At 37.6% G+C, this 121,896-nt stretch overlaps 1 protein-coding gene and 2 pseudogenes across 1 annotated transcript; 2 read left to right on the top strand and 1 right to left on the bottom strand.

The window, feature by feature from the left end:
• Positions 1-597: 597 nt before the first annotated feature.
• Positions 598-1,017, bottom strand: LOC119544952 (annotated as a pseudogene).
• A 6,739-nt stretch (positions 1,018-7,756) lies between these two features.
• On the top strand, positions 7,757-54,029 carry LOC119543779 (annotated as a pseudogene).
• Positions 53,541-75,135, top strand: SLC40A1 (solute carrier family 40 member 1). The gene is made up of 9 exons (XM_037849914.1): positions 53,541-53,632; positions 54,819-54,973; positions 55,476-55,543; positions 61,657-61,816; positions 64,114-64,229; positions 65,174-65,300; positions 70,747-70,992; positions 71,729-72,382; positions 73,494-75,135. The coding sequence occupies exons 2-9, from the start codon at positions 54,931-54,933 to the stop codon at positions 73,805-73,807; spliced, it is 1,728 nt and encodes a 575-aa protein (XP_037705842.1). The 5' UTR covers positions 53,541-53,632; positions 54,819-54,930; the 3' UTR covers positions 73,808-75,135.
• The last annotated feature ends 46,761 nt before the right edge of the window (positions 75,136-121,896 follow it).

The following is a 121,896-nucleotide window of genomic DNA, read 5'->3' as shown; positions in this document are numbered from 1 at the left end:
GGGCCATAGGGTTGTACTGCACTTTATTTTGATAATTCCCTAGTGCCCTTTCCACATTAACCACTGTACAGCTTATTAAAATGTACTTAACTATTCATTAAGGAAAAATCACATTTTCTCTTGGCAATGCATCAAGTTGTTGGCATATTACTTGTTTGGGTGTTTGTGGGATGTTAAACATTCAAATGTTCAACTAGTTCTCAATCCCTCTATGTCTTAGCTAGATGTTGATAATATGATGCATTAGCTTTTAACATATTAATCTACTCATCCTTGAATGATAAATTTTAAATTAGTAGTTTCTCCCAACAAGCATTAGAAAAAGATTCCTTTGTCATTCCCCAAATCTAAACTTGAATGGTTTCACTTGAGTTATTCAATTAAGAAGTTAATATGAAATACAATCATTAATAATTTTGTTAAGTTGCACTGATCCTATCATTACCTCATAGTGCCCACAGCACATGACAAGTAAAAACAAGTAAAATGAAGTCTAATCGTATTTTCAACATAAGCATTTTTACACAAATGTTTTAGACCAATTGATAACTAGTATTAAATGTAATGCCTAAATTTAAACACATGTACAGTCTTATTTTATACCTGTACTTTAAGTAAGGTTTTAAGCTGAAATGTCATTATTTCCTTATCAGAAGGATTAAAGGAAATAGGAACCCAATGGCTTGGTGGTTTAGGAAGAGCATTTGGTGATGGCAGCTCACTAAATTTGGCTCCAGCATAGTTCTGACTAGTTTGAGACTTAAAAAGTGAGCTGGAACTTGAGAAGCTAGAGTTCCAATTTTGGTTATTTGGAAAATATACTTTGTTCTTCCCCCTATTTTGCATGGCCTGCCATGCAGTTGTTGATGAGTTATAACCATATCCTCTTTCTTTTTTCTTATGAACAATCTTCACCTGGGAATTCTGGTCCTTGGTCTTCTATTAAGCTGTTGTTGGTTCTTACTAACATTTCTAGATTGGGGAACTGGAATATTTATACCTCTCTCTACTACCCATCTTCAGGTTCTTTGTCACCTTTCAGTCTGCTTTTCAGATTGCAGGATTTCCACTACCTGTCCTCCTTGCTGCCAAGTCCAGGATAGTAAGTGTTGCTTTCTGACAGATCCTTTCCTTTGTCTGAATACAGAAGTTTTTATGGGCTGATCTGCTGAGTTCAGCCTAGGAGCTGAGGCCAACATCTAAGTTTCTTCAGCATACAAGTTTGAGAGAAGTCCTAGAAACTTCAAGTTTGGGACTGCGACAGCAGCAGATCCTACTCGATGTAGAAGCCTCCCTCCCCTTCCAGGGAGAGACGAGGCACAGAATGAACAAAACCCAAGAGCACCGACGATCTAGCCAGTGACCACCCCTGTGTCCACCAACCTGCCTGCCCCTTTCCGCCTCTATCAACAAAATGTGGTCTTATATTTTTGAAACTAGCTCATGTGAAGGTATTGATTATATTAGCATAAGTATCTGAATATGGACAAGCAGGTCTGAGGTAAGCAGAGTTACCCTGAAACTGACATGCTTCCACTCAGTTACATTTTTTAGTGAGGAAAGAGAGGACCTGATGAAGTTATCAGAGCTTAATAATGATCTATTTTATAAATACCTCAATTTTTCTATCCCTTGAACAAGCCTAGCACTTTCCTGTTTCCCTGAATGGATTACTGCCTATATGGTGGGCTCCTTCAGGCTTCTGCTTAAAAGTCATCTAATAGAGGCATCTGTTGTTTTGTACCCAAAGCCCATCCACCCATCTTTTGGCAAAAGAATAACCCAATTTTCCTCTGGAATTTCACTCCTCCTCTACTTTTAAGCTTGTGGCTTAGGTGGCATGCAAACAATGTTCAGCTCCGGGAGTGACCCCACTTGCTCCAGCCAATAAGTATATGCCATTATCTTGGCCACAGAGATTGGTTCAGGGATGGGCCCCTAACTCAGTCAGAGCCAAGGAGTTATGAGAAGATATTTACTAGGGTTTCTGAGAAAGAAAAGTTCCTCTCTGTTCATTGGGAGCTTTTGGAGGAGTTCTGTCTTTCCCCGGATTGTTGAATAGTAGTTTTACCCAGAAATGGGTGTATATGTGTGTGGAGGGTGAGGGGTAAGGGGTAGGAAACTGTGTGGAGCCTAAGGATAACACTGCCAGCAAGGAAAACAGTGATCTGAAGTGGGTTGAAGATGATCTGGGATGACTTTGTGTTAGACCAACTCAGCTGGAAATTAGACCCAGATGGGTCAATGCATTTTCTTTATTAAGTTTTTTTTTTTTTTAATTGGTTATAACATAATGAGTTCTGATCAATACACCCATTTGGAGAGGATTTCCTTGACCACTTTAATATAAAGTGGTCCTATACTCATCATGAAAACTGTTTATTTCCTTCATGGCACTTAACATGTAATTATCTTCTGAATTTATTTGCTTGCTTGTTTATTGTCTCTTTCTGCTAATAAGCAGTAAAATCCTGAGGGCTGAAAACATGTCTGTCTAGTTCATTAATTATTCAAGCTGGAACAGTGTCTGAGAAGATGCCAATAATATGTATTCAATGAACGGTTTAGGATATTTTCTGTAGATCTGCTCTAAGCCCCTTTGCTAAAGCAAAAGACAGATTACAATTATACTGCATGTGCACCTTAGTATGAATTCTGATGGTCCTTTTCCAAACAAAATAGAATGATTTTCCTGGCATTCAGCTTTTACATGAAATTTTGTTATTTTACTTAACCACAGCAGATTTCCATTAGTTTTATAGGCTGGTCTCAGGCAAAGAACTTCTTTACCATCTGTTTTTAATTTTGAAAGCACTTAGGGCCTCTCCTCTTCAAAAGACACATTTGAAAATACATTGCAACAGAACTTAGGTAGTTTTAAAAGAAGAGCATAAAGTGTTTTTGAAAAAATGTGACCCAAAAGTTATATATTAATTATTCTCAAACAATTTTTGGCAACAAAGCAAAAGCAAAACAAATGCTTCATCATTTTGTGACAGTTGCAGATAATACCAGAAGGAAATGAGATATGAACCTAGTTCTCAGGAATGAGCCAGCACTATTTACTTTTTATTGTACTGCATATTTTATATTTTAAATTGATTCTATTGTTTTTATTTTCTATTTCATTTATATCTGCTATAATTTTTGTTATTTCCTTCCTTCTGCTCACTTTGAGTTTAGTTCATTTTTTTCTAGATCCTCCAATTGTGAGATTAGGTCTCTGATTTGAGATCTTTCTTCTTTTTTTAATGTAAACATTTAGAGCTAGTCATTTCCCTCTCAGTATTGTCTTTACTGCATCGCAAAAGTTTTGGTATGTTGTGTTTTTGTTTTCACTCCCCTAATTTCCCTTGCGATTTCTTCTTCATGCATTGGTTGTTTAAGAGTGTGTGGTTTAAAGCCCCTTTTTTAAATTCATTTTATTGAGATATATTCACATACCACACAGTCATACAAAACAAATCGTACATTTGATTGTGCACAGTACCATTACATAGTTGTACATTCATTACCAAAATCAATCCCCGACACCCTCATTACCATACACACAAAAATAACCAGAATAATAATTAAAGTGAAAAAGAGCAACTAAAGTAAAAAAGAACACTGGGCGCCCTTGTCTGTTAAAGCCCTTTTGAGGGACTGGGGAAAAATGTGGAAACATTAAACTTCCGCACCTGGGGAATTCCTGATATTCTCACAACAATAGGGGGCTACCAGTTCAGTAGGCTGAGCCCTTGATCTTGGGGCTTGCCCTTATGAAGCTTATTACTGCAAAGGAGAGGCCAAGCCTACTTATAATTGCCTAAGAGTCATCCCCAGAGAAATTCTTTCTCAGATGTGGCTTCTCTCTCTAAGCATGTTGACTTGCTGCATTTCCCCCTATGTGGGACATGACCCCCAGGGTTGTAAATCTCCCTGACAACATGGGACATGACTCTTGGGGATGATCCTAGACCCAGCATCATAGGATTGAGAAAGCCTTCTGGACCAAAGTGGGGAGGAGAAATGAAACAAAGTTTCAATGGCTTAGAGATTTCAAATGGAGTCAAGAGGTCGAAGGTATTCTTATGAGTTATTTAGATATCCATTTTAGTTTTTAGTGTATTAGAATAGCTAGAAGGAAATGCCTGAAACTGTTGAACTGCAACCCATTGTTGTTGATTCTTGAAGATGATAGTGTGACCGTGTGACTGTGAAAACCGTGTGGCTCACATTCCCTTTATCCAGTGTATGGACAAAAGAGTAGAAAAATGGGGACAAAAAGTAATTGAATAATAGGGTGGGGTGAAGGGATATGAGATGTTTTGGGTGTTCTTTTTTACTTTTATTTTTTTCTTATTTTTTGAAGTAATGAATATGTACAAAAATTGATTGTGATGAGTGCACAACTATATGATGATTCTGTGAATAACTGATTGTACACTTTGGATGATTGTATGTTATGTGAATATATCTCAACAAAATTGCATTAAAAAAAGAGTGTTAATTTCCACGTGTGAATTTTCCATTTCTTCCTCTGTTACTAATTTCTAGCTTCAATCCGTTTTGTTCAGAGAAGACACATTGTATGATTTTAATATTTTCTAGTTTATTGAGACTTGTTTTGTGACCCAACATATAGTCTATCCTGGAATGATCCATGTGCACTAGAGAAGAATGTGTATTCTGCTCCTGTTGGGTGAAGGTTTCTGTATGTGTCTGTTAGGCCTAGTTGTTTTATAGTATTGTTCAAGTCTTCTATTTCCTTATTGATCTTCTATCTAGATATTCTGCCCATTATTGAAAATAGTGTTTTGACGTCTCCTACTGTTAATATTGAACTGTCTGTTTCTCCCTTCATATCTGTTAATATCTGTTTAATATATTTTTGGGTTCTGTTTTTAGATGCATATATATTTATAATTGTTATGTCTTCTTGTTGAGTTGACCCTTTATCAGTGTATAGTGACCTTCATTGTTCCTCGTAACAGTTTTTGACTTGAAGTCTATTTTATCTGATTATTTAGTTAGCCACCCCAGATCTCTTTTGGTTACTATTTGCATGGTATATATTTTTTCCATCCTTTCATTTTCAAGCCATTTGTATCTTTGAATTTACGTCTCCTATAAACAACATATAGTTAGGTCATGCTTTTTAATCCATTCTGCCAATCTTTGCCCTTTGACTGGAGGTTTAATCTATTTACATTTACAGTCACTACTGATAATGCCAGACTTTCTTCTGCCATGTTTTGATTTGATCTTTGTAAGTCTTACACATTTTTTCTCCTCAATTCTTCTATTAATATCTATTTTCATGTTTTATTTTTGGTAATGTTTTATTTTGAGTCCCTTCTCATTTCCTTCTGTATATATTTTTCAGATTTTTTTTGTGGTTACCATGGGTCTTAAATTTGACATCCTTAATCTGTGACAATCATGTTTGATTTGAGGCCAATTTTAATTCAATAGCATATACAAATACTGTTCCTATACTCCAGGCTCTCCACCTTTGTGTTGTACTTGTTACAAATTATATCTTTATACATTGTATATCCAAAACCATAAATTTATTATTACTTTTCCTGCATTTGCATTTTAGAACCTATAAGAAGTAAAATGTGGACTTACCAAGATATAATACAATAATGCTGGCATTTGTAAATACCCATATGATTATCTTTATAGGAGATCTTTATTTCTTCAAAGTAAAATGTGGACTTACCAAGATATAATACAATAATGCTGGCATTTGTAAATACCCATATGATTATCTTTATAGGAGATCTTTATTTCTTCATGCTACTTTAATCATTGTTTTGTGCCCTTTCTTTTCAGTCTGAAGAACTCCCTTTAGCATTGCTTATAGGGGAAGTCTAGAGGTCTCAGCTTTTGTTTATTTGGGAATGTCTAATGTCTCCCTAATTTTTGAAAGACAGTCTCTTTGGATGTAAAATTCTTGGTTGGCAGCTGTTTCTTTTAGTACTTTAAATATTTTGTCCCACTGCCTTCTTGCCTCCATGGCTTCTGATGAGAAACTGACACGATCTTATGTGGGTCTTCTTTGTACATAATATATTGCTTTTCTCTTGCAGTTTTCACAACTCTTTCAATGTCCTTGGCGTTAGACGATTTGACTATGAAGTGAAAGGTTGCGGTTCTCTTTGAGTTTATCCTATTTGGTGTTCTTTGAGCTTTTTTAATGTTTATATTTGTGTCTTAGTTAAATATGGGAAGTTTTCTGTCATTGTTTCTTTGTTCTTTCTGCCCCTTTCTCTCTTCTCCTTCTGGGACTTCCATAATATGCATATTGGTACACTTGATGGCAACCCACAGGTCTCTTAGACTCTGTTCATTTTATTTTCCCCATTCTTTTTTTCCTTTCTGCTTTTCAACCTGCATTGGTTCAATTATCTTGTCTTCATGTCACACTGATTCTTCTGCCAGCTCTAATCTGCTGTTGAAACCCTCTAGGCAATTTTTCATTTCAGTTATTGTGGTCTTCAACTCCAGTGTTTCTGTTTGGTTCCTTTTAAAATTTCTATTTTTGAGATCTTCATATTATACATTCATCATTTTCCTGATATCCTTTAGTTCTTTCTCCCTGTTTTCCTTTAGCTCCTTGAGCATATTGAAGATAATTTTTTATAAGTCTTTTTCCATTCTGTTCAAAGTCTTGTTTTTTGCATGTTGCATGGATGGTTTCTGAATTTTTATCTTGTTCCTTTGATTGGCCATAATTTCCTGTTTTATTTGGGTGTGGGAGGGGTTGGCTTGTAATCTCTTGTCACACACTGTACACTTTAATATTTTAATGTGTTAACTCTGGGATTTCATCCCTGAGCTGCCTGATCTTTTAGTTTGTGTCCAGCTAGTGATATGACAAGAGATCTTCTTGAGTTCCTGAAGCTAACAAAAAGAAACAAACCAACACACATAAAAAATCATTTACAGTCTTTGCAAATTGGCTCTGCATTGACTGGTGTCTCCTTCAGAGTTTGCCCTCCTATCAAGGTGAGCCTGAGGTGAAAGTGAAGTGCAGGGTTCTTTATGTCTTTTCTGAGCCTGTGTCTTTTGCTTGCTGTGGCCTTAGGAATTCTCCCATTTAAAGGAATCTGAATATCTCTTCTATTCCCCCTTCCAGGTACTGTATAGTGCCTTAAAGCTGGTATTCCTTTGCCCCAGGCCACTTTGACTTAACTTTTTCTTATACTGCTTTTGCTGTCTGCAAGCTGCTTCTGCAAGTTAGGTCAAGTTCTAGGAGCCGGAATTTCCTATTTTCAGTCATTCATGTTGCCACCTGATAGATTGGCACTGATGTACAGGCACAACAGTGTTTACTCAGCTCCTTCTGGAACAGGGCAGGAACCCACAAAAAAAGTGTAGGTTGGCTCACATTACACTGGGAAGGGAGGTAAGGGAGGGGCAAGCAAGAACAGCATGAGCTTCTCCTACCATTTTTAAAGCTGCATTTTCTTGACTAGCACTGACAAATTACTATTTAACTCTTTTCTGGAGTTTTGAAAAAGCGGCTCTGTCAGTTTTTGTCAGTAGTTCAAAGTTTGTGGGGGAATGGCACCCTGGAGTGCCTTACACTGCAATTTTGGTTGACCAGAAGTTTTGACTAAAATCTTTTAATAAGCCTAATTATTATAGTATGCAATCCACACAAACCTTTGGTGTCTTCTTTATTCATGATACATTCACCATGACTTGTCACCTTTGCAAATGTTAATCATGGTTTCTAACTCAAGAACATCTTACCTAGGAGATGAGGTCGCGGGCGGAAAGCGCCGCGCTGTCCCTGCTGGCGCTGTTGGTGCTGCTGCTTCTCAGAGACGCCAAGTGCAAGTTCAGGGCTCGGCACAAGCCGTAGACTCGACACTACTACGCTCGGGACTGGCTGAGTCTGGACTCCCGGCTACTGCCGAGCTGGTTTGACGAGGCCACGTTCGGGGTTTTCGTGCACTGGGGCGTGTTCTTGGTGCCAGCCTGGGGCAGTGAGTGGTTCTGATGGCACTGGAAGGAAGAGGGGTGGCCCCAGTACCAGCGCTTTATGAATGACAACTGCCCTCCTGGCTTCAGCTATGCTGACTTCGAGCCTCAGTTCACCGAAGGCTTCTTCCAGTCAGAAGACCGGGCTGAACTCTTGCAGGCCATGGGGCCAAGTATGTGGTTCTGACCACGAAGTATCACGAAGGCTTCACAAACTGGCCAAGTCCTGTGTCTTGAAACTGGAACTCTCAGGACCTGGGGTCCCATTGTGGTTTGGTCGGTGAGAAGGGACCCGCTATCCCCAAGAGGAGCATATGTATGGACTCTTATCATTCACTCTTAGAATGGTTCCATCTACTCTATCTGCTTGATAAGAAAAATGGCTTCAAAACACAGCATTTTGTCAGTGCAAAAACAATGCCAGAGCTATACGACCTAGTTGATTGGTACAAACCAGACCTGATTTGGTCTGATGGAGAGTGGGACTGTCCTGATACTTACTGGAACTCTACCAATTTTCTTTCTTGGTTCTATAATGATAGCCCTGTTATGGATGATGTGATAGTGAAAGGTGGATGGGGTCAGAACTGCTCCTGTCACCATGGAGGATACTACAAGTGTCAAGATAAATTCAAGCCAGAGAGCTTGCCACATCACAAGTAGGAGATGTGCAACTCCGTCAACAAGATGTCCTGGGGCTACTGTCCAGACATAGTCATGTCTGACATCTCTAGTGAATCAGAAATCATTCTGAAACTGGTTCAGACAGTAAATTTGGGAGGCAGTATCTTCTCAATGTAGGACCAACTAAAGATGGAGTTTTTGTTCCCATCTTCCAAGAAAGGCTCCTTGCTGTTGGGAAGTGGCTGAGCCTCAGTGGGGAGGCTATCTATGCCTCTGAACCACAGAGGGTGCAGTCAGATAAGAATGCAACCGTGTGGTATACCTCAAAAGGATCAGTTGTTTATGCCATTTTACTGTCTTGGCTAGATAATGGCCTTCAGTCCCCTATAACTACCTTGTCTGCAAAGATAACAATCCTAGGAATTGAAGGATATCTGAAGTGGTCCAGAGGTCCAATTCAAGGCCTCCTCATTTATCTGCCCTAGTTACCACCCTCTGCTTTCCCAGTTGAGTTTGCTTGGACTGTGAAGATGACAAAAATGGGGTGATCATTTGAGTTCAAGAGGAAAAGGAAACACTGTCTGCTATTTGCTGCTTTGATTTTCCTCTTGTAGTACCATCATTGTAAAAAACTTATGTGCCAGTCTGAATGTATTGTGTCCCCCAAATGCCATTATCTTTGTGGTCTTGTGGGACAGACGTTTTGGTGCTGGTTAGATTTGCTTGGAATGTGCCCTACCCAGCTGTGGGTGGTGACTTCAGTGGGATACTCCTATGGAGGTGTGACCCCACCCATTCAGGGTGGGCCTTGATCAGTGGAGCCATATAAAACATGCTGACTCAAAGAGACTGAACAGAGTGCAGCTGGGAGTGATGTTTTGAAGAGGAGCAAGCTTGCTAGAGAGGAATGTCCTGGGAGAAAGCCGTTTTGAGGCCGGAGCTTTGGAGCAGATGCCAGCTGCCTTCCTAGCTAACAGAGGTTTTCCGGAGGCCATTGGCCATCCTCCGGTGAGGGTACCCGATTGCTGATGTGTTACCTTGGACACTTTGTGGCCTTAAGACTGTACTGTGTAGCGAAATAAACCCCCGTTTTATAAAAGCTTATCCATCTCTGGTGTTTTGCATTCTGCAGCTTTAGCAAACTAGAACAACTTACTTCTCTTCCCCACCCAGAGAAAACACATTTTAATCAAAGGAACTGAATACATTGCACTTTTGCCTCCAATGGACCAAGGATCTGAAATCGATTGCTAGCATACCCTTCTCTGATCAGCAAAAGAAGGGACTGAACAGTTAAGCTCTGAGTTCATTGATTCCTATCTTTGGAAATTATCTACAATGGAAACTTGCCTCCACTCTTGATGTTTGTTAACCTACTTGCTTATTCAATGATTTTGGTCATACTGTTGCCCATGGGAAGAGGTAGACCAGGTTTGCAATCTCAACCACTTGGTATTTATTTAGCATCAGTTGTCTCTTCCACCACTATACCCAGAGGACAGACAGCCTGGAGGGAAGGGAAGGAGGCCTACTGGGCTATTAATAAGTCAATTCTTCAGAAGTTTCCAGAGCAAACTAAGAGCTCTTAAATTCAGTCTGTTCACAGCAATAGTATTAAGAAAATGAATGTGATTCTGCCCTGTGCCTTTTTAAATATGATGTAATAAATTTATATATCAATCCACTTCTAAAAAAAAACATCTGACCTAGAAATTTCTTATATAAAGGAATGCCTCACTTCTTGCCCCCCTGAAGCTGGAGAGAGACCTCCCCTACCCATGATATCCTCACATCCAGAGCCCTCCCCTTGCCACTGATGTTCTTTTCCCCTGAGCCCTTTCTCCTGCTGACATGCCCTTGTTAAGAAAAAATATCCAGAGTTTGGAAATAAGGCTAAGAGAGAACACATGTCCTCCCCTCATCATACAGAGGCAGCATTTAACAAGCCCCCAATCACCACCCAGGATTATTCAGTTATCTTTGGGACACACCCTGTGTTTGACTCACTACTTACTCTTGACTAAAGGACCGGATTTTGAAAAGTTACATTTTAACTTATATATTTGTGTCCAGTATAGATGCAAATTATTTCTGTCTCATAGGAAAGGTAACCCATAGATTCTGGTGATGATGGCTTTATTTTCCTGAAAGACATTTACCAGTTTTTTTAATCTAACCTAGGTATCTTATTCTAACATACATTCTTTTCTCTAAATGCTTATAAATACATAATTCCTCAAAATGCTCTTTGCACCAGTTTTACCTTTTTCTTGATTCTCACATTAATTAGTCTTTGATACATTTCATTATTTCTATAGGTCATGTTTTGAACTTTTTGAAAATTATACTTTACATTTTCTTCAGAAGTTTTCCATTGCCATTTCCAGTGGAGCCCCAGAATCTCTGTCTTGCACACCCTTCCTCTTGTTTTTTTGGTATTGTTTCCTTCCTACATCAAGATCCCAGCTGTGCTGGTTTGAATCTCTTATGTATTCCAGAAAAGACCATATTCTTTAATCCATTCTTGTGGGGGCACACCTATTGTGGGTGGGATCTTTTGGTTAGGCTATTTCAATTGAGATGTGACCCAGCCCATTTAAGGTGGGTCTTAATCCCCTTGCTGGAGTCCTTTATGAGGGGATAAAAGACAGATGAAAGTCAGAGAGCCCCTAGAAGCTAAGATATGAAATCCAGAGTTTGTCCCAGAGAACCTAAGAGAGAAAAAGCCCCCAGGAGAGCTAAGAGAAAAAGCCATTGAAACCAGAGCCCAAAGAGAAGGATCAGCAGACATCACCATTTGCCTTCCCATGTGACAGAGGAACCCTGGATGCCAGTAGCCTTTCCTCCAAGAAGGTATCTCCCTCTTGATGCCTTAATTTGGACGTTTTCATGGCCTTAGAACCATGAAGTTGTAACCTAATAAATCCCCTTCGAAAAAGCCAACCCATTTCTGGTATATTGCTTTCCAGCATCTTTAGCAAACTGAAACACCAGCCTCCTAGAACTTTGATGTGGCCTATATGCCCTAAACCTGTTTCCCTCAACATTTATGCAGATTTTAAAATGACCCAGATTTAAGGTCAGGCTTAAGAATCCTTGGGGAGCTTGGGCTAAAGAATATTATTAATGTTACCTTCAATGAGTTAAACTGGCTTCCTTTAGGCCCAGCTGGAGAACTATATCACATATATCTTGATATCTGTTGGAAATGTAAACAAATTCCAAACAACCAGTATGGAAAAGACCATCACCTGCTAGTAAGGTGATGAACATCTGTTGTTTTGCCTGCCTGGCATGCAGTCCTTCATTTGCTAACAGTGCCCTGATTTCACCAATCCCCATTAGGGTCGTAGTGGAAGTTTCCATCAGAATGTCCCATTATCTCCTAGGCAAGGGGTGAGCACATGACCCAAATCAGGCCAATAGATGCCCATGATGATCTTGAATGAGTAACACAACATCTGAAATAATGATATTGGTTCATTCATCCCAAGGCCCTGAAGAGACTATCCACTGGCTCCTGGCACCTAAATCTCCGTAATGGTCTGAATCCTGTCCTTACTGAGACCTGGTTCTTCAGCTTTTCCTTCTATTCTGTAAGCTATCCCTTGACTTCCAATCAATTCCTTCTTTGGCTTATATTAGCCAAAGTAGATGTATAGTGTTTATATACAAAGAACTCTGATACCTTTGCAAATTGTATTTCATTAAAATTGAAACATCAAATATTCTCTTGCTTTTTGTTGCCTTTAAAAACTAAGGATAGTAATTATGCCAGTTCTTTGATGCAGTCTTGTGGGACAGACATATTAGCGTTGATTAGGTTGGCATTGTTTGAGTGTTTCCATGAGATGTGACTCAATCAACTATGGGCAAGGAATTTGATTGGATAATTTCCATGGAGGTGTTACATCACCCATTCAGTCTGGGTCTGAATTAAATCACTGGAACCATATAAAGAGGAGCTGTGAGTGACAATTTAGAGAGCAACTGAGAGTGACATCTTGAAGAGGAGCTGCAGCTAAGAGAGGACAAAATGCCCCAAGAGCAACATTTTGGAGAACACCATTTTGAAATGCAACCTAGGAGCAAGCGGATGGCAGCCATGTGCCTTTCAAGCTAACAGAGGTCATCTGAATGCCAATGGCCATCCTTCAGTGAAGGTACCCTATTGTTGATGCCTTACCTTGAACACTTTATGGCCTTAAGACTGTAACTTTGTAAGCAAATAAACCCCTTTTATAAAAGCCAATCCATTTGTGGTATTTTGCAAAACGGCAGCATTTGCAAACCAGAACAGTAATAGTAATAGTTAATAAGTAATATTTACTAAGTGCCAGGCACTGTTCAAAGTGATTTACCTAGATTAACCAATTTAATTCTCACAACAACCCTATGACATAATGGATAAGTTGACGATCAGAGAGATAAAGTAATTTAATCAAGCTAACACATTAAGTCAAGATGCCAAGATTCAAAACTGGCAGTCTGATATCAAATTCCTTGCTCTTTATCAAATTCTTCTCTGGGACTAAAGGACTCCTGTTAATTAACAAAGACTGCCCCCTTGCAAGTGATTTTCTGCTGCTGAATGCCTTTTACTCTCAGGATAATCTTTGATTTCACCTCTAACAATCCAACAACTTGTTTGAAGTTTTACTTTCTTTAAAATGGCAGCGTGAAGAAGAGCATTGTTGCTTTCTGGACACTAAGTGGTTCGGAGGTGGCCTGAAAGAAGGATTTCAGTTGTCTGTGTTGCCTCTGAAGGTCTCTGGAATGACTGGCTTCCATGGCTTTTCTACGCTAGCTCTGTATGAGGGATCAACATGGTCAGCAGCTCTTTTTTTTGGCTCCTATCTTTGGAGTCCGGGCAGAATCTGAATCAATGTTAAAGAGCCAGCATCACTCAGAACTCAATTGCATTTCCTGGACTGTGGCAACATTCCAAGTTATCCTTGTCTGTAGATGATCTCCTGGGCCAAGTCTACCTTTACTTCCCATGGAAACTAAGCCCCAGTATTTGGGAAATGTATTAGTTTAGGGGACCGTCAGATTGGGATTTTGCGTCAGTGACGTATACTGGATTGTTATTTGTTTTCTGGGGCTGAGTTTCTACCTCTAAAAAAATTAGGCCCCTATGGGATCTTTAAGGTTCTCTTCAACCCCCCAAATCCATTGCATTATACATCACATTTATGTAGATTTTTCCCATTTTCACATACTTAACATTCTGATTACATCTTTTTAATTACCATAAGAGGTTGTTAAGTCATGGACTCTCTCCTCTTCCAGATCAGAATACTCAAGTTTCAGAGTGGTTACATGATTTTTCCAGGACCACACACACAGAAAAGCATCACCTGCCTTAACTCCTGGTCTAGCGTGTTCTTTTCCATGGTGTTCTGGATCCTGAAGTGTAAATATGAATAATTGGGAATCCAGTAGTAGAAGTGCTTTAAGGATAATGTGTTAAACAAATAAAAAAGGAGCCTGAAGAACTTCCAGGGTGAGGTAGGACACTAAGCACACTTTGTAAGTGAGTTTTAAACCCCAAGGATTTCGGACAATGATCCCATTTTGACATTTCCCTGGGATGGCTCTTTCAAAACAATAGTTTGTGCTACGAAATGTTTTGATTTCAAACCAAGTTCCTGCCATCAAAGCCATTAAGCTAAACTGAAAATGAAGGTGAAGCAATGCAATCAGAAATGCAGCATCAATGCCCCATGAAGGACTACTCTTCATTCATTTAAAGTAAAACCTTACCGTTTATACAGAAACCTATATGGTGTAGATTTCCAGCCTGATTTCACCTGTCAAGTGGCCCAAAGTCACGTTGTAACCCCCAAATCAAATCTCCATGTAATCTCTAACACTATATTGTTTTGTCTACACAGGAATCCAGACTACCAATTCTAAATTTGATCTTCAGTTTCCTGTTCTTTCCCCAAACTGGAGTCTCTGCTTTCTTTTTATCTCTATTCAATCCCCACTTGGTTCTGTGCCGCTGAGGACCCCACCCAATTGAACATAGAATTGATTGAGGGGAAAGATCCCAGGAGACACCATGCTAGATGAATACTTCCCCTCCTTTCCTGCTTATTGTTACCTCATTAGGGTGAACCTGTCTGAGCACCAGAATCACTAGAGAACCCTAGCTCTGGAGAGAGCTGAGAGATGTACAGAAAATCAGTGGATATATCCTGGCAGTTGGGAAATGGGAAGTAGGTGCTATGGAGTGGGTTAAAAAGTGCAGATCATAAACATTAGTGAAACATGCACACAGAATATGCACACCACAAAATCTCATCTGGAGCCGGCCCCTGGTTACATACTTAATTTTATTTCTAACTGGTCAAGCCTCATCTTTTTAAAATTGGCTCATATTTGAGAGGAGGAGGGTAAGGAGTAGGGAGGATGGGAATCTGATTTCTAATGAAGTTCTGAGTGTGATATTTGTCACGTGGTTGATTTAACTGAGTCTTATCAAATTATAATTCTCTGACTCCCCAGTAAAATCTAACATTTTTTGTTAAGCTGTCCTTTCAAGATATCTGTTATTCCCTGGGAAGGAAAGGCTCCATAAAAATGCCATCAGTTCTGCTGTTTCCTATTTAGATCATGAATGCTTTGTTCAAGGTTATGGGGATTTGGGGATTTGAGAAAGCAAACAAATAATTTTGATATTTTTGCCCACCACTTGCAAAACAGCAAGAAATCGCATAAGAAAATAACTGGAGGAAATGAAGCTCTGGCTAGTGGAAGGCAAAAGGAAGATACAGACTTGCATATTTCAGCTTCCCACAAGCTTAGGGCTGTCACTATCTAACACCGCCAGTGGCATGGCCTAGATAACAGCTTCAGTCCTAAAGGACTGCAGACTCATACTGGTCAAAAACAAACACACCATCATGGATGATTGTATGGTGTGTGAATGTATTTCAATAAAACTGAATTTAATAAAAAACAACAACAACAACAAAAAAAAAACAAACACACCCCAGACTGAAAAAAACTTAGTCACTGGCTGCAGTTTATTATTAAGGGGGCAAACATTTGCCAGTTTCATGTTTCCTAGCTAACTTGTATGTAGACAGTTAGAAAACAAGTGATTGTTTTGGTTTCTATTTGTGAGGAAGAAAAGAAGGAAGGGAGGGAGGAAGGGGGAGGAGAGGAAGGAGGAAAGGAAAGATATTTATTGGCTATACATATTTCTGGCCATTTGCTCTGCCAGGGTTTACAAGAAGGGATGATTTAATATTCATTCTGTAGTTTCCCTAGATAGAGGTCAAAGAGTCATGTATAACCCAAACTTCTTTACCGCTTAAATAACTGAGTGAGGGTTTCAGTATTAGCATGCGAATCACTACAGCTTGAAAGTCAGGGCATCTACAAGATGTATGAATCTTGACATCACTCCTTCTCTCCCACATACTTACTTCTAGCTTTCCAGCCAAAGTGGGCAAATGAGACCAGCTGGCTCAGCCCTTACTAGTGAGAGAAAAAAATAAAGAGTTTGGTTTTCATTTTTTTCCTGATGCCATGTATTTGAACTGGTATGCTTAGACATTTTAGATGGAAAAGACCTCTGAAATCAGAGAGTAAATCCTTCAGTAATGCAGAGAAAGCAATAAAAAACATATTCGGGGACTGTTAAACACAGTTCTCATTTTGCTGTAAAAAGCTGACATTTCTGTTTTTAGCATCCTCCCCACTCACCACTTTTTTGTTGTCACATGCAATATTATTATCATGTTTTCATTCTTGTAGTTACCCAAGATGCATGATGAATCCTTCCTCTCACCAGAGCTGAAACTCACTGTTGACGCCAAGCAGCAAAGCTAGAAGCAGGTCAATCTGTAGGACTGCAGAAAGGGATCATTGGGTCTTCCCATAATCACTATCAGCCACTGCTCCAAACTAAACATCCAATTTAAAAACAGTATGATTGCCATGCATGGTTTCAAGACAAGTCCCTGATTCCCTTATATTGTGCCTCCTAAGGTCCTCCAACATAGAAACTCCAGAGGCTTCAATGCTCTGAGCTATTAGGTTGTCTAGGTGAAATGGTAGTTTTTTAAGAATGCATTGCATGTAATAGCTACTGCACAGGGCTACTGAGGATTAAATGAGATGGGGCCATCTAACATGGTCCCTGACATGCAGTAAATGCTCATTAAAAATGTTAGTTCCTTCTTTTTCATATTCAAATATCCACTAATAGGTCAGGTCCTTGAATCCATTTGAATTAGTTATGTTGTCTGAACAGGGGAGCAAATGAAATCCCAAATGGGAAAGAAATCCACCTCCCAGCCAGAAATAGTTTCCCGCTTTGTGATATTTAATGGAATTTAATCTCTAGGTATCCCAGACCTAAAAAAATTGTCAGTGAATGTCTGCAGAAGAAATTCAGGAAGATGAACTCTGAATTCCTAAGAAGAATGCATTTGTTTTGACATGGTGCTTGATTTACACAATGTATTTTCCATCCTTACTTGTAGACCTTTTGCTTTTAGCTGTTCTATCTCTAGCAGTGCAGAGAGAGATCATATTGAAGCTGTGGAAGATTGCCAAGTCACACACGCAGTTTCTAGGATCAAGGAAATTCCTTGTTTGAAGGGGCCCCTTTGTTCTTAGACTGTTAAATTTGTATAATGTGAATTGAATCCTGGAATTTGTATGTGAAATCACTCTTGAAGGATAAGATATATAGAGAGCCAGTTGTAACTGGTTTGTTTAAAAAGAGTCTTGTGCAAGGCAGGGCTGTGAGGGGGAAGGGCAGAAGAGCCAGATAAACCCACCAGCAATGGTCTATGACTGATTCAAACCAGTCGAACATGCTTATGGAAGCAGGAGAGGCAGGAAGCCCTCTGGGAGAAACTAGGTCCAAACATAATGGCCTCACACAGCGTGAAGGTGTCATAACTTTGATCTTCTGAGGCTAACCAGTTTTGGCAAAGCTTTGCAACAACTCAACCATAAATTATGGAAGCTTCTATGTCTATTGGAAATCAAGAATACACATTTTAATGTCTGGTTGTAGAGTGTAAGCTTAAAAATGGGTTCCAACTATGATTACTAGGATGTACAGCAAAGTTCACACCTTTTATTGATGCTTGAAATGGCAGGAGTAAGACAAAACTGTAATGCTTCTCAAGTCTATTGATATCTAGGGGCCTGAAGACATTATTCTCAGGTCCTTGTATTTTGAGACTGGTTTTTGTGTGCATGTTTTCAGTTCAATAATGCTATTTAAAATTATTGTGTACTCTTGCATGAATAAAAGTGTTTGTTTTTACAGTGCAAATTTATAATGGAAAGATGTTTTCACGGTTTATATCTTAAATCAGTGTGTTTCAAACCAGGAACTTTGCACAGAATTTTGGTGTTTCTTATAAATGGGGCTATTCTATACTCAAGTGGTGAAAGATCATAAGCTGTGCTGCATGATCCTGGGCAAGTGAATTAACCTTGAGTCTTAATTTCTTGATCCATAAAATGGGATTTATAATACCTCCCATAGAAGGTTGCAATGAATCAAGTGAGGATGATGTTTATAAAGCACTTGGGTCTTAGTAGGTACTCTCTTCCTTCCCTGGGCTCCTTCCCTTCACTCCCTGAGGAATATAGAAGCACAAAACATTTATAAGGACTCCAAATACAGAGAGAGAGAGAGAGAGAGAGAGAGAGAGAGAGAGTTAGTTGTTGGCTTTTCTTCCTCAATTAAAGAAGGTAGATTGGTTTTTAACAAGTTGTTGACATGTCAGACTTCTATAAAATTATACTTAGTAATGATATAACTCCAGATTCATTAAGATGGAACTTCATAATTGTGAGTATGTTTTAGATAATACAAATGTGACTGGAGTGTCTTTAAATTTTCCAGCCTTCTGGGATTTTCCTTTCCAATAATAGCCAAATAAAAATTGCACAAATTCCCATTTGCTTGCCTGCAAGAAACTTAGTTCCCTTCTGGTTATTTTTGAGAGTTCCTTGGAATCTTGCCTACCTTATTACCATTTGTCATTTAACTGGCCATCTAATCACCCATCTGCTTGTTGATCCTCCTCCCTCCTCTTCACAGCTCCCAAGTGAGGACACCCCTCTCTTCATGACCTAAGGCAGTGTTAACACAGGCAGATTCTAGATTGCAGTGTTTAAGAAGAGTGGAGGGACTTGAAAGCTGCTTGTCAAAAATCTCTGCCCTTTAGTTTCTCTGTCTATGCCCCATCAGGAGGCGTTTCCAGGTGGCTCTCCCTCTCCTTGAGGCCCAGCTGCCCGCCTGCTGCTGACTTCAGCCACCCTTCAGATGCAATATGATTTTTCTTGCCTTTTTTACTCCAAGACTTCCATGTCCTCAGTTCCCCATTGCTCTGCCCAAAAAGCTCTCTAAGCTCAAAGCAGATAGCTAAATCTGTATAAAGACTGTTTTCACGTTTCTTTCCTCACAGCTTTAAAACAGAAACATTCCCAAATTATGTACCAGTTACAAATCTGGGTCTTAGTCCTATTAATGTCATTAGCTGATAGATCTTTACTAATTACTTCTATACCTCAATTTCACTGAATTTGGGTTTGATTGACAGGGGTCAAGATAGGAGTTGGAGAAGAAGCAGGTATATGTTTGCAGGAATAAAATGATCTCTACAATTCCTTCAAATTCAGATTCTAGCCTAATCTATTTTTCTATTCTATTTTAATTTTTACTAGTCTAAAAGCATCTTCTTAGTATGAAAACTACCCACACACACTACAGTTAAATTATATTTATATATTTATATATATTTAATAATGAAATTAATGAAATGTAAGTATATACACTTTAATTTGCTCTCTAATTTTACATGAACAGTTTGGCAGAGTAACAAAATTAATTATACTGAGTTCCCACTGTAGGAGATATTTTTCTCTCTGAGTTCCTTTGTGTTTTGAAAAATATTTTTTTTTTCATTTTGGAAAGGGAAAGGAAAAGGAGTATATGTTATTCTAATAAGTATATATAGTTCAACAGCAAAGAACCACATCTGGCATAAAAAACAACTGATTTGATTTCTAATACATCTATGATAAATTAATTTTAAATTAGATTTCCATGACATCATGGTATCCCTCTGTGGTAATTTGAAGCTGTATGTATCCCAGAAAGAATCATGTTCTTTTAATCCATTCCTGTAGGTGTAGACCAAGTAGGTGGGACATTTTGATTAGGTTATTTCAATTGAGATGCCACCCATCTCATTCAAGGTTGGTCTTAATCCTCTTATTGGAGTCCTTTATAAGAGGATAACAGACAGAAAAAAGCCCTAAAGAAGCTCACAGAAAAAAAACCCCAGAGAATCTGAGAGAGGACTCACAGAAAATAGAAAGGAAGCCACTGAAGCCAGAAGCTGAAAGCAATGAAACCCAGGAAAGAAGGACCAGCAGATGCTGGCCATGTGCCTTTCCATGTGACAGAGGTGTCCCTGATGCCAGCAGCCTGTCTTCAGAGTCCAAGTATCATCCTGTTGGTGCCTTGAGTTGGACATTTTCATGTTCTAAGAACTGTAAATTGTCAGTTAATAAATCCCTATTGTAAAAGCCAACCCAGTTCTGGTATATTGCATTTCATTAGCTTTTGGTACCAGAAGTGAGATGCTGAGTTTGTGTGCCAGTTTGGATATATTATGTCCCCCAGAAAAAGCTATGTTCTTCAATGCAGTCTTGTGGGGGCAGACATATTAGTGTTGATTAGATTGAAATTCTTTGAGTGTTTCAATGGAGATGTGACTCAATCAACTCTGAGTGAAATGTTTAATTGGATAATTTCCGCGGAGGTGTTACTCTGCCTATTCAGGGTGGGTGTTAATTGGATCACTGGAGTCGTGTAAAGGAGTTCACAGACAGAAGGACTTCAGAGCAACTGAGAGCAACATTTTGATGAAGAGCTGCAGCTAAGAGAGGACAAAATTCCCCAAGATCAACGTTTTGGAGTATGCCATTTTGAAACGCAACTTGGGAGCAAGTGGATACCAGCCACTGCCTTCTGAGATAACAGGTTTTCTGGATACCAGTGGCCATCCTTCAGTGAAGGTACCCTGTTGTTGATGTATTACCTTGGACACTTTATGACCTTAAGACTGTAACTGTGTAACCAAATAACCCCCCTTTATAAAAGCCAATCCATTTCTGGTATTTTGTATAATGGCAGCGTTAGCAAACTGGTACAGTTTGCAAATACCAAAAATGCTGGAATGGCTTTATAAGTGGATAAGGGGGAAGATTCTGGAAGAGTTTTGTGAGCTGCTTGATAGAAAAGGCCTAGATTTCTCTGAAGAAACTGTTGGTAGAAATGTGGACACTAATGGTACTTCCAATGAGGCCCTAGACAAAAATGATGAATGTGTCATTGCAAATTGGAGGAAAGGTGATCCTTGTTTTAAAGTGGCAGAGAATTTGGTAAAATTGAGTCCTGATGTCAGCTGGAAGGCAGAGTTTGAAAGCGATGAATTCTGATATTTAGTTGAGATTTCCAGACTAAATGTAGAAAGTGCAGCCTTGCTTCTTACAACTTGTAGTAAAATGTGAGAGGAAAGGGATAAGCTGAGAACTAAGCTCTTGAGTACAAAGACCAGAAGTTGATGGTTTGGAAAGTTCTGAGCTTCAGGAAAATGAGTCCCTGGAGGATTGTGCTCCATGTGAGGATTTAACCAAACATGGAACCAGCCTGCCATTTCAGTGTGAGTCAGAATTGGAAATGTATTTATTTAGAAAGAATTTGTGGAAAGTCCTATTGTCCAACAGTTGGGACCCCTTTGTGAACAGAACTGCTGCCAGCCTGGACTAAAAGGTTCAGAAAAGGGATAGATTGAAGGACAGCCATGGAAGCTGAGGTCTGGAGCCAATATATCTTGGGTAAGGAGAGTGGACCCACCCATGCATATGGAAGGGGTGAGTTTGCTTTGCCTTGGAGCTTTCAAAAGGCAGGCCTTCTGCCCCATTGTTCAGGAAGAGTGTTACCACCCCAGGGCTCTTAGATGCCTGGGGGATTGGGGAGAGCTTGGCTGCCCTGTTCTTCTGGAAGAGTGCTGCTGCCCCAGTCTTTGGCGAGGGTGGAGCACATTCCCTGGGGATTGAGGAGAGCCTGGCCATCACCACACTGTTCTAAGGGGGTTGAGCTGTGCACCTGAGATTGGGGAGTGTCTGGCTGTCACCCCGATGCTTGAGGAGGGGGGTGCCTAGAGTTTGGTTCCCACCCCAATGCTGCTTGATGAGGACAGAGATGAGAGTAGTGCCATCACTCCAACATTTGGAGATGTTGGAGTCTTCACCTCAGTGTTTGGAGAGAGCAAGGCCACTGTCCAAGCCCTTGGAAAGGGTGGGGCTGTTTTTTTATCAAGGCCTGAGGAGAAAACATCATTCAATAGATGACTCTCAGTCCTGGAAATCTAATGAAGTATGCCCTGCAGGTTTTCGAAACTGTTTAGGACCTGTGAACCCTGTTTTACCTTCAATTTCTCCCTATGGCAATGGAAATTTTTATCCTATGACTTTCCCTCCTCTGTATGTTGGAAGCAGATAACTTGTTCTAAGTTTCACAGGTCCACAGCCAGAGGGGACTTTTGCTCCAGGACAGACCATACTGGTATCGATGGGACTTTGTATTTAATATTGTTGCTGAAATAATTTAAGCCTTTTGAGATACTATGATGGAATGAATGTATTTTGCAATGGAAAGAACATATCTTTTTTTAATCCAGAGGGTAGAATGTGGTAGTTTGAAGCTGTATGCACCCCAGAAAAGATCATGGTCCTTTAATCCATTCCTGTAGGTGTAGACCAAGTAGGTGGGACCTTTTGATTAGGTTATTTCAATTGAGATGTCACCCATCACATTCAAGATGGGTCTTAATCCTCTTATTGGAGTCCTTTATAAGAGGATAACAGACAGAAAAACTCCCCAGAGAAACTGAGAGAGGACACACTGGAAACAGAAATGAAGCCACTGAAGCCAGAAGCTGAAAGCAATGAAACCCAGGAGAGAAGGACCAGCAGATGCTGGCCATGTGCCTTCCCATGTGACGGAGGTGTCCCTGATGCCAGCAGCCTGTCTTCAGAGTCTAGGTATCATCCTGTTGGTGCCTTGAGTTGGACATTTTCATGGCCTAAGAACTGTAATTGTCAGTTAATAAATTCCCATTGTAAAAGCCACCCCATTTCTGGTATACTGCCTTTCATCAGCTTTAGCAAACCAAAACATCCTCCATCAAAACCAAACTCTGGTTAGGTTGCTTTTTTCTTTCATTTGGGCACAGGAATAATGATAATTTCCCTGAGATTGATTACATGTTAAGGAAGAGTCTAAAATAAAAGACCTGGACCAAAAGACCCCAAGTCAACCTACAGAATCACCCAAAAGACTCACCCAAAAGACCTTTTCATATTTAAGTTATGAAGGAGAATTCAGGGGACCACTAGGTCTTACCTCACATTCCCAGTAGGTCAGGGAGGTACTAAACCCACAGATATTTTTCTCTAGCTCCAAGTTATGTGGTTCCTTAGCCTCAACAGATGCCCTCCCTGGGGTTGGAGTGGTGGGGTACACATGCCCATCCTGGTACTGTATAGAATGTGTAGAGTATGTGGGGAGGCAGGTAGGAGGAGGAGAGGCTGCATTGTCTCAACTTTACTCATGGTTGATTTTGTACTGATTCATTTGAAAGTCTGATTATTGATCATGGGGATTGTGCTTATATAAACAATTTTATTTGAAATACTTCAATTATTACTATTTAAGGGTGATGATTAAAACAGTAACTGATATTTTTTTCTATATATTTATACACACACACACACACACACACACACACGCATTTTAAACATGCCAGGCTTTAAAACAAGGACACATCAAATTATCTCCTTTAATCCTCTAGATTGTCCCCTCACTTCCCTCCAAATGTTGGTGATTCTCATCTCTTTTGTGTGTGTGTGTGTGTGTGGTAACATATATATAACATAAAATTTACCATTTTAACCATTTTTAAGTGTACAGTTCAGTGGCATTAATTACATTTACAATGTTGTGCTACCATCACCACCATCCATTACCAAAACTTTGTCATCACCCAAAACAGAAACTTTATACCCCATTAAGCAGTAACTCTCCATCCTCCCCACCCCAACACCTGGTAGCCGCTACCGTGCTTCCTGTCTCTATGAATAAATTTATTTGTCCTTTTGTGTTTGGCTTATTTCACTTAACATGTTTTCAGGTTTCATTCATATGGTGGTATGTACCAGAACTTCATTAGTTTTTGTGTCTAAATAATGTTCATATTATATGTATATGCAGCATTTTGTTTATTCATTCTTTTGTTGATGGACATTTGGGCTGTTTCATCACTATTTTGTTATTGTGAATAATGTTACTATGAATGTTGTATACAAGTATGTGTTTGAATACCTGTTTTCTGTTATTTTTGGTATTTACCTAGGAGTGGAATTGTGGGTCATATGGTAATTCTATGTTTAAGTTTTTTGAGCCAAACCAATTTTCACAGTGGTTGCACCATACATACCCATTAGCAATGTCTAAAGATTCCTGTTTCTTCACATTCTTCCAACACTTTTATTTTCTGTTTTTTTTTTTTTTTAATAATAATGGATGTGAAGTGGTATCTTGTGATTTTGATTTGCATTTCTCTAATGACTAATGATGTTGAACCTATTTTCATGAGCTTATTGGCTATCTTTGTATATCTTCTTTGGAGAAATGACTTTTCAAGTCTTTTTCCCAGTTTTTAATTGGGTTGTTTATCTTCTTGTGGTTAGTTGTAGTTCTTTATATACTCTGGATATTAAGCCCTTATCAGATATATGATTACTACTATTTTCTCCAATTCTGCAGGTTGTCTTCTCATTTTTTTGATAATGTACTTTGATCTCATCTATTTTAAACCCCTTCATTTGGAAAGAATTTAAAGAAAACCCATCTTAGATCAGGACCCTCAGGTCTGCTGACTTGCCAGTACAGCCCTGAAGCTGAGTTATGAATCACAAGGTAACTAAGAAGGCACATATTTTTCCTTAGTGGTGTTTTTCTTTTATTTTCTTTGTAACTACCAAGCCTATTTTTTTATGGTTGCTAAAGATGCTTCATCTGTATAGAATTATTATGTAAATAAAGAAATATCTGTATTTAAGTTAATGTTAATATACCTTATTCATTTCATTTTTATGGTGATGGGAACAGATATTACCTTAGCCACAAAGGAGGGAAAAATAGCTGTATTCAGACTAGCCCTATGGCAACATTGCTCTCACTCTCTTGCATTCCTTTAAGCGTTCATGAGTGGGAGGAAAAATGGGTGGAGCTACTGCCTACAACTCAGGGCATGTCCGTGGGGCGGTGAGGCACATGTCAATGCCATCTGTCTTGTGATTCAAGGTGAAAAAGTGCTTAAGAACCACTGCTCCACAATAGTGGATTTCAAACCTTTAAAGCAACAAAATATTTTTATCAAAGAAATTTTACATGGTTCTGAAATATATAAAATAGATAAAAACAAAGACTCTGGGGTGAAGTAGTGGATTTGGAAATGGGGAAGGCAGAGAACCCCAACCACTGGGCTTCTTTTATGGGCCTTCTCATCCCCAAGACAGTCCTGAGACACCTCTGTAGAACCCCAGGGCTAGGAAGAACACAGTTTGAGAAACATTACTCTCTAGTTGGCTATGTTACAGAATAATAATTATATCGCCAAAGAGGGTGCAAACACACAGAATCTTAGACCCTGTGTGGAGGAATGGCTTCAAGACTGCAATTATCCTCCAGACCCTGTGATGGCTTAGTGGCCATTAAGGAGAGGGAGGATAGGCCAATGGGTGGAAATCTTCCCCTTTCACCCCAACTGGTACATACACACGCACACACACACACACACACACACATGCACACACACACACACACACACACACACTTACCTGTTATCTTTTTTTGCCAGTCTACTAACACAAATACCACAGAGTGGTTTGATTTAAACAATGGAAATTTATTGTCTCACTGTTTGGGAGACTCGAAGGCTTTCTTCCTCCCAGGGTTGTTAATGTTCTGGTGCTGTCTCCCTGTAATCCTTGGGGTTCCTTGGCTTGAATCCCTGCTTCATGTCATTACAGGGTGGTATTTTCTCTTTTCTCTTCCAAGTTCCTCTTGAATTCCAGCTTCTCTTTATAAGGCTTCCAGCAATTTGGGTCAAGACCCACTCTTATTCACTTGGGCCACATCTTAACTAAAAATAACATCTTCAAGAGATCCCGTTTACAATAGGTTCACACCCAAGGGAATGTGGTTAAGATTAAAAACACATCTAAACTGGGGTATGTAATTCAATCTACCTCACCTGTTATCTGTTTATCCTATGGTGTTTTACATGTAAGATTTTTTTTTTAATGTTCAACTTCTAAAAAGTAAAAAACACTCCTTTAATATAATTTTATTATTTCAAAGGAGAGGTACCTGATTGCCAGAGAAGTTGTGGTTCTTGACTAAGCCGATTCAACTAGTAAACAGCAGAGCCAAGCCTATAACGAGGGTCAGCTGACTAATTCACCTTCCATCTGATGAGCACATACTCTGTGACAAGCACTGCCCTAGACAGGAGAAACCATGTAATTCCCTTTTCCTATTTTGGCTCTACAGGTGACTACGAAGTTCCCCCAGAAAGGCAGAGGCATGAAAATGATTCTTCTAATCAGCACGAATACAAAGAAGACTTTCCATGGGTTGCTCAAGGGTCTCTCAATCCACACCCTTACTTCTGACCAAAAGTGTAGGGAATTGGATTGGTTCGGTGACTACATATACATGGTATAGTTTTAAATGCATTATGACATAAGGGAAATACATGTGGTTCTGGTTTAATAGAATTTAGATAATTCAGGTTCTTTTGAGAAGAGGTAGGACAGCAGTAGTGTCGTGAGGAGAGAGGCTGGAGGCCAACATTTCTAGTTGAGTGCGTCATGTGATTGAGGGGATAGAATAAGGATTGAACAGATCCTATGCTATACTATCTGCAATGTTGCTATTACAGGTAAAGTCAGGTAATATTTCCAAAGAGTTTCCTGAGGAATGTCTGTGGACAGGAGGAAAGACAATCTGTCTTTGCATTGATAGTTGCTAATTTATATGAGTCCCTGGTCTTATAGCACACATTGGAAGACCCACCGACTTCTCTCCCACGAGTTGCCCCCCTGGGCCATTCCAGAGGATGGAAACACAAGCCTTCCACAGTTTAGAGGCCCCAGGGCAGTGACTGTGATCTGGGATGTCCTGGGGACTGCTCTTTTGCACAGTTTTCAAGAATCACTAGATACTTGTGGATGTAAGGACCCATCTGAAGTATTAGGTGAAGTGTCAACTGCCCAAATGGGAGGGGCAGGGTGGATTTATCTGTGTAATACGGTTTTTTTTTTTTTTTAAGTATTTAACCATTTTTTTTTTCTTTCCTATGAGAACATTTCTCTACATTAGGGATTCTCCATTGTTCTGTAGGCACATCAGGTGAATATTTGCCCTCATATGTCCTTCCCTCCTTCCTCCCTCCATTTCTCCTTTCCTCTCTCCCTCCCTCCCTCCCTCCCTCTAGTGGAAACAACTGCTACTTGAGTTGATAAACTAAGGTAGTGCTCTCCAAAAATTGGGCCATATTGTCAGTAATTCATGATGAATCTGTTATTGGTCTTTGGAAAATTGCAAAAACTAAGGACAATATAGTAAATTTTTCAGAAAGTCAAATTTATTCAACTGATGTTTTGAAATCTGAGTTTGTTTTTTCTATTTTTTCTTAGTGCAATAAAAACTTATTAACTGTATTTATGACACTGGGAACTGCTGGGAATATAATGATCTACGCTCATGGACATTACATTATAATGGAGGACACGGACATTGAACAATAAAACAATTACTTCATATATTGGTAAGTTCTCTGCAGAAAATAAATCTGAGTAACAGAACAGAGAGTGCTTGTAGTGGGGCAGGAGGGAACCAACTCAGGTAGAGTGATGAGGGAAGGTTTCTGAGGAGATAGCATTTGAGCAAGGACCAGATGATGAGAAGGAACTCCTAGGTAAAGATCTGAGGGAAGAACATTTCTGTTGGAAGGATGAGCATGTGTAAAGGCCCTGAGGTGGGAATGAGCTTAGTGGTAGAAGGAGCAGACTGAGAAAAGGGGCTAGAGTGGTAGGAAGCAAGGTCAGAGAAGTGGCTAGGGGCCAGGGCATGTGGGTAAGGCATTTGGATTTTATTCCACATGTAACAGGAGGTCACTAGAAGGTTTTAAGTGAATAGGGCAAGAGTAGACAGAGGGAGATTAGTTAAGAGACCATTGCAGTACTGCATAAATGAGAGAAAATGGTGACTTGGACTAGAGCAGTTGAAGGTTGAGCTGACGGATTGAGTGCAGAAAAAAATGTGAGAGTGTGGTGGACAGGCTTTAGTTTGTCTCTCATAATTACTGCCTTCTGGTGTTAACAGTCTTGTACAATCCTCTTTCTTTGAGTGCGGGTGGAATTTGTGACTTGTTTCTAACCAATAGAATACGGCAAAAGTGATAGTCATTCTTGTGATTACATTATATACGACTCGCTCTTGTAAGCAGACTTGTTCTCTTTTCCTTGCCAGCTTTGAAAAACTAAGTTGCCATGTTACAAGAGGGCCTATAGAGAGGGCCACAAGGCACGGAACTGTGGTTAGCCTCTAGGAGCTGAGAGCAACCTCTGACAGCCAGCAAGAAGCCAGGACACTCAGTCCTACAACCACAAGGACCTAAATGCTTCCGACAACCTCACGAGCCTGGGAGAGGATCTATCGCCAGTTGAACTTCCAGATGAGAACTGAGCCCTGGCTAACACCTTGATTGTAGCCTTGCATAGGACCCAGGTAAACCATACATGGACTCCTGACTCATGGAAACTGTGGGATAATAAATGTGCATTGTTTTAATTCACTACATTTGTGGTGATTTGTTACACGGCAATAGAAAAGTAATACAATAGGGTGTCTAATTCAACTACTCTAGTCTTAGTATCCTAAAATGCTACAATAAGGAAGTTGTTATCCTCAAACATAGCCCGCTCACAGATGGGGAACAACCTGTCAGAGGCCATCAGCTCACTAGCAATTAGAATCCCTCCCTCCTGCTTCCTGGTACATTGCCCTCCCTGCTGTACTAGGCGGCCTTCCAAGGGCTACACAGGTCAAATCCTTTTTCCTGTTAGCTGCATGAGGTATATCCTGTGTCTTTATCCAGGCCTATTGAAATCTATGATTTTTTTCCTTTTTTTATCCATGAAGATGCGAGTTACAGTCTCTATCTTAGGTCAGAAAAAAGACAAATATTTCTTTTCTTCCTTCAAGGGATCTGCCCCATCTGCAATTCACGTACTTTTCCTTGCAGTATTAGAGATTAACCTGAAACGTGTGGTCATGAAAATGACCTGGCTCAGGGCTAGTGAGTACTGTTTAGAGTCTCACAAGCATGGCTCGTTTAGAAACTTCCTTCCCACTCAAGCAACTCTCTTCTCTCCCCAGACATCCTAGGGAGTCTTGGGAAACCCATGCCCCTGTTCGTGTGGCCTTTCTTGGCAAACAACCACAGTAGGGGTCACTAAAGGGCCACTGGTTTGAGATGATAGAAAGCAAGAGAGAAAAAAATTTTTTTAAAAAAGAAAACAGTACTGTATTACAACAGTGTGATATAAAATGCCACCATCCCTCAGTGCTCATGATTACAACCATGGACCTTCAGCAGCCCCAGGGATATAAACATCTCTTAGCTGCAGAGCTGCTGTGAAAGCTGGAGGATACATTTTATGCTGCTTTCTATGTCCATAGTCAGAGACAAAATAGAGGGGAACTGAGCTGTTGGCTAATGTGGCTTTGGAACTCTTTCTTTATGTCGTTCCTTGTGTATTGGAACGATTTAGCAAACAGCCTAATCAAAAGGGGAAACTTTAATTCTTACTTTATGGTTATAATCCTAATTCTCACATATTTTCCTGGCCTTTGTTTTATATCATTTCCCTTACTTAGCCTCCTAGAGCAAAGTTAATATTTTCATTCTTTTAGTACTAGAATGAGAAAACTGAATTCTTCTCCTTTATATATGATTCAAAGAATAACCTGTTCCAGAGCTGACAGGGTGAAATAGGCAACAGGGATAGAGCAAAAGATGACAGCCAATGCTTTGATGAGGGGTGGGGCAGCTGATTTGGTAGCAGAGGAAATGTGTGTGTGTTGTGTGTGTGTGACTTGGAGGGTAAATGTGTGGAACACGCCTAGGGAAGGGCTGGTGAAGAGGGAAAGAGGGACTCTGGATGACAAACTCAATGCACCTGACAATGCCCAGCCCATCAGCAACCTGCTAAGAGCTCAGCCTGGCTCCTCTCCTGAGACTTGTAAGTGAAGGCAGGTGTCTGAACAAGCTTGAAAACCTAAATAACAATTATGATGTGGCACTCAAGAACCACACCTTGTTATGCATTGTTCTGTAGCATAAATATTATTCTGTACAGTTCCATGTATTCAAAGCTTTTAAAAGCACACACATAAAAGCATGGGATACTTAAACATGTTCCATGGCACAACCTCCTTGCTTGATGAGCGTATATTACCAATGAGATGCATATTTTGCCCTTGTATAGGCAATGTGTAAATAGAGTTACGTTTTCTGAATTTCCATATTTCTAAGCACATTTCATTCTCAGTCTGGGCACTTTATACTGTAATTGATCACATTATCATGATTGAAATGGTCAGTTAACTAAATCAAACAAATGATTAATTTAGTAAAATTATTTCAATATGGTTATTTTTATTGAGTCATTTAAAAATAAATGTAAACAAAACTAACCAAAACAAAAACAAACTTCTAAACAAATCCTGAGACTGCCAGTTAACTCATTAAAAAAAAGTCAAGACACAGTGTCCGTGATTACTGTACAAATAAAAAAAACCTCTTTCATGAACTAGTACAAATGTATGACACTATTACAAGGAGTTAATAAGAGGGGGGTATACGGGGGAAAATGTACCTATTGCAAACTATGGACTATAGTTAATAGTAATATTTTAAAACTCTTTCGTCAGCAGTAACACATGTACTACACCAATACTGTGGGTCAATAATAGGGGAGCATAAGGGGTATGGAATGATTTGGGTTTTCTTTTTTATTTTTATTTCATTTCTGGTGTAATGAAAATGTTCTAAAATTGGGCATAGGGATGTATGCGCAACTATGTGCTGATACTGTGAGCCAGTGATTGTATACCTTGGATGGTTTGTATGGTGTGTGAATATATCTCAATAAAATTACATTAAAAAAAACTGTCCATGTTAAAAAAGAAAGTCAAGACATTAAATAAAATGGATTATTGGCAACAATAAAGAGATTTTGTGTAACTACAAAGAGCTTAAGGAACTTGATTATGATTCAACTGGATTTTAAGAATTCATTTTTTAAAATACGTATTTATAAATGTTCTCTTCTATAATGGATAAAAGCTTGCACAGTTAAAAGGTGATAGTGTGTGAAAGATTAGCACAGCATGTCTGCTTATTACTTTATTACAACAATCTATTGAATTGAGAGAATCAAACAGAAAAGTAATGATTACAATTGAGTAGGAAAAACTTAGAAATGTTTGGCTAAACTCTTTAGGTATTGAAGTTGAAGTCGTTAATTTAGTAGGTTCTCCCTCGTTTGTGCTGCAGTCAGTTTATTTCACGGAACAAATTACTAAAACCAGACGGCCACTAGCTGTCACCAGAAGGGAGAAGGTGGTGTGCGTGCATGCATATACACATACATTTTGGATCCCATTCTTGACTGGCTCTGCCTGACCTCCTTCATCCCTTTCAGCCAGGGCTGGACAGAAGAGACATTGCTTCTCTCAGTGGGAGAAGAAAAAACTCTCCCTGCCATTGTCAAGAGGTTTGCCAGCTTTACTCCAGAACATGGACCATTTGCTTTTTGTTTTCCAACAAATCTTGAAAGAAACAAGCTATGATTTCTTATTTTATTAAAAATGTTGTGTCTATGGAGATAGTTAAGTTTGGGAGTGGGGAAGGTTTGAGAATAATGTGTATGCAAGGGACTGTCTCACCTTCAGATTGTGCAATGTTTGCTGACACAAGCTAATACAGATAATTATCAGAAGCTCAAAGAACTTTTAAAAGTAAAATAAGTTATTTACCTACTTTAGGATACTATACTCAAGTCATGAGTACCTGCAGAACCCCAAACTAATGTGTTTTAGCCATAAATAGACCAGATTCCTGAAGATACAAAGAAACAGTAGAACCAGTCTATACATATACAAATATATAGCAGAAGTCTGAGTTCAGTATTTAACGTAAATATTAATTTAAATGACAAAATCAAATGCATAACTATTTTCTTCTTTCATTTATTTTTGATAATTTTGGATTCCCATTAAATAACACTAAAATTAGGCATCTTTCCAGCAAGTACCCTTTTAGAGACATAAGTACTTTATTTATTAAATATAATTTCATGTATCACTTTGAAGCTTTATTCTGCACGTGGAATTTATGTTTACAGGTTTAATCTGTCATCTTTGTTTTGAACTACTCAGAATATTAAAATTACCTCATTATGTTAGAGGTCATTATGTATCAGCTTATTATTCTTGTCTAACTCATCTTAGTACTTTATCCCATACTAAAATAACTTATTAAAACAATTTAATTTTCTTGGGAAAACTGAGACAATAGCAGATGTTTTTTTTTGTTTTGATGCCTGATTGCAAAACATCTCAGAATTAAGCTTACCTTCAGAAACCTGACAATGTATAAATGGGGGAAATTCCGAAATTATCTATTTGGAGATTGTGTCAGAGAATAGAAATAAATACTTCCTTCTAACACTAATTATTCCATGTTCTTACACTCCAAGGTAATAACTAAATTGGCCATTCTTATCCTTGGAGAACTGTCATTTTTACAAGGAGATTTCTTTTTTCATTAGCAATTTTTAATGGACTTGTTCATACTGAGAAAAAGTATTTGAATCTAATAAACAGTTAGTTAAAATGCATTCCATTTTGCTTGGATAGGATTTTGTTACTATTCAGTTTTGTTTTTTAATCAGGAGCTTTGTCCTGGGCTGGTTAGTAGGGCTAACCTACTAACCTTAATCCTGCACAGTCCTGTAATTATGATGCCCATAGCTATGCAGAAGCAAGCAGCTCGTTATTGTATTTATTTTAGAATATTTATATATGTATTATAATGATTATAATATATTATAATGATCAGTTTTGTGAAGGGTACAATGAATCATTGGCTACTGATACCTTCATTTTTTAATAAACAATAATTTATCATGATTAAATGAGATTGAAATGTTTTTGTTTTTGTTTCTATTGTTTAAAAAAATACAGAAAAAAAAAAGAAAAACAGAATAAACTTAAACAAAAATAAATGACCCAGAATTTAAAATATTATTTCATGTGGAGTTGAAAATTGCAAAATATTTCATTAATTATACTTTTGGGGGGAGTTTTGGCCACAAAATGAAAAAACAAATCAATTATTACAGAGAATATATTAATATTTGGTAGCATTTGATGTATAAATTAAATCTTAGGCTTAAACAAAAATATAAGTAAAATGTGGACAGATGACACAATAAGAACAACAATAATTTTTACATTTGACTCACAGCTTTTGCTCATAGCATAATCTTTTCCTGAAATTCTCCCTTGCTTCTTCAGCTCAGACTTCCATGCCCATTGCACATACCAAGCCTTCCTCAGGCCTTCCTAATTCTTCCTACTTCATGTAATTTCCTTCATTGTACTTCTGTTGGTTATTTGTATACTTAAAAATACCTTTATTAATCCTTTATCGGTTGCAAATGTTTTTCAATTTTTAAGCAACGTAGACTTTGACAGTGGATTAAACACACAGGAGTTTATTTTTCATACATACTACAAAGGCTGGGGGAGGCACCTGCACATCAGCAACTCAGCGGTGTCAGGACCGGCATCTCCAGGTCTCTCTTGTTCTTTCCCACGTGGTGACAAGATGGCAGCTCCCGTGTCACTGCAGCATTCAGAGCAGGAAGAAGGGAGAAGGGGCAGGTGCCTGCCACATCTGTTTCTTATATCAGAAAAGCAACAATTTTCCAAACACTTCCAGCAGACTTCTTACAGCTCATTGACTAGAACTTTGTCACACGGCCACCTCTAGCTGTAAGGGGATTTGGGAAAGTGAGTCTTCAGCTTTTTTTGCTTTTCTAGTAGAGGAGGCTGTAAAGCAAGAAAAACTATCACAGATTATAATCTGCGTTTTAGTCATCCTTGTAATCTCTGCAGTGCTGATATTATCTCCTATCTATGGATGTCACCACTATTATGTATTGAAATAAATTATGTTTGTATAAGAGCTGTGTACTTTTCAAAAACATTTTCATTTTTGTTAACTTATTTGGCATCAGTTCATCAAAGTTTAGGCATAATTCATATCACATTTATTAAATATGTTTAATCACTATTAATTGAATACCCTAAGACAAAAATGGTTTTGGAAATGTTCCACAAAATCACAAGAAAGGCATACATGAAAATTCACACTATAAATGTGGTATCTGTAGGGGATTTTGATAAAGAGAGCACATGTTTGCTTTTGATCTTGCCAGATTTTATCCTTTATGTTTCCATTCTTTGGAAAGCCAGAGAAAAAGAAGCATTCATTATAGGGGATCAAGCATCCATTTCTCTGCTTTCTAAATATATGTATGTGTAACAAAATAAAAATATTTCAGTTCATCAAAGTGCATTTTAATCAATACATAATAAGCAACATAACAAAATATATATGTGGGAGATTTAATTCAAATGGTCTGTCTTTTGAAATTATATTTGGGGGAGAATTTATCAGTTCAGATGTATAGAAAAAAACACATACACAGAAGTTTTTATTCTTGTCAATCACACAATTTTCTATTTTTTTTTACAGTTGTTATGAAATAAAAATATGTATTTAGTCCTTTGTGAATTTCCAACAAATGTCCCTTTCATCTTTTCCAACAAAAGACCTCTGTTATAAGTTTTAAATGTGTTACAGGTTTCACAATGATTATTGCTTTATGTTAAATACAGAACTGGAAAAGCAATACAAACACACCTTTATGTAAAGGGACTTGTCAGACACAACCATTTCTTGACTCTATTATTGGCTGTTGCCTTCTTTAGGTTTTTCTTAGCATTGTCCTTCTTTTCAGCAGTGAAGACAGGTGGGTTTTGCACCAATTGTGAACTTGACCTCAAAGTGCTATAGTAACATGTGACCCTCAGAGGGATGCCTGGAAAGGGCTGAAGTTCCAGGACTGAAGGCTGGCCTGGATTTGAGGAGCAGCAGTGGAGGGGGCCTTTGAGTGTGACCCATTTGGTAGCTGCTACCTCCCTACCCCCAATGCCGGATACTTAGGTGCTAGAAGAACAGAGTGGGTTTCAGGGATTACTGAGGACATGGGTTTCTTTCACTGAGTATGGATATTCTCTGGTGGTTCTGGGCCACCTAAGCCCTAGAACTGACCTTTGTACCCAAGGGCTATAATGGTCTATAGACAGTGAGTCTCTGGATAATGGCAAAAGATTTCTTCAGATTTGTCTGAGTCTGAAAACAATGAACAGAGTTAAAGTCATACTGGCCTTGAATTTACTGTGAGTCAAAGGATCTACAGTATCATCCCTTTTTACTTAATAGCCCTTTCAATGTAAATATTTCATTAATTCGGGTAAAGGTAAGCAACCAGGTATAAAAGTTACAATTACAGTGAAGCCATCTGGGCTTGGATAAAAATAATAATTACAAATGCAAGCTAGAAATACATTTATTTTTAGTTCAGGTTTTAGAAAAGTATTAGGAGTAATTTGCCATGACTGGAAGTGTTTTCAAGTATTTGGATGAAAGGCACCTTGGTAAACATAAAGAATGGTGTCTTTAGTTAATAATAATAGTAATTTGTCACTTTTTTATGGGGACTTCAATGCATAGTAGGTGCATTAAACATTCCAATAGGCCATGTGAGGCAGCCTCTTCCTTAGATGACCAATCAGAGAGGAATTGACTCATAAAAGTTCAAAGAACAAGTTACCAATATAATTTGACTTTCAGTCTGTGAATTATTCACAGTCCAGATAGCTACCTAGAGTTGTACGCCCATAAGATGCACATTTATTAATTAATCAACATTTAGTACTGACTCTGTCCTAAGCACTGTACTAGGTGCTGGGCTTCCAAAGATGAATAAAACCTAGTTTCTGCCTTCAGGTAGTTCACAGCCTTTCTGTGCTCACCTAATTATACTACAGCCGACAATATGGTTATTCTGGAAGGGACAGCAGGGTTTCCCTTGGTTCTAGCCTGGAACCTTGTCACTAATTATACTGGATAAATACGTCTTAGAACTAGACTTGCTTCGGTTGATTTATGTATCACACACTAAAACTATAAGTGTGTGTGGGTATTTGAGTGGTAGCATGACTTTTTTTATGTGACTATGTAGAAATTCCCTTTTAGAATTTTTCAAATATTAAATTATTAAATCAACTGTTCTATCACCTTTATTTTAAATTTTCTTTCATCTTTTAATTGAAATAGTGAATGTTTCTCTGCTCTTGAGCCAGTTGTTCTAAGCCAATTGGTTCTTTCCACGTGGTAGGCTCCCCAGGTTGACTTCCTCTCATAAATTTATTTTATGTTTATTTCTGACTTTGAAGATCAAAGGTTCTTAGAAAACTCCTCTTCCCCTTTCGGTGAGATTAGTAACTCAATAATCCTCCTGTTGGCTTCCTTTGTCTTCCAGAAACAGGTCCATAAATGTTAGAATAGAAGAGATCCTAGAAATGGATACTTCTCATCTTTCCTATACCTCAGACCTTAGCTTATTACTAGGGATGCATTATATCTCTTCATTTTACATCAACACTAGGCATAAACTGCTTGGAAGAATGAGAAAACCAACAACAATCCCAAAGCAGTAATCCTTATTGCTCATCAACTTTTGTTATCATATAATGTCCATAGGCCAACTAAAATGATTTTTAAAAAGATATTTTGGGTTATCTTTACCACGGTTCCTTGTATGCAAGGATAATTAAAAGATAATTATACATTTGCATGTCTCTGGAATGTGTTTTGGGCATATATTTTAATGTAGGTGTATCATTTAATTCAGAGGGAATAAGGAAGCTTTACTATGAAGCTCAGACTCATAAAATACATAAGAGCTGCCCATTTTCCATGTCCTGGACTTCTGGTCACTTCCTCCTTGCTCTCTACCCCATGTTGGGGATGACCAGCATCTTTACTTGATCTAAAAAACATCAGCATAAACAGAGATGACTTCCTCTACTCCTCCTATCTAGATGACTTGCTATTGGTTTCCTTCTTCCATGCATGCTGAGAAGCGGATTAAAATTTTACTCTAAGTGGAGGTAGTTGAGACCCTTTCCTTCAGTTTTTGCTAGACTACTGACAGAGACGTTAAACAAGGAATATAGTATCATGAGGATGTGCAGAGAAAAAATTTATGCTGATTAGAAACAGTTTGCAGTTATGCATAGTCTACTTTAGCTAATCAAAAACTGATGCTATATGGTTGCTGCAAGGAGAGGCTAAACCTGCTTATAATTGTGCCTGAGTCTCCTGCTGAGTGCCTCTTTGTAACTCAGATGTGGCCCTCTCTCTCTAGCTAAGTCACCTTGGCAGGTGATCTTGCTGCCCTCCTGCTAAGTGGGACCTGACTCCCAGGGGTGTAAATCTCCCTGACAATGTAGGATATGACTCCCAGGATGAATCTGGACCCGGCATTGTGGGATTGAGAACATCTTCTTGACCAAAAGTGGGATGCGAAATGAAACAAAATAAAGCTTCAGTGGCTAAGAGATTTCAGGTGGGGTCGAGAGGTCACTCTGGTGGACATTCTTATGCACTATATAGATAACACTTTTTAGGTTTTAATATAGGAGTAGCTAGAAGTAAATACCTGAAACTACCAAACTCCAACCCAGTAGCCTTGACTTTTGAAGATGATTGTAAAACAATGTAGCTTTAAGGGGTGACAGTGTGATTGTGAAAACCTTGTGGATTGCACTCCCTTTATCCAGTGTATGAATGGATGAGTAGAAAAATGGGGACAAAACCTAAATAAAAAATAGGGTAGGATGGCGGGTGGTGGTGATTTGGGTGTTCTTTTTATTTTTATTTTTTATTCTGATTCTGATTCTTTCTGGTGTAAGGAAAATGTTCAAAAATAGATTGAGATGATGAATGCACAACTATATTATGGCACTGTGAACAGTTGATTGTACACCATGGATGATTTTATGGTATCTGAATATATCTCTTAAAACAAAAACAAAAACAAAAACTGATGCTTTATTTGGATGTTCTTCATGTTTGACATTTTGAGAATTGTGCAATTATGTTTCTATTACATGGACTGAATTTCTTCCAATGAAATTATCTAGCCAGTCAACAAACCTTTCTCTGTCAGGTGTCTGTCTAGACATAGTTCAGTTATTCCATTTAGAAGGTAAATCCACTGGACAGTTTTCCTTTGTTTTCAGTAAGCAAACGAAATTCTTCCCCTTTAATTTTGTTCTCAGGGTATGTATCTTCTTATTATAGAAAGGAGAATAATTCTCCTTGTTCACTCTTGTGTCCTTAGCATCATTCATTTTCAAGGTGAGTGTTAGCCAGCCTTCCCTGGAATCTGTGGTAATATGGTGCCACTCAGGTGAACTGCCTCTTGTGGGTTCATGTTTTTTGTTTGTTTGTTTATAAAAAACTTCTCATTGATGTAAGAAACTGGAGTGATTACCTAAAATAGGTAAAACATCTTACCTTAAATACTCTGAGCATTTTCTTGTACAGGAAATATCCAGGTATGTTCCCTCTATTTAAGGGGGAAAATAAGCCAAACACTTTTATATAATGTCAGAAATTTCATGTCATAAATAAATACTAAATTATAAAGCTGGTTTTTGACAGCTTTAAAAAAATTATCATTCACTCATTCTAAAACAGTTTATTGAATGCCTTCTGTGTGCTCAAACACCCTGTTTGAAGATTCTAAGTATTTCTATGATAGCTTATGCTGGTCTGAATCTGTTTTGTACCCTAGAAAAGCCAAGAACTTTTAATCCAATCTTGTGGGGACAGATCTGTTGTTGGGTGGGACCTTTTGATTATGGTGTTTCCATAGAGATGTAACCCAGCCCATTCAAGGTGGGTCTTAACCCTCTTGTGGAGTCCTCTATGAGAGGTAAAAGACAGATGAAACTGAGAGAGCCAAGAGATGCTAAGAAAGAAAATGCCCCAGGAGAAAGCCATTTTGAAACCAGAACCCAGGAGAAGAACCAGTAGATGTCATCATGTGACTTCTCATGTGACAGTGGAACCCTGATGCCATCAGCCTTTCCTCAGAGATGGTATCTACTTCTTGATGCCTTAATCTGGACATTTTTATAGCTTTATAACTATAAATTTGAGACCTAATAATTCCCCATTGAAAAAGCCAACCCATTTCTGGTATACTGAATTCTGGCAGCTTTAGCAAACCGAAACATAGCTAATAATCAGTAGTATACAAAAATAACAATTATGGATTGAATTATGCCTCCAAAAGATATGTTGAAATTCTAATCCCCAATATCTAAGAATGTGACCTTATTTGGAAATAGGATTGTTATAGATGGAATAAGGCAAGTTAAAATGAGGTCAGACTGGAGTAGGTTGGGCCCTTGATCCAATATGACTGGTGTCCTTATAAGAAAAGGAAATTTGGACAGACAGAGACAGAGGGGAGAACGCCATGTAACGAATGAAGCAGAGAACATCATGGACTGCCGGCAAGCCACTGCCAGAAGTTAGAAAAGGCAAGGAAAAGATGCTTCCCTGTGGAGTTTAAAGGAAGCATGGCCTGGATTACAACTTGATTGCAGACTTCCAGCCTCCAGAACTGTGAGACCATAAATTTCTGTTGTTTTAAGTCACCCAGCTTATGGTACTTTGTTACTGCAGTCCTAGCAAACTAAGACATAGTCCTTATCTTCGTCTTTTCTATTTAGGATCCAAAGCAGGAAGGAGATCAGGATTTTTTGGTAGCTCCAAAGTGTTGTCCGTTGGACCCACAAGGCCGTATTGCTCCCAAGAAGGCCAAGGTTGAGTCCAGAGCCTGGTGCAGAGATGTTAAGTTCTCTACCTACCCCTCAACACATTTTCCTCTCTGGCAGTGTGTGGGACTAATTTCCAAACTGTGAGTTTGTTGTCATGGTGGACATAAGCTGCATGGGGGCAGGGGTCTTGTTTGTTTGTTCACTCCTCTATTTCCACACACCCTAGACAGTGCCTGCTAGTAGGAACTGCATAAATATCTCCCGACTCTGCTTAGAACCTTGCAAAGCAGCCCCCAGCCCTCTTTCACTCCACCCCCCACCCCAGCTCACAGTCAGCAACAGCTCCTCTTTCCTCTTCTCCTAACCTCATCAGTCGTTTCAAAGTTTATGGGGGCGACTCCCAGGGGTGTAAATCTCCCTGGCAATGCAGGATATGACTCCTGGGGATGAATCTGGACCCGGCATCTTGGGATTGAGAATATCTTCTTGACCAAAAGGGGGATGCAAAATGAGATGAAATAGTTTAAGTGGCTGAGAGATTTCAAATGGAGTCGAGAGGTCACTCTGGTGGACATTCTTATGCACTATACAGATAACACCTCTTAGGTTTTAATGTATTGGAATAGCTAGAAGTAAATACCTGAAACTACCAAACTCCAACCCAGTAGTCTGGACTCCTGAAGACGATTATATAATAATGTAGATTACAAGGGGTGACAGTGTGATTGTGAAAAACTTGTGGATCACACTCCTTTTATCTAGTGTATGGATGGATGAGTAGAAAAATGGGGATAAAAACTAAATGACATATAGGGTGGGATGGCGGGGATGGTTTAGGTGTTCTTTTTTTCCTTTTATTTTTTATTCTTATTCTGATTCTTTCTGATGTAAGGAAAATGTTCAGAGATAGATTGTGACGATGAATGCATAACTATGTGATCGTACTGTGAACAGCTGACTGTATACCATGGATGATTGTATGGTATGTGAATATATCTCAATGAAACTGAATTAAAAAAAAAAAAATCAGTTGATAAAAAAGGAGCTCTGTATTTCCTGGTGGAAATTCTCTCCAGTGTTCACCAGAACCAAAATACATAGATTGGAGAAGAAAATGTAGCCAATTTTTAAAATTGAGTATGCTGTCACTCTACTTTGGAACTCAGAGTTTCTTTCTCTAGCTAAAACACTGTCTTTCCAAGAACGTCAACCAGTTTCATTCCTCTACCCCTTAAAGTCAACACCCTTTCCAGCATGAAGAAGTTAAAATGTTCATCACTCAGATGTTCCTGAAAATTGAGAGAATGATCAAATGAGAGGGAGATGCAACCAGGAAATTATAATTTAACAAATGGCTATCACTATTGATCACTATATAGATATTTCTTTTTAGTTTATTGTGTATTAGAATATCTAGAAGGAAATAAAGGAAATTGTTGAACTGTAATCTAATAGCCCTGATCTTTGATAATGATTGTATAACTATATAGGGAAAAAGTCAGTGCCTGTGTTTGTATGGATCTACTTCTGGAGGTTTTGTTCTGTTCCACTGATCTATATATCTACCTCTGACAATACTACACTGTCTTGTTTAACCTACCTTTATTGTATGTCTTAAACTTGGGTAGAGTGCAATGCAAGTGGTCAATAAGAGGGGGAGGTAAGGGGTATGGGAAATTTGGGGTTTACTTTTTATTTTTATTTCTTTTTCTGAAGTAATTCAGATATTCTAAAAATGATCATGATAGTGAATGCACAACTATGTGATGATACTCTGAAGCATTGTTTGCATACTTTGGATTGATCGAGCAATGTGTGACATATCACTATAAAATTACATTTTAAGAAAAAATAAAAGTTTAAGGGGGGAATAAAAATTCTCTACTTTTTATACCGAGATTGGTAAACGATGCCTCACAGTTTTCCTCTGTTTACCTCCTGTTTCTTTGCCCTCTATTTTGATTAAAATATGTTTATTTTGTTAACATTGATAGTTATTTATAATATAACAGAATACTTGAGGCCCAATTAGAGCCATAGTCCTAGCTCTTAAAAAGATCTTATTCTGACCAGATTAACAAAACCTAAATAAGTCTTCTTGGTCAAAGATAAAAGTTAATCATGAGGAACTGTTCTATGACCACACTTCATTGGTGTTTGTTTTCAGCACATCTATTAAAGGTCTAGAGAGTTATCAGAAAGAGGCAGGCACTTAAAATTTACCTTTTGATCATACACTTTGAAGAATTATAGTGGCTTTCTTAAAACTATTGGATAAAGCTTTACTTGCAATCTGAGTATCTAGTGCTTACTTGAAAAAGAACTTTACCCCTTATGAAACTGACATCTTAGTAATGCAGTGATACTTATAAAACAGTAATGTAAGAGTGTGAACACAATATTGTAACATAATATGTACACCCTAAATATTAAAGCTATCTTATACTATCTATATTCCTTGTGGTTGCTGGGTAGATGGCAACTTGGAGAATCACCAACCCACTATTGTGTATATAGTAGACATGATAATATTTAATGGATTTTGTTTGCCATTCTTTATTGCTATCTTAATTCTCAAGAGAGTTTTACATTGAGCTGCCTAGACAGTTGCTGAGATAGTGGAGGCATCACCTTTTATGGTAATTTGATTGGTGAAGCTGTTTCTTTCAAGCCAGGTATGAGAAGATAGAATACGTATATTAGGGGTTATTACAGGTGAAGGGTTTAGTTTTTTAGCCTTGAGGTCTAGAAACTAGGTAAAAAGCTCCCCCAAGGGTCTAAGCTTCAGTTTCCTTGTCTATGAAATGGGCATAATAATCATGCTTACTTCATGCGGTTTATTGTGAAAATTAAATGAATTAATAAATGTAAAGTACTTAGAAGAGTGTCAGGCACATGACAAGTATTTCTTAAGTATTAGCTATTTTTGTTATTATTATAACTAGATCATATTTGATACACTCAAAGGATACTTATTTATGCCATTGTTTTAATTTGCATAAAGGTATATTACTTTCTAGGGAAAAGAATATAACCTTTATCTAGCAACATGTAATTTGTGATACTAAATTAATAAATACCAGATTACTTGGTGAAAATTAAACAGAAGGAAAGTAATTGGATGGCTTCAAGGGATACTTCAAACCAGTGTGACAAAGGCAAACTATCCTCACATCTGATATTGTTACCTTCCAGGAACCACCTGTCAGGTAGCAGCCACCCGTCAGGCCTCCCCAGAAATAGCTTTTTCTTTCTCTCTGTCTCACTTTCCCCCACTCCCTCCCCTTTGGGGACCATCCTCCTTCCAAGGAGGGTTTAGTCTCACTGGAGAGCCTTACCAAGACCTGAGTCTTGGATATTTCTTGGCTTTTGCCCTAGATCTCAGAATCTTGCTTTGGAGCTTCTGGTCATCTGCCAAATCACCACACATTGTTCTATATTATATCCAAATAGAGTAGAAAGAAAACTTTGTGAAGTCTGCCCTTACTGATTCTATGTAGAGAGAAAGAAAATTCCATAACTCATTACTCTTCAACCACCTCCATTTTTCTTTTATTATTGAAGATAAATCATGCCATTTTTAATCTATTGGATATAGGGACTTTAATGTTGTTTTTGCATATGAGAAGGTTCAGCATAGAGTTATCTGTTGGAATTTATTTGAATTATTGATTGTAATATTTTTCTTTATTACTTATGTATAATTAATATCAATGTCACATAATGCTTTTTCTGCAACATGACATTAATATTAAGCATACATAACTGATGACTAAAATTTAATTTGTTTCCTATGAACTTTTATTATAATGTATTGCCTGTAAGGAGAGTGGTAAAAATGAGAAGAGCGGTTTGGTTTAACAGTTACAATCACTTTGCTTGTGTTTGATCCTGAAAAACATCAATGCTTGGAAGAAATCAAATGTTATTTCTTTTTAATGAAATAAACTTTATTATGATTAATTACCATGATCAGATACCATTTCTAAACACTCAGTGAACAATGGGAACTGTCCTTTGAGTTTGTGTCTTACCTAAAAAAATATAAAGATAAAAAAATCACCAACCAAAAATAAACAAATGAACCAAGTAACCAACCAACAAACCCTCTGCCAGCCAGAGATTTTAACACTAAGTTGATAAGTTGATCAAAACAGACTTCATTTTGTAAACACAGACCTAGGAGTAATATTCTTTCATATAGATTACAAGGACCTAACACCCAATCAATTGCAGTGTGGAAAATAAGTTCTTAAAAAAGAGTGAGGTAAAAGAGAAAAAAAAATAAACTTTTTAGATTTTATATAATTTACTAACTAGGAAACCATAAGGGTGCCGCCCATCCTGCATTCTGTGGAATTGTTCCAGTCTTACCAGGAAAATCTTGCATCCTGTAAACTTCACTTTCATACCTAAATATCCTTAATATTTACTAGAGTAGTAAAACAAGTTATTGATGATGATGACTTGTTATATGATCACCTTGTTTTTGCCTGGCACATTTAAAAATGTGGGAAACTCACCCATGAATAACTTTATTATGATATTTTTAGTGGCTGCCTTTTATAGCATATGACAGTTAATGACCTTTCAGTTTGGCAGTTCCTCAGAAAGCTAAGTATAGAATTACCATATGACTCACAATCCCACTTCTAGGTATATACCCAAAAGAATTGAAAGCAGATACTCGAACATATATTTGCACACTGATGTTCATATTGGCATTATTCACAACTGCCGAAAGATGGAAGCAATCCAAGTGTCCATCAACTGATGAATGGATAAACAAATTGTGATATATACATATGATGGAATATCATTCAGCCATAAAAAGGAATGAAGTTCTTATACATGTGACAACATGGATGAACCTTGAAGCCGTCATGTTGTGTGAAATAAGCCAGACACAAAAGGACAAATATTGTATGATCTCGCTGATATGAAATAATTAAAAAAGCAAACTCATATAGTCAGAATCTAGAGTATAGGTTACTAGGGGCTGGGTTAGCGGAAGAAATGGGGAGTTAATGCTTAATTTGTACAGAATTTCTATTGGCGTTGATTGTAAAGTTTGGAAATGGAAGGTGGTGATTGTAGAACAACATTGTGAGTGTCATTATTAGCACTGACTTAAAAATGTGAATGATGTGGGGAAATTTTAGGTCATATATATGCTACTAGAATAAAAATTAAAAGATAAAACATAGGACTGTATACCTACTTGTGAAATAAACCAGTGGTTTGGCCAGTCAGTACCATTACCTCAACAGATCAGAGAGAAGATTGGCCCACTATTTTTCAAAGATTAATGAACTTTAAATTAGGACTTTAATTTGTAAATGTGAAGATTTAAAAGAGGAATGATTGAAGTGAATGAAGTTATAAAAGATGGTGATTAAGAGAGCATGAACTTAATAACCATTGGGCACTCTAAATAGTTTTTTTTCCCTGAAAGTTTGAAAAATGAAAATTTTTTAAACAACAGTTTTATTCACACACCATACAATCCATCCTAAGAGTACAATCAATGGCTCCTTGTAAATCACATAGTTATGCATTCACTGCCACAATCAATATGAGAACATTCCCATTTCTTCCAATAATAAAGGGAATCTCATACCCCTTCCCCATATTCTCCTATTATTGATATTTGACTTTGGTGCAGTGCCTTTGTTACAATTAATGGAAGAATATTCCAATGTTACTGTGAACTATACACCTTAGTTTGCATAAAAATGAAATTTTAAGACAAATAAGAAATAGTGAATGTAAACAAATAGAATACTTTTCCAGAAAAGTGGTGAAAATGGGTTTAGATAATAAAAAAGCATAACACAGATTCAGGAAACCAGATATCAGTGAATAGGTAGCTGTCTGATAGGTTTCCAAGGGGTCCATCACTAAATTCTGATGATGAAGTAATTAACATGGGGGAACTCACCATGTTCCAGACTCTATATTTGCAGCATCTCAATTAAGTCCTACATTAACTATGCAAAGAAACATTATTATCTCCATTTTATGAAAAGGAAACAGAGGTTCAGAGACTTAGGTAACCTCATTACTGATTGTCTAACTTCTTAACAGCAGAGCCAGCAAATAAAATTTAAGTTCGGAGTCTAGATTACATATTAGAAAGATCTGTCCCTCTTTGAATTTCAAAACAAATAGATTTCAGTAGAGAAGTTTATTTTCCCTTGAGGGGGTGATAGAGTTGTGCAGGGACAATTTAAACAATATTTACACCCAGAGCTAACATGGAGAAACATATAAAGGACATTATCAGAGAGAGATTTTGACCAGTAGTCCTTCTAATCCTACCCCAGAAATGATTGACCACTCCCTTGCTGGTTGAGCTGACAGTTTATATCTATAGCTGGACTTTTAGGTTTAGTTTAGTTGTATATCTAAATTGTCCTTCAACAGACATGTTTGGAGCAGAACTGGAAGTGTTAGGGTGGTGGTTTGGAGCTATGTACCCCAGAAAAACACGTTCTTAAACTTAATCCATTCCTGTGGGTGTGAACCCTTGTAAATAGGACCTTTTGATAAGGTTACTTCAGATAAGGTGTGGCTCAGGATGGATCTTAATTCTATTACTGCAGACTTATAGAGAAGCTCACAGACAGATAAAAGCCACAAGAAAGCATCCAGGAGCTGAAAGGCAACGGAAACCAGAAGAGAAGGGAGAGACCAGGAGAGGCCATCAAGTGCATTGCATATGATGGAGGAGCCAAGGATCAAGGATGCCCACAGCCAACCCAAGAATACCAGTCTTCTGGAGGAAAGCATTGCCTGATGATGCCTGATTTGGACTTCCCATAGTCTCAAAACCACGAACCAATAAATTCCCATTGTTTAAGCCAACCCTTTGCATGGTACTTGCTTTAGCAATGTGGAAACTAAAACAGTTAACCATTTTGATTTTGCTTCTGTATGAAGACAACAGCTAGTTAATTTGACCAAAAGACACAGTTAGGCCACTTTCAGAACATTTGTACCAAGTTGCCTTTATATACTCTTATGGTTTGCAAGGCTGTTTAGGAGAAATGACATTGATGAATCAGTCTCTGAAATATGTGAACCAGAGAGATCATAAAGAGTTGTCATATACTTGAACTTTAACAAATGTGAACAGTTTGAAAAGAGAAATTGTGCCAGATTTTCCCTGGGTCATATAAACACAATCAAATAAAGATAGAATGATAGCAATTTAACGTGAACTGTGAGCTTTTAGTAAGGGATTATTTCCTAAATATCTAATCAGAAGTTCGGTAAAAGCTTACAAAAGGTAGGTTTAATTTGCTATGATTGTTTGAGCTGGTCAACTGCTTGTAAAATGAGACTTTTCTTTTAATAGTACAGAAGAGACTCTTGTGACATAAATATGAACCTTTCCTAAACCATTTTACTCTTAGTGTTGAACTTTAGATTAGATGGCCCAATCTGTGAAAGGTTAACATATAATCAATCATCATTCTATATCAGTCTACATTTACCTTAAAGGGCAGTAGATTGCACATGAAAAGGAAAAACAAAGCAGGCATTTCTACCAGTAATTGGTATTAAGAATAAACAAATAAAGTCATTTAATGATACCCTACATCCTCATAAACTGATAATTGTAGTCCAGGTGATTTTTATTCACAGTTTTAAATTAGTCAAAACATTAATGTTTTCTAATGTGACTTCCTCAGGCTGCATTATTGTTTTTTTTTTTTAAAGGATGGATCCATCTTAATGCTGAGGAGGACACAAAGTAGATTACACTGAAAGCACACACCTCATGACCACAAGAAATGCAATCCTGAGCTTGCCACAGCACATTAATTGGCAGTGTCTGTTTATTAGAAGGAAAGGGTGGAGATAGAAAGGGTCAGTGTTAATGGAGGATAGGGTAAACCTAAGGAGACAATCCTTAAAGAAGCTGTAGTCAGCTTGAATGGGATTTCCCAAATCAAATGAAACCTAAAAATTCAAGGTCACATTCATTGAGACTGATGACCATGTAAATATTTTTGCCTATTACTTCTAGACACATTTTTTTTTCTGTATTTTTGTAAGTCTAAAAGTATATATTGAAAATCAGTTTTCATACATGAATGCAATGGTCATTGAGAAACAAAACTTCAAATAACTACTGTTATATTTCAAATAACAGATGGACTAAACAATTAATTTCAGTGCAGAAGCACCAAAGTAGTTACCAATCTAAGATCACTTACCCAGTGATATTTTTTTTTTTCAAGCCAAGATCACTTTTCCTGGTGATATTTGGATCCAGTGGATAGATAAAGTACTCTGAAATAAACAGGGATCATATGCTGCCTTAATGAATACCTCGAATTTTCCAGAGGTGTAATAATGGAATCAATTTAAGTGCAAGATTGAGTATAGGAAACTATCATCCATTTTCCTCTTAAATGAAATAATATCCTTATATATGATAGAAAGATATATTGATGTATCTTTAAAAAAGCAAGATTGCAATTCAGATTTTTTAAAGTATAATTTAATTAGTATTTTCTGGATCAGTGTCCTTGAAGAAAATTTGCAGTTAGCCCTTTTCAAAGATTGAGGTGGCATAAACTTATACAAGAAAGTCTTCTAATGGTCAAAAGAATTAAACTACAGAAAGTTTAAATTAATCATCTGGATATGTAAGTAATACAGCTCATTATAAAAGTTTGAAAAATATGTAAAAGTATTAAGAGGAAAACAAAAATCACTAAAGCTAACTTCTGTTACTGAATCACAGACAGTTTCGATGAATTTGATTTCAGTTTACAAATAAGGAAACAGACCTTAGAGGTAAAGTAAGTTAGTTGCTCAAGGACACAAAGCTGTTATCAGCAGAGACGGAACCCTGTTGCCTGATTCCTAATCCTAACTTTGATTCTCCAAATCCTGCTCTTTCATTTATTTTTATATTTGCTTCTTACATTCTCCTTAACCCAACCCAGTCCCCCTTCCAAGCCCATAATACCCCTCATCCTCAAGGGGAAACACACACACTGTCACAAACACACACACACCATACACCCATACATGCATGAAACTGAGCATAGGAGATTGACCTCTGGGGCTGATTTGATGTATAATGTCCATAATCAGAAACTTTCTACAGGCATTAGAGGATTAAGTGAGGTATATGAAAGCACATTGTGAACTGAAAAGACTTGTGCAGATATTATTTATTACTTTTCTCAGTAGAACACTTTCTAAATATAAAAATCATCCTCAAAAATATACTTCTTCTGGCACCATAGAAAAACCCAATGTTCTATAGCTACTAATAAATCTGTGTCTAATGCCACTTTATATGTGGTTTAAAAATAGCTTCATTAATCTTGCAAAATCTACACTGATTATGTCCCCTTCTATAATTCTATCTGCCATGTCCCTCTACAGTGCAAATTCCTTTTGATTATTTTTGAGATAACAAAGCATTTTTATAAAGCCCCATCTCCCACATATTTTAACACTGATTACAGAATTCAGCAGTGAACAGTCTAAAGTAACCCTGAAAACCACTACAATATTTTGTTTTGACCTAATCTCCTCTTCATATCTAAAAATATAAAACTGAGTTTTTGTTAACCTATTTAATGTTATTTTATCCATCTTGTAGCCATCCAGTGCACTGAGAGGGGGACCAGGCTATTCAACACTTGGTCGGCAGGCACCTCACTGAAGTTCTCCAACAGCTCTGGGTATTAAGCAGCTCTCCTCTCGCCAGAGGGGCAGTAGTGCTTCCACCCTCCCTTTCCCCAGGTTTATGCTTGGCTATAGCTTCAACACCCTAGAGGTGCTTGAATCCCTGCCATCTTTAAGGAAGCCAACAAGGAGAAATGGCCATATTTATGCTTAATGGCATCAACTGTGTTGTGGCTGAGATTATTAGGATGGTGAGAGGCAGAGTAACAAAGTAGAAAGAGCAAAGGCTTTGCAGTTACAGAAGTCTAGGCTTGAATCCTGGTTTTATCCCTCTCTAACTTAGTGACCTAGAGCAAGTTATTTAACCTCTCCTAGTCTTAGTCTCCTTTTGTGCACAATGGGGACAATAATAGCATTACTTCATAGGGGTGTTGTGAAGATGAAATGAGATAATATCTGATTAGCACCTTGTCTAATATCTACCACTTGCATAGTGCTCAAATATATGGTGTCTTTTGTTATATGTGTGGCTCAGTGTAGATGATACTGCAGTGAAACATTTCTGACAGTTGGTTATTCTTGGGAAGGATCTTCTTATTGCCTTTTTAACTTTTCTTGAAGGTTGAAATAGCTCATTCTAGTCATTATTTTCTAATTGCATCAGAGAGGTAGGTAGGCATTGTCCAGGACATATGATAAGGGACTTCTTTATAGCATTAGTGTCTTCCTTATTGCACTGGTGATCTGTGTGAGCACAAATTCAAAGACCCAAGACCAGGGATTTCATCTTATCAGGATTCTATGGCTGTGAGACACCATTATCTTTTATTATGCTTCTCTCATAATTGACATGATACTACAATTGGGTATATTATGAGATTCAGTAAGGAAAAAGTCAGCAGTATGTAAGTGGTATTTACTGAAATAAAAACAAAACAAAAGAGTAGAACAGCAACTTCATGGACACAATGATCATATCACTAAGGGTTGGGGTCAGGAGGGAGCTGGAAAACATGTACTCTTAACACTGGTCACATGGACTGTGTCCTAAATAAAATACAAAACAACCCTGAAAGTTTTGCTGACATCCCAGAATGCAAATACACATATTACCAGCTTAGCAAGAATCAGCTTCAAGGTGCTGCTTAGAAACTGTATGCAGTGTGGAGTGTCAGAGAAGACTGAGGATATGAGAATGTATAAGGGGCGCTTTGATTAGATGGGTTAGGCCCTATATGCTCTCTTCTCTGAGGGGCTTAAGAGCAAATTTTGCCATTGAAAAGGGTGCCAAGGAGACCATTAAAATGATTGAATGCCTGAGAAATAGACCTGTGAGAAAAATCTGAATCATCCATCCCTGTTTACAGACCCTAAGGAAAGCCAATCCAAGCAATTGTGAAGGAGACATTGTTATGATGACACTAAGAATCTGTCTTCTGTGTCACCAAAGATAGGATAAAAGAGAATGGACTTTAAATTGTAACATGGAAAATTAGGTTAGACAGCAACAGAAACTACCTATGGCAACAGGTGAAAGACTAAAACATTTATTAAATGGAATTTATATTTTCTGGTTGTACCTGGAGAAAACTGTAAATAGTCAACTTATTTCCATGCTTTAGTTTCCAGTCAGTGTGATGGACAAGATGACCTTGTTCTTCTTTCCACATAACCTTTCCTTTTGGTTAAGACCTTCTGTCATTACACTGGGCCTACATTTAACCCAATCAACACTATCACTGAAAAATGACACACTTTCTTTCTAGGAATATATTTCTTTTTAAAATATTGAGGTAAAAATCACATAGTATAAAATTCACCGCTTTAACCATTTTAAAGTGTAAAATTCCATGGCTTTAATACATCACAATTTTCCACAACTCTCACCACTATCTAGTTCCAGAACATTTTCATCACCTTAAAAAGAAATCCCCATAACCATTAAGCAGCCACTCCCCATTCTCCCTTCCCCCTAGCCCCTGACAACCACTAATCTGCTTTCTGCCTCTTTGGATTTACCTTAGGAATATACATTTTCTGAATTCTGCATTTAACTTTCCAACTAGAAACTGTAGATAACTGAGTGTGTGTGTATGTGTGTGTGTGGTGTGCAATAGAGAGGGAGAGAGACATAAGAGTCAGCATTCATGAGAAATTTTGCAAGGTTGAAGGTATTTGAAATATTTGAACAAAATGAAGACCTGGGAGGATACTTAACTGTCTGTAAATTAAATTAGGTGTCTGAACTTAAATTTCTCAAGGGTCCAGTCAGTCATAGACTATGGAAATGTCCAACAGTTCTTGAAATATGCCTGTAACATTCAGAAGGTTTTTTTTAAATGGAAATGAGGCTTTACAGCTCCGAAATTACACTGAAAAGTTTCATACCTAACAAGTTTTGTCCTGGAATAGTTGATGATAACCCTATTATTTTTCTTTAGAGCAGAGTTGAGGTGACCATTCTTTACGTTTGTCCTGGTGAGCACATCCAATATAGCAGAGGCAACTTAGGCTGCTCGGCAGGTAAGTGAAAAAGCAATTTAAAATAAGTAACAAAACCCTTTTATTTCCCAACCATAAATATTGTTGCCAATTTGTAATTGGGACATTCATTTTATTCTGGTTGGAATTTTTTAAAAGTTGGTTAACCTATTCACAAACTTTTTAAAATGTGAAAATATCTTGAAACATGGTCTTTATGGCGTCTGTTTTTTGGTAAACTGATTTAAAACTTGCACGGCTTTCTTAGTTATGATTGCGTTGACAGGAAAGTTGTGTTTTCTGAGTTTTGGGAAAAAAATACATATGACTCTTTGAAAGAAGCCTTATTTTTCAACCTGTCAATGTTCCCTCTGAAGGAGGAAAAGTTAGGTCTTGTGATTTAAGCAGTGCTTTGTAATCTAAAATGACAAGGTCAGGAGATTTCTGTAGTTTTGTATTTGCACGTATTTTGAGGATATTTATTCCATCTTCCTTTTCTATTCCTTTCCATTTCATGAACCCCAACTAATATATCTTTACTATTCCCATTAAATTGATTTTAGGTTTCCCTAGCCAAAGCTCAAACAACTCACTGATTTTGACCTTAAAGATCTTGCTTGTTTTCTTTCCAAAGTATCCTTTCCATTGCTTCACTGTAGTCTCCCATCTGTTCTTTTCATCACTTTTTTTTTTTTCTCCCCAGTTTGGCTCCTTGGGACTCCTTGGTGACAATGGAGACGGAGACTCCATATCACATTTTGAGGCATACATGATGTAGCAACTATTCCCCAAAACACTTCTCAGGCAATGTCAAAGGGAAGTAAAATCTTTTAACCAACGGAACCTCCTTTTAGCTACTTGGAAATTGGGGACAGCACAACATTACTTCTTAATATCAATTAATGTAAAGCATTTTGAGGTCCTTGTGGCTGAGAGACACTTTGGCAAATATGCAAAGCATCACTATTCTTTGTGCCTTGCTTGCAAACCTATCTACAAAATTCATATCTAATAACAGATCACCATAATGTAGAAAGGTTTAATTCACCAGTTCCCTTCTTCTGCAGGTTCCTCATCTAGGTGTGCTTTAGTTCACTTCTCAAGGGCTTTGGGATATACGAGTCTATTCTCCAGCTTTAGAAAGACAAACCAAAACCTCTCCCTTAGTAAAGACAAAGGACTTAGGAGTGTTGTGTGAAAGAAAAGAAAAGAGGAAAGGAAAGGAAAAGAAAAGAAAAAAGGAAACAGGGTTTGTTAAGGAAAAAGCAGTTGAAAGTCGTAGCTAAACAGCAAATCCCCTATCTCTACCCTCCAGACCACATCCCAACCGAATCCAGCTGCACCCCGCCCTTAGACCTGCGGGGCTCTTGATTGAGAGTCCAGATACTGGGCATATATTCAGGCGTGTTTCCCTTCACTACTGGGTGTCAGTCCGGCTCAAGGTGTGGGACCTGGTTGGAGATCCAATGTGTAGGATCTACTCCCGGGCTTTGGGAGAGGTTGAGAAAGGTAAGGTAACCCGGCTGGCAATAGGGGCTGATAAGCTGGGGGTTTCGGCACACCGGGAGAAACGCGGAAAAGGCACAGTAGGCTTAAATCCAGTGTTCTTTAGACTCACTCACCGGCTCCTCCAGGAGGTCACCGAATGGCTTTACGTGGAGACGGACAGATCCAGGGACACAACTGGGATAACCGGTATTCCTGGTAACTGTTTGTCAGATACTGGGGCAGTTGGAGGAGAGGTGGTAGGGGACGTGCGGGGTGGGGAAAGGCAGGAGTGTGCGAGAGGGTGCAGAGGGAGAAGGAAGGATGGTGAAGGGAAATGCTTGAAATGCTTCCTCCTTGCTGCATCTCCAGGAAGGATTTGGAGACTGAAGTTCTGGCCTGGCCTTGGGTCACTAACTTGCTGCGGGACTTCACCCTTCCAAGGCTTTGTTTACTCCTCTGAAAGGGGCTGGACCCTGATCTTCGCGCCCCTTTCCTGCCCTTTGATTCTGTTTCTTTGAGGGAAGCCCCGCTAAGCAGCCCTGGGAAAGAAAGACATTCTCTGCTGCAGGCGAGCAGGAACTGGAAGGCCAGGAAAGCGGCCTCTGTGAAATAGAGTATATTTATTGAAATACATACATTAAAATTATTTTATTTAAAATAAAAAGGAGACCCCACCCCCACCCCCCAAGCCCAGGCTGGAGCTTTTGCACGGCGACAGCAGGTGGCCACCCCCTCCCCCGCTCAGCCAGGTCGCTGGTGCGAAGCGCTGTGCCCTCCAGCACCTGCCGTTTGGCTTTGCGCAAAAACTCTCCACGCTTCCCCCGCCAGGTCCACGCACTTTCCTTCCCTTCCCAGCCCTCTGGCCTCCCGACCCCTTCTTGCGGCTCCTGGGAGGGCAGGAAAACCGGCGAATGGAGCCGGCAGAAGCATAGGCCTTGCCGCCCTGGCAGGTTGTTTGTTGGCCAGTCGGACGTTTGCGCCCCGGGCGGGCGACTCCTCCTGGGAAGGGCGTGGAGGGCGGCGCGGCGCGCGGGGTCGGCTGGAGCCCAGTCTTGCGCCGCGGGGACGCCGGGATAGCCCTGAAGGGGAAGGGGTGGCCCCGAGTCGCGGCGGGAGGGAGCTCCGCCCCCGACCCGGTATAAGTGCTGGGCCTCGCCCGGGCCACGGCGGCGGCGGCGGCGGTAGCGGCGGCTGCAGAGGCGTGAGCTGCATAGGGGCTCCCCGCACGGCTCGGACGGCCTGTTGAGCCTCCCACCCGCTTCCATAAGGCTTTTCCTTTCCAACTTCAGCTACAGTGTTAGCTAAGTTTGGAAAGAAGACAAAAAGAAGACCCCCGGGCCGTTTTTGTTTTGTTTTTTGTTTTTTGTTTTCCATATAGTCATTGGGGTCTTTTTGCACAAAGCTGTTGTGTTTGTAGCGGTGCTATCTTCACTTCCTTGCACTCCTAACACCAAGCACCTTGGCAAGAGCAGCAGCAGTAGCAGCAGAAGAGCAAGGGGTGGGCGTCTGGTGTCATGACCAGGGCAAGAGATCAAAACCGCCAGGGAGGATGCTGTGGTGAGTTGTGTTGACCGACTGCATGGGGTGGAAACGCAGGTTGGGCACTGGAGACGAGCAACTCCACACAGGTTTTGGGGGAATGTGGCTCGTTCAGCTGTTAACCAAAGTTTTTTTTTGTAGTTCATTTGACTTATATTTTGGTGGGGGTTGAAGAAAGGAATTTCAAGGTGTGGGAAAAGTTGCTTGCACACAGGCAAGGATGGAGTGGGCTGGGCAGTTTGGATTGTCTTGTGTAAAAAAAATGGAGTTGAAAAATGTTGAAACAAGAGCTTTCTTCATTGTATAGGAAGTTATGCAGTTATTGACCAACAGGTCATGCTGAGTGGCAGTTAAGTAAACGCAATGCTCCATTCCCAGGTGACTTGATAAAATGTACACGGTTTGTCCTATAAAATAGTTTTTAATAATCATGCGTTAGTAAAAGCAATGATTAAGCATTCTTACCTCATCTCACTTACGTGGCTGAAACATTTATCTTTACTACTGTGGGTCTTTGCAGGATCCTTAGCAAGCTACCTGACCTCTGCAAAATTCCTTCTCTACATTGGTCACTCTCTGTCAACCTGGGTAAGTAAGAATCTGCCATAATTCTTACAACATACGTTGCGCAATTTCTTGCTTCCTTTCATTCGGGCCAATTGCATTAAATCAACTTCTACTTTTGTTATACAGTTAAAGAAATAAATCATCCAAATATACATGCTTCAACAAAAAAAAATTTCCCACCAAGATATTTTCCCATGGGTATTAATAAATGCAATTTTATTATTGGGTTATCATACTTCATATAGATTGGCAAATAATCCAACATAGTGTTAACAAGGATAGGAATTTACATTATTTATAAATTGTCTGTTGCATCACTAGGCTTAGTAAATGGTATTATCTACTACTAAGAATGAATAAATATCTCATATACCTTCTATTCTCTTACATTTTAAGATATTGCTCTATTTTCTTCTGTTAAAATTTAGTTCCAATATGCTGCACTATGGAATTACGGTAGAATGGTGGAGTCACTTGTAATTATTTGCTAATAAAAAACATTCTAAGATTAATTTAAATATAAATGATCCCAAGAACAAATATCTGCGTGACTAAAATTCTGGTCTTTAAAAATGTTATCTGCAATTAGCTATGTGTGGGGCAGTTCAGGTTATCTTAAAAAACTATCATCCAGTGAACTATATTGTCTTAAAATCAGCAATTGGTTCATAACTCTTTTTTTGACCTCCTTGTGGTCTGGAAGAGTCTCAGTGTTTTTGTGGGTCTGGGTTCCTTCATCAAACAGAAAAAAGAAGAATCTCGGAAGAGTGCTGGATGTATTTTTAATTCATGATGATTAATCTTTACAATTAACAATTGCTTCTATTGTTTAAAAACAATAAATCTGGGTATTTTCTATTCGTGCCTCAAGTATGATGTTTACTTAAAAAGAACCACCAGTAAGGGGAGAGAATCTTGAGAGTAAAATTTTTGAATATCATTTTTTTTTTAATGGAAACTTTCTTTGATCATCCTTAAGACATGAATGCAAACTGTTGTATGAGGAAATCTGTACACCATGCCCTTAGGAAATTAAGCTAGGTTATTGACTCTCTTAAGAAATAGCATTTCATAGATAGTGCTTCAGAAAGCCAAGGTCCTATCTTCCCAGCGGCTTAGACAGCGATGACTCTGCAAATACATGTAAACAAAGTGAAATTGGAGTAAGTTTGTTTCAATTCTAATAGTCAGTGATTCAAAGTGGAAACCTACTGAAACTGCCCTTAATAAATCAAAACCAATAGTTTACTCTTCCGAATTTAATTAATAAATGTTAAAAAGGCCAATAACAAGTGGTGAAATAGGATCTGGAATTCTCATCTTTTGGTCAGGACCTAGCTCTTAGAGGAAGAAGTTGCCTCACTTCCAAACACTGTTCAAGTTTATGTGTAAGTGAATTTTGCTCTTAATGGGTTGGGTGGTCAGAATTGCTAGAAATGGATGGAAATGTGATTTTTTTGTCATGTAAATTAAAAGAAAAGTGGCAGATGCTTACCCCAACCTTAGAGTAAGTCGAGCAAAGAGGGTTCTTGAGGGAAAGTTGGATTGGAAAAAACAAAACAAAACAAAACAAAAAAACGAGCTAGTGACAACCACATAAGGGTTTGTGTCTTTTTACTTTTCCTCACTGGAAAAGAACATAAAGGAGGAATGCCCTCTGGCTCCAGGTAATTATACCTTTTGGATTTTATCTACTGTTTGTCACTCTGCCTAATTTTAAGTATCACAAAATATGTACGTGTATGTATACATATTTCAGAAAACATGTATTTATAGATAGATACAGATATAGATATAGATATAGATATAGATTCAGAGTATCTGTCTCTCTAACCAACCTGCCAAATCATGGTTTCTTGTTGACCATAGTGACATTAGGGTAGAACAGTATCTCAGACATCAGGGTAGGTTTGTGTGGGGTTGAATACTTTTTTTTCTGACTTCATTTCTATCTGCCAATGAATCAATACCTTCTACTGTATACTATCAGAATACAAAGTGGTATAATAAGTGGATCCTGTTGTCAAGGAGCTTATAATATAATTTAGTATGGACTTAAAATATATATATATTTACTCATGAAAAGATACAGTGTTAGGCAGTTAAGTGGGGGGGGGGCATCAATTGTTTATGTCTTCTGTCATCATCCTTTGGTGGTCTGTCTCCATGTATGCTACACTTGTCTGCATGGCTCAGCCCTCACTTCCTTCGGTTAAAATTTAGTTCTGGTAAGCTGCACTATGAACCACCTCCCAACCTCACCCTGCTTTATTTTTCCTCATAGCATTTACCATCTCCTGACTTATTTTAGATTTTGTTTTGGTCTGGAGTGTGAGCGCCATGAAACCATGGACCTTGATTTTTGTTCACTGCTGAAGCTCCAGTGTCTGCAGCAGCACTGGGTACACAGTAGCCTCTCAGTAAATATGTATTAAGTGGATTAATGACCATGATTGTTCATTCATAGGCATTCAATAGGTGTTCTGATCGCAGTCCAGTGGGGCTAGAGAGAAATTTAAACAAATCATCAAAATATGGTGAGTGGATGTGAGAAGGCAGGAAATGGAAGTAAGAAAGGAATAGATGGGCTGGGGTTGCATTTATTCAACATTTAGACTCTACCCAATTCTTGGGCTTTCATGAACTTAGAATATGTTGCTTCTTAAAGTCTCAACCCTTTGGAAATTGGAGTAACTAGAGCAATTTTATTCCTCTCCATCAGGGATGTTGCATGCCACAAATGGAAGAGAGAAAACTATTACTTTATAGTGCTTGTTTTGCTAGCCTACTCTAGAGGAAGCTAAATTAAATTCTTTGGGGAAAAAGATAGGAATGAGAGAAAAAGAAAGAAGCAACTTATTAGAATAATATTTCTTACTCTATATGTTAAGAAAGAGGAAATTCATTTATTGAACTAATCTACTATGGTGACTAATTATGTGTTTTTCCCTTTTCCTTGGGAGCTATCCAGAGAAATGGAGGTTAGGATAAAGTACCTCCTGTCTCTCCATCCGTTCTCTTCAAATCAAATCTAAATTCGCTTTCATGTTAACTATTGAGAAAATAGCTTAATTTGCCGTTCTTATTAACATTTATGTTGATTAATTTATCAACTTGTCTTTTTATTAGTTTCAAACAAAGTGTATGTGCATCATGCATTTTTTAATTTAATTCAGTTTTATTGAGATATATTCACATATTGTACAGTCATCCATGGTGTACAATCAGCTGTTCATAGTATCATCGTATAGTTGTACATTCATCACTCCAATCTATTATTTTGAACATTTTCTTTATCCCAGAAAAATTAAAAATAAGAATAAAAAAAAAAAGTAAAAAAGAACACCCAAATCATCCTCCTCACCCTATTTTTCGTTTAGTTTTTGTCCTCATTTTTCTACTCATCCATCCATACACTGGATAAAGGGAGTGTGATCCACAAGGCTTTCACAATCACACTGTCACCCCTTGTAAGCTACATTGTTATACAATCATCTTCAAGAGTCAAGGCAGCTGGGTTGCAGTTTGATAGTTTTCACGTATTTACTTCTAACTATTGCAGTACATTAAAACCTGAAAAGGGTTATCTATATAGTGTGTAAGAGTGCCCACCTGAGTGACCTCTCGACTCTACTTGGAATCTCTCAGCCACTGAAACTTTATTTTGTTTCATTTCACATCCCCCTTTTGATCAAGAACATTTTCTCAACCCCACAATGTTGGGTCAAGATTCATCCCCGGGAGTCATATCCTGCATTGCCAGGAAGGTTTACATCCCTGGGAGTCAAGTCCCACATGGGGGGAGGGCAGTGAGTTCACCTGCCAAGTTGGGTTAGCTAGAGAGAGAATGCCACTTCTGCGCAACAAAGAGGTACTCGGGAAGGCACTTAGGCACAATTATAAGCAGGTTTAGCCTCTCCTTTGCAGTAATGAGTTCCATGGGGGCAAGTCCCATAATAGAGGGCTCAATATACCAAACTGCTACTACTCAATGTTTGTGAGAACATCAGCAACAATCCAGGTGAGGAAGTCCAACACTTCTGCACTTTTCCTCCCTGGATCCTCAGGGGGACCCTGCATATATATTTTTATTCTCTGCCTAAATTACTTTGGGATGTGTTGCTGTTTCACACTAATCAGTACAAATATACCAGGTCTCACTTCCTATTCGAAGTTCCGTATAATTATGCATCATGCATTTTTAATCATTTAGTACATCAGTATATGAATCTTATCCAATTCCTACTTATTTAAGTGGAAAAATTCCTATCACTTATCAAACAAACTTAAAAAAAATTAGCTGTCAAAGAAATATTAATCACAGTATTGATAATCCTCAAACTTCTTGAATATTTGTGGAATAAATCTAATGTACCAGAACACCATAGTTGAAATATCAGTCCAGATTTTTGCCCATGTTGTCTATTTATTCATCCACAACTGGGATGTGCTGAGCATCCTCTCCTTTGTTGATTCCACAAATATTTATTGTGCATACTCTTGGCCATGCACTGTACTGAGTGTTGAGGGTGCAGCAAGTTCCAGAGCTCACTTACCAAACAATCAAGTGAGAATCAGTCTCTCAAACATGGTGTGAATGAGTTCCATTGTTTCGTTTGTCTGTTTTAATGTTTATTTGACCATATCCACCCCATCTTCTGAGGTCTAATACTATATAAAACTTGAATTAGTGGCTCAATACTGTGTTCATAATCCTCTACACCAAAGTTTCTCAGTCTCAGCACTATTGACATTTTGAGCCAAATAATTGTTGTGGGGGCTGCCCTGTCCATTATAGGACGTTTAACATTATTCCTGTTCTCTACCCATTTGATGCCAGTAGCACCCTCACTGTTGTGGCACTTCAAAATGGCTCCAGGCATTGCCAGATGATCCCTTTTTTTGGGGGGGTGGGGGGCAGTGTTAGTGTAAAATCACTCCAAGTTAATAACTACTGGTTTGCACGAAGCTCATTGCATATGACCGCTAGCATACATCTATTTAAATTTTGAGTGCATAGTATTATGGTCTTGGCTTAATTAAATTTTAAAATTGTTTGACATACCAAGAGAATACTTTGTTTCTGATATATCAAATTTGTCAGGGAGATGTTAACAGACTTTGGAAAGTAGTAAGAGTGTAAGAACTATAGGGTCAAATCTATAAAGAACCTAGTCTAGGAATTTAGTTTCCTGTAGTGATTCCTAAGAATAGGCTATGAAGGGATATAATTGCCCTTCTTGATGTTAACCTCAGAGGCCATGGATGGAGCCTAAAATCTATTAATAAGATCCATTATAGATTTCTCATTCATCAATTTAACTGGTTTGTTGAAAAGTTTCTGTTAAACTTATACCTCATCTTGCCATTAATGAATACCAAAATTTGCTGCATACTCTGGAGTGTATGTGAAGAAACAAGTAGGTTTTTCTTTCCTTTCAAAACCCATCTGTATTAAAATATTAAAATATTTACTTGCTTATGCATTTAAGCTTATTTTTGATATCTTCGTTCATGTCATGCCAGAATTTGCCCTTATTGAGTTCATCTTTCTGGTTGTTCTGCTGTTTTGTGACTTTGGAATTTATTTATGAAATAGAGCATAGATTTTAGAACGTTCAAGGTAAAAGAAACTTTAGAGATCACATGGCTCATTCCTATTATTCTACAAATTGGGAAACTGGCTTTTTATTGACATTCAAGGCATGTAAAATGTTTGTGAACTAAACAGTCATTTAGTTCTGGATAAGTAGCAAATTAATTTATGTCCCTCTAAATCGGGATAAGCAAATTCCAGGCCCAGGTAGGAAGCTGAAACACCAAGAACAGATTTGGTCTCAAAAACCTTGTTTGAGTCTGGAAACTGCACTTTTTTCTACAATATTAAGGAATGTGTGTGTTTCATTAATATCATGGATTTTAGGGTTTACTTAGTAATTGGGCAAGAATATTTTCATAGTGCCAGGATGAACAGTTAAAACACCCGACCAGTATTCAATTCATTGGGAAGTTTTTGACTTTGAAAGTGTCATCATGTAGCTGGAAAGTGTCTTTTGATTAGGAGGCAACTTCCTGAGTGCAATTAACTAAAAATGAAAATATTTCATCAAAACATTTTCTCTTCTTATTTCAAGGGAGATCGAATGTGGCACTTTGCAGTGTCTGTGTTTCTGGTGGAGCTCTATGGGAACAGCCTCCTCTTGACTGCAGTCTACGGGCTGGTGGTGGCAGGGTCTGTTCTGGTGCTGGGAGCCATCATTGGTGATTGGGTGGATAAGAACGCCAGACTTAAAGGTGAGTGTTGCTGTAATTAAGCGCTTGTATTCAAGGGACCATTGCCTGCACTTCCTCTATAATAGAGAGAAAAGCCCAATGAAGACAAACCACTGTGACTAACTCAGTAAGTGTCATGCTCACCCAGCAAGTGTCATGCTTGCCCAGCCTGCGGTATGGGTTGCTCAGTGGCACCACCTTTGCCTTGAGGATTGGGTGGCTCCTGCACAAAGTCAGGATACCAGAAGACTTGAGTTAATGGGTTTTTTTTGTATCTTTGGCTATTTATAAATTCCAGATGTTAATGATTAACATCATAGCACTCTTCTGGAAGCCATGTTAAACATTAAAAGCTTGCTTAATCTTTGCTTCCTTTCTAACCATTACTTGCACTAGAGTTACTTTAGTGTGATATTCCTGGGACGGCTTTAACGTCTATCCTCTGGGTTTTCATACAGGAGTGTGTATGGGAGAATTAAAAACTAAATATAGATTCAAGGGAGAATATTTAGGTTAGAACACAAAGAGCTGAATTATAATTTTTTTGGGGGAAAAAGAAGAAATAATATTCTAAAGCATTAATACTGAGATAATCAGTTTTACACTAGAAAGAGAGAAAGCAATTGAGCAGTTTAATTTTTTTTTATATTGAGCATAATATAAAGGCAATGTGGTAGTCATTCAGGGCAAAATTTTCCCTAATTGCCAATTGATAATGCTAAGACCTGGCCATGTTTGCCTTGGATATTAGGAAAGACTCAGGTATTCTTTTAATACAGGGTGACTGCTCTTGGATGTAGAGCAACTTGAATTATGAAATTCTGGGACTTGATGTTATTATTAAAATGGTCAAGATGAATGTTTTTCTGTTTTGAAAATGGATAGACCAGAACACATATAGAAAAGGTTCCGTATTCACACACACACAAAAAAAAATCCTAGTTATTTAGATCATTGTTCCTAGGAACATAGGTATACATGCATATATACTTTTAGCCTTGTGATTGTTGAGCACTGCATAGGTTTGGAGAGTGTTGAGTTGGATGAAGAAGATTGTGGTGGGATAGCATTCTCCCATTTATCCCATGTAATCAATTCATGTCTCACCCTCCATGAGAAATTTTCCCTGATGTCTCTAGGATGAATGAACTGTTTCTTATTCTGTTCCCATGAAGCTTTGTTAATACCTCTGCTATCGCAATTATACTGCTATAATTAACTATTCACATATCTGTCTCTTCCACTGATCTGAGGACTCCTGGAAGCTAAGAATCTCATTCAGTTGAGATTTAATCCTGGCATGATGAATGAATGATTAAATGAATGAATGCATGTGCACATGAATAAATGAATGAGTCATCTGTTGGGATTTTGTTTCAAACTGCTTTTAGATAGCAGTTTGTTTTGTTGTGAATTTTTGATATGACCTTCTGAGCCAGAATGAGCTTTACTATCCTTGAAGATGAGACCTGTAATTAGACCTTACATACACAACTCTGTATTTTTCAAGGTACTGTCATAAGTATTTTATTTGAGCCCTGTAATGATCCTGTAAAATAAAGAAGACAGGTATTACCGTCCTTACCTTATAGATACAGGCACTGAAGCACAGAGGTATTAAATATTTTGCTCTACATCATCTGCTAGTGAGAGGCAGAGAAAAGACTACCAGGTGTCCTCACCTGGGGTCCTTCTCTGTCCTTATTCTAGTGCCTTATCCACATGGGTGCCTCACTCTAAGAAAGCTGGCATTTCCTGTGAGGGAAGATGTCTCTTAGAATTTCATGGCAATGGCAAAAAACCTTAGTATGCGAGGAGAAACACACTGCTGCTTTGTTCTTGGCAAATTTTTGTATGTCTTTCCTGTTTATCCATATCATTGTATCTTATGAGATTCAGCCTGCCATATAGGAGGTTATGGATTCCATAAACTCCGTAGCCTCCTACACGTTCTCGTTTTAGCTGAAGCAACAAAGAGCTGAGGCAAGGATCTTGTTATCTAATAGTTATTCTTCTATCAGTAAGATTTTAAGAGAATAAACTAAATGAAAATTTTGTCGTCATGAATGACTTCAACAAGTACAGAAAAAGTTGTGTGTACGTCATCATTCTGTCTGCAGGTTTTACTGGTTTAGTGTGATCTTCTGGGTTATACTGGGAGTAGTTTAGGCAGGATTTACTACAGGAAAGTTTTGTGTTTTTTTTTTCCTTGCAGTAGTTACATGTGTGCATGACTGTAGTAGAACAGTGATATATGGGCAAAAAAACCTGCCCCATGGAAGACTTTTGATATAGTGAGCACTTGTTTTTCTCTCTAGTGGCCCGGACATCGTTGGTGGTACAGAATGTTTCAGTCATCCTGTGCGGAATCATCCTGATGATGGTTTTCTTACATAAAAATGAGCTTCTGACCATGTACCATGGATGGGTTCTTGTAAGTTTGCAGTGAGATACTTGACTGGTGAAAATTGAACACCCTGAGGCCAGGGGCTAGTTTTTTGCAATTTAATATTGATCTCTGCATCTACTTTAATGTTCCCTACAGTTTCTTTGCCCATAATAGGCCCTCAGTAAGTAGTGTTTGAATTTAAATCTTGTGCTGTTGGTTTTTAATAGCGTATCTAAGAATTTATTATATAATTTAACTGTTTTTAGATCACTAGAATTAACTTGTAATGTGTACACACTATATAAAAAATATTATCTATCTTTATCTATCATCAGTCATGATTGTGTTCCTCCAATGGTAATTGGTATTTCTCTTTTGGGATATCAACTTTTCACGCTACAATTGCATGATACTTGATAGAATAGAGGAAAAGGATGGCATGTGGTGGAAAACTATGGGTTTGATATTACTCAGAATCATATGCATATTTGGATAGATAATATAGAGTTTCAACTCTGAGGATGACTTCAGAAATCTTCTAGTCTGGTCCCTTTTCATTTTGTTGATGATAAAACAAAGGCAAAGTGAAGTTAGTTGATTGCCCAATGTCATGCACCTAGAAAATGTCCGAACTATAACTTAAATCTAGGTCTTCTCATTTCCTCTTTAGTGCTCTTTTCAGGGGAGATATCCATGGGGAAAATACTAATAAAACCACCAATATGTTAACATTTTATGATAAACTGTGTCATATAAATGTACATATAATGATTTTTGTATGATGTGTACCACAAAGGATATGGATTAAGAAGATATTATGTCCTTTAATTTGATTACTGCTATTTTATCGTTTCATGTATATAAAATAAAATTTTTTTAATAATTGAAATTAAAACCAAGAATTTATTATTATTCTATTTGTACGGTGAGGGGGGTAAAATGCAGTAAACTATACCACTAACATTTTACTTTTTCTTATTACTTCTCAGACATCCTGCTATATCCTGATCATCACTATTGCAAATATTGCAAATTTGGCCAGTACTGCTACTACAATCACAATTCAAAGGGATTGGATTGTTGTTGTTGCAGGAGAAGACAGAAGCAAATTAGCAGGTAATTTGTTTTTTGTTTCAACTAAATAGGTTATTAGAATTTACTCTAAATCAATGATAATAAATGGGGCCATGATTTTGTTGTTGTTGTTGTTGTTCCCGATAATTTTAAGAATAATAGGTTGAAAGTATGGCTGGGGTTTGTTTGTTTGTTTACCACATTATCAGTCTTAAGTGCAAAGGTTTTGCTCACTGTTATAAAGTTAATTTATAGGATAGTTGACTTCTCTTCTATTCCGTGGCAAACCTGACAGATGGAAGAACATCTCTTTTGGGAACTCCCTCTCTCTTTTTAAATTATGTTGATTGTTTCAAAATGATTACTTAATACTTAAAACAGTGAAAATATGACATGGGATAAATGCTACACCAGCCATACTATGGATATCATTTTTCTCCAAACCAAATGGAAACAATTCTAGTAGAGACTTTAAAAGTTAATTCCTTCTACTTTAAATTTGTAATCCATAACTTTTATTACATTATATAAGATGCAATATAATAGGTGCTGTTAAGAATTCTAAAGAAATAGAGGACTGAATACAGTTTTTAAGTTTATAATCCATAGGAAACATATACGAGTGGCTGAAGAAAGAGTGAAGATTGCTTTATGAAGCAACATGTCCTATTGTCTCACTATTACTTGGGCTCAGAATAACCCACCTCACTCAGTTTCCCCTGCTTACCTCTATACAATACATAGGTACAACTTGGATTGATGATTACACAGGGTGCAGGAGGAAGGATAAACTTACCTACCAGTCAGCTCAGCTGAATCAACTCTGTTGGTCAATGAGATAAGGATTTCATGGACACATTACCCAACCCTCCTGAAAGAAAAAGAAGCCATCCCTGATGACTTAAATGATTTATCCCAGGACACAAAGGCTAGATTATGCATGGGCTTAGCAAGCAACTTTGCTTGACTGGATCATGTGGTTTTAAAAAAAAAAAAAAGAAAAGAGGTGGTGAGAGAAGGGGAGTAAAGTTTGTGGAAAGTCTACAAGAGAAGAATTTGCTTGAGTCATCACTTTGTGGTAGCAGTATTGTCATTGAGACAGAAATGCCAGTATGATTTTAGAGGTCTCTGTGTGCCGCTGATGAGTTTAGCACATGTGAGTCTGTACTGCAGGGACGTCTCTCTGGAGGCCAAATAGTGATCTCACTGATTTTTTTCCCTGTGATCATTATTAACAAGGAATAATTGCATATCTCTTTTTGTCACATTGGACTATAAAATAAGACTTTGTCCTTTTTTTGTTTTTTGAATAGTTTTTCTCTTTTTATTTTGCTATTTTGACTACATAATACATGTCCACATTTTAAACTTCAGAAGGTGCAGAAGTATATTTTGAAAATAGGCCACATATGTATTTGTTGGAATGTATTTGGGGGAAAAAGTTGGCTTTAAAAAATGATTTCCTGTCACTTATCTGAGTTTCTTAACAGAATCATCTTGACTTTTCTAGTGTTCCAAAATATATCTGCTTTGATATATTTTGAAAAGTAGCTTTGCAAAAGAAATTTACCCAGAATCTTTAACTTATTCCAAATAAATAAATAAATACATGCATACATATGTACATACATGTTTTGATATATTTTGAAAAGTAGCTTTGCAAAAGAAATTTACCCAGAATCTTTAAATTATTCTAAGTAAATAAATAAATACATGCATACATACATATATTATATACATACAAAGACCCCACATTACTTTTGGGGGTCTTTTTGACTATGAAGTGTGTCCCAAAGCAATAACAACAGAAATATGACTGTTCATCTCTCAGCTGTCCCTCTTTATATTGTTATTATTATTGCAAAGTAGAAAAATCTAGGCCAACCAGTCAATTTTCTAACCTGGAATTTCTCAAGTTTAAGAGAGGAAGTAAGTTGTCTGTTGAACTTTTGTCTACTTCAAGTTAGTTTTAGTACGTGATGCTCTTTCACATCCATCCAGCAGTGTGGGTTTGCAGACTAGTAATGGAAGGCCTACAGGTTGTCTTTCCTGAAGCTGTAACCACACTTCAGAGCAGGATACAGTAGAAGCTTCTTTAGTTCCGAGGCTCAATAAGAGTGCCAGTTCTGCTATAAGGCAGTTTAGAGGAGAGCAGAGAAGATGGAGGGGAATAAAGGAAAAATAGAAGTAAGAAGGGAAAAAGTACCCCTAAAGGGACTCCAGCTGCTGTCTTGGGCACCTCAACCTTGGATTGTGTCTCTGTACATAGATGTATCTACTCCAATCAGGAATAACATATATTTATGCAGGCTGATTTTTGAGGTTTTCTGGCAAAGACCATTAGAAACTGCAAGCAGGAGACTGGGCAGGGAAGGCTGAACCTGTGTCCTATCTGCCTTGTATGTACATTGTGTGTGTGTGTGTGTGTGTGTGTGTGTGTGTGTGTGTGTGTTTGTACAGGGTGTAAGGGAAGTGGTATGGGCATAAAAAATAATGGTTTTGAGCTGGAAGCTAATTGTTCCCCTTTTCTTATCCCAGTGTTTCTTGATTTCAGGGCAGGTTTTAAATTGGAAGTTTTATCACTGAGGGTAAAGAACAGCAGGAATTTTCCCTGGCAAGGTTAAAAGGCTTTAGAATTTTGATGGCACTGGGCCAAAATATAGCTGTTCCTTTCCAGTTTAAGCAACCTCAGAAAAAAAAGTATTGTTTTTCAGATAAAGAGATACTGTTAACTAATCTGTTAATTTGCCCAGGTACGTAGTGTTGTTGTTGTTTTAATATTCTGTTGTGCCATGACCTGTAGCCTGTCCAACCTGTTTGAAACCTGCTCCCTTTATCCAGCCTTTTCATTCCATCTCTTGCTTTATTTCCCTCCATTTCCTTTGTGAATCACTCTTTATTAATAACTTTGAGATTTTTCTTGCCTACCATTCTAAGGAAAAATCTACTAAGCTTGATCAGGTATGGCAGATAAATTTCATGCTTGAGCTCAATTGATTAAAAATTGATTTTGTTTTGGGGGTAGCCAAGGCTACTAGCTGCTGTTTGCTCAGCAATTTTTTTTCAGTTATTCTTTTCTTGATATGTAATATCCCCTTTAAAATGGCTAGTAGTTACTTAATGCCACAAGCTGCTATTTGCTTAGCAATTTTTTTCAGTTATTTTCTTGATATGTAATATTCCCTTTAAAATTTTCTAGTCCACAACTGTAACTGAAACAGTTAAATTGGAATTATATGAGCATACATTTGTGTGCACTTTCAGAAGACTGATTCTTCTCCATCCTGTTAACTAGTAAAGTGGTTAGGTAATTTTTAAATTTAATTAATTCTGCTTCGAAAGAATAAAAGCTTTTTTCTTAAACTACATTTCTTTTGACACCTAAACATCATGAACTTCCAAAGTATAATTTTAAAGAAAGGGATTGGTGATGTTGGGAAGCTCCACGTGCACTTGAAAACTGAGGGAGAGAAATAATAGAATAACAAGTAATTTAGACTAAAATAGCTTTTTTGATGGTATTCTGGGTCTTTCAGTTCTAAGTGTATGTTTTCTTTATTTGCTTGTTCTGTAAAAAATTATTCATTTATTTGGATCAATTCTACACTTCTTTGTTAGAATGTGAGTTGGAAATTTATTTATGGGGAGCAGATGGAAGTTAGTGAAGTCTCTGCAAAAATGGTCACATGTAAGATCAATGAAAACTGCCTTTGCCTCTCAAGTGAAAGGTGAAGTATGTCAAAGTTCTCCCGTTATCAACTAAGCATAATGTACTCATAGGACTAATTAGAAGGTAATTGAGGACCAGAAAAAATTAAAGAAAGAAGAAAGGCAACGTCCTGTTAATGTATTTATTAGTCACGTAATGCTTTTCCCTTAAGGTGCCGCAAATGATTAAGACTTGTCTCATTAATTTCCACTCTACCCTATGAGAGAGGGAATAAGAAAGGTCATTTTATCTCCACTTGGCTTCATGGCACCATGCTCTCCTGGTTTTCCTCCTCTTTTTCTAGTTCCTCCTCACCTTTATGACCTCTTAACATTGCTGTACCCTGGACTCAGTGCCAGAACTCTTCCCTTCTTGATCTCGCTCAATCTGGATCTCATCCACTCTCCTTGAATTAAAAATTACAAAGAACATGATTCCCAAATCTGGCCCATACATCTTCCCTGAACTCCAGGCTCATGTATTTAACTGCCTGTTTGCTATGGCTTCTCAAATGCCTGTGGGCCTGTCCAAATCATAACTCCAAAATCAAACTCCTGTTCTTCTACTCCCAGCTTGTTTCTTCTGAATTCTGTCCTTCCAGCAACTCCATCCTTCCAGTTGCTCAAACCAAAAACTTTACAGTCATCCTTGATTCCTCGCTTTCTCTCACCCCATACCTAATGTGTTAGCAAGTCCTCTTTCTACATTTAAAGTATATCCAGTATGAAAATATATCTCAATAAAATGATGATTAAAAAAAAAAAAATAAAGTATATCCAGGATTTATTTCTCCCCATTTCCATTATTACTACTCATCGTCTCCCATCTGTCTCCTCGCCTACAGTTATCTTCCCCTCACCTCATGATCTATCAGTACAGAAGCCAGAAAGAGTCTTAAAATATGTCAGACTGTACCGCCTTTCTGTTCAAAACCTTCCAAAGGTTTCCTGTCTCATTCAGTGTAAAAGTCAAGGTCCGTGTAACGACCACAAGACCCTACTTGATTGTACCTGTCTCCCTCATTCTCAGACCTCATTTTTGACCAGGGCTCTCCCTCCCTCCCTCTGCTCTGTCCTGCTGGCCTCCTAGCTGCAACTTTACCACCCCAGGTCTACTCTTCCTGCCCTAAGCTCTGCCTTTCCCTCTTGGAATTCTCTTTTCACTGATACCTGCATGGTTCACTCTTGCCTCCTTCCACTTCAGGTCTTTGCCTGATGTTCTCCCTTTTCAGCGCTTCCTTCCACCTTATTTAAAACTGAAATTTCTTCTTTCTCCTGAGCCCTCTCTACATCCGTTGTCTGCTTTTTCTTCACCATCACGTTTAATGAACAGCTGACGTATGCTGGATAATTTATATACTTGTTGATTTATTGTTTTTCTTTTCTCTCTAGAATGTAAATTCCATGAAGATAGGGAGGAATATTCTTTGTTTTCTTCATAGTGCCTAGAATGGTGCCTACTTCATAATAGGATTCAATAAATATTTATTGAATAAATGAGTGAGATTAGAGTGACTGTTATATTCATTTTAAAAGCTGATTTAGACCAATTTATACAATCCCAAGGGAATCACTATATTTGGGGCAAATTTAGTGTAACTTGATCCAAACTACAAATGTTTCCTGTCGGTGTTTTGTTTAGCCACAGAGTGCATTTAGAAATGTAGGTTTTAGAAATCTACACTCCTGGTTCATGTCTTTGTTATGTAAGTAAGGCAGTCTCCCTTTGATAGGTTTGCACACTGATCTGCCTCTTTTGCCCTTTTGCCTGCCTCTGTAGATATGAATGCTACGATTAGAAGGATTGACCAGTTAACCAATATCTTAGCCCCCATGGCTGTTGGCCAGATTATGACATTTGGCTCCCCAGTCATCGGCTGTGGGTTCATTTCGGGATGGAATTTGATGTCCATGTGTGCAGAGTACTTTCTTCTCTGGAAGGTTTACCAGAAAACCCCTGCTCTAGCTGTCAAAGCTGCTCTTAAAGCAGAGGAAGCTGAATTAAAACAACTGAATTTACAGAAAGGTAAATGCTACAAGTTGTATAAATCCTTTTATTCTTACCTTCAGATGTTACGTGTTGGTGAAGACCAAAACTATTTTGAGTTGATATCAGGTTTTTTTTTTACTGCTGAAAGCCTGGATGAGGTTAAATATTATCACTTTGATGGGTGAGGGAAAGCCAGAGCTTTGGGGAATAGCTCTGGGTTAAACCTGAAGAGGTTGGACTGGGACCCTTGGCCTTTTTCCTTAATGTGAGCTATAGACAAAGTGGGGCAACTAGTTGAAGGATGGCTAGGCAAAGTTGAGCCCTAATAATGGGAAGAATAGTGGGAAAAAGAGAACAAGATAATTCCTAGGACTCTGTAAAGGAGGAGTGACGTGGCCATTTGTCAGTCATTTATAAGACAGCGGAAGTGGGTAAGACATGAGTACTGGGTAAGAACATGAAGGTGGGCATTTCCCAAGAAGAAGAAATTAGAAAATAAAATGCTTTGTTTTCCTAGATGTAACAATTTTTTTATTTTATCTGATGAATTTTCCTGCTAATTACTTTGTTAGGAATATAATTTCTAAGAGGGAGAGAGAGAGGGAGGGGGAGCGAAAGATCAATTATATTTTATTTATTTAACATAAATGCCATTTGGAGATTGAACCTTGGATGGAATTCTTAGATTATTAGTAAACACAAAGATATGCATAATTATTTTTCCTCCTCCACCCCCCCCCAAAAAAAAATTATTATTTCTTTTTATTAACAGATACTGAGCCAAAACCCCTGGAGGGAACTCATCTAATGGGTGAGAAAGACCCTAACATCCTTGAGCTTGAACACGAGCAGGAACCCAGCTGTGCTTCCCAGATGGCTGAGCCCTTCCGCACCTTCCGGGATGGGTGGATCTCCTATTACAACCAGTCAGTGTTTTTGGCCGGCATGGGTCTTGCTTTCCTTTATATGACTGTGCTGGGCTTCGACTGCATCACCACGGGGTACGCCTACACTCAGGGGCTGAGCGGTTCCATCCTCAGTATCTTGATGGGAGCTTCAGCTATAACTGGAATAATGGGAACTGTGGCCTTTACTTGGCTGCGCCGAAAATGTGGCCTGGTTCGGACTGGCCTGATCTCAGGGTTCGCACAGCTTTCCTGTCTGATCTTGTGCGTGATCTCCGTATTCATGCCTGGAAGTCCCTTGGACTTGTCTGTTTCTCCTTTTGAAGATATCCGTTCTAGGTTCATTCAGACAGAGCCACTGCCCACAATTATACCTACAAAAATACCTGAAACCATCTTTACAACTGAAATTCTCATGTCAAATGGGTCTAATCCTGCTAATGTCCCAGAGATGAGTCATAAACCTGTGCCTATAATCTCTGTCAGCCTGCTGTTTGCAGGTGTCATTGCTGCTAGAATCGGTAAGAAATCTCTTTTTGTTTACTAATGAACTACTGTTGTTTTAGAATGTGGACACAGAGAAATGATCTGAAATATTCCGTTAATGTTAACTTAAGCAAAATCCACTATTTATCTTTATGTTTAACCCAGCCTGTAATTATGAAATTTTTATTTTAAAATATTTTAAATACTTTTTTTGTGTATATATATATAGACATCCACTTTCTTAAAACAAGTTAGGGCTTGAACATTTCTTCTAAATGAATATTTTAAGTATTACTCTTTTAAAATATTCATTTAAAAAAGATATTAGCTATGATAATTATATTACCATTTAGTAATTTAGAATCTTTATATTGCTATAATCTACTGAAAGAATTATAATTTAGAGAATGTTTCTATGAGACAAGGTAAAAATGATAGTGGTTTTGGTTTAAAAAAATAAAAAGAACGGCAGTTAGAAAAAAATATCCTTCAAAGGTCCTCTGTAGCTGATGAGTAATTATTATATATTTTGCCACTAATGGATTTAGAGCTCTGAAACAAAATATAATGTAAAGGCTTTATTACAAAGCAAAATTTAAGTAATCATTAATAGAGTCTTGAAGAATTATCTTTGGCTGAATTCTTTCTTGAAATGAAACTATATTTATCTTGTGATACTAAGCACTTTCATTAATTTATCAAAGACATTAATATTGAAGCAAGACAGCTTTATTGTCAAGGCTTTAGAACCCAAGCAGTAAAATGTAATAATGGTTTAAAGTTTCCTTACACTTTAACCATAATGTATTAATTCCATTCATTTAAACTTTAAAAATGCTAGTACTTATAATTGGATTTATTCTGTCTCTGATTTCACAGTTTTAATTGTGTAGTATGAATAATCACAGAAAAACAGAATTAAGGTTTGTAGAGTAGGGTGTAAAAATCATTTCTAGGAGCTATTAATAGCCCAATATTTATTAATGAAAAATAATTTTCTAAGCCAGGCTATGATAAAAATATATAAGGTGACTTTAAAGCAGTAGGGCCAAAATGTGTATTTTGCATATGTCAAAAGATTTATATCTATAAATATCTGAAATGTACAGTTATAAATTAAAATACAATCTTTATCTTTTATTATAGGTCTTTGGTCCTTTGATTTAACTGTGACACAGTTGCTGCAAGAAAATGTAATTGAATCTGAAAGAGGCATTATAAATGGTGTACAGAACTCCATGAACTATCTTCTTGATCTTCTGCATTTCATCATGGTCATCCTGGCTCCAAATCCTGAAGCTTTTGGCTTGCTCGTATTGATTTCAGTCTCCTTTGTGGCTATGGGCCACGTTATGTATTTCCGATTTGCCCAAAACACTCTTGGCAATCAACTCTTTGTTTGTGGTCTTGATGAAAAAGAAATCACAAATGAAAATCAAAATAATACATCTGTTGTGTAAGACAGTTTAACTGTTGCTATCCATGTTACTAGGTTATAGAGAGCACGTGTGCTTATTTTCTACTTTAGAATTCCAATAAATGGCCGGATGTTTCTCTCTGGTTTTACCACAGCTATGTCTTGAGGGCTAAAAACTATTCAAGAGACCTATGTCAGCAGAATTGAGCAGGTTAAGTTCCCTTACATTTAGGGATAAAAAAAAAAAATAGGAAAAATGAACTCAGTTTGAATATGAAGAATATAATGCTAACACCGAATTTCCCTATTTCTCCTGAATACATAAAATTTTACCTAAATGAGTGGTTAATCATTTGAATTAACTTATTTTGGGCAGATATTTATTATCTTTACTAGAATTCATATATTCATTTTTCCCTAAAGCTCATTCTTGGTTAAGTCAGTGTACTTTTTTTTTTTGACATCTTATTCTCATTTATATTATAAAAACAAATTCTGCTCCAGATATAAAGATTAAAATTTGATAACCAGTATTATCCTTATTGATCGTATTGATCTTAAGGTATTTACATATATGTGGAAAAACTAAGTACTTAACTAGAAGTCTCTGATAGAGTTTATGGTTTAACTTAAGGGAGCATCTTCACATTTTTTATCACATAGGGCAAAATATTATAATAAGCATATGTAGCACTTCATAAAATGGCTATAATGTAAGCTGCAGGTAGAAGCAAAGCTGTAAAGTAGAATTATAACACAGTGAATGCATAAGAACTGCAAATATGCTGATAGTTTTCACATATCAATGCTAATAGTTTGGCCACAGAAACTAGAAGCTAGAAGTCACACAGAAGGGTGAAATCTGAATTTAACTCTTGCCACTGTCATTAGTGATCTACTCTCCCTTGGAATATAAGGGAGTAAGTCTTGAGACTGGCAAGTTAAATGTAGGAAGAAAGCCTACACTTGGAAAGGTTTTGTTTTATAAATCAGTTGGTTTACTGTTAACACACTCAGAGCATTTTTACTTTTACTGTTTTGTACCCAGGTGTTATTTTTACTTAGTTGTAGAGCAAGAATGTTTGTAAATGTATCCCTTTAAATGTCTTTGAGAAGAATGGAGGAAAAAAAAAGTTTGTGTTTGTTTTCAAAAACTGTTTTACAAGTCATTTTTCCAACATGCCAGTACCAGCCTGGTACTTTGCCTTAACTGTTTATGCACTTTCATGGAGACTGCAATACGTTGCTATGAGCACTTTCTTTGTCCTTGAAGTTTAATCTTTTTCTTCTTTCTACAGTATGACATAATGATTTGCTATGTTGTAAATCTTTGTAAAATATTTCTATATAAAAATATTTTTAAAATCTTAATGTCTTTTTTTCTGAATTGTGTTCCCCAACTATTTACTATTGCTTTTTGTTACAGGACATATTCTTTAGATAAAGTGTTTTCTTTCTTTCTTAAGGGGAAGCTTTTTAAAGCCACAGTTTCGTAACAGTTCACATTCTTTTTGTCTGTCTGTTCAGTTCTAGTTTATGCTGGCCTGGATAAAAGCGTAGTGAATATGAGGCCCATCACTCATTCTTCAACCTTGAAGAAGTCACGTTGAGTTTTCTCTTCCGTGAATTGGAGATACTATAAAACTAACCTTACCTACCTCACAACTTTCTTGGCTGAGTCAATTAAGATAATACACCTGGGAGCCCTTTGTGACCCACAAAGGAGGCTGCAGTAGTGTTACAGGTTGGCCCTGGATAGTGAGAGGGAGTTGAGGCTGGAGGCCTGCTGATACTTACAGAGAGTACAGCTACATTCTGTGTTCAGCAAAGATTTACTGACAACTTGATCTATGCCCTGAACTGTGAACGGTCCTGGGTGTGCAAATTTGACTGAGACACGCTTGATCAGAGGCTCTTTACCCCTGAAATTGGGAGCTTGGGAACTTTTGGCATGACTCTTGGGTACACATGTGGTAGATGTTCCTTTTAGGTTTGGCTGTGGTCTTTAACGGGTATCTGCTCCCTCCCACAGAGGTTGGGCTGGGGTTGGAAATCTGCCCTGAGTGTTTACAGCTGTAGCTGAAGGTCTGTGACCTTGTAAAATGAATAGAACCATATTAGCATGGGAAAGTCTCAGCTCCTAATAAGGCATTTTTCCAGACTGTGGGCCTAGCAAGAGAGGTCCTGTGTAGGAGAAAGGAGCAATGGCGTCTGAGATGTAATAGGAATTTTTACAACTGCCGTCCTTATCTCTGCAGACTATGGCTCAGAACAGGAAGACAAGACAGGGAAGTGGAGCAGAATCACTGCTGGTCTGAACAGCCTTTGCTGTTTACTGCCCCGGGGCACAGAAGCAGGGCAGATGTAGGCAACGTGTCTATGTCTAGGTGGGTTTCTCAGTAGGGGGCACATACTCCAAACGTATAGGAGTAATTAGGTAAGTGAATTAGATATAAGAATATATTATTTAATATGCAATTGCATTTCACAAAACTATCTCTTATTTTGTTCCCACTTAAAAACAAGTTCATTACGTTTTTTTCATGCTTTTCTCTATTCCATGCAGGCTTCTTATTGTGGTTATTAAGATGGTTCTTTCAACTTGGACACCCTTTGTTTGTATATGAAAAACAGGGAGGTGGTCTTCATTTTGACAAAGAAATGCTTGATCTACCTCTCCTTGCTCTCCACCCCTTTAAAATAAAAGAAAGATAAAGATTTAAATAACAAATTACTTCCCTGTTTATCATAAGACAAAAAGCAGTGCCAGAGCCCTGCTAAATGGCGCATGGCACTGAAGTCCCATTGGGGTAAAGGAGTGTGGTGAGCTGAAGACCAGGCACCGGCCAAGGGAGCAGCTCTAAGCAATCCCAGTTGCCATGCGGGAGTGTGGCTCTGTGTTGTCAGATCTTTTGATTTTTCAAGAGAAGAAGGGAATCTGGAATTTCATGTGAAATCTCCAAATCCTTAAATTCTGGCAACTAATTTGAAAATGTTAAAAACATTTTGATGGCCAAACAAAATACTTCCTTGGGCTTCTTATGTACTACCCAGGGCCTGTCATTTTTTTTTAACTTTTCTTTAAGAGGATGGTTTGTAAGTATTTGAATAAAGTTATTAAGTGTAGGAGGAGAGGAGAAATATGTGCAAAAATTCCAGAGCAAGGAGGACAAAAAAGAACTGAGTAAACACATTTTTGTGGTGGAAAAAAATGTTAGGCTGTTAGGCATCCTTTATTGGAGATCATTTGAGAGCAAATAATCTATGCATTCAGTACCTGCAATAGTGATGTCAATGAGAATTGTCACGTAGTTCCTTTATTTTTTGTGTTATTTGCATTTGACTCCATGTGTTGCTGGGTTATGAGATAATGATGGTTTTCAAAAAAAAGCTGTTAAAATTTGTCTGAATTATAAAAAGCACAGAATTTTAAAGAGTCAAAGTCCCCTTTTCCCATCCCACTTCCCAAATCCTCAGAAGTAACCACTGTGAACAGTTTGGAGTGTATATTCAATTTCCTTTTAATGACTTTTAAAAAAAAATTCTCCTCGTATCATCATTTGGTTGGCTCATCAATATTGTATCAATTGCTCTCTCTCTTGCTTTTTCATCTATCTATATGTATTTATCTATCATCACTTATCTATGATCTTTCTATAGATGTATAGTTTTTTCTCAAAATTCTGAGGAGGATTACAATAAAAGTCAGGTTTGCATTAAAAGTGTTGATATAGAAATAACAAATTTTAAAACACAGAACGGAGGGAAATAGGTATACAAATTGCCTAGTCTAATATATTACTGTGATTGAGGAATACATTTAGCACTGAAATTCCTTTCAGCCAAGGTGAAAGACAACTGAGTTTTACCTTTCCCCCACAAATGATACTATTTTTAACTCTTTATAACTTCAGTTAAACATTGCTGCTTCTTTCATAATGTCTCCTTTCTTCCCTCTTGATCCACCTTTCAGAATAATCTTTATCAGAACATTTCTGTTTTACAAGATAGCAATTCAAGAATAGAGTTGAAATGTTAGAATAGCCTCATGACAACACATGTTCATTTATCACAAACAAGTCTGAACTGGCTATATTTAGTCACACTTTAATAGCTGAATGACTTTTTTCCTTATGTGGGAGACTTGTTTGCATTTGCCAAGTCCAAAAGGGAGCAAATATTTTATCTAAAGAATGGACAAATGGGAGATCAAAGTACAAGTGCTTTTTTCCACATTCTTCACCCTGGCCTCTGTGTGAGTTTGTATATATTTTTCTATTTGAACGTTTTCCTCATTGCATTTTACTAGGAGAAAAGTAAACTGTAAAGTGCTTGAAGTAATTATGTTCAAAATTTTCCAGAGGGTGTTTGTCCTTAACTCATATAAGCACTTGTTAACCTAATTAAATAGATTGAAGATGTAAGAGGATAGGTATGTTTTATAGTAATTAAAGCATTTCAGGAGAAATCCTTGTTTTGAAAAATGTATTTTGAAGAACTTAGAATAAATGCTCCCTAATAAGCAGGGCATGCGCACATATTACATCATACCTAAAGGAATATTTGAGCTTAATGTATATTGATTCTAGAAAGAATGGTTACCCAATGATACTTTTAAATTTTATTTAGTACAATGTATTGAAAAATAGATACATATCCTTTTATATATTAATTCTAAGGTATTTAAGTAAAACACACTACGGTGGAAAGGAATTAACATTTGAACATCTATTTTTTTTTGTCAGCACTTTATTAATACTCACCAGAATACAGTCAAGTAGATATTATCTGTGCTCTGTAGATGAGGGATGAGTCTTAGAGTAGTGTCACGCAGTTACACAGCTAGTAAGTAGAAAAACATAATCTAAAACTACTTTCTAGCCCCAAAAACTGCTTCCTTTCCACCATGCCATCACCCTAACAAGAGCTTTGGCTAATGAAAGGTGCTCAAAAATCCTTCCAATTCTAAAGGGGCCTTTTTGTTTATAGAGAACATATTTAAAAAACTTACAGTGCAATGGGTATAATGGTGTTAACTGACTCGTTGAACACGAAGGATTTCTAAGTTTTTTCCAGGTAGCGAAAATGTTTCCAGTATTCTTAGCTGCCACCCCTGGTTTTAAATGTCTTGGTCCTAGTGCAGCCCTTAATATACTTTGGAGCTTTACTAATATCCATATGAGGTAGTTTAGAAAAGTTGTTAGGGGTGTTAGAGAGCCGTGGGTTCTATCTGATCCTGGCCCTGCAGATTACTAGCTTTTGTACCCTTGGGCAAATTGTTTAACTTCCCTGAACCTCTGCTCTCCATTTGCACAAGGGGATATCAACACCTATGTCTTAAGGAATTGTGGGTTAGTACTCTTAGCCCAGTACCTTCTATAGAGCTCCTAATAGATGGTGTTTCTTATATCCACGTGAGGTAGATGGAGGAGATTCTTTGTTCCAACATAATTTAATGTTATGCAGCAGCATTTGAAGAAATATGTTGTGTTGGATGAGCTATTTTGTTAAATACGCCAATTGATTTTGCCTGTTCATTTTTATTCTCCAAGTGTGACATACTCATTTTGACAGAGCAAGTCTACAAAGAAACCCATCTAAAAGGAAAGTACATGAATCAAGTTTTGTTTCAGTTATTTGGAAAACAAATAGCTGTGATTTCTATGGCAGGCATTATAAATAACCTCCAAGAAAAAAAACTGAAGAGAATTCTCATCACTATTTTTACTTTTGATATCACTTCCTACAGAAGGGAGGGAGAAAGGGAGGAAGGAAGCAACAAAGGATGGAAGGATAGGAGCGGGGAGGGAATTCATAAACACATGTCAAGGATAGTCAAGGAAGCACATGTGTTTATACACTTTCTCCTCAGATCCCACTGAAATGACCGGAAAAGAATGCCAAAAAACTTCAGCTTGTTCTTTTTGGGATCGTCAGTAGATCAGAGATAAATGTCTGACAATAAACAAAGCAGATGAGAGCGTATTGACACATAAGCCCTGGCGTAGAAGTCTGCAGCACAGATGCAAGCCACCCTTTCTGAAATAGCTCAGATTGGCAGATATGCAGGCACTATGCAGAATTTAGGCAGAAGGATTTTATACAAAACAGCTGCTTCTTCCCACCCATGTAGTGGTACAACTGACAGCAGTGACATTTGCAAATGGATGACTAAAGAAAGTAAACAATTTATCTGGAGTGGACTAAGACTCCTAGCAGGGTGTGGCACCCTAGAGCAAAGCCCTCCTGTTCTGACATAGGGATTGGAGCTCCGATTGCCTTTGTGTTCTCTGCCCTCATCACCTAAAGAATCCTACCCATTGATAGGAACTGCCCACCTATGCAAAACTTTCCCCACCAGGGTGACATCTGTTGAGAAAGAACAACCTATTTGACTACAGAGGAAATTCATATGAGCTACTTGAATTTGTCAACTTAGCCTTCCTCTCATAAATATAACAGATAACCAATGATAACCAGATATTTGGGGAAAACCAACAGTACCAAATAGTAGGACAAAGGTAAAAAAACAAACAATGGGCCAAAGTAAATAGAGATAATTCAGTTAAGAAATAATTTTCAAAAAATATTCTAGTTAATATCCTCAGATATTGTCTATAAAATAGGGACAAGGTTTTATGCAAAGAGAGAATGCTTTGGCTTGCTAAAGCTGCTGAAATGCAGATACCATAAAATGGGTTGGCTTCTACATAGGGGATTTGCTAGTTTACAAGCTTACAGTTCTGAGGCTATGAAAATGTCCAAACCTAGACATCATCAAGATGATACCTTCTTTCTGAAGAGAGGCTGCAAACCATCCAGGACTTCTCTGTGACATGGTAAGAAACATGGCAGCATCCGCTGTTCTCTCCCTTCTCTTCCTGGGTGCGTTGCTTCCAGCTTCTGGCTTTAGTGGCTTCCTTTCTGTTTCTGTGGCTTTTTCTCTCAGCTTCTGTGTCTTTCTCTCTGTGTTCTATGTCTTTCTGTCTTCTGTGTCTTTCTCTGAATTTCATCCTCTTATAAAGGACTGCCAGTAAGAGGACTAAGATCTACCTGGGGCATGCCTCAACTGAAATACCAAATCAAAAGTTCCCACCCACAATAGGTCTACACCCACAGGAATGGATTGACTGTAAGAACATGATTTTTTCTGGGGTCCATAAAGCCTCCAAGTCATCACAGAGAAAAAGAAGAAATGATTGAAAATTAAAACTATGATTGCCTCCCCCCAAAAAAAAATTAAAAGAAAGGCTGACCTAAAAGTAGAGCAAAAAGATCAAGATATAGAAATTATGAGTGAAAAAAATGCATGACCTGGAAGATTAATCCAGGATTTCAAACATCATTCTGCTGATAAATAAAAAATAGCAGGAAAATGGAGGAGACATATTGAAGAAGTAGTAGAAAGAGGAGAAAAATTCTCTGATCTGAGAAAACTCATTTCTGTTTTCAGATTCAAAGGGACCTCTGAATGCTGTGCAGGAAGAATGAGAAAAAAAAACCCACACCAAGATATAATTTCATTAAAATTTAGAATAACAAGGATAAAGAGAAGATCCGAAAAGAAAACAGAGAGGAAAAAAATGTTACCTGTAAAGCCTTTGTAACAAAGGATAAAATCAGACTGACATAAGGTTGCTCATCAGTTATGTTGGGAGCTAGAAGACAATGAAGTAATGCTTTCAGAGTTCTAAGGGAAAATGATTTTGAATTTATAATTTTATACCCAGCCAAATTATCAGCAAGTATGACATAGGCAAAATAAAGATATTTTTAGAGATGTAAAGATTCCAAGTTTATTATCCCAGATCTCTGAAAGCATAACTCAAAGTTACTCATTAGTGGAAACCGAAATGGTAGTCTAAGAGAGAGGAAAGTATTAAACTTGGAAACAAAACAAAAGGTACCAGACTCGGAATCTTACCCAAGGAAACAATGAAATGATTTTCCTGTATGACACTTGTGTAGCAGGCCTAGAGACCAGTTGGTTCAATTAGAACATGAGCTGGCAGGATCTAATAATATCTCCAAGAAGAAATTGAATTGTGCTTAGTATATGTTATTATTAAGAAGCTGGATTTGTCTTAGTTTCATGATGAAGAGTGCATATATTTCTTCACTAATAGGGGAGAAAAACAACTAGAAATTCAAGGAAAAATCAAAAACTTGTACAAGAAAGTCATGTTCTATACGCGAAACAAAGTAAAATGTGGCATGATCCTGAGGCATTGTTGGAGTAAAAGAAAAGAGAATTTTACTTGGATTCTTAAAACATTTCCCTTTGAGTGGCACAGTTCCCTGATGTAGTGTTATGTTTCTTTCTCCTGGGTTCCTATCATGATGCTTGCTGCTGCAACAAATAGTATTGGCATAATGATAATGCTCTATGTGCTGTTGGTTTCTAATTTTAGAATTAGCTCTAAACAAAGCTCAGAAGTCTTAATTATAGTTGTAAAACAAGGACATGGTGTACTTTAAATGTAAATGTTGTAAACATTGACATGGTTGACAAAAGCTGGGAGGTGGGGTAGAGAAGCAAAGGATAGTATAGGCCTCTATTTTCTCACTTTATAGAGATGGAATTAAGATACTGTCTAAAATTGATAAAACAATAAAGAGCATTTAAGAATATAATTTGAAATTATGAAAGTTAACCAATAAAATAACCAAAAAGTATAAAATAACCAATAAAACCTAGGAGAAAGGTTGGGGAGAAAGCAGGAAGTAATGTGAGATGAATTACTTAACTGTCATAGTGGATAATTGAAAGATATTGTCTGAGGTTTCTAAAACAAGAAATAGAGATATATTAGTAGTAATGAGAGATAGATGTGCTTGACTTAAGACAGGCATCTCTAGAATCCCAATTTAATAAGTCTAGCCCTTGATCCTGGGACTTGCCCTTATAAAACTTATTCTTGCAAAGGAGAAGCTAAGCCTACTTATAATTATGCCTAAGAGTCACCCCCAGAGAACCTCTTTTGTTTCTCAGACGTGGCCTCTGTCTCTCAGCCAATTCTGCAAATGAACACACTACCCTCCCCCGCAACATGGGACATGACTCCTGGGGATGTGAATCTCCCTGGCAAATGAGGGACGGGACTCCCAGGGATGAGCCTTGCCCTGTCATCATGGGATTGAGAAAGACTTCTTGACAAAAAGAGGAAAAGAAATGAAACAAAATAAAGTTTCAGTGGCCGAGAGATCTCAAATAGAGTCAAGAGGTCAATCTGGAGGTTATTCTTATGCATTATATAGATATTTCTTTTTAGTTTCTAGTGCATTAGAATAGCTAGAAGGAAATACCTGAATCTGTTGAATGGTAATCCAGTAGACTTGATTCTTGATGATAACTGTATAACTACATAGCTTTTATTGTGAGACCTTGTGATAGTGAAAACCTGGTGACTGGCACTCCCTTTAACCAGTGTATGGGCAGATGATTAATAAAGTAATGTCAAAAATATATATAAATAATAGGGTGGATAAGGGGTAGGGGATACTTTGGGTGTTCTTTTTTATTTTTTTGAATTAAAAAAAATTTTTAATATCTTTTTTTATTTTGAAGTAATGACAATGCTCAAAAATTTATTGTGACAATGAATGCGCAACTATATTATGATACTGTGTGCCACTGATTGTATACTTTGGATGAATTATATGGTGTGTGAGTATACCTCAATAAAATTGCATTTAAAAAATTAAAAAGGCTTTCAAATAGCAAGAATAAAATAAAATAGAATAAAATAAAATAAAAAAATAAAAAATGCAAAACAAGATAGGCCCTTCTTGTAGATTCTAACAGTTTCCCATGTCTTCTATCTATAAAGTTATTAACAAAGCTCATTCTTCTCAAATATAATTCTTAATGAGCCGAATGATTGAATTATTGAGAGAATGACTTAGACTGTTCATTTGAAAATATAGGTTTAGGAAGGCATGAAGAAACTTTTTCAAAATTCTATTATTGTGATGTGTTCATGGTCATTGAATTGACGAAATATATAACAAATTTCCTTTTTTGAATTCAATAACTGTATTTGTGTAAAGTGGAAGGAAAAGACTTGTGGTCTTAGAACTGTATCCAAGTTGATTGCAGTATTTATAATGAAAATATATATCAAACAGTGTTATAAAATATGTATAAAACATGTTGGATATACTAATTTCCATCATATGTAATTTCATATTGACTATAGCTTGTAGGTAATTTGGATTTGGTACTTCTTTTCGCTCTTATTTCTAACCATTCTTTTTTTCTTCAGTGTTCTCTCACTCTCTCTTTCCTTATAGTGTTTCACTCATATTGTTCAATGTTTTACATTTCTTAAAGCTTTTGGGCCTTGGATTTTGAGTAAATAAATTTTCAGCAATGCATGCCAGTCTTATAAACAGTTTTATGCAATATATTGTCACTAAGGTGACATGTGCCTAATATAACACGTTGTAGAAATTCTAAACTTAATTTCTGAAAGATTAAGTAAATAAACACTCAGAAAGACATGAACTGACCTGTCACTGTCAACATTTATAAAATAAGAGTTGCAGCTTTCATGTGATCATTAAAATCTTTCACTGGCCTGAGGCGTATGTGAAAATCAAACACACTTAAACACAGGAGAAAATACATGATGAGGTAACTATCTGAAGAACTAAAAATAGAAATAATGCAAAGAAATTATCTCTCACTGGTGTAACTAGGGGTAAAAGCTATTATTTTCATTTATCATTTACCATTCATATCCGTCTGCCCTGTTTGAATTTTTTAAGCAGCAATAGCACCAAAATCACAAAACCAACCTCTTCTAAAATATGTTTGTGACTACCTTAACAGTTTGGATATAGAGTTTAGGTCTTTCAGCTTTTAACTAATTTCAATTAGAAGGCTCTTTTTGTACTCTTGGGGTAACTGATACGTCATCTAGTCCCCTTTTCATGTATTTTTATATTTCATATTAATATATAACAATTTCTGAGCTCTGCAGCTATGAATGTCAGTATTAGCGCATACAGCAACTGTTAAAAAAAGCTGAAAAAGAGTCCAGACTTCAATTAGAGATATGAAAGAAGAAGATCTGGTTAGGACTAAGGCAAATTAGGCCAGAGGGTAAAGGACAATATTGACTGTGTTTTAAAACTTCGACTTCTGTGTGAGACCAAGGGAAGAGATGTTTATTTGGTGCAGGATATATACGTTCTACAGCACACTAAATAGTTTAACTTGTACAGTCAGTTTATTCAAACACCATAATTACATGGAAATTTGAATAGGAAGTGAAATCTGGTAGGTTTGTAAAGGTTAGTGTGAAATAGTGATGCATCCCAAAGTAATTTGGACAGAGAATAAAAATATATTTGCAGGGTCCCCATGAAGAGCTGGAGGAAAATGCAGATATGTGGATGTTCCCACCTGGGTTATTGCTGATATTCTCACAAACATTGAGGACTGACAATTTGGTATGCCAGGTCCTTGATCTTGGGGCTTGCCCTTATGAGGCTTGTTACTGTAAAGGAGAGGCTAAGCCTACTTATGATTGTGCCTCAGAGTCTCCCCCAGAGAACCTGTTTGTTGCTCAGATGTGGCCCTCTCTCTCTCTAGTTAAGCCAGGTGAACTCACAGCCCAACCTCCTAAGAGGGACCTGACTCCCAGGGGTGTAAATCTCCCTGAAAATGCAGGATATGATTTCTTGGGATGAGCCTGGACCTGGCATCATGGAATTGAGAAAGTCTTCTTGACCAAAAGGGGGAAGTGAAATGAAACAAAATAAAGTTTCAGTGGCTGAGAGATTTCAAATGGAGTCGAGAGGTCATCCTGGAGGGCATTCTTATGCACTATATAGATATCCCTTTTTGGGTTTTAGTGTATTGGATTAGCTAGAAAGAAATACCTGAAACTGTCGAATTGCAACCCAGTAGCCTTGATTCTTGAAGATGAATGTAGCTTACATGGTGTGATGGTGTGATTGTGAAAACCTTGTGGCTCATACTCCCTTTATCCAGTGTATGGATGGATGAGTAGAAAAATGGGGTCAAAAACTAAATGAAAAATAGGGTGGGATGGGGGGAGATGGAATGATTTGGGTGTTCTTTTTAACTTTTATTTTTTATTCTTATTTTTATTCTTTTTGGTGTAAGGAAAATGTTCAAAGATTGTGGTGTGAACAGTTGACTGTACACCATGGATGATTGTATGGTATGTGAATAGATCTCAATACAACTGAAATAAGAAAAAAAAAGAATAGGGGGATTTACAGGAAGTCTGTATTCTCTGCATGATCTTTCTGTAAACATACAACTTCTCTAATAAAAAATTGGGGTTGTCTTTTTAAAAAATTGATTTGTTGTTTTATCTATTCTGGATTAAACCCCTTGTCATATATATGTATTGAAAATTTTTCTCCCAGTTTGTGACTTGCCTTTGCATTTTCTTAATGGTGTGTTTGATTAATAGAAATATTTACTTTTTATTTCACCTTTCCTGCTTTCTTTTGGGTTAATAAAATATGTTTTAGTATTCTAATATGTATATATTTAGTATTCTACTATATATCTGTGTATATTATATATATACACATATCTATAATATATACACACATATATGTAATGTATATATATATACACACATATAAATAATATATACACATATATATTAGTTTCTAAGTAGAGACATTTCTATCCATTATTTATATTTGTTACTAGAGTTCAGAAGCACTAACCTCAGAATATAATTTGCGACCTGGCTAAAGGACAATCTCACATGGTGAAGTCAACAAACTGATAAGAGAAGCTTATTGTGAAACACTCTTGAATGTGGTTCAGTGTGGAAATATTGCTTTTCAATGTCAAAATAGAGGCAGAGTTCACTGGAAAATTTGGAGCTGAAATGAAGCATGCCTAAAGTAGAACCCTTGAGCAAACACTCTTTTAGCTATTCCTCATAATCACAGTCTTTGGAGGTAAACATCTGTTGCGGGGTGAATTATTCATTTTTCAGTCTGCAGATGCAGAAAGCAATAGTACCCAGAAAAGTAGACATGTTCCCAGTAACACATAACTGTCAGTCTTCGTCAAGATCACAAAAGGATTCTGACTGATGATAGTCACTTGTTGATACCCTGTATCTTGCTTGAATTTTACATTCAAGACCCTTAAGAGAAGAGGTCATTACTTTGCATTTTCCACAATTTCTTTATCTCGTTAAAATGTTGGGGGAAAAATATCTTAATCTCATAAACTTACACTCATTGTCCCTTACAATGTCTCATTTTACAGGAGATGAGTTTGAGTTTCAAAATTGTTTGAGTCATTGAGTGCTTACTATTTGCAAGTCACTGAGCTTGGCACAGGATAAACAAAATAAATAGGATGTTAGGGAAATTCAAGACCTCATGATTTAGTGGGAGAGGAAAACACATACTAATAAAGATCCGTGCATTGTAACATGGATCTTTCTGTGGTTGAAATGTGCATTGTGTGCTATGGGAGGTCAGAGGCTTCTGGGAAAAAATTTGCTTCATTTGTGTCTGTTCTGTTTCTTTGTTTAGTAATATTTATGTGCTCATTTAAAATTCCAAACAATATATTAAAATATAAACAAGAGAGTAAAACTTACCCCAATTCTCTTTATTCAGGGAAAATCACAGTTGACATATTGGTAAATAATCTTCCAGTTGTGTGTGTGTGTGTGTATGTGTGTGTGTACATAATTTTATACAAATGTGGCTGTAGTCTGCATGCTGTTTAGTACCTTTATTTTTTTTTTCATTAAGCAATAAATCCTGGACATCATTCCAGACTAATGAATTTTTTAAATATCATATTTTCATGGCTTACAGTATTCCATTATATTTTGTACCTTTCGTTATTGATTTAGTCCCTTATCAAAGGACAGCTAGATTGTTTTTCTGTTTTTGTTTTTGCTGTTCTAAATAATGCTGCAATTATCATCAGTGCAAAGCTAATTTTTGTAGCTGTATAACACATATATGGACAAGTTCTCTCCTCCATTCTTTTTCAGAATTTTCCTGATTCTTCTAGCATTTTTATTTTTCTAGATGATCTTTAGAATCATTTTGTCAATTCCTAATAAGCTCATTGAGATTTTTATTGACAATTGTAGCAAATAGATCCTATTAGGAAAAAAATGATACTTTCATAAATTTGAATTTTCCTTTCCATTAACTAGGTATGTCTTTCCATTTATTCAAGTTTTTCTTTGAATTACTTAGTAAAATTTTATAATTTTCTTCATATAGTTCCTCTTCATTTCTTGATGCTGAATATTCTGAGCAAAGTCTTGGAGGATGAACAGGAGTAAGCCAGACAGAGAAGTAGAAAAGTAGTTTACTAGTGTCTCTTTCACTGTCAGAAGTTATAGTTATGCTTGGAACACTCTATTGTAGAAATAATGTTCTTCGCAATGTAGTTATTTTAGATTACTTGTTTTTCTTACTCCTCTGTTTGGACATGGTTTATTAATTTTCTTGGGGTATGGTAGGAACATATTGGAAGCAAAGTAATTATTTTAGGTTATTTGTTTTCCTTAATCCATTGCTTTGTTTGAAATGTTGTGGGGTTTTTTTGGTTGTTGTTTGCCTGTTTGTTTTTAATTTTTTGATAAACAAAGTTAAAAAATTGAAAAAAAATCAGTAGAAAAATGGGAGTAAAAACTAAATGACAAATAGGGTGGGATGGGGGGATGGTTTGGGTATTCTCTTTTCACTTTTATTTTTTATTCTTATTCTGATTCTTTCTGATGTAAGGAAAATGTTCAGAAATAGATTGTGGTGATGAACGCATAACTATATGATCATACTGTGAACAGTTGATTGTATACCATGGATGACTGTATGGTTTGTGAATATAGTTCAATAAAACTGAATTAAAAAAAAAAAAAAAAGAAATAATGTTCTTCAGTCAATCCACATGAGATACAAGCAGCGAACTACACTGAAAAAAAAAGTGTGGTCTTTCCTCAAAGAAGTAGAATGGGGCAGGCAGCCAATGTAAGAAATATTTATGCAGCTGTTGGCTGACCTAGTCCAAGAAAATTTCTGGGGACTGTTAATAGTAAAAAAATTCGGCTTCTTATGTACTATTGACTTGTTTCAGAAAAATGCAAAGTCCAGTATGTTTTCAGTCTGTGTGTGCAAACCAAAGAATTTGAATAGTGATAAATGTGTGTTTGTGGGTGTTTTGAACAGAGCTGGACCTAGGCAAGTTTGTGAAGTGGTGCTTGTTTTCCTTCGTTCACCACATTTGATCTTGTTTTCACCCCATTCCACTTCAATTTCAGAACCGTGGTCTTGGAATACCACTCTTGTAGTCTTGTCTACTGCCTGGGTATTTGCCTTCTGTGCCCTGCTCAGGCTAACAGTAAACAGAGCCCCCTTCCTCAAATGTCTGGTCATGAATAGTGGGTCTTGTGTTGAGCCAAGTGATACTAAACAACAAAATAACCCTCTCACCTGCCTCACATAAGATGTACCTCACAGCACTTTTTATCCAGAGTTTCCCTTCAGATCCCAGAATTTCAAAGAGCTGTATGATCCCCCAACCCATGGCTTTTTACTACTGTTCTCCATACCAACTAGGAATATAGGTTTGTACTTTACTTCTCCCCTCCCCTCCTCTCCATCAGCCCTTAAAATATATTATGCATTTTTGATAAAGGGATTCATTTCATTCTTAGGGCAGACCACCCAACCTATAACTCAAATGTTGAAAAAAATAATAATTAGACTATTGCCTAATTTTGGCCTTATTATTTATCATTTAATATTGATTAAAGACTGAGAGTAACAGCTACTTATGAAAAGTTTTCTCTGTGCAGCCTCTATTGAGATTAAGATTTGGAATTAGCAGAGAATGACTTCTTGGAGAGGATGGAATAAATGAGACTTTGGCCTTAAAAAAATGCATGGTTTGGAAGAATTCATTTCTGGAAGAGATAAAAAACATTAGAAAAGAAATGGGGATGTGAAGAGCACAGTGTTTAAAAAAGCAATCATCTAGTTTGGCTGAAGAATGAGGTCACTGTATGGTACCAGCAGGAGGTAAGAGAAGCCAGGAGAGATTGACCATAGTATAGAGGTCACAAACACCAACCGGAGACACCTGATTCTAAAATTTATGAACAAGGGAGAAACCAGTCATATCTCTTCTGCTGAGCTTTTGGAAGGTTAAAGAGAAGAAGCAGGGTCTCGTTTAGAATGGATCAAAGAGAGACTGAGATTATGGGAAGCATTTTGACTCAACCAGGTGAAAAATAACAAGGGCTTTGAACCAGGACAAGTTAGAGAAAGACAATTTACCTATCAGCAGTAGAGACAACGGGGTTTCCAGAAAGACTGGACATAGGAGAGTATGATGACCACAAGTTTCCAAGCCTGGTTTACTGCAAGAATAATAAAGTAACAGAAACAATGTAATAGAGATGAGTAAATGGTATCACTTGTTCAATTTTGGTTTTGTTGAGTTTCAGAAGCAAACAACTGGAGACGTGAGTTTGTAGTTAGGTAGAGATGTCAAGGCTAGAAAATGAATTTAGGAATCCACTGCCTAAAAGTCATCAATGAAGCCAAGGTGTAAATGTAGGCATAAGGGATAGAGCAGTGAAAGGGGACAAGACTGGAGTATAACTTGGGAGAAAGTTTATATTTAGGGGCTGGAAAGAGAGGTGTGATAAACTGAAGATGGCAAAAAGGGAGAACTCAAGCAGGAGGAGATTCAAGAATGGAGATCAGTAAAGGGAGTCAGGGAGTTTTAGGGAGGAATACAATGCCAGAGGTCACAGGGAGATAGGAAGAAGGTCATTTGAATAGTAGTATCAAAAACTTACTCCCCCCCAAGTTATCTCCATTCTAAGAAAAATATTAGCTATGCGTCTGAAATGCTATCATACTTTCATTCCTAGCTCTTAAAACCTAACAGTTGTTACTTTACCCATTTTCAGTTCTTAAAAATTAGTCTCTAGTAAAATCTGAATTTAAATGACTGAAAATTGAATTAAATTTTCCATAGTTTTTACCCTGATAAAGGCTTATCATTCATAAATGTGTGTCATACCCTCTAAAGGCAGAGAACAGAGAGGATGGCATATGCACTGCACAAAAGAGAAAAGTGAGAGAGAAACATTAGTTTATGACTTCTCTCCTTTTCTTTTAGTCAGGTTTTCTAGAAGATGAGTAATTGGTACCAAATATAGATTTTGTAAAACAAAACAAACAAATAAATGAAAAACTGAAGCCATAGTGTGTTTCCACATTGAAATCTCATGTCCCCCAAAGAGAACAGACTGATTTGGTATAATCTGAAAAATGTATTCACATCAGCAGTTAAAAACAGCTTCTTTTTCCAAATCCACTTCATTTTCCAGAGACAGCTGTTCTTTGACTAAAGTTTACATTGAGAGGGAACACACAGTTTTGGAGACGGAATCACTGCCACTGTTGGGTGCTGCTTACCTTTCTTTGCCAATCTAATAATAGAACTGGCCTGTCCACAATGATTGGCAATTGCATAGTTGAACCATCAGAGATGTTATAAAAATAAAGTCAGATTAAGTTGTGCATTAACAAGTGAAGGCTTTGAATAGATGATTTTAACAGAGGAAATGATTATGATTCCTGAAAATGTACCATTGGAACTGCCTTTTGATAGTCAGTGTTACTGGAAAAACATACCAACTGACATTTTATAAAATGGCCTTTTGTATAAATGTGGACATTTACAGCTCATCATGGCTGTGCCTGGTTTGGCAAAAGACTCTCAATATACAGTGGAAACATTTTTTGGTAGTCAGGTTACTGAGCTGGTGGCTTCCATGGCAGAGATACTTTATTTTGGGAGCCCTTCAAATATATTCGGCATTACACATTTCTATTTACAAGACCTTTAGAAGTTGCTCTGTGGCCAAAGCTTTTCTCTTGGACAGAATGTCCCAGATTCTGGCAAGCACTGCCTAGATTTCAAATATGATTTTATAAAACATGATATAACTTTACCACTGACCATACATGGCTAAAGTCTAATTTAGGCTCCTCTTTTCTCAAATTAAAAAATGTCAGGGCTTTCAAGTGATCATAATCTGCAGAATCCTTATTTATGTATGTGTTCACTACAAATGATCTATGAAATAATACTACTGTAGTAAACCTGCTGAATCCAGGAGGTCATGGTGCCTCATTGGTGACTTCATGCTGATACTAATCCTCCTTCCAACTTGCCTATGATCACGCTTATGTCTTTTCCAAGGTTCATTTCAATTCTCTGCCCAATGCTTTTCAGAGATGAAGATAAAAGTAGTAGTCTTACATTGATAGGTTTTTAAACTTTGAATTACCACTGATTTAGTGGCTTAACACAAATTTGTGCTTTTATAGTTCTGGAGGCCAGAAGTCCAAAATGCATTTCACTGGGCCAAAAGCAAAATGTTGGTAGGGCCACACTCCCTTTAGAAGCTCTAGGGGATCTAGGAGAGAATGCATTTCCTTGATTTTTCCAGTTCCTAGAGGCTGCCTGCATTCCTTGGCTTGTGACTCTTTACTCCATCTTCAAAGCCAGCAAGGTTGCACCTTCAAGTTTCCTGCTGACTCACATTGCCATGTCTCATCCTCTGACTCTCCTGCCTCCCTCTTTTCCATAAAAGGACCCTCATGATTACATTGGACCCACCCAGATAATCTCCCCATCTCAAGATCCTTAACTTAATCATATCTTCAAAATCCCTTTCACCATGATGGGTAATCCAGATACAGATTCTGGGGTTTAGAATGTGGACATCTTTGGGGGACCATTGTTCTGACTCCCACAGAAATGGATTCAATTTTTTTAAAAAAGTGTGGGCCCAATTAAGGTATGTCTGCAGGCCCCAGCTTGTGATTTCTGGTTAACCTTTAGTTATACCATCCCTCAGAGTGAATGTTTATCCTTTTGAGACATGCATATCTGATCCAATAGTTACTCACTGAGTATCTGAATGTCTGCACCTCACATTAATCAGTAGTTCTCAGAGGAAATCTAGATATGATGTGTTCACATCCACCCTGGATTGCCCTGCATGCTGGAAAATTCCACAAACCACCCTGGACTGCCCAGCTGGAGCACTTCAGGAATTTATTACAGATGGAATGACTTGGGGTTAATGAGCAATGAAGAATGGTCAGCCACTGAGGGGTTACGGGTTTCCTGAAAGTGGAGAATTGAGTGGCACAGACGACAAGAAAGGTACAGACTTGAGGAAGGGAAACAGGTTTAGGAATTGGGGTGGTGCCATGTAGGAACTACTGCAAGGTCAAATTTGTTGGGTACTTTCCGCCTGCACTATTTCTCTTGAACTAAATTATTCCTTTCTCGGACCAATGTTTTTAGTTACCTCTGCAACTTGGTGAACACTGGTATCCCCATAGTATTTTGTGGGGTGAAGATATGGAAGATGAAGGGCTGGAGCAGAAAAGAGAAGAAAGCCCTGTCCCATCAGCCTGTCCTGTGTGAAGAGGTGACAGCTTTTGTCACAGGTGATATGATCGCAAGTTCTAGAAGATTCCCAGCTACAAAATGAGCCATGCCAGATGCCAGAGCTCAAAGGAGTGGAAAGGGAAACTAGTGAGTATATAGTTCTGGAAAGATATGGGGACAAAACCTGTTACCAAATACCCAAGAGGCAGGTTTGTCAGTGCAGGGAAGTGGGAAGGTAAAAGAGTTGGAGAGGAGAAGCTAACACAGGTTATGATCACTTGTAACATTTTACATCCCTGCTGGGATGACTCTCCACTAATCAGACATCTGCCTTTGCCTTTGACTAACCATTTTCAAAGTTTTGCATACTGGTTTTCTGACACTATTTCAGTGGGGTTTAGAAACATCGGTGAATTCTGGTTCACATCATTATACTCCATTTTAAATATCAGCAGAATAAATTTTCATTCACGATAAACGGAACTTTGATCATATGTAACCTTGTTCAGATCCTGGTTTCCTCTTTAGCCACTGCAAATTCAAGAGTTGCCCCACTCTTTTTAGGGAGGAGCTTGGGCGTGGATGTGATCTGACACAATGAATGAGACATTAGCCGTCCTCATAACAACCATCTGATAAATCAGCTTGCTTTTCGGCTTTGTTGGCAGGTTGTATGGATCTGGCAAAGAAAGAATTGGCACAATAACTGAACAATCTCTTCACCATGATTTATGATCTGCCCAGATCGAAACGGAAGCAGATCAGGTAAAGTGAATTGGAATCATGCTTGGTTGGAGTTTTCTTGTTTGCTGGCAAAAAAGACTGCTTTCCAGCTTCTTCCAACAAACCAGGCTGAACTGGGTGGGATCTTCGCAGTGCCTGAAACATGGTCTGCTGCTGGGAGAGGTGCACCTTCCTTACGTGGCCTCAGATTTGATGGGAACACAGTTATTGAAGTGCCTAACTTCAGTTCTGTCCCCAGCATTAGAGTGGGAACAGTAAAGTAGGAGAGCTAAGGGAGAGAATAAATTTTGGAGTCCAGAAAAATGGTCTTGAATCCCAGTTCACCATTTTTTCCTGGGTAAACATTGTCAGATTACCTAATCTCTAGATTATAACAGGCCTTTGAAATAAATATGGGATAATCTTGAGACATTGGGATCCTCAAATACAAGAATACTACTGGAGTATCTCTGGAGAGCTATAGCAGGTGGAAGAGAGGTGAGAACAGCAAACTCAAATTGAAATAGAGTTGGTGGACAATAGTTTCACCTCACTCTCTAGTTAATGAAGTGTTCCACTCCCAGCCTCCAAGTGGGTATCGGCTTCAAATGAATGCTTTAGAAAAATTGTCATACACTTTTGGGGTTGCTGATAAATAGCCCAAATCAAGAATAGTAAATCTTCAAATGACAGGATTCTACTCTCATACTTACTTTATAGGTTTGTTGTGACCATGAAAAAAAATGTGACAGAGAAGAAAGAGTTAGAACATGATATAATAAGTAAATGGGAGACTCCATCCTTCCAAAATCATGTTCATTGAAAGAGTGAATGAATATTGGCAAGACAATTGCTTTTCTTCAGGTGGGAGTGTGATATGTGTATGTAATTTTTGGATTTTCTAGAATTTTCCAGGACCATTCTCTTTTGGAGCATATTGACATCATCAATGTATTGGCAATATGGCCACATAAGGAGGAAGCCAGGTCACAGAATTCCCCTTAATCTGTCTTCTCTCTCCTCCATTTTCCATGAAATAGGATTTATGTTCCTCCACGGTGCATGTGTGTATGTCGCATTATTTTCAAAATATGTTTTATTTTTACTGCATCTTAGTAAAAAAAAAAAACATAATGTGGTTTAAAACATGCATCACCAAATTAAAATAAATCTCAGAATTAAAGTAAAAATAAGAAAGAAAATTAAGAGACTCAATAACCACATATTGAATACCTTATGGTTCATGTGAGAAGCCAGGCCCAGATCAAGAAAGGTAAAAAGAAGTTGCTTATTACAAATCAAGTTTATCCCATAAATCTTTTCATGCATACTCAGGCAAATTAAGTAAAATATTTGAGAAATTACATCTAACACGTCTGGATTAAGATGGCAGACAAGACACAAATTCTCCAATTCCGTTAATTTTAATGTATACAGAAATAAAAGTAGAGGATCACAAAATGAAATAAACCAATAATATTAAAGAAAATGAAATCAGAGAAAAAACAAATGGTTTTCAAATTTCTGGAAATTGAAAATGAGTGGGAATGGTTTAGGGAATGAATCAGGCTTATTTCATTTGCCTTTCTGGGATTCTTTCATTTATAAGAAAGGCTCTGGCCTCAGAGTCAATAGCAAGAAGTGAAAAACAGAGTTGAAATCAGGGGGATTTACTCCTCAAGTTCTACAAAAAAGCAGTTACCACTAGTGGGTAGCTCAGTTCCTCTTCCCCAAACCATGCAGGCAGCATTTATGCTTAGGCAAAACACCAGATGGCTCCTCTCTAAATAAACAGAACAATGTTTGGAGAAAGCAAAGACTTCTAACCCTAAATCACTTATGGACAAAACATGGAAGACTTCTCTGTGCTAGTAGGGCAATAATATGGAAATATTAAAATAAACTTACAATGTAAAAAAGTAAAAGCGTAGCTGATAGAGGGGATGCACTGACAGAGGAAAGGACACGTAGAAGAAACAGTAAGGATGTTAGCACACTGACACATAGTCATTCATTCATTCACACAACAAATATTTACTGAGCATCCACTAGGTAAAGATGCTGTTCTTGGCACTGGGGAAACACAGAAAGCAAAAAATTGGACAAGACTCCTTACCTTCATGGAACTTAAATTATGTTATGCCATTAGTAAGTGAGGCTGCAAGAGATTCTGCAAAAGCTGATGGAGTAAGAATAGAGGTTTAATATAGTATTTAAAGATATATAGTAACTAATAGAACAATAAATAATAATATAGATAATTAGAGTAGAGATGAACAAGTGACTTACATTTTAAGCTCTCATATATGGTATTCATTAGATACTGTCTAAAGTAGATAAATCAAAACAGAGATGAAATCATCTTATTTAGAAAGGCAGGTCATCACTAGAATTAAAAGCAGAAACAATTGAGAGAGTTTGCCTCTGTGGTTTGGAATTGAGGGTGAGAGAAGGGTAGGAGAGTTGTTTTTCCTTTTTCATCACAGCCCCGATTTGCTTTGTTTCCATATGCATGTTAACACATACATTGATGAATATATATATATTAAAATTAAGTGGCTTCTAAGAATAATTACAAACAAAGAATGAGGTATTTTTAATCTACTAAGTATCATAGGATTAGGCATAAAATCACTAGAAACGGATTTTCCTTTCTGCGTCATTCAGTGTTTAAAAATAGATACTTTTTCCAGTGTCTTCTGGCTGAAGTGAATGTGTGTGTGTGTGTGTGTGTGTGTGTGTGTGTGTATCAAAATGAATAGGTTTGTGAAAGTAAGTGATGGAAATGAAAATAATAAGAATTTTGTAGCATGTGTTATTAGAAATGCTTTGGTGCACATCATTGGAACAAAGTAATGCTTTTATTTTCTCATTGTTTACCTGTACTTAGCCAGCAGTCTTTAGGAAAGTGGCGCTGACATTTATTGAATACTTATTTTGTGTAAAGCACTTTCCATCTGGTAACTCACCTAATCTGCTCAACAACCTTATGAAATTGCTACTAATTTTCACATTTGATAGATGAGAAAACTGAAGATTAGATGTGTGAAGAAGCTTGCTAAAGGCAATTCAGCTTGTAAATGGAGAGCTAGATTTCTAGCTTAGATCTGTCTGACTCCAAAAGTATGCTCTTTCTTCTACATTCCTTCAATGCAGAACCTTAGAAAAAAACAGATTTCAGTAAAATTCCATTAGAAAGTTCCTGTCAGTGTTTTCTAGGATAAACTTCAAGAAGTGCCCCATGTTTCTAGGTGCCCAAGCCTTTAGCCAAAAGAGTAACTATTCAGCATTGAAAATAAAGGTATGTGTTTATTAGTTTCCTAACACTTGAAAAAGAATCCTTGTCCATTTTTATCATAATCACCATTAGCCAGTAATATTCTTACCTTTGCCTTAGCTGTACCTAAAAATAATCCTCAAATGTAGTTTATCCTTGGACAACTCTTTAGTTCATGTTATGACCAATTCTGTACATGCCCAATTGGTCAGGTTGCTATTATTTGCTGGAATGAGGCAACAGTTCTCCCTTGAACCTGCTTTTTATCAAATGGACGTAAACTCTGTGTGGCAAGTGAGCAGGACCTAGATTTTGGTAAAACAGTAGTCATAATAATAACACAAAAAACTAGTTCCTGTTTTTTTTGTACATATTATATGCCAGATGCTTTGCATGCATTATCTTATTGAATCCTCTCTACAAATCTTCTGGGCAGATATGATGATCAATATTTTTAAAATGTAAGCTATAACCCAGAGACTTTAAACAACTTACCCAAGGTCACAAAGCAAGGAAGTGACAAAAATGGGATTTGAATACCAGGCTGAACGCTGAAGTTGCCTGACCTAAATACTTTAACAAGTTCTCTCATGCTATCCTTGGGAAACAAGGTAGGCTGTAGAAAAGTGAAGTTGGACAGAACTTGAACTGTTGCTGTGACTGATTGGAAGTGGGCTTACCTGTATTGATGCCACCCCAGAGGAAGGTCCCAAGTCAGGTACCAAAGGCAATATTCCCTACCTTGTTTGGTTCTATGTTGCTGCTGGTGAATTAGTTGGCGACATTGATGCCCTGCTGATAACTTTTTTTTTTTTTTCAGATAATACAAATGTACCAGCAGAAGGGGAAGGAAAATAAATGAGAATGAGAATCTTAAAAAGAAAAATTGCAACAGGTGGCAATAATCATCTGAGTCTCTAATAAGATGAAATTAGATCAGAGTAAAATAGTAATCAGTCACTTTTGTCTGAGAAGTCACTTTTGTCTAGGCAAGTATAGAAGAAGAAAGATGTGGGTTAGCAGGAACCTGAGCACTTCATCTATTCCCGAGGCTTCACTACTATCTCACAATGTTATTTCCCAAATATGTGTCTCCAGACCAGGGCAATACGCAGAGCCCCAGTCCTGTATGTCCAATAGATCAACCACCTCCTCTTCCTGGGCTTTCTCTGACAAAGATTACATCAAGGCTTTGGGCCTGAGTAACCAGAAGAATGAAGTTACCATTTTCTGAGATGGGAAAGTCCATGAGAGAAGCAGATTTCAAGAGAGATTGGGGGCTCAGTTTGGACATGTTAATCTTAAAATGCCTATTTGACATCCAAGTGGGATTAGAGAGTAGGAAATTAGTGAGTAACATATATGAATCTGGAGTATGGGGGAGAGATCTGGGTAGAATGGCCAACTGTCCTAGTTTGCCTGGGACTGAGGGGGTACCAAGACATGAGACTTTCAGTGTGAAAACCAAGACAGTTCCAGGCAAACCAATATGAGTTGGTTATCCTAGCTAGGTCTGGGCTACAGATATAACTTTGGGAGTCTTAGGCATATAAAAGCCATTTAGAGCCAAAAGATTATATGAGATCACCTAGACAGTGACTCGATTAGAGAACAGGATTGGCCAAGGGGACTTTATCATTTAGAGGTTGAAAGGTGAGAAAGAATCAAGAGAAGAGGGTGAGGAGATGGTAACCAGAACAATGGGATATACTGGAAGTCAAGTGAAGAAACTGTTTAAAGTAGAATGTAGTGATCATCTGTGCCAAATGTTGATGATAGGTAAAATGAGAATAGGACTACGAATTGCCATTGGATTTAGTAATGTGAAGGCCATTGGTGATCTTTTAAAAGGATGGCTATCATGGAATGGCAGAGGCAAAATCTTGGTTGGAATAGGTTCAAGAAAGAATTGAAGAGAGTAATTAAGAGATGGAGTAGTGTGAAGGAGGATGGAGAAATAGGGCTATATCTAGAGGTGGAAGGAGGATCAAGAGGGGGTTTTAAAATGGAATAAATTACAGCACATTTGTAAGCTGTTAGAAAACATCCCAGAATAAGTGCTATCAGATAGAGATGGAAGAATTGTTGTGAAAAGCCTTAGAGCAAGGTCTCTTTCCCCAACTAGATATTAAGCTCCACGAGAGGAGGGACTATCTGCATTTGCTCACCTTTGCATCTCCAATGCCTTGAACAATGCCTGGTACATGGGAGGTGCTCAATAATTATCTGTTGAATGAATAAGTAAATAATGAAAGACTTGAGGATTATAGGTGACAGAAAGGTCAATCTATGCTGGAGTGTGATGAGGCTGCCAATAAAAGGAGATAGCATCCAGAGGGTAGGGAGTGATGATCTCTGTCTACTACTTATTGGTCAGTACATACCTATAGGATTTCATTCAATTCTGGCTAATACTCTACAAGCTGGAATTTGACAATATCTGGTATTCAGTGGTCAACATCCAGGATTAATGAGGTATCCTTGGATATTTAGAGTGGACAATGTTGATAGAATGGAGAGGAGAGTGGTGGGAGTAGACAGAGGGGCATAGGAGAGTGGTCTGTCATGACTTTAGAATTATGTAGATGGGCTTTTTATGTTCCTAGAAAGAGGCAGATTTTAGCTCAGTAATAATTAAAAAAAAAAAAAAAACTTCCTAAAATTCTAGATATGAAATGTAGGATTGTGCTACGGGTTTCCTATTAGTGGAAATATTCAAGCCAAGCCTGCATATTAACTTTGTAGAACTATTGGAGAGATGTTTTAGGAAATTTTGTCTGCCAAAAAAGGAGATGATATTGTCATCTTGAGTTACTACAAATACAGGGGGATTTACTATAAAGATATTTTTAGAAATAAGGCAAGAAAAATTTCTGGAAACACAGGAATAGTTCTATAGGTGGGACTCACGGAGGGTGGAACACACTTTGGGAACTGTGTTATTTTGTGGCTCCCTCAGTGTGGGAAAATTGAGAGTCAGTTCTCCATCTTCATGGTGACTCAACTCCTTTCTGTCTCTGTACTTCTCTTGTCACTACCAGTCAACTGTATTACCCCCTTTCTAAGTATCTTTTCCCTACTTCACACTTACCCATAACTTCTGCTTACTCATTGTCTCTGCTTAGTCAAGCTGATAATTCTCTATGTTAGACTCATCTTCCTCATCTTCCTCCTTCATGTCTGTCCAGATATTCTGTGACCATTTGTTTTTGTACAGCTCTCTTAATATGTAAAGTTACCCAACAGATTTTGTTTCTCTGTCTGGCTTTATGAAGATGCTTCTTCATGAAAGCATTTTCTTCCCTCCCAGATCATGTTCCTTCTCTGTTAGACTTTGTTGTGCCCAGGTTACCATTTCTGATTTTCTGAATTTCTGATATTCCCCTTTTCTAAAAAGCTCTGAAAGAGCCGTTGGACCTGGCAGAATCTTTTCCCTCTCTTATCAGTCTATCCTGGCTTGAAGATCTCATTTTAATCTTCTTAGCTGTCCTCTAAGATCTCAGTCTTTCTCCTTGGGAAATCTGTCTATCTCCCTCCAGGTTAATCAACCTATCTTTCTCTGTTTTGTTTCCAATCGTCTTCTATTCCTCTTCTGATAGTAGGATGGAAGCATGCTTTCTAAATCACTGCAGTTCCTGCTTAGTTTCCTAAATAAACATTACTTCAAACTAATCTTTCCCCCAACTTCCTTCCATGTTTCTATTTCAGCTAATTTTACTGCCATCTACCCAGGAGCTGAAGCTCCAAATCTGGTATCTATCTTCTACTTATCCCCTGCCCTCACTTTCCACATTTAATTAGTTGCCTAATCCTAAATATTTCTCAAATTGCTTCCTCTCCTCTATGCCCATTGCCATTCCTTCAGTTCGGATCCCCACGATCACCCACGTGAACCAAAAGAATGACTTCCTCGCTAGAAATCCTGCCTCGACTCCCCACTCCCTCTAATCCTCTCTCCATACTGCTGAGGATGACATGTCTAAGTATAAATCTAGTTATTCACTTTCTGGCTTGCTACCTTTCAGTGGATACCTATTACCTTCAGGATAAAGTTAAAACTCCTTATCACAGCATATAAAATCTTTCATAATTTAGCCTCTGCTCCCTTTTCTAGTCTCATCTCCCCAATCCTACTCCATTCCATCTTACCCTCCTTCCTTCAATAAAAACTACTAGCAGATACCACAATTTGGTATCTGCTGTATTTGCCATCTTGTTAAATCTGCCATCATGCCCTTTTCTCTGGTTATCTGGCAAAGTCCTATTTCCCTGCCTTGACTCAACTTAAGACAACCCTCATCCGTGAAGGTTTTCTTGATCTGCCTCTAATTAGAGTGAGCCCCTTTTACTGTGTGCTTACCTCTTTTATTGCACTTGCCACAATGCAGTGCAACAACTAGTTTTCATGTCTGTCTTCCTACTAGACACAGAGGCACATGAGGGTGGGATCTATATCTTACTATCTTTGTGTCTAACTTAGCAAAGCACCTGAGCCATTGTTGGTACTTAAAACATGGTTGGAAAGTGCATTGTAGATACTTAAAACATGGTTGGAAAGTGCATGAAACAAACCTGTGTTCCCTAGTTTCCTCTTGCCAGATATTCTTAAACAAACTGAGGAGCATAAAGAGAGACATTCAGGTTTGCCTTCCCTTAGCCTGTGACTTGAGGGGTTAGAAGATTGTGGAATGAAAAAGGTTATGAGAGATGGTATCACTTTGATAAATAAATATATTTGTGAGGTTCAAGATGAAAGGGATGAGAGCTTATTCTGACTGTTTTCTCTTTACCCTTTCAATTGAAAGTGTATTCATTGCTGAATGCCCATAACAGAGAAGTTAACAAATTTGAGGGAAGGAAAGAAGCAGCAGTGAAACCTCGTTCAAAATCCTTGTGTACCCTCTGCCCACAGCTTGTCTTCTCAGTTTTCTTCCTCAGAAAGTCAGAGTGCACCAAGTCATGTGAGGATTACAGAACTAGTTCCAAGGCTACTTCAAGCAAAACTTTACATATTTTTTCTTCCTTAAAGGTTAAAGAAAAGTGCTTACTCTTCCTGTCTTACTACCCACTTTGGAATGCACTCAAAATAATTTTCAGGTGACAGCTGTTAATAATTACAGTGAAAGCATTTTATGACTGCCCAAACAGCAAAGCAGAGCACTTTTTATGTTTGAGATCATGACACATTGGTTGGCAGCCTCTTTCCCTATTTCACCTGGGTTTTAATTTTCTTAACTTCAGTTGCTTTCATTTCCGTGACAGAAGCCACACCTGCCCCACTAACCTAAAGGTCATCACTTGTCCCTTTCTTAGCTAAAGGCTCCACTGAGTCCAATTCAGACTCTGATCTTTGGTTTCTGAGCCACTGACTAGTCTGACATCAGCTGTGCAGGACTTAGCAGGTCAGTTAGGCATCTGGAAGATAGAAAATAGTCTATAAAATAGTCTATTCCCCACTTACAGATTCTCCAGGCTGTCTTGAGAATGAGTTGTCTGGGCAGTTGTCAAGAATGCTCAACTGTGTTGGTGGTAGTCTGCCAGTATTCTAGGTAGAAGGAACAAAGAAAGCACACATTTGAGTGCCTCCTGTATGTCAGTCAATATATTAAGCATCTCCATATAAACTAACTTCTTTGAGCTTCAGTAAGGCATTAATATCAGATTTTTACAGATAAAGAAACTGAAGCTTAAATGATTAAAGTTTAAGCTTAAATGTTTCAAGTCACAAAATCAGTAGATGGCAGAACTGGGATATGAACCTGATCTGATAGCTGTCAGACCCCATGCCTCTTGCAGAATATGTACTCTACCGTGAGCCTATGCATGGTTTGCACCACAAGGGAGAGATATCTGAACATATAGCTCCCATATCATCCCACCCCTTGTCCCTGCCTTCATTCTCAGCTTTCAGTTTATGATCCACCATGAGAGGAGGGCAACTTTATAGGATCATTGCCATTTGACAACCTGTTCTTTACTCTTTGGTTGCTTTAGCCTTTTTTTTTTTTTTTTTTTAACTCCTGGAAGAAGGATTTTTCAATAGTATTATAGCATCAGATAATAGAGCTAAGATTTGCTCCATGCTCAGCCACTTCTTCAAGGCATGAACTTAAATAAGTGATCAATCTCCCTGGGATTCAGTTTCCTTATAGGTAGAGTAAGTAGATTAAATAAGATAGACTAAGGCTGCTTTCTGCTCTGATAATAAATGTTGACCCTACCAGAGAGTTCACAAAATCCTCCAGTCAGGATGTCGGTATTATTTAAACTTTTATTCAAAGTTCAGGATATTGAAGATCAGGTTGTTAAACTTGACCAAAGTCACACAGCTAATAGGTAGTTGATCTGAGATTTGATTGTTATTGGAATTTAACACAGCACACAGACTCTCCATGAACTTGTCCTGTCAAGTTTTCCAGGCTTAACTCTCACACTCCACCTTTATATTCTAGTAACTGATGTGTTTGTAGATCCCCTGAGTAAATCATGGGTGTACACATGGATTTTAATTGTTTCATGTCTCTGGGTCACTGCTTATGTTCATAAATTCTCTCTGGCATACCTTTACTTCCTCTTACAACCTGGCTGATTCCTATTCATCCCTTCACATCTAAGTTCATACGTCTTCTCCACAAAGTTTCTCAAACTCCCTTGTTGGAGTAAATGTCCCTCTTCCTTGCTCCCACAGCACACCATGCATACTTCCTTCTTCATATTTACCACATTTACTTAAATTTATATGTTTTATTCTGTTCCTCCCTTTAAATCTTAAACTTTGGTATGTGCTCAAGGAATCTTGTTTAACTTAACTGAATGGAATGATGCCAAACACAGGGCTTTACCCTTGTATTTCTCAAGCTGTTTTCTGAGTATGATTATATTCACATCCTCATTGTGCAAATGGAGAAATGCAGACTACATAATCTAGGTTAAAACCTCCAGATCCTGTCCATGATCAGGCTTCTGGAAAGAGTGATCTACATACACTTTCTCACCTCCCTTTCACAGCTAAGCCCTCTTCAATCCACCATGCCACTGAAACTGTAGTGACTAAGATCTCAATGGTTGTCACCTTACAAAATCTGATATATGCCCTCAAGCCTCCACTCACTTGATCTCCCTGAGTGACCACTCTCTGCATTTGAAATTCTTTCTTTCCTTGGCTTCTATATCACATAACCTAGTGTAACACAGAACCTATTCTTCTACCTCATCTGTCCAATCTTTCTTATTCCCCCTTGGGACTGACTCCTCCTCTACTTACCAATTGGACCCTTGTCTCTTTCTCACCCCACATTCTTTTCCTATGAAGTTCATCATTACCCATAGCTTATAAAAAATATTATGTATATACCAATTACTCAAAGATTTGTTTCTTCAGCCCAGAACTCCCTTCTGAGCTCTGAAGTCAGACATACAACAGTTACTTGCTGTCCTCCCTTAGATGCCTCTTGTGCATCTCACTTTTAACATCTGAATACAAACTCGTTTTCTTATCCTTCATCCTTACTCTTTTATTAAATATTCTCAATCCTCCCATCTCTCAGCATGGCAATTGTTCATGGCGCTTTTGACTCCTGTCTCTTTTCAAGAACCTGTCAATGACTCCTTGTAGAAGAATCTTGAATCTGTTTGCTTCATATATCCACTACCACTCTCCTGGCTCAATAAACATCTCTTGCCTGAACTACAGCAGTGCCTCCTAAATGGTCTTTTATTCCTACCCACCCTTGCCATTATATTTTTTTGCTCATCTCTTTCAATCCTTTCTCCTTATGGACCACTAGGGTAGTCTTTTAAAAATGAAATTTCAATCATGTCACAACCCTGCTTTAAACGTCAAAATTACCCATTTCTCCTAGGATAAAACAGAACATAAAATCTTTAACACAGCTTACAAGGCCCTGCATAAACTGGTTTTCACTTTTCCAGTCTCACTTTGTACACACTGGCTTTTTTGAAATTCCTCAATTTCTCCAAAATTCTTCCATTTCAGCACTAATAACAATTGTAATTATGCCAATATATGTATCCTCTTTTTCCTTCTTTCCTTCCTCACTCACTCCCTCCCTTACTCCCTCCCTTCCTTTTTCCCTTTCTCCTTTCCTCCCTTCCTCTCTTCCTCCCTTCCTTCCTTCTTCCCTCTTCTTCCTCTTCTTCTTCTTCCTTTTTACTGTCTTCTTCAGTAGAATGTAAATTCCTTGAGAAAAGTGTCTAGGTCTGTCCTGTTAATCACTGAATCTCAGGAGCCTACCACAATGCCAGGCACACAAAAGATAATCAATAAATATTTGTTGAATAAGTGACTCAATTAATGATAACTTTTTGGTGCACTATAAATAGGGCATTCTTGGGGCTACATCTCTGGGCAATTCTTCCAACTCAAGCATCCCTAAATTTCTTATTTTTGAGAATTAAATATAATCACACTGTATTATTCACTTTTCTTTCTATCATCTGTTTATTTGTGCATCAAACCCACCTATGTGTCAAGCTCAGAGGTTATAGAAGTAACAGCATGATATAGTGGGCAAAAAGAGCTACAAGCAATTGTTTTGTAATCCTTTAGAACAAATGTTTACTAATTTGAGTACCCATAGGCCTGGACCTGTCTTTGAGATTGAAAAGATTATTGCTGTGACTATTGCTATGAGGGAGTCTGGCCTGCCCAACATTTTCTGTTGTGTGTTCCATGATGTTTGGGCTATAATGCCTTTTCAGTCTGCAATTGCCCTAAATGGCATTGATTGCTCTATTGAATGTAAGGCCATTTCCATTGTGAGGAACTCTAAGAAACTAGTCCAACTCTTTCAGGGTAATCAAGCATTGTTATGTTGGTTATTGTCTTCAGACTGGATATCTTAGCTGTCTCCTATAGACTTTCTGTTATGCTATAAGCCCTGGCTTAATATTTTAAGGTATCTGACCTACATTTTGTGAAGCCAATTGTTTCCTCATTCCAAAGGTAACATAGGCTTGTAGAACACAGCTAAAGAATGGAGTGGAAGATAGCCAATATTAGTAGGAGACTAAATTCCACATTGGTCATTATTTAGATAACCATCGTTGAGCTTTCTTCACTAGGTAATTCTAAGCAGGAGATTGCATGAACATCTCATATCATTGTGATTCAGCATTTTCAATGAGCATGAAATGAAAGGGAGTGAATGGTCAGGGTGGTGAGGAAAGCTAGGGGAAAATTGAGGTGTGTACATTTAACAAAAATCATTTATATAACAAAACTGTTGAAACTGATAGGAATTCATGAATGTGATTATTATTAGTATGTTACCATTTTTTTTTCTCCCCACAGAGTACTCAGCTTGCTGGTACTCAAATTAGGATCAGGGAGCTAGCAGATGACATGTATGAAAGAATATCTAGAGCCATGTGTTTACTCATAACTTTGCTTATATTAGTAGCACCCAGGAACTTGGCATAGTTTGTACATGAATAAATATAAACCCATGATTTTATCACAGAATTAATGTTTTATTGCATTAAGAAGATTTAATGAAAAGAAGTTGACTCTGTTGGGCTTCCATAAACATTGTGGGGTTTCTGGTAGGTGGAACAAATATGTGGTATTAAGGCAATGCAGATTCCTAGACTGAAATCTAAGGCAAAGTTCAAATCCCTTCCTCTTTTTATCTTGGCAGACTCTGTGTGTTTCTATTCAACCACAGTGCTGATCTTGCCCAGGACTCTAGTCAAAATGCTTCTTTATTCAAATCTCGTTTGAACTGTTAGAAGGTTTTCTGGGAGGAAAATTAAGATACTATGGCATGATAACATATTTTGAACATTTTCCAGAATCACCATTTAGTATTGATTAACCCTGAAAAACCTTGCTAACTGCAATATTGGGGAACCGAGATAGTCTGTTTAAGTATGTCTTCTAGATAAATTATTCTTCTAGATAAGTATTACAATTCTTTGAGATTAAGCATGGATTATTGAGATCTGTGTAAAATGAAAATTTCTCCTTTCCTGTATTGGGTGGGTAGTTTACAGTAAATACAGTTGAATCTTTTTTTCATGGCTGAAATCCTGAAATCAGTCCTGAGTTGCACTTGTGGCCCCGAGTCTACAGCTGTGTGCATATGTGTAAATGGAGACCTTGGTGATGCACATCCCCAGATTACCCTTTCTGCCTAGCTCAGGCTGGTTTTAGAATTCCAGGAGCACTAAACCCACACTTCGTGGAAGGAAAACGATGGTGCTAGGTTTTTTTGTTTGTTTTCTTTTTGACATTTCCCAGTGCCTGTTTTGGCAGCTTCTATAGTGAGGGAAAGCACTGGATGCTCCCAAGGTTGGCTAAGAACAATTGCTATGAATCTTCTTCCCCCACTTTCCTCTTTTCTGTCTGGGGAACTTGTGTCAAAACAGCTCAGGATGAAAAACAATTTCAGTCTTTGCTGTATTTTTTTCCTTTTGGTTAAAGGAGTGGAAACTTAAGAAAGAGAAACCACTAAATGAGACCACAGCAGCTGGAAGTGCTGAGTGTGCTCCTTAGGAAAGGTCCTGAGGAGCCGGAGAAGGGGGCGAGGAGGGGACTGAAATGAAAGGGCCAAGCTGGGACCAGGCAGGGCTGAGAGGTTTGGTCCTCAGCAGGGGAGAGGTTAGAATTCCAAAGTGGAAGTTGAGTTTCTCGACTCCTCTAAGATTGAGGAAAAGGAGGAAAACAACTACAGGGAAAGAATGTTTAGAGAGCACGGAAATAATTGGAATGCTTCATCTGATGCTACTTGTTTATTCCTTGGGAAGTCATTCTTTGTGAGGAGAGGGTCATCAGAAATGAGGAAGGTGGCTAAGGAGAAAGCAGGGAGCAGCTAACTCTCAAAAGTTTGAGTGCTGGCAGAGAAGGAGAGTTAAAAGACAAAAAGGAGGCACATTAGTGGCTTTGCAGTGATTAGCAGGACACTATTACCTGGTGATAATGGGTCATAAGCAGGAGTGGGTCCATAATTCATCTTTATTAAAAAACAATGTAAAATTACTAATATAGAGTACATATGAAAGTAAACATTCAGGATGGAAAAAGAAATAACAAATTATAATAATTTACTTTTGTAATTGACAAAAATATATGGCCATGGGAACTCACTGTCAGGGCTCCAGTCAGGGGTTTGGAAGGAGCCTGCAGGAGCGAGGTCCTGAGCTTAAAGATGGTTTAACTTTATGGTAAATCCACCTCTGGTCATAAGGATATAAATGGCACTAGAAGAAGGTCTGGCCAGCACAGTATTGAGTTTCAGACAGCGTCTCAGAGGAGCTTTTGTGGAAGAAGATGATGGCTAAAATCATGACACTGGCTTTAAGACATTCAGAATGTACTCTGAATAGCTCTAAGTTCTGATTTTTTATAAAGTTTAAATAAGAACATGCATATGAAAGTGCTTTGAAAACTTGTAAAGTTCTCCTCAGGTTAGGTGTTTTTTTTGTTTGTTTGTTTTCATATTTTCTGCAAATCCTATTATACCTCAATCATTTATCAAATTTATTTAAATCTTTGAGGAACCTATTTATTTTTACCCAATATAAGCACTTTATAATTTTAAGTTTCACAATTACCATGTAGTATTACCTTTCATTTTTCTACAATATTCTTCTTCCAGCTTCTTTGTTACATATTTGAGTGAACAAAATTATTTTATTTACAATTTCATAATGATTCACATTCAGTTTCATTTTTCCAAATTCAAGTTCTAATATTTTCTTTCATCTTCTTTTGGTAACTCCTTAATCCTGTGATTATATACAGTTCTCATATTTGTACCTTTTATAAATTGATCCTTATGTTTTTTAAGATACATGGCTACAACCATAGCAAGACTACATGGAAGAAGGTGTCATAGTTTTACAAATCATCCTATTGTGTGTGTGTGTGTGTGTGTGTGTGTGTGTGCGCTTTCCAATTCCCTTACTGTATACACCTAGCATTGGTTGCTGGTTTGTTCACTCAGTAACTTGTCGGCAATAATTGGCAACTTTTATCAGTTTGGTTTCTCTTTCTGATTTTAATTAGTAGTAGTTGGTTGAAATCATAGGAGAAATGTGATCAGGATAATCCAGGATGCCCAGAAGTTTGGAATAGTGGGCAAAGGCATTCAAAGTACTTGGTAGACTCAATGAATAAAGTAGACAGAAATAGAGAGACATGGGCCTAATGTCTAAAAGAAGCATTTGATAGACCATGGGATGGCAAATAAGGCCACAGAATGGGTGTAAGGGAGCATTGGTTAATAGACAGGATAAGAGGTCATGGTCCTAGAACAAAAGCAGGAAGTTAAGGCACCATGTTGGTATAATAGAGGTGGAGCTGTACTTTGTAAAAGGTTCAAGGTTCTTCCTTTGATGACTGGCCCGTGTGGGATAGAGTAGGAGGTCAGGATGATCAACCAGAAAGAACTTGTGAGTTAGGGATTAGAGGAATGGTTCTCAACCTTTGCTACACATTACAACTACCTGGAAGGTTTTAAAACCTATCAATGTCCAGGTCCCACAGGCCAATCTTGAGGTGGGCCCAGGCATTGGAAATGTCACCAGGTGAGTTTTATCTGCAGCCAGAATTGAGAACTATGGGTTAGAGCAGTAGTTCTTACCTGGAGATTTTTAAGCTCCTTCTGATCATTTACATTTAAATCAGAACCTGTGGGATGAAGACCCAGGCGAATGTATTTTTTAAACTGCCCAGGTGTTTCCAATATGCTACCAAATTTAAGACTCACTGGGTTGTGTCCTGTGATCCATTATGTATCACTAATAGAGTGAAAGTGTGTTGTATGATAGCCCCTGTGTATTAAAATAATTCTTTAAGCCTTAAACACAGTAAGGAATCCAAAATGCTGCCGTTTCTTTGTTCTGGTACTTTGGTACACTCTTCTAATGTAACAAAAATCAGAATAACAGAATTTTGAGAACTGGAAGGGGCCTTGGAGAAGAGAGAAACCAGCTCCCTACTTTTATACATGAGAAATAAGAGGCCCAGAAAGGACAGTTGAATGTTCGGTGTCGATTGGCTAGTTGACGACAGAGTGGAGTCTTCTGACTCAGGTCTTTTTCAATCTTCTTTCCACTCCACAGTGCTGACTTCATTAAAGCTCTTAGTTCTTAAAGACAAGCTCTAGAAGGAGTCTGATTTAAAATTATAAAATCTGCACAATACATGGACAGGGACAGTGTGAACTTGTCCACAAAACTCTAGAACATTAGAAGTAAAAGCTACCCTTGAAGTATGAAAGCGTTCATTTTAAAACAAATAAAATAAGCCATTTTAAAAAAAACGTAACACCCAAAATAGCATTTATTAAGTCTCTGGCCATGAGAATTCCTCAAGCCAAAGAGACAGCCATTGGGTAGCCACTTTGTTTAGTTAAAAGGGTTAGAATTTTGGAGATCTGGGAAAATAACTTTGGTTTCCTAAGATCACATGCTAAACTATAAAAGGAAATTTTGCAGTCAGCACCTGTATCCTCAGTCATGTGGCTCTCATGTGTCTTCATATGCCTTGAGTTGGTTAGTCCAATTCCTGAACTAAATTTGACATAGAAGAAATCAGAAAAAAAGCAGGTTTCTTTGCAGTATGAAGTTAACCATATATAATTATATTCTTATTCTATTTGTTAAATGTGCATACTTCCTTGTGATCATGGATTTTAGTCCCAGTTTATGATCTTTGCAAAAAGAGTGGTGGGCACATGCCACCCTCGGGGTGATATCCTCAGGGAGAAAGGTTGCTTGCTGCCCCCAGCAGTGCTCTGCCTCCAGCTGTTTTCTGGCAAATATCTCTCCTAGTCACCAGCATGAAAATACTGGAGGCATGTGGATCAAACCTACAAGTGACTTGAAGGAGAGAAAGTGAATAAATTAGATCACAGAATTGGCATTCAGAACAATCTCCATGGGCTGAAATGAGTGGCCAAAATCTAAGCAGGTGTATTCAGTGGGGGAGACATGAATACAAGTCCTTATACTTGGACACAGTGGGGAAGGGCACTTGCCTTACAGCATTCAAGAGCTGTTGCAAAAACCTTGTGTGTCTGTTCCCATTTTTCTGGGGATAGGGTCCATAATTTGCATTACAAGCTCAAAATAAGATAAACTTGATTAGCCCTAAAGGTTATAATCGGGGAAAATAAAAGGAAGCTACAAAGAGACAGATTTTATCTCAATGCAAGGGAGAAATTTTTCACAGTTACAACTGCTCAAAGACGAAATGAGCTACCACAGGAGGTTTCAAATTTCCAGACCATTTGGCAGAAATATCATGGAGGGAATTTAAGCAGCAAATGTGTTTATATTTTCTATACAACAACGAATGTGGGTACTGGTGGATTCAGGAAGCCTCAGAGCACAGAGGTCCTGAACCACAGGGGCTGTAAGTGATGGCAGGAATTGTGGGTAATGGGGGCACTTCCTCCAGGCAGATCCTGGGTCACAGATTTAACAACCTGTGGACTTCCTCAAAAGACCTGGAAGACACCTTAGTGGGTTTGCTTTCCCTTTGAGTCTAAAGGGAGGACTTACTGTACAACTGGTTCATTTTTGGTGTTTGATAGAGAAAATACACATGAACTGTTCATACAGGGAAGCTGGTGGAGAAATAAAGGGTGAGGATATGGTGGTTAAGAGCATGGACTATGGAGTAAAGCTGCCTGAATTTCACTCCTGGCTCCATATTTACTAACTGTGTATGACTTTGGAGAAGTTATATAATCACTCTGTGTTTTGTTTATTCATATTTAAATTTAATTAAATTAGAATGACAGTAGTACCTGCCTCATAGGTTGAGAAAATCATAGAAGATATAAAAGTGCTCATGTAAAGACCTAAAACACTGTGCTCACACATGTTAGCTATATGATTGTTGTTGTTTTAGTAACTGATTGAAGATATTAAGATTCTATTACATATACTGGGAGCCATTAATTGTTCACTTAGGTTGGATTGTATGAGATGTGAATAAAACTTTTAAAAAATAAACAGAGAGATACAAGTGCTGGGGAAGATGTGGAGAGAGAGATGTACCTATTCACTGTTGGTGGGGAAGTAGAATGGTGCAGCCCATCTGGAGGGCAGTGTGGTGGTTCCAAAAGAGGCTAAGTATAGGGTTGCCATATGATCCTGCAACCCAGTTATTAGGTACATAGATGGCAGAAATGAAAGCAGAGACACAAATAGACGTCTGTTCCTTGGTGTTTAGAGCAGCAGTATTCATGATTTGCAATGAATGGAGGTGGCTAAGGGTACATTGACTGATGAAAAAAAGGGTGAACTATGGTATATACATACCTAAAATATTGAGTGACTGCAAGAAGGAATGAAGTTGTGAGGCATGCAACGAGGTAAATGAACCTTGAAGACATTATGTTGAGTGAAATAAACCAGAAACAAAAGGACAGATATTGTATGGTCTCACTAATATAAATAACTGTAATGTACAAATGCTGAGAATTGAATTCAAGAGCATAGATTTTCAGGGGATAGAACATGGGCAGAGACTGGGCAATCGATGATTTAGGGATACAGAATGTTAAATAAGGCTCATGCAAAGGTTCCTAGATTGTAAGCTCTTACAGCAGTCACATCTATTCCTGAGTTTTAACTGTTATTTCTGAATTCTGAGACTCTGAGCTCTTTGGGTATAGCCTGGTAGTTCCCTTCAACTTTGGGTATCTGTGTGACACCTGAGACTCAGAGTTAGAGTTACGCAGCTCTGAAAGTGACCAACACTCCCTTTATCCAGTGTATGGGCAGATAAGTAATAAAATGAAGACAAAAATAAATAGATAAATAAATAATGGACAGGATAAGGGGTGTGGGATGTTTTGTGTGTTCTTTTTTACTTTTATTTTTATTTTTTGGAGTAATGAAAACATCCTAAAATTGATTGTGGTGATGAATGCACAACTATATGATGACGCTGTGAGCCATTAATTATATTCTTTGGATAGATTATATAGTATGTGAATATATCTCCATAAAATTGCATTAAAAAAGATTCTATTACAAACTGACAATTATTCACTATGTGATGTAGGGAAAATTCCTTTCCTCTCTGGCTTCATGCTTCCTACCTATAAAATGGTGACAACTTTGTCATTAATTTTTGTATTGACCCCTGCTGTTGTTGGGATTCCCAGATGTAGAGAAGATCTCTGCCTCCCAGGCAGTCAGAGACTTGAATGATCACCTTCTGAAGAATGACTAAGTCCCCTCTATTTGAATGTTGTTGTAACAGGGAGCACCCTGTCAATTGTCTAGGAAGAGTTCATCATGCTTTATAGTCTATTTTACATTTTCTTTTTGTCTTCAAATGAGGCCTTGCATATGTTCATTGAATTTGTATGAATGAATAAATCCTTAATTAATAACTGATGAAGCCTCAGATTGAGGATAATAGGTTTTTGTTTTAAAATTTAGCTTCAAATGCTAAATTAATAGTGTGTGCAAACGATGTAATACCCACATCAGTAAAACCTCGTTGATTTGGACTCCACTACTTTGAAGTTTGTGATAATTAGCTGGGCTGCTAATTATCATCTTCTTTATAACATACATTATAGCATACCCAAACATGTAAGAGAATGAGAGCAACTGCTTTCAATCATCTTTAAGTATTTTACAAACAACTAATGAGATGCTAATTATAAATTATTCATCTATTCGTCACATCTTTTCTTCAGAGGAATCAGAGACTGAAGAAGTTGACAAGGTCAACTTTCAAGTCTGTGTTCCTGGTATTCTTTGGAAAGAATGGTTTTATCAGGCGCTTATCTTCTGCTCAGACTTCTGTTTTTGCTTTTTTTCTGCCTCACCTGCCATGCTCTGCTTGGCTGCTATTTTAATTTATTAACCATGAAAAGTGTTCAGGGTAGTCTACACTGATTTGCAGATGTCAGATTTTCCTCTGGCAGTTCAACTTCTTCAGGGGTGTCTTGGAAATGTTCTTTCTGTTTTTCATGTTGGGTTAAAAGTAAAACAGTAGAGAAGGACTTAGCCTCTCCTAAGACTTTCCTTCATTACTAGAAACTCTTCTGGGATGGCCCTCCCAAATCCATCCACTCTGGAACTACAGAAGGAGTAAGTCACAGAACTGAACCTACCTCCCTCCTTCCTGCTATGCTCACAATTACCACTGAATTTTTGCTTCCTCTGGTTTCTATGCCATTCCTCTTCAAAAGAAAGTTTAAAAGTTTACTATTTAACGTTTCTTTTCCCCAAATTAAAGAAATATTAGAGCCCATTTCTCATCTTGCATTCAAGAATGAGGGGCTATGACTTTATTCAAACTCTTAGATACAAACTTTTTTTCAATGCTGAAGCAATTTGAATTGAAGATTAAAGTACAATCTTTAGATAACTATAAAGTCAGAAAGAATGAGTGTCTTCCCTTCCCCTTTGCACTAGAAAATCTAGCTATATAGACACTGTTCTCTACCCATTGTCCAACTGGATCACATCCCCATGGCTTTGCCAGCACAGAAAGGTCTCTCCCCACTCTCACGGACACCAGCTCCTTGTGTGAGGAGTCATCAAGGTCTTTTCCTTTAAGACTCAGCTTATGCGTCACCTCCCCTATAAAACAGTCCTGTACACCAGCTCTACCACGCTGAGGTAGGAGCTCCCCTTACTACCATGTCCTTTGTGTTTCTCGTATAAAGTGATCTTGCTGCATGCGGAACCTATTTTCCTGATTGGATCCTTCACCAGACTGTAAACTACTCCAGGGCAGAGTGCATTTCCCATCATCTGTGTTTAGCATAGAGCCTGGCTAGATATAACAAGTTCTCAATGTAAGTTTGTAGCACGAATGAGAGAACTATGAGCATCAGATGATTCTATGAAAGAGTAATGCAATCAGAGCTGATTCCAGAAATTACAAACTTATACAGTTTATTGTAACACGATTATGCTGAAATCGTCAGCACACAGTAAAATCCTATTTAATGATTATTTTTGTCAAACAATTTAACAGATGCCTAGTCAGAATTAATGCAAGGTATAAATTGTATATACATATTTTAAAGCATATGTGGTTTCATACTTCTAAGCAGACAGAATATCTCACACTAGGCTTTAAAGTTACTGCCTGGTGAAGGTTTTTCCTCAGTTTTACTCATTTATGTAGCAGGAACTGTTGTGGCTTTTGAAAATTGTTCCTTTTGAAACACAACATTGGATCTGAAAAAGAAAACAATTATAAACTGATAATGGTGAGATACATTTTTATTTTGAAGAATTTAATAGGAATAAAATTAATGTACACTTTAAAAGATAAAGCAAACTTAACATAAAATTATAATAAAATACAAACTATGTAATTTTGACAAGACTGACTAGAATTCATGAACCACCTGAATTAAGAAAACATTTAAACAGGAATGCAAGTGTATTACTTTCAAATAGAGACAGGATCTGGTGCTAGGTTAGCACGTGTTCTAGTAGAGATGCTGCTTTAAGGAATATATGAGAATGATCAGTAATGCAGTGAGTTAGGCAATGTGGTTCCACTTCTACCTCACCCTTGCAATGTTTCCATTGGCATGTGTTCACTTCAAAGTGTAGAAGTGTAGTAATTCTTTCAAGTAAATATTACCCTTGAATTGGTGTTCACTCTAATTAGCTTATTTCTTCAGAGATCTGTGAAATGTAAATTTAAAATCAGCCCTTATCTGAATTACTTCAAATTTTTAATTAGAGAAAAGATAGAATCAATGAGAAATTGGTAATTTTAAAAGCTGTATGGGTGGGTGGATGGGTGGGGAGAGATACTTGAAAATAAAACCAGGGGCCAGGCTTCCTGCCTTCAATTGTGCTGGCTGCCCTGGGGCTCCTGTGAACAATAAATGACATACGCTCTCTGAAAACTACAACACCTCCCAGAACCTGAAGGAAGTATAGACATGGGCTTTTAACCATTCCTATGATGAAAGTTCTATCTTCTGACGTAGTCATTTTATGAAGGAAGCCAGTTAAATGACCACTTTAAGAGTTGAACTCTAAACTAGAAACATTAATAGAAAGCTCAATTAAGGTTCATACTCAAATGGGGCACTAAAGCAAAGTTAAATTTCATGTAAAGATTTTTATTTCAGTGGGATTTCAAAGTATGGGTTGGACTGCCTTTGAATAGTGCAAAATGGAGTTTTATCCCAATTATACAAACCATGCAAACAAAATGACAAGCCAGCAAGTTGCTGGCTGACCCCTTACAGTGCTCTTAGCACTGTAAACTTCTGCCTATTGAAAGTAACAATTGCACACTAATACACTATCACAACTTCACAATGTCCTGGCCTTGTGAAACATGTTACAATGAATTCTTTATAGTTTCAGTGCAACACTGATTAAAGTACTTTTTAAGATTTTGTTTGGCATTACTTTCTTCTCTTCAAATAATATTTTCTGAGAAGGTGAACTTTCCTAGCAGAAGCGGAGTTAATGGCGTTCTTATATTAAGCCCTTTAATTTATCATCACTGAATTCTTGAGTTTTCATGCACGAATGAAAGAATGCTTTTAGACTTGCTGGGTTTGTGTTACAACACAAATTGGAAAATTCAGGGATATTTAAATTTTATCTATTTCACATGCCCTATGAGGATTTGCTTCTTATGGAAATATTTCATAAGGGGCAAATTACATATAATCAGTGTCTTTCTTAATTAGGCCTCTTATTTTCATAATACTCTTTATATCATATGTAGATTATACTTGTAATGCATTTTCCAAGTATGCTTTGTTACTAAACAGGCAGTCTGTCCCCCACTAAGTACTCCCTGAGAACACCCATTCAAAGTCCCCTTGAAAAGCAAATAGTAGCGGGCATGGCAAGCACATGAGGATCAGTTGTGCACAAATCATCAGTAGAGAGCATACAGACTGTGTCTGAGGCTTGATGGTGGCCTCATTGCCGTCCAGGTGACTTAAAAGTAGTGTCCTCCTACCAGGCACTATAATGACAATGACATAGGGAAGGAAGAGAGAGTGAAGCAATCAGGTGTCATAGGCTAGGTAAATAGAAACAGTTGTGTGATACATTAAGGCTTGGAGTTATTTTGCAGATGTATTTGGCTCACATAACCAGTAAGAATAGTCTATCCCCAAATCCATTAGTGATTCACTAGCCCCAATGCTCTAAAATAATTCTCATCTCCTTTTTGCTTTAAGAAACAAAGTAGGAATATACTTTGGCAGCAAACCAGAGTATATAACATGACTTCCTCAACCATATCTTGCTTTCCAAGTTCTTTCTCAAACATGCAATTTGTTTTGAATAATTGACTTTGGAAAGTCAAGAAGAAAGCAAATTAGGAAGGAAGAGGAGACATGAGAAGTTATTTTGAGACTGAGGAACAAGGTACTTAAACTCTGAAGGAAAATATTTTGAGAGCAGTATTTAATATGCTAAAGGTTATAAGAATTCTTTTAGAAAGAAGGTAGAATTTTAATATGCTAGTTACATATTTTTAAGTGAAGCCACATTGTCTTCCTGGCAGGCAGGTTTTGCTTTTTCATATTTTGTGGAGAAAAGTTGTCTGTCAGGTATAGCCAGTGGTACGTTTCCCTCCAGTCTGGTGATGAGGTTGGAGCCCTCAAGTCTGTAAAGGGCCGATGGATATACTCATCCTTAACTGCATGAACCTTCCTGCTTGAGCAGTTTTGGAAAGTAGCCCATTAGGATGGCAGCTGCTAAATATTGTCTGCTGTTTTTTGGGGAGTTAGTTGTGACTCTTGAAATGGTCAACATCTGCATGCTCTGGATCCTTTCATGTTTTTCCATCCAGATCCTTGGTAGCTTTTAAACCTGATAGAGACTACAGCTCTGATTTCTAGAGTATGATTGTCAGTCCACGTGGCATAAATATGCCACTAGGAGTTTTGTCATTCCCAGTCTTTGGCCTTCATAGCATTGGAACTGTTTCTTCATAATTCCAACATTCCATAAATATTTGTCAAGGACAAAGAAAGGAGTAAGGATCTTTATTCTTTTCATATAAATAACTTTCTACACATGCTTCATTACAAAGAAGAAGAAACTAGCTCCGTTGTATGGTAACTCCAGAATTAAAGATTGTGTGCATATAAGGGATTGGATATATTTTGTAAAACGCTAACGTGTTTTAATTTCTGTGCTGTTCTAATGTTTACCTTTTTACTTCTGTTAATTAAACATAGAGAAACTATATATTTAAATCATGTAAATGGACACAATTTAGGATTTTTTTTTCCAATCTTATTTTTCATCAGCTTCTTACACACACTGTATGCTGCTCAAATTTTTTTGTGTGTGCAGTAGAAGCATTTGAACATTTCAGTCAGTTACTGAGCCAAAAGGGTAACTGAAGTTTTCAGAAAGCTTCTGTGCTTAGAAAATATTTTGCTGTTTTCCTGAAATATTAATCATTTATAGCTAGAAAAATAGGATCAAGACTTGTGTTTCAGGCTCCTTAGTCATTGGTTCCTAAATTTAGGAAGCATTCAATTAAAGAGTTGCTAAAGGCACTTAGTAGTTATAGAAATAGTTTAAATATTTGAGATTACAGCTTTCCACAAACCTTTCTAAGAAAGTTTAGCTTAGAAAACTTAGAACGTTTTCTAAGGAAGTTTGTCTGTGGCATATGTTTTGACCTGTCCTCTTTGCTCTAGTAGTTATTTAATTTGTGCTAGTTCTTTGTTGTCATTTTTTTTAAATGTTAAATAATAAATCACGTCTAATCATACTGAAGTGTAAAACTTTATCTTTATTTTATGAAAAAATGAGAATAAAATCATCCTGGTTGTCCTGTGGGGGGGGGGGGGATATAATTTCCCATTTCATTCATAAATGCAAGTTGATTTTAAATGATTTTTAATCCACATGTGTAGAGATGAGAGTGCTAGGATGAGGAATTTTGATTCCAAAAGAAAAATTTCAAAATTGCATGTTTTCATTAGCGACACCATTAAACCATAAAGTACTTCACATTGTCAGCAGTTCTGTGACAGAATTCTTTACTCTGCAGTTTTGAGGAATGATTGCTAAGACTTTTGACTGGTTTAATAGCCTGGCACATTGACCTAAGACAACAAGAAATTAAAATGAAATATTCTCCAATCATGCAAGGCTTGGATTTGAAAACCACATTGACACATATGCATTTTTCAGCTGTGATTTTTTATAAACAAGCACAACGTGGGCAGAGTTTGAGAAAAATATGTGAAGAGAAAAAAAAAGGAAAGTGAAGGATGTACATTCTCTGGGAAGGAGGAGTAAAGAATGAAGATGGTAAAGATAGACAGAGGTTTACTTTGCCTACTTTTAAAACTCCTATATTATCTGATTGTAGCTGATTTCATAAAGTAGAACCTCCCAACCTGGTCAATCTGACTTCTTCCGAAAGAGTATTTGATTGTAAGGGCCACAATGGCCAGGGAAATTGCCAACATGGAGTTTTGTTAGGAAAATAGAGGAATTTATGGTGATTCCCACCCTTTGTTGTTGGTCGCATAATGCTTGGAGCCAGTGCTTTATTTATTTTTAAGTTTCCTTTCTTTTTTCCCCACTGGGAAGGTTACAGATACAGTTACAATTTTCCTGTAACTCTTTAACTTACTCATCTCCTCATTTTAAGTATAACAGTTTGCCTCTTAAGTCTTAGATAAAATAAAGCCCATTTATTTCCCTTCCCTGACGTTCCAGCATTTATAGCTTTACCCACCACTCCCTCCTCCCATCCTATCTCCCTAGGCAAATCTTCCCCTCACCCTCCAGGACTTTGTTCAGTCAGTTATATGTGGCTTCACATGCTTCACTGGATCCTTTTGCAATGAGCTTACTCCATCTTAAAAACAAACCCAAAAGAAAAGAATCTTCCCTTGATTCTGCCTCCATCTCAAACTACTACTTTTTGCTCTCTTCTAACACCAAAATTCTTGTAAGATTATTCTTATACACATGTTCTCTTAACCTCCTCATCTCTCTTGCAAATTGACTTCCACGTCTCCTTAGAAAATGTCTCGTTAAGTAAATTGACAAATCCAGAAACTCTTTTTCAGTCCTCATCTTCCTTGATATCTTTGTAACATCTGACACTATTGTGTAGTTCTCCTCCCATGTTTTTTTCCCTCTTTCTCGGTCTCCTTCACTCTTTCTGCTGTTTCATCCGACCCTTCAATGTTTTTATTCACCCAAGATTTACTTGGCCTTCTTTATTCTCATTCACCTTTCTCTCCTAAAGTTATTTATTTCATTCATTCCCATGGTGTCTACAATTATTAATGTGCTGCCAACCACCAAATCCATCTCTCCTGTGCTGACTCCTCTCTTGAGCTCCATTTTCATATTCATGACAGCAGCTTTGACATCTGTTGCTGGACATTAATGTTTCTAATACTAAACTGATTACTCCTCTACTCCATTCCTCCCAGGTGTAGTCCCAACCTTGACCAGGAGTACCAAAAACCTTCAATCTACAAACCTTGGAGTTATCTTGGACACCTCTTTTTCCTCACTCCTCAAATTCGGTCATTTACCATGTTTTGTGATTTTACCTTTAAAAGACCTCTTCAAATGCATCCCTCATATCAACCACTTTGTTACCACCTTAATTCAAATTCTATTGCCAATGTCTTTCAACTGATAAATCTCTCCAAGCTCCATCCCACAATTGTCCTGCCTTTAGCATTTCTCTAAGTTCTCTACCTGGTTGTCATGCAGGGTAGTGCTTAATCCCAGGGGGGGCCCATTCACATAGACTCTGATGTAAATGGTGCCCCTAGCTTTGGCTAACATGGTAGCCCACTGATGCGTGTTATCCTCTGCTTAAAAGTCTCGGATGATTGCCTGACACCTTCACCCAAAGACAAAATCCTTAGCCTCCCATTATCATGGGATACAAGTCCTTTCACTGTCTCCAGCCTACGTTTCTAGCTTTACCTCTTCTTTCTACTCTATGATTCCACTGAACAATTTTCCTTTGCACAAACATACCTTTCCCTTTTCGAAAAGTTACTCTTTATTATCTGCATATTAAGTTTAATGTAACCAGTCAAACAGAGTTACTTAATCTCCCTGGTTTGTTTGGACAAACCTCTATTTCAGCACTTAAATTATAATTATTTTTGAGTCTGTTTTACTAGATAATTACTCATCAGGTATTTAACCCACTCCCCATCCACAAACCACAACCTCACTGCAATTTGGAAGTATAGTGCAGATATTAAACATTTAGGTTCTGGATTTACCAGTCTTGGGTCTGCATCCTGATATTGCCACTTACTAACTATATGACCATGGATAATTTATGTAAGTTTTCTAAACTGTCAGTTTTGTTTTTTTTTCCCATCTGTAAAATGTTGCTGTAAGATTAAATAATCCAACATTTCTTGTCATGTTTTGGGAATAATAAGGGATAATGGATATTGGTTCTCATTATAAATGTTTTGTTGAACAGTGATGAGGAAAAGTAACTTTACTGAGACTGGTGGGGTTGGTTGTGGGGCAGACTGGAATAGAAGATTGTCAAAGAGGGGGAGACCACATATGCTTATACTTGAACTAAGGTGGTGGAATAAGCACAGAGTATGACTGAGCCAATAAAAAACAGGAAGATGAGCAGAGATGAGAAAGCAGAACTCACACCAAACAACAATTTAAAATTCTGACAAGTCATTCCATTTAAATATCA

This window comes from Choloepus didactylus, chromosome 9 (assembly GCF_015220235.1).
Source record: "Choloepus didactylus isolate mChoDid1 chromosome 9, mChoDid1.pri, whole genome shotgun sequence".
Taxonomy (NCBI): domain Eukaryota; kingdom Metazoa; phylum Chordata; class Mammalia; order Pilosa; family Megalonychidae; genus Choloepus; species Choloepus didactylus.
This window is presented reverse-complemented; position numbering and strand designations above follow the sequence as displayed.

Excerpts from the sequence above, each read along its gene's own strand:
- SLC40A1 (XM_037849914.1), top strand. The coding sequence starts at position 54,931 with ATGACCAGGGCAAGAGATCAAAACCGCCAGGGAGGATGCTGTG. Across the intron at positions 64,230-65,173 it reads TGTACCATGGATGGGTTCTT|ACATCCTGCTATATCCTGAT; the intron begins GTAAGTTTGCAG and ends ATTACTTCTCAG. Across the intron at positions 65,301-70,746 it reads AGACAGAAGCAAATTAGCAG|ATATGAATGCTACGATTAGA; the intron begins GTAATTTGTTTT and ends CTGCCTCTGTAG.